General features: G+C 39.6%; 1 protein-coding gene across 1 annotated transcript; it reads right to left on the bottom strand.

Annotated features, from left to right (window-relative positions):
• Nucleotides 1–21,272: 21,272 nt before the first annotated feature.
• UGT8 (UDP glycosyltransferase 8) lies at nucleotides 21,273–81,301 on the bottom strand. The gene is made up of 6 exons (XM_060779026.2): nucleotides 80,687–81,301; nucleotides 42,702–43,525; nucleotides 26,783–26,925; nucleotides 24,944–25,020; nucleotides 23,670–23,889; nucleotides 21,273–23,485 (listed from the first exon to the last, which is right to left on the bottom strand). Exons 2-6 carry the CDS (start codon nucleotides 43,521–43,523, stop codon nucleotides 23,122–23,124), a joined length of 1,626 nt encoding a protein of 541 aa, XP_060635009.2. The 5' UTR covers nucleotides 43,524–43,525; nucleotides 80,687–81,301; the 3' UTR covers nucleotides 21,273–23,121.
• Nucleotides 81,302–139,079: the final 57,778 nt, after the last annotated feature.

The following is a 139,079-nucleotide window of genomic DNA, read 5'->3' as shown; positions in this document are numbered from 1 at the left end:
ATGCCTTAGAAAAAGTGATAGGCAGCTGTCTTGCAAGTGAAGGGAATAAAAGGAAACATACTACTGTGCCGGTGTATGTTGGGTTGGTTACATTTTAGAAAAAACCTTGCCGTCCCAACCCCCCTCCCCCCACATCTTGTTTTAAATACTCTGTTCACAGGAATTATTGAGATAAGAGGCAAAATAAAAGGGCTGTTCCAAAATATACTTCCCCTCAAAAGGAATTTTTCCTTCAATCCACAAATGTATAACATCACAGTGCGACACAGAAAACTGTTCACACTTAGATTCCTTATATTATGGTATTAACATTGGCTGCTTCTTTTCTTTGCCCAACTGAATCATAGAATCACAGAGCAGGAAGAGACCTTGTGGGCCATCCAGTCCAACCCCCTGCCAAGAAGCAGGAAAATTGCATTCAAAGCACCCCTGGCAGATGGTCATCCAGCCTCCAAAGAAGGAGCCTCCACCAGTCTCCAAGGCAGAGAGTTCCACTGATGAACAACTCTTACAGTTTGGAAGTTCTTCACAATGTTCAGGTGGAATCCCCTTTCTTGTACTTTGAAGCCATTGTTCCACATTCTAGTCTCCAGGGCAGCGGAAAACAAGCCTTCTCCCTCTTCCCCATGACTTCCTCTCACATACATGTCTGTCATGTCTCATCTCAGCCTTCTCTTCTGCAGGCTAAACATGCCCAGCTCTTTAAGCCACTCCTCATAGGGCTTGTTCTCCTAATCATTTATCATTAAATCTGCATCACAACAACTAGATTATATATACTGTATTACTGACAAAATATATCACTATAATAGGAATATAACCACGGTTACAGTTCCAGCATGGAAAAAAATTCTTCTGGGTGTGGAGCCATTTGATAAATTGCAATATTTTCTATGTAAATGTGGGATCTTGGTTTTTGAAACAGGAACTCTCCATTCTTACTTTCCAGTCAGTTTAAAATAACTCTGTATTTTCCAGAATGAAATGTATCCATACTTGCTTTATGTGTTCGCATTATCTCAAAACTACCTATGATGGCTGCTGCCAAGAAACACAGCTGTTGTTTCCTGGAAACAAGTTAAACAGAGACCCAGGGAGAAGGAAAAGAATACTTGCACCAAAACTAGAGAATCCTAATTTTAAACTAATGCAATATTCCTAAAGTACTTTAGCACTCTAAAATAAGAATAATAATGGATCAGTGGAAATAGGAGGAAGTCAATATTTGAAAAGTTGTACAAGTCTAGATGTGACATGTGCTCAATTGGAAGAGGTGAGATAAAAGAGAAACCTTGTGAGTTAAAACTGGAAATTTCAAGAAAGTGTTTAGTTGTAAACCTGGAGAAATGGAGGTAAAATCAAAATTGGAAACTTTCAGACTTTTCTCTTTTATCCACTTTAAATTCTGTTTCTGCCTTCTGCAGAATTCTGGGGATTGTAGTTTAAAGAAAGGCCTTCAAGCTGCGCAGCCAGAGTGGTCCTGGTCCTCACTAACTATGAACTCCAGAATTCATTAGGAGGCAGACACAGGATTTAAATTGGAGATACTCTAGTGTGGTAGGTTCCATGAGCCCATAGATTATTTTTTAAAAAGCAAAACCTGTAGTATAAACTGGTATGGAGGGCTCCTCTTTCAAATGGATAATATAGTCGAGGACACCTCATTTAATTCTGTTCAATCCTCATGGGATTGTTTGCTGTTTACTCACACTATTTTTTCTAATTTTTCAAACTTTGGAATTTTTGTGGTACAGTTTGTTATGTTCCACTTGTCCACAGTTGGTTTCTGTTGTGACTCAGCTGGAATCTCAGAGTGATAGTATCAGTTATTCTGATGGGTATGATGCGATTCAGATTCACAGTCAAGTGCAAAGCAATGATGTCCCTGTGTTAAACGAAGAAGACCAGGAACAGGGGGCAAAAGTTCAGTTGTTTCCCACAGCAAGAGATGATGTAGTTGAAAGTGAAACTACTGAGAGCCAGGTGCATGATTCAGGAAGGGAGGACGGTTCTCAGCCAGATAATGAGGGAAAGAGCACTAAGGAGGGAATTGACCTTGATGAAGTCAGAGATTTAGATCAAGCCGATTGGTTGGAATTTAAGGTTCGAAGGAGTGTCAGGATCCCTAGCAGATGAGAGAGGGAGGCTCGAGGCCATAGAAATGCCTTCATGTTGTTGAAAGAGTATTAAACAGGCTGTTTAAAGATGCCTCGGTGTCAGAGAAACTCTCCGCTTCAACCAAGAGACTTTGGATTTATCTTACAGCTTTCATGTTCATGTTTTAAGACTTTGCCGTGTGCTCATAGGACTTTGCCTTGCCTGTGTCTTCATGGATCTTGTTTGCCTATGTTACCTTGGATTGATCTTTTGAAATATACTTTTGCCTTTTTGAACTTTTTATCTTTTCTTTAAAGACTACTGCTGGTGTGTTCTTTGGTGTCTTAAGCAAGGTGATTTTACTCTGAGGTGTGACAGTTTCATGTGGAAGTCTCAGGCATGTATAATATTCATGAACACAATAACAGTCATATTAATTTATTTACTTATCTATTGCATGTTTGCCCGGCTCTTAGCCAAAAACAGTCACCTAACATGCTTTATATATGATCCATACTGATCAATGAAAGCAAAGCAAACATGTTAAATAAATAATAAACAAATACTACCCAAAGTGGGAAAAGATTCAAACAAGGCTTCAGTCTCAAATTACACCTCGATTCCATAAAACAAATAGAACTGAATATAAAAAGCAAATACTTTGGTGGATTTGTTTCCAGTTTCTTTGTTTCCCAGTTTGTTTCCCAGTTTCATTGCATTTTAATAAAAACTTCTGTTTTATTAACATGTTTGTGTGTCTTTTAGTTTGTATTTTATAGTTTATAAGACACCTTGAATTAGAAGTATGGGACCAAGTAGGGTATGAGTGACTTAAGAAGGGGAAGAAGCCATCCCAAAAGGTGTCAATTCAAGAAAAAGAAAACTCAAACATGAAATACTATTATTCCCTATTTTCCCAATTTGTATTTACAAAAAAAAAAAAAAAACCCACACAGGATAAAAATAATATAGAATCCTGATCTATTTTCGTTGTGCCTTGATTCTTCGTCCTGAGTCTGTCATCTGGTGGTGAAACTGGTGCATTACAGGACTGTTATTGTGTTCACGATTTTTCTTGTTTAAAAACGATCACAAGAGATATTATTTTAATGGCAAATCAGACAAAGTGAGTTTTGGGGGGGTTTCACTAGTTCTGCAAAAATTCAGAGGGTGCTTCCAGACAGGGCCCAAAATGCGGGCCCTGTTGGGCTTTTACCTGAGGCGTCCAAAAGACCCCTCAGGTAAAAGTGAATTAATTCAGGATAAAGCAGAAAAAAACCCTGCTTTGTCCCAAATTAATTTGATACCTTATTAGATCTGTGCCTTCCTGAAAGCCCTGGTTCTAATAGGACATGGGCCCTGTGTGGACAGACTACTCAGACTATAGTCTGTCCCCATAGCCCACTTTACTTCTTACTGGGATATAATTTGCTTTTACCAGGGCATAAGAAAATGTCTCTTGGCAGACCTAGTCAAAGTGATTTTCTTATTACAGGTAGTCCCAGAGTTAGAAACATTTAACTTACAAACAAGTCATAGTTAAGAATGGGGTGATATAACAGAAAGCGAAAGAAATCTGCCCACTGGAGGGAAATTCACTCCTGGAAATGAAAATGGGACTGCTAATACAGGCAGTCTCCGAGTTACAAATGACTCATGGCTAAGAACGGGAATGAGACAACAGGAAATGAGAGAAATGTACCACTTGGAAAAGAAATTCATTCTTGGAAGGGTTATCTTGGGGAAAAGGTGTCTCAGCTGAAGCTTTATCATCAATCCTTGTTTCCACAACAAGCCAAACTTTTCAAAATCCAATTATCATAGAGACAGAAAGTGTGGTGAAATACTTTGAACCAGACAGCAAAAACAAACACCAAGGGGGTGTTAACCCTTCTCTATAGTATCCAAAACTTTTTTTAAAAAAAAAAAATGTTGGCATTACACTTTAAAAATGTGCCCATTCTAACTTACAAACAAATTCAACTTAAGAACAAACTTACAGAACTTATCTTGTTCGTAACTTGGGGACTGTCTGTATATTCCACCAAATCTTGTGGAATTCTGGAAACTGTACTCCAAAATTAATGCATCTAAGCTTTTGTAGTTAACACTCTCCACAACAGGTTAGGGATTAAAGGAGAGGGTGTGAGTTGTATTATATAATCAATCTGTTAGCAGAGCTATGAACAAAGACAATGGCTTCATTGTACACAGCAGATATTAATTTACCTTATGCACCATTTTGAAAATGTAGAGTAAGGCTCATGATTTGCATCTTTTTGGACCTATTATATTATATTCCATCTCACTCCCGCAACTGTGTAAAATGCTTTATACCTGATGCCCGGATATTACTCTGTACTCCAACAGAGGAAACAGATTTATATCCATAAAAACTCATGCTTAAATAAAAACCAGTTATCCCTAAATGTGCTGTTAACACTTCTCTCTCCCCTCCCTTGTATCTTTCTCTTTTTCATATTGTCCAAAAAGTACATTTCCCAAATGTTATTGCAATCCAAATGCAGCTTGAACACCAGAAACCAATCTTCTAAAAAAAGAAACAGGTACTATAGCTGTTGTCCTTGACAAAAATGAGCTGCTGTGAAACTCCTGTTCTCCTTATTTGCTTTCCAATAATGACCAAGCAGAAATTCAAGAGGGATTCTTTGAACAAAGCCTGGCTTTGTGGCATGTATCAAAAGAGTTTTATTAATGTTTTGATTCTGATAGCTCATGAGATAAAAGGAAAGGCCTCCGCAAGCCATACAATGGGCGCAATTTGAGACATCACGGCCCGTAATAATGCCATGCTGCTATTGTTCCTTCCTCTCTCCCTTGCCACTCTATTTTCTTGCCTCTTTGAATCATGACTTTCATGACTTTTCCTATTTGTTCCCTCCATGGCAATGGTCCTTACAAAGCCAATAAAAGAGAGAATTGTGAGGAAAATCACATCTACCTCCAGCACCACTGGGGAACCCAGAAAATACCAGTTTCATTCTTTTCATCTTTCTAAATATCTCTGTTCACATTATAACAGAAAATTAGCATGGTTGCATATTGTCTGATACTCTGTTTAAAGAATCTAATGTGGCAAATAATTCAAGGAGATGGTGGCCTTGTAGAGTGAAGTCTGAAAAGTCAGAAGATAAGGGGATGTGTAAGTTTTCCCCACACATCCCTGACCTGATTATATCTTTCCCTGTTTCATTGGAAGCAGAACTGTGGAAATCTCTAACTTTTCAGGCAGAAATAATGTCATATATCTTAATTTTGCAGCAATCACAATTGGTCTTACTATGCAGAAGATCTCATAAAAGCTATTTCTTTGGACTAGAGCTCCCAGGACTGTAGTGTGATTCAAAACTTTTACAAGTTTTGCTGTTAGGCAAACGTCAAATTTAGTTTTTGATGTTCTTAAAAATTCACAAGAGATGTCTAGAACCAACACTATAAGAGCCTTCTAAGTTATCCGAAACTTCCCAGTGATCCCTCTACTACTAAGATTATAGTCGTGCTTAGTTAACTATGTATTGTGTCCTCCAATTGTCCTTTTGCATATCTTCCTTGCTTTAGAACAAATGCTGTTGGGGCATAGGTTAGGAGCTCAGGCAGCCAAAAATCTGCATATAAACTTCTCAAATAATTAAACCTATTTAGAGCTTATCTTGCAAATACTCAAATTGTAAAACTTATATGTGTGCCCTAGAAGATTAAAAATAGATGATAAATTAATCTAAGACTTTCATATATGGCTTAAAAACTGATTAGCTGCCTTTTCATTATTAGTCCCCACCAGACTAGACCTGTTGGAGAATTGAGAATTCAAGAAGTCAGTATTTATATAAGTTCTACTGATTCAACTGCTCTAGTTGGGACTAAGATTTCAATTCAGGCAAAGGGCATAGGCCTCAGCTTGTGACTTGAAAAAAATCTCTAATTCTAAGCAAACTGGCACTTAAGCAAGGATGCCTCTAAACTGTAGAATTCACTTAGTTTGACATGACTTTAACTGACATGGATCATTTATTCAGAATCTGGGGTTTTACAAGGTCTTAGCTTTTTCTGTAAAAAGTGAAGATTATAAATCCTAATGGGGTTTGAGTGGACTGAATGTTGACTGTCAAGGAGGTGATGAAAACCACTTTGGGCATGCTGTCCTTAATTTTTTTCCCAACTAGAGCAGTTGGCTATCTGTCTGAGGTGCTTTGATTCTGTGTTCCTGCATGGCAGGGGGTTGGACTGGACGGCCCTTGTGGTCTTGTCTATCTCTATGATTTTATAATTCTATGATTCTAGATTCATTGAACATGTGGAATTGATATGAATGTTGACTACTATTTGGTAATTGATTTACTAGGATTATTCTTGCTGAGATTAGCAATTAGACTTAGGTTTAGCCTTTGATATTGACTTTATGACTCAAAGAAACAAATGTATAAAATGATTATTACTGTGGTTATTACTGTGGATTGTAAATCATTCAAATTTTAAACTTCCAATTCTTTCATAGATCCCCAAGATCTAGAGCAGGATAGACAGATAGGCAGGCAGGTAGACTGGCCAGCTCCTGGAGAAGGAATGAATGGAATTGTGAAAAAGAGCTCTTCATAGTACAGTACTTTCTTATAGATTCATGCCATCCATTAATACTTAGATGAAAATTGGACTATGGTCCAGATGGCAAAAGGTATTAATGAAGAACAGACATGGCTGCAGCAGTTTGCTTTTTCCTTGTTGTACAGGAAAGGAAAAGATACCACTTTTCTCTCCTCTTCCCTGAGTTAAGTGCAAACTACACTTGCACAATGAACTCAGGTTTGTACCAATGAAAGTAATCTGTTGGGGAAAGAGGAGAGGGGAACTGGAACATTTGAAAAGCAGATGCAAATCTGTAAGTCAAAATATGTATATTTATATGCTCATACTTATATTTGAACCACAAAGGATCCTATAGAACTTGATGGATGATCCAACTTTAAATACTTGCAGGGATTTTTTTGAGGGGGGGGGAACAGAAGATGATGGGAGTTATAGCCCACCCACATCTGGAGAGCCACATCATGGCCACTGATAATGGATCTGGACCAAATTTAGCACAAATACACGTCACAACCAACTTAAAATAATGGTTGGTTTTTCTTTAGGTGGAGGTATGATAGAGGATGATCAGAGTTGCAGTACAACCAGAAACAGTGAGCCATATTAATTCCACCGACAATGGATCTGGACCAAACTTGGCACACATACCCACCGTGACCAACTTAACATACTGGCAGAGTTTGGGGAAATTGAAAGAGGATAATGGGAGTTGTAGTTCACCCACATCTGGAGAGCCATGTGATTCACATGGATCTGGACCAAAACTTGGTTCACATGTCCTTTATGACACATCTTAAAATCCTGGTGGATTTAGGGGCCATGGTAAAGGATGATGGGAAATATTGTCTGCCCTTATTTAGAGCCACATGATTCCCACCCATGACTGAGGGCGCAGCCCTCCTCCATACCAATCAGATGGCTCAGCCTACATCACAAAATACATATCCCAACATACTTACTCCTTTCCTAGGCAGGCTAGGGATGATGGGAGTTGTAGCCTAAGAAGAAGGTTGAATTTAGTGGTAGAACCATCCTTACAATTGTTAAATTAACAATTACTTTTACTAATCACATGCCATTACAAAATGCAAATAAGATGAAGTTGGGTGACATGAACTTTTCCTTTGTTTTGTTACAGTGGCAAAATTTATCAGCCCTTTCTGTTTCTGTCATGGAAGCTGTGGGTTATGATTTATGTTGCACCATGTTTTGGAGTCCTGAAATTACAACTATAAAGTTGATCGTTTACATAGGACAGTTCTGTGGATTTTTGCCCACTGCATTTAGAAACAGGGAATTTTGAGCTGATATTCATGACCAAGGGTTTCTCCAAGAGAATGGTCCTGTTCATTGGGGCTCGGGAAACCCTTTTCAGCTTGGTATATTAATTTTTTTGAGCCCCCAGTAGTGCAGTGGGTTAAACCACTGAGCTGCTGAGCTTGTTGACCGAAAGGTCGCAGGTTCAAATCCGGGGAGCGGTGTGAGCTTTCGTAGTCAGCCCCACCTTCTGCCAACCTAGCTGTTCAAAAACATGAAAATGTGAGTAGATCAATAGGTACCACTCTGGCAGGAAGGTAAAAGCACTCCGTGTAATCATGCCAGCCACATGACCTTGGAGGTGTCTATGGACAATGCTGGCTCTTCGGCTTAGAAATGGAAATGAGCACCAACCCCCAGAGTTGGACACAACTGGACTTAATGTCACGGGAAAATCTTTACCTTATATTAATTTTAATTTGGCCGAGAGGTCATTTTCTTGAAATGGATGGTGTGAATAGACACTATTTCCAAAGCCAAGTAGGTGGGTATGGATGCAAATCTTATCATTTTGCACATTTTTCTATCTTAAGGATACAGGGTAGACCTCAGCTCTATTTATACCTGCTCAGAAATAACCTTCAAACATATTTACTTGGATATGATTCCCACTATGTTCAACTGCACTTGCTCCCAGGTAAATGCACTGCTTACATTATATCATTGAGTCGCCGAATTAGGCTGAAAAATGCGGTATAAAAATAAAGCAAATAAATAAATAAATAAATATCAGTCCTAGTCCCCGAGTATCAGAAATGCAGTAATCATAAACAGAATAAATGTGTGCGGGATTTTTTTAGGGAAAAAGTGGGAATATGAGGATTAACACTAAAATATTTCCTTCCATTTCAATGTGCTATGCTTCCTACCTCAAGCTCATATTTTGACTTGATTATACCTTTCCTAACTTCATAGTATTTCATATGAAAAATGCACTTGTCCTTAGTCTGAATGTACTGAGGTGCTATACTGTCATTGCATAACAGATAATGTTACAGCCTCAGATATCTTGTTTCCCCAACAAGGCATCTTCTGTGCAAGATGAAATCTATCTCATGACTTTTTGTTTTAGAAGATGCTATTAATCCAAGGTAAATGGCCCTTGCTTGGCAGCTTCTTTGGTTTATCTCCAGGATGTGAAAGTACACCTTGTAAATGGTGACATTACTGAAAACATCTGATTGTTTGGAACTGTTTTGTATCCCCTTCTCCAGTTTTCCTCTTTGCAGCAGCCAATAGATCTGCTTCCTTAATTGGTAAGATATATGGCTTTCTTGAGCTCATCAGGATTCCTTTTCTGAGGGCTTCTCAAAATGGAACACCAATGGAAATTACTAATAAGATTTAAATAAATGGTAAAAGGGATTGTCATTTGATTATTATTCTTAAAGAGTAGCACAACAAACTTTTGGATGCAAAAAAAATAAACGACAGCTATAATCAAAAGCTAAGTAGGCCATGCTTAATGTGCCTTGTTTGGAATGCAAATGCAAATTACATGTGTTGTTCAAGTTCAAAGAACATATAATGAAATTCACATACCACTCACTCTTGCTGCAATTTTTCTTTATTGCTGTGCATTACATTGGGTTGTTATTCACTATCTTTCTCTAAAATCAGCGAAGAGACCAAATTGATCTACATCTTTGCCAGTGGCAAAAATAAAAGAATTTACAACTGCATTCAAGTGTTCTTTTTCGAGTGCTCTTGGAAACTGTTGTACAGCGCAATCACACAAAAGATCAATACTTATCCACACAAGTAGAAGAGCTTCTATACACCGAATGCTTGGGAGAAATCGGATTATGTCCATTACCCATGCATATGGTATGCAGAATAGGGGAACTGGCTCTATGCGCACGGCGCCACATGTTTTAATGTGCCTTCAAGTCACCTGTTGACTTCCATTTCATTGGGTTTTCTCAAGCAGGAAATACTCAGAAGTGGTTTTATCAGGTACTTCCCCTGAAATATAGCCTGCAAGATCTGGCATTCATTGGTGCTCATCAATTACTAACAAGGGTTAATCCTGCATAACTTCCAATAACAGGCAGCATCTGATAACATTTGGGAACCTTTCACATGTGCATAGCTGTATTACCATACAACAGGGAAGACTAAGAACAGGAATTTAAAGTGCCCTTACACTAAATATGTGGAAGATGGAGTGGTGCCACTAAGTGTAATTCTCACCGCTCCGCCCTACCCACTCATTCAATTTATGTATAGAGGAAGCATATAGGACTAACCTAGTATACTTTTGATACAGAAAGAAAAGAAACACACCACTAATCAAAAGTGAACATATTAAGCTAGATCAGTGGATCTCAACCTGTGAGTCCCAAGATGTTTTGGACTTCAACCCCCCCTCCCCCCAAAAAAATCCTACCAGCTGGTACACTGGCTAGGATTTCTGAGAGCTGTAGGCCAAAACATCTGGGGACCCACAGGTTGAGAACCAGTGAGCTTGATGAAGTAATTTTTTCCTATGTGACACATAGAGACCTTTTGTGGTCCTTTGGTCCTCAGACACCCCACAAACAATATTTGCAGGAACTGGAAATGCCTCCAGCAGCATCCCAGAAGCAAAACTCTCTGATTTAACATTGCCTCTCTTGTATTTTAAGATGACCCAAAGCTACAAAATTAAAATTTTAGAAGTGGTCATATTTTTGTTGACAGTTATGGGGAAAAGAATGGCTCGGGCCCATGGGATCTTTGGGTGTGTGAGGGGTTGGATGACCCACAGACCTCCCCTTCTTCCCACCTTGACAGCAAAATGTGTTGAAATTTGGATAAATTCAGAGTACTGTATGAGTTTTGTTGCTTCTTCAGACCAAGAAAGATATACACATAGAAGAACAATTATTTAGTGACAATGATACTAGCAAGTTGATCTAATACCTTGGTAAAAAATAGACAAACCATCATTCACCTTAACATGATCTCGTCCTTGTTCTAAAACCATTAAGGCTGAAATACAATAGCAATGCCCTTATTTATGCAACAGCAGAGATTGCAGAGGAATTTGATATATCTGCTTCATCTTGACTTCTTGAACATTAAGACATTTGAGACAAAGACACCATAATTTTTCAGACAGAAGCATGATGAACATTGGAAGATAGGGACATAATTAAAAAGAACTTGGATAAACCAAAAAGCAGAAGTATAGGAGCGAAAATATGTGGATCAGCAGGACTACATGTGGAAAGGACCTTTGGATTCTTGTTGATTCTAAACTGAACATAAGCCCGCAATGTGATGTTTCAACAAAGAAGGCAAATGCTGCTGTTGAAGGCTTTCATGGTCAGAATCACTGGGTTGCTGTGAGTTTTCTGGGCTGTATGGTCATGTATGAAAACTAGACGGTAATCAAGGTCAGCAATTGCAACATTCACACTTACCTCAAACAGACAGTTCTTTCTCCCACTCTGGACATTCCACAGATATATAAGCACCACTTGCCCAGTTTCCAACAAAACCCACAACCTCAGAGGATGCCTGCCATAGATGGGGGCGAAACATCAGGAGAGAATGCTTCTGGAACATGGCCATAAAGCCTGGAAAACTCACACCAACCCAAGGCAAAATCTATTTAAGCCTACATTAGTAGAAGCAAGTTCCACTGTGTTCTGTGCTGGTCAGATCTAATCTGGGGCACCATGTTCAGTTCTGGGTATCTTGTTTTAAGAAGAATATAGGTAAGTTGGGTAGGTTCAGAGAAGGACAATGACAATAAGAAGTATGGAGATTATAATATGAGGAAAGGTTGGAAGAGTTGAGCATGTGCAGCTTAGTGAAGAGAAGACTGATGGTGATATCTCTGCCCACTTTAAATACTTCAAGGATGGTCACAGAGAAGGGGGCAGCCTTGTTGTATCCTGTCCCAGAGGGCAGGTCTAATAGTTTGATGCATAGTAAAACTACCCACAAACAAATGGATGTTAGATATAATGTTCTGCAATGGTCATCTCCAGCATATGGCCAAGATCCTGCATCATCTCTGGATCTGGCCTCTGAAAAAATGCCTTAAAAGCTGTCCCAAGCAATTGGTTTCTTTGGAACTGGTAATCAGGTTGCGACAAGATGAGTAGCCCTCCCATCAGTAAACAATAGTGAAACAACAGGTTGCAACAGTAGTCATTGTTTCTGCTTCACACCCTTTTGCTTGATTGCTTGGGGAGGGGTTGGTCAAAGCATCTGCTCCCAAGTGCTGCAGAATGCAGTCATTTGGGATAGTTGACTGGTTCTTCAGGTGGCTTTGCTGGCATTTACCGTTGGGCAGTTGTTTGTTGTAAATTGTTGTCTTCTTTTCAGTCCTTTTCAGCTTATGGTGTTCCTAAGGCAAACCTATCATACTGTTTTCTTCAGATGTTTGTCTTAATCTTCTTTTGAGCCTGAGAACACATGACCTTTCCAAGATCAATCAGTGGAAAATCACTATACCACACTAGTTCTCATGGCAATGGTTTCACAATTGTAAATGTGAATAGGAAATAGTTACATAGTTTTGGAAAGCACCCTTTCAAATGAAGTAGATTTGAACTGGTACAAAATGCAAATGAAAATAATTACAAATAAAAAAGGAAACATTTAAGAGAGAGAACAAAAACATTAGAGAGCAAAATCAGAATTTTACAAGACTATATTTTAATGACATTCTTTCACTACATCGTTCCAATGGACTCTCATGATAATTGTCCCAAACAAGCAAATTAGAGAACAAAATTCTAACCTGGTGTACATAGAATTCTAGAGTTGGAAGAGACCTCATGGCCCATCCAATTCAACCTCCTGCCAAGAAGCAGGAAAATCATATTCAAAGCACCCCAACATATGGCCAACCAGCCTCTGTTTAAAAGCCTCCAAAGCCTCCAAAAGCCTCCAAAAGCCTCCAAAGTTTAAAAGCCTCCAAAAGCCTCCAAAGGAGCCTCCAGCATACTCCGGGGCAGAGAGTTCCACTGCTGAACAGCTCTCAGTCTGGAAGCTCTTCCTAATGTTCAGGTGGAATCTCCTTTCCTGTAGTTTGAATTCTCCAGGGCAGCAGAAAACAAGCTTTCTCCCCCTCCCTGACTTCCTCTCATATATTTATACATGGCCATCATGTGTCCTCTCAGCCTTCTCTTCTGAAGGCTAAACATGCCCAGCTCTTTAAGATGTAGGGGAATTCAAGTTTTCAGTGAAATGCTATACTGGGGTGGCTTCTGCTATGAGTTCTAATATTTCACTGAGAAATCAAGGTATTATTTGAGAAGTATTAGTGATTTTTTTTCTGCTCCATATCAACGGAGCAGAAAAAAAAATCAATTTTTTTTCTGCTCCATATCATGACCAAGGGTAAAGAATTTTGGGAGTTAACATCTGGTAAGCATGTTTCTCACACACAGCCCTCTAAAATGTGTGCTAATTTGTACATAAATGCTATTTGTATTGGACAAATTGCAGGCTTTTTCAATAAAAAAATATACATATACCATATATATATGCTTAAAGTAGCCACTTTTATTTTGTGAAGAAAATAGATACAGACTCCTGAAATTGCCTAGTTCCTGGCTTGTGTGCAACTCTCCACATCACCAGCGTTCTTGTTTGTAGAAAATGGCAACTTATTGATCAAAAACCAGCAGGAAATGTCAGGAATCACACACAAGGGACCAATATGGATAAAGACTAGAAAGCGATTTTTATTCCAATAAAGCTGGCATACGTTTTTGTACAGTGGATCCATGGCATCCGCTGAAATCTGATTCCAAGACCCTCCATGGCTACAAAAACCTATGAAAGCTCAAGTCCCATCACAAATAAATAGTGTTGTAAAATAGTGTCCCTTATATAAAATGGCAAATTCAAGGTTTGATTTGGGAATTAAATAATCAAGCAGTGATTATGACAACAATAATAAAATTTTATTTCTAGCCCGTAGCTCTGTCCCTGAAGGAACTCAGGGCAAATGAATCCATGGGACTTATGTTCATTTGTTTTAATATGTACTTCTTCATGGTGAAGCAAAAAACAAAACAGAATAGTTTTGACCACTAGGTGTCAGTAGAAGCTAGGAAATGTTGCAAATAAAGACTTCTGCTAAGTGATGAATTCACATAGAAATATACTACTCACAGTTTAAATTATACCTTCTTTTAATATATATGGAGTGATTTGTTTTAATATGCTATAACAATTCATGTTGCATATCATTCTTTTTCTTTGTCCCCACAATGTATTGATTTTAGAAATATGCTAATTCAAACACTGTGACAACCTAATGAGTGTGCCACTATTTCACATTTCTCCTCCCACAAATAATTGACATGACATCTGAGCAGGTTGCAATCTTATTTAGAAAAGTCTAATCACTACAAAAGGTTTTCTCTCTTGAAAACAAAAACCTTGAGCAACTTAAAGAAAAGCAGAACACAATGAGGAATTGAGTAAAAGTTGATTGGAGCACCAGGTTTAAGTGCAGGACACACAAAATGAATATAGAGGTCTTAATCTCAAGCTACACATGATCTCATAGTATGACATGGCACCAAAAAAAGATGTCAAATTAGTGACTTGAGAAACTGCAAGTCGCTTCTGGTGTGAGTGAATTGGCCATCTGCTAGGCTGTTGCCCAGGGGATGCCTGGAAGTTTTGATGTTTTATCATCCTTGTGGGAGACTTCTCTCATGTTCCTGCATGGGAAGCTGGAGCTGATAGAGGGAGCTCATCCACGCTCTCCCCAGATTCAAAACTGCTACCTGTTGGTCTTCAGTCCTGCTGGCACAAGAGTTTAACCCATTGCGCCACCGTAGGCTCCATGTCAAATTAGTAAATTAGAATGGGAGTACACGCAATGAAACCAGTATTGGAAGAAGATAAATAAATAACCTCAAAGAAGTAAAGCTATTTCAAATTGTCACACCAATGTTCAGAAGAAATTATATTAACATAATTGTTTATCATCCTGACTAATAGGGCCAGTCCTCGCCAGTTTACTTATCTGAAAAGGTATCCTTCAGGAATGTATTTTCAAGGAGTAACATCTGATCTAGCTGTAACAATTCCTGATAATTAAGGGTGTGGTGAAAAACACATATATAGTTATATAAATTACTATTATGAAGTCATGTTTGTAAGTTGTGATGTGCTAATAAAATTTTTTGCAGGGGATGGATGACCAGATTATTCCAGGAGATGAGTTACAACATTCAGCTACAAGAAGTAGATTACAGAACATTCATAACTATACAGACATTTCCTGGAAAGGATAGCTATAAACCTGTATTGTTGAAGGCTTTCATGGCCAGAATCACTGGGTTGTAGATTTTTTCGGGCTATATGGTCATGTTCTAGAGGCATTCTCTCCTGACGTTTCGTCTGCATCATGAGGTACCTCTGAGGATGCTTGCCATAGATGCAGGTGAAACATCAGGAGAGAATGCCTCTAGAACATGGCCAAATAGCCCGAAAAACCTATAACAGTTATAAACTTGTAAGTAAAGTCTTATATTTTGTTGTACTCATAGATACAATCCTTTGCAGATTAGATTACAGCAAACATCAAAATGTTGCACACTCTGGAGAGAATACATCAATAGCATGAAACAATATAAATTTCAGAATCCTCTCTGAATGTATGCCCCACTCCTTTCCACAAAATACCTTTCTAATGAGGTTTTTGAGAATCTGCTCTCCCAGGAACTACACAGCCTAGGAAATAGGGTCCCGCTGCCCTAGAACAAGCATAAAAAAGGCAAGCCCTCCAAGACCTTTCTTTAGATTATATTATTTTACTGACACAAAAACACAGTATGTCACAGGAAATGAGACTGTGATGTATTTTCGAATGATACATACAGATCCAAGTGAGGTGGCCTTTTGTAGTTGACAGATTGTGATTTTGTCAATATTTGTTTCCAAATGCCGGCTGAGATCTTTTGGCACGGCACCCAGTGTACCAATGACCACTGGGACCACCTGTACTGGTTTATGCCAGAGCCTTTCCAATTCGATTTTGAGGTCCTGATAATGGCTGAGTTTTTCCTGTTGTTTTTCCTCAATGCAAGTGTCACCTGGTATGGCAACATCAATAATCCAAACTTTTTTCTTTTCCAGTCATGATATCTGGTGTATTGTGTTCCAAAACTTTGTCAGTCCGGATTCAAAAGTCCCACATTATTACTATTATTATTACTATTACTATTATTACTTTAAAGAAGCTGATAAAGGAGGTAGAACTATAATATATAATATATTGAGGGGGACAATTACATTTGGCTGAGGTCAGGGCAGCTGGGATGGATTTTCATCTGCCTTTGGCCTGAACACAATGGAGCTGTGTCTGTCTCTTCTTTCCTGCCAAGCTCTGGGCAGTGGCAGTTAGTATGGATGGAGGGTCTTTCATCTGCTTCACGCTATCTTAATCATGTTATCTTTAGCCATTTCACTTGTTCAAGTCAAAGGTACAGCACTGAAACGGCTATGACTGACCCATTACCTATGGCACTCTAAGGAAAAGACAAGAGTAATGCCACCTAGTTGCTTCTCTGAAACTCTTCATTCAAAACTTGGAAGTTTAGTGGAGAGGTTCTGTTGGATGAGAGTAAGAGGGACTGTGTTACAGGTTTTCTGTTTCTATCTGTCAGGTCAGTTTCAAAGACACTTACTTAGGTGATCCCTCGTAGCACGAAGATGAGGGTCCTCCAAGTGTAGTATCTTGGCGGTGGGTCCATAGGTGACTGTGGAGCCCTATTCTTGATCAGCATATTCTCCTGCAGTGAGGACATGTATTTCCAAGTGGAAGGCGGTCCCAGTCATGCTTGGCTTGATGTGCCTTCCTCTTGGCATGTTTCTCCCTTTTGCTCTCCAGCTGTGCCTCTTTGAATTCTGCAGCACTGCTGGTCACAGCTGACCTCCAGTTAGAGTGCTCGAGGGCCAGGGCTTCCCAGTTCTCAGTGTCTATGCCAGTTTCCCGTTCTTGAGTTGGGAGTATAGTAACTGCTTTGGGAGACGGTGATCAGACATTCGGACAACGTAGCCAGTCCAGCAGAGTTGATGGCATAGGAGCATCGCTTCCATGCTGGTGGTCTTTGCGTCTTCCAGCATGCTGATATTTGTCCGCCTGTCTTCCTAAGAGATTTGCAGGATTTTTCAGCGTTTCAAAGAACAGTACTGGGAAATACCTATTTAGCAATGGATGTTTGTTATAGAGCAGCAAGGGTTTCAGCTTACCCCACTCTCCTCAAGTCCTGGCTAATATCTGTATGAAACAACTGGGTGTGTCATTAAGAGCATGCTGATGATGCTTAACTTCCTTTCTCCTTTTTTGCAGTGGCTGTATAGGTGTCAGATTGGTGCATAAACGCTATACTGGACTGGATGAGATTTAATTCCAATAGGAAGAAAGATTTGCCATGTTGTCCAAGAACTGGTAAATCTCAAATGCCTTCTACTTCTAAATAAAAAGTTGTTACATTAAAGAATACTTTTGAATCTGATTTTGTTACTGGAGGCTCTTGAGGCCTGCTGCTACTTGTCCATTATCACTGTTCAGCCTTTCATGCATTGTTCATTTCCTAATGAGACTAATAGAATGCCCTCTATATGGATTTGTCCTTGAAAGTGACTTGGAAGCTTCAGCTAGTATAAAATACACTTATGAAACGGTTAACTGAAATGCTGTATAGAAACCATGCAACACTGCTTTTAAAGGAATTGCACTAGTTGCCACAACACTTTCAACCTCAATTCAACTAGGGACATTTGGACCAGAAGCCGCCCCTCTCCCTATAAATACTTGACTGAAGCCTGCTGGAGGGGTTCTCCTGTTTTCTACTTCTGAGAGCAATACACTGCAGGATGATGTGGAAGAAACCTTATTAATGGAATGCTCTACTCTTAGGGGTCTGACTGCTGCCTATGGTGGTTTCCTCTCAGCCAAGGGTTTTTTAAAACTAAGGTCTCCTCCCCTCCCCTCCCCACAATATACATGGACAATTTTTAACACGCTATATCATTTAACACATTTTAATCTTTCACATTATTTTGCTGTTTAAATTCTGAATTGTTTAAAATTGTTTGAATTGATTTTATTTGTATGCTGCCCTGGGATCTCCATGATATGGGATAGGATATAAATATTTTAATTAAAGCATAACATGGATATCAGTACATGATTCAGGTGTGGCTCTGTAAGAGAAAGCAATCCTTTCTCATAAATACACTGCTAAAGAAAATTTGGCAGATTTACAACTGAGCTAGATTTATAAAAGGAAGTGTGGAAAAGTTATCCAAAACCATTCCTTTATTCACACATATCAACTGAAATGAATATGGTCCTCTATACAAAAATGTTTGTACCATATAAGACCTGATGGGATGTCAGTAAAATTTTGAAGATGTCTATCTCCTCTTTGTGTATTTCCATACCTTTTAACATACAAAGGGCAAAAAAATTGAAAGGAAAGCGATCTACATGAAAATATCAATTCTTTATCATCCCAAACTGATTGAAGACGGGGTTGCTGTGAGTTTTCTGGGCTGTATGGCCATGTTCCAGAAGCATTCTCTCCTGATGTTTCACCCACATCTATAGCAGGCATCCTCAGAGATTGTGCGGTCTGTTGGAAACTAAGCAAGTGAGGTTTATATATCTGTGGAATGTCCAGAGTGGGAGAAAGACCTCTTGCCTGTTTGAGACAAGTTGTGAATGTTGCAATTGGCCAGCTTGATTAGCATTGAAAATCCTTGCAGCTTCAAAGACTGTTATTTACTTTGGTTCACAAAGGAGGCTCTAATCTTCACACTTTGTTCCTCCTTGTATAAAGGATAATGGAATCTATAATCCAGGGTGAGGTCAATACACTCCCCTTCCGCATTTATTGCACGCACTGATGATAGCATCTAGACACAGCTAGATTGTTAGATGAGCAGGAAACCATAAACAATGCATGTATCTCAGTGTCACACTGAATATATTGGTATGTGAGCTAATCCATTTTGTCATGCTAAACATTTAGTTTAGCAAGTAAAATCTGGGAGAGAACTGTTTGGTATACCTTAGAAGGCACTGTCAGTCACCAGAAATAAGCCAAAACTTGCTTGTACTCAAATTTTCCAGGCAACTAAGTTAAGCACCACTGGAATAAGACCATTTTAGTTTTATTAATGTAAGAGTATGTGGTATGAATCTGGAAAAAAGGGACTGTTTTCTTCAAACTGAAGTTTAAAAATAGCTTAATTTAGCACAGCAAAAGTGAAGTAACTGAAGACTACAGCCCTCTGGAGCTATGACTTCAAAATCCATCCTGCCCAATGATGGTACATGCCCAAGCTACATTCCATTTGGATTACTGCAATATGCTCTACTTGGGGCTGACTTTGAAGTGTGTTTGGAAACTTCAGCTGGTCCAAAGAACTGTTGCCAGATTCTTAACTGGGACTGACTACAGGGTTCACACAGTTCCCTTGTTGCAACACTCTGCTGTCAATTTGTTTCCTAGCATAATGCAAAGTGCTTGTTGTGACTTATCCTACCTTATATGGCTCGGATGCAATCGATTTGGCAGATCATTATCTCCATTTATGAATCAACCTTGTTTCTGAGGTCATCAGGAGAGGCCTTTCTCTCAGTCCCACCACCATCACAAGCACAATTGTTGGGGACATGAGAGAGGGCCTTCTTGGTGACTGCCCCTAGATTCTGAAAATCCTATTCTAGGGAGGCCAGAATGGCCCCTCTTTTTTCATTTATTCACAAAAGTTTTTATAGCAGAAGGCTTTTAGTTAACAGACTATGAGGAGCTGTAATGATTTAGTTTGTAGTAGGTTTCCTATCATTTCAATTGCATTTTAACTGAATTATTTCAATATTTTAACTTGTTTCATTTTGAGTTGCTTTGAATCCCAGTCTTGGCGCTGGGGGGGGGGGGGGGGGGGGGGACGGACAGGATATAAGTTTTTTGCACAAAGGCTTCCATCCGACCAGCATTTAACATCTGAAAAAATGAGAGAGAACTCACCTTATTATAATCCTTCCAGTACTAAGGATGCTCATTTTGAAATAAAAAGGCACCAACAAAGCACAAATACGCAAATACAATCACAGCATTGTATCACTGGACAATTCCTCATACATTTTAAGACATTCAGTAGTGATGGGCCAGTCATCCTGCACTACTAAATATGTCATTTCTAGTATTATTAAAATAGTAATAAAAAAACAACTTTAAAATACCAACCTTCTGAATGAAGTATTCGAGATGGGAACTTCAGCATGTCTGAGTGTGTACAAACCATTACAACTTCTTACTCTGGAGTCCTGATAAAGAACCCCTCCTCACACAAACCATTTTTTTAAGCTACACAATCTTATATTCCACTAATGTCACTACATTTTAAATATTGGTCCATATCACCATATCAAGTAAAATGTGCATTTGGTATTATCTTAATAATCATACAAACCTTATACGGAAATGAAGGTTTCACGTTTAGTTATTCAATAGAGTCCCACTTATCCAACATAAATGGGCCGGCAGAACGTTAAATAAGCAAAAATGTTGGATAATAAGAAGGGATTAAGGGAAAGCTTATTAAACATCAAACGTTATGATTTTACAAATTTAGCACCAAAACATCATGTTTTACAACAAATCGACAGAAAATGCAGTTCAATACACAGTAATATTATGTAGTAATTACTGTATTTACTAATTTAGCACCAAAACATCGCAATGAATCGAAACAGCTGTAGATCCAGGCGGGAGGCAGACTGCGTTGGATAATACAGAACGTTGAATGAGTGAAGGTTAGATGAGCGAGACTCTACTGTAGTAAAAAATCAACAAGATTCCTGCTGATGATCAATACTATGATTCTGATGGATGAACTCTCAATATAATTAAATCTGGATCTTAAATATGGTTAATGGCACACCTAGTCACTTGGTGACTTTTTTTAAGAATAAGTTGTACAGAAATAGAAAAACACCTTCAATGTTGACTAGCACCCTGTTAAGTTAATCACAATGGTACAAGTTAGTGTAAAGCCATCATTACTCGCTCTTATGAATGTTATATAGGCCAAAGACTGTTCAGTAACACAACAAATACTCCTCCCCAAAGAGAAGTAGGAAAGCATCGCAGTAGAGAACATACATAAAAATAGGAAGAGAAAAAATTAGGAGATATATTTGTGCATAAATAGGATGTAGGCATATGCATAAGTACACATATGTGTTCAAATAAAGATGTGATTCCAATGACATGTTTCTATATTAAATCCATGTTTATTGCTTAAAATGTATCACAGTGGAGATTAAATTTTACTTAATCATCCGGTCAGTGCTTGTGTACCTTCTTCAATACGAAAAACATTAAAACCAATGCATTCATACACTCTAGGTCCTGTCACTCTCCCACCACTCATTGCCTCTTTGTGTTCCGTTATAGTTACTACATACTGATAGATTGTAAAAAGATAAAGCTAACAGGCTTATTGATAATACAATTTTTTCAAGTATCTGGAAAGCAGTACAATTGCCTGTACCGAATATTAGAAACATATTTGCAATGCTATTTTATTGCTATAAGACAGAGGCTCCTGATGGGATAATTATGAAATATCATGTCACTGTGTACGAAGATGATTTTAGTATTCTGTTGTTTTTCAGAACTCTTCCCATGTTAGTGAACAAGACTTGCTATATTTTTCCCCTTACCGCTGTCAGACATGGGATTTCAAACTGCAAATAAATAAAAGTCTACACTTACAACATGTGCAGTGCAAATTCCAAGTAAACAGAATGACACAGAAAATAATGAACACATAGTTGCCAACACTGGTTTATCAGGACAGCCCCGATCTTTTTTCAATGCCCTGTAATCCCATTTCTGTTTAAAACCAGAAAGGTCCGGTATTGGTCACAGTGATTGAAAGAGTGTTGTGCATAAAAGGAGTGTGGGCAGAGTCAAACTTTCTAACTAGTTATTCTAGGTTTAATGTCATGCATGATATCAAACCTCTACAAAGACAGCAGTAACTGACCAAAAGGATAGCCTCCATTTGATTCAAAGGGTTGATGTTGGCAACTATGTAACATGGATTGTGTGGCCCAGACTTCCATAGGGAACACAGACAGAACTGACTGAATCTTTGAACCACTGTGGTTTTTTGGGAGGGAGGAGGCAGGGAGGACTTAATTATAATAATATACTATTAACGACATTCAACTTTATATAACAAACCTCCAAAGTGGTTTGATTCTGCATTGCTCAAGGGACAAAGCAAACCTTTTCCGAAGAGCCCAGGGCCATTCCCTCTCCTTCTGCTTAATTTTTAAATACATCTATCTATTCTATCCACACAGCCCTTTTAATTTTTGGAATAAAACATCCTTACAAATGGCATAAATTATGGATGTGGGGAAAGATAAAGAATTAAACTAAAACATACATAAATATAAAATTACAGCTTACGGTACTCTTGTGCAATTTCCTTTTCTCTAAAGAAATGGAAAAGAAAGGCAGAATTAAGTAGAATATCAAAAGTATTCTTCAAATCATATTCTTCAGTGTGTTGTAAGAATATGATCTTTATGGCTGCGTTTATAGCTCGTTTACTGCTCCATACCCAGTATCAGAAAACTGACTTCAATTAACATCATTGTCAGATAACATTGAACCTTGGGTAAATAAAACAAAAATCTCTTTGCTGAAGTACCAATGAAAAAAGGAATATGAAAAAGGAAAGAGCTTTTGCAAATAAAAGGAACTTTGCCCTTATCTGGGACCCACACATTTAGGTTCAGAAATGGAAAAGTCATAAATATACTTATTGAATTACTTCAGAGAATTAAGGCTTCTAAAAAAAACTTCAGTGCCAGTATAACCTTTCTGCATCAGTATTAAGAATAAAATACATTTTGCATTTTAGGTTGTGCTTCATTTTTCTAAAGGTTTTCTTTAGTTCTGCAGAATTTAATTGCATAAGATTACATACTGTAGGGGAGCATTAGAACTGTTTATTGTTTTACTTTAAGTAGGTGTTAGACTACGTTACAGCTATAAAATTCAATTATAGAATTGATTCATTGCTAATGTACATTGGGTAGTTGGCTCATTTCACTTTTTTTTCATGTTTAATGTGGCCGTTTCTTCTATACTTGCCGTTTGGAATCCCATTTTGGTAATGTCCATTAATGGTAGTATGTTCATTAGTGGACCAAAGATGTTTGCTTTGCTTGCAGATAAATTTTGCTATCCTGGCCAAAATGTAGCAGAATAAGGCAGTACCAAGCAGTACAACAACAGCAATATCCAATAAGAAATACTGATAAGAAGAGACTGTGTAAACAGCAGCACGTAGATGCTGTGCTCCATTATGACGAAGGATGTAATTAATCCAGTAGACTGTTCGATTAACAGGATGACCTGGTTGGTCTTTATGAATTTCAGACAACTTCTGGGCCTGCCGTCTATAGCTGTGGAGCAGTAGAACAAGATAAAAAAATAGGCCTATTATAATAGTCCATTCCAACAAATAATTTATCATCCTTAATATTACTTTATGTAGGTTAAGCAATGAAATACATGGGGTTGCTTGCAAAGTGCTTATCAAATTATGTTTCCATCTCAATGGAAGTCCGAAAAGAAAAGATATCTTACCTGGGATCATTAATAACTTTCACCAGTGCCTTATATAATTCATCCTCAGTAAGTGTCTTCCAATTTAGTAATATCCCCATGCCTTTGGCCTGAACTCGTGTCATAGTGTCATAATGGTCTCCAAAAAGAGGAATTCCCACCACAGGTACACCATGGTACATGGTTTCAAAAATGCTGTTTAGGCCACCATGACTAAGGAATGCCTTAATATTGGAATGACCTGAAAAGGCAAGAAGTGAGGTAAATAAAAGAAAGGTTTTCATGTAACTTAACTATCATAAAATAGAAAGAAATACTAGTTATCAGAAACAGACATATCCATAAAATTTAGCACTGGGCTTCTTCTGCTTTCCCCTTGCAGGTGATCCACAAAACCTATCACTGTTGATAGGCAACAAGGAATGCAAGCAATTGCTTGCCAAACCTTTTATCCTCTTGCAGTCAAACTACAGATAAGATCATAGACCTGGCTCCTTGGTACTAAATGTTGGGAATAACAAGCCAAACATCAAGTAGTTCAGTTCCTCTGTTGATGCCAAAAAAGAGGTTGGACAAATCTATCATATATAATCTACCAACAGCTACCCAATGAGCACTCATATAACCTATATATTAATAGATTATAATATGATTGATGTGAATAGAAAATAATATTGGCAATTAAGTCATTTATTCACCATTACATTTTTTAGCCAAAAGAAAGGAGATACACTTTCTTTACCACACAACACTATTGATGTTCTTGCAACTAATTCACGTTTGGCCAAGATTGGCAGAAATTCCCAGTTACCAATCTAGTTGCAAAAATCTGGTGGTAACAGCATGGATAATTGTCAGGAAGCCAGATCCAGCCCTGTGATCCAGACCTGGCTAACCTGGTCTGGAATGAAAGGAAGGGAGAGAGACAACCAGGAAGAACCATGAATAAGACCATCTGGCTTTTGTTTTGGGAACTGTGTCAGAGCCTGAAAAAGGGGGGGGGGTTGATAAATTTGTGGGGTATATAACCTGCAACAAAGAAGATGCCATAAAAATTGACTTTTTTGTATTCTGGTAAAAGGGTAATAAAAACTTTGTTTCTATTCAGTCCCATTGTGAACTGGTCCTTTTCTGAGATTTTATAGACCCCAATGGTCACAGAAACTAATGATTCAATTGGCTCAAAATTCAGCTACAGTTTTCAATCACTGTTGTACCAAGTAATTAAACAAGATATAAAGGAATGTGGATGTTTAATATCATATAAAATTAAAACTATCTCCAATACTACTCACCTAATAAGTCATTTTGTGGTAACCATTCTATGAGTTTGGTATTGTTACCTAAATTCCTAGGCTTGTTTCCTGAAAACCTAAAATACAAGGAAAACCATTTCAAAATATATTATGATTGGGAAATTTCTTTATCGAATGGTTTGTGAGTTGCTTTTCTATTAATGCAGAATTAAAAAATGCAAATTTTTTTAATGAAAATATAAATACATCAACCACATACAGTACATGTGTTAGGAAAAGGTATAAAAACTAATTATGGAAATGAAGCAGTTAAGTTCTACACAGCCAATACATAATGTAGAACACATTAAATGATTTCTTAAGAAGAAAAGATGCATCTCCGTAGCCAACCAGAGGGCCGGAGGGGAGCAACTGAATTCCCCCGAAGGACCAATTGGTTCTGGCTGGAGTTGCCACCAGCTAGCAGAGGGGAGGGGCCTAGGGAACCTTTCAGCAGGTAACACCCCCCCCCCCCTGCATTCAGGAATTTTTTCACTCCTCAGAGAGGACGATTTTTCTCCTACCCCATATTGAAGCTGCTGGGAGTAAGGAATTTAAATGGATGGGGTTATATAGATAGGCATCACTGGCAGGAAGTGGGAGGAAGCTTGGATCGGCGTACACCTTGGCAGCCCTCCATACTGGGATGAAGGGGGAATTTTGGGTTTACCTCTGTAGGCTCTATGGCTTAGGGGGATCCCCAAAATATCTCCCTTAGGACTTCCCTTGGGGGGGGGGTTGCCTCTCTCCTATGGGGCTTCATGGTCCGGGGCAGGAGGTTCCCAGGGACAGCCTTCCAGTAATACCAGCCAGGTTGGAAAACCATCAATCTGGAATGCCCCCGCGGTGAGGTCTTTCAACCAGTGGGTGGCTTGGCACATGGTCCCAAAAGATACCTGGCCTCACACCATTACCCATGTTGCAGTGCTCCTCCCACAATTAGTCTATTAGCTCAATTAACATTTTCTAATTAGGTCAATAAATGGCCCATTTATTTCTTCACATCTTGTGTCTGGTCTCTATTTCACAATGGGGATTCAACTGGCATGTCTTCTCTAATACTGACACAAAATGGTGGGATTCAAATAAAAGGATTTTATAGCTTTTACTTGAAATTTCTATTTTGATTTACCCCTCATTCACATCTTCTGAACTGAAATTAAAATTATCTTGACTAAGGCAGATGATAGCCAAGCCGAGTCAAAGTACTCTTGGAACAGGTAATTGCATTTTTTCTGACTATGGTGCCTCTCTTAACAAGATGCAGGCCAAGATTCAAAAGGTGTTACATGCTTTAAATCAGGAGTATGCATCCTTTGGCTTTTATTCAACCCAGGACTAGATTTCTTCTGGCCTTTGGCACTGGCATGAATTGGCAGTTTACCAGTTTTGGTCAGTGACAACCAAAGTGTATGCTCTGTCAGAAAAGTGTATAAACACTGGATGCCACTACTAATTCACATGTGTTTCCTTCATTCATAACTGCAGAGGAATTGAAGATTTAGGCATCCTGGGCCTCCCCCATTCTCCTCCAGGCAAAAGGTCAAGATGGGGGCACGGGGTGGAGAGAGAGACACCCAGCATATCTCAGCTATGATTGGCTATGATGTTATGCTGCATTTAAAAGATTTAGAACAATATCATAAATAAATGTCAGAAAGAAGTAAAACTGATGTCAGAGAAATAAGGAAGGCTCCCCCAGCCCACCTTTGCCATTTGACTACATCTATCTTTTTTCCCAGACTAAAACTGATTTTCCCCATAGCTTAGTGGACTGCATAAAAGTCCTCCATTCTGCCTTCATTGTGCTGCAATTTACTCTTTTGCTATTAGACTTACCTCCAAATAACTCTCTGAGGAAGCCTTGCCAGAGCATGTGCCAATGTTTTGGCTATATCTTCTGACAAATATTTCACACCTGCTCCAAAGGAAACAAGTACAAAGCCATTTTCATGAGCACCATCCACCCATTTTTGAAGATCCTAAAGAAACAAAAAGCTTGCTGTCAAAGTCAGGAAACATAGCATCTTTCCAGGGAGTATTTGATTAGCAAACTTGGGGAAAAACTATGTGGTCATAAACTGTTTAGTGATCAAAGGGTAGTTAAATGCTTATAGACATTACAATGGAGCATCTCCAGATGTTGTTGAACTGTATCTTCCAACAACCTGCAGCCAGCATAGGGAATGTTGAGGAACACCAAGAATTACAGTTCATCAACATCTGGAGAGATCCATAATTTCCACATCGAGTATAGGTTGAGTTCAAAAATGCAGTATCAGTCTTTATCCCAACATTTCAATATATAATCAGAGGACTTTTTAATTTTTTAATATGTTTTTATTGCCAACACAGGTAGAATAATATCACAACCCATCACCATTTCAGAATACATATCTAATATTATTTTCTTAGTGTTCTTATCCTTGCCTATTCCATCTTTTTCTCCCACTTGTGTCTATAGATTTTACACCCCTCCCCCCACCCTCTGGGAGCAGTACTAGCCTTAATTCAAATATTATTTTAATCTTTGATGTTTTGGTTCTTGTCTAATTTCTGGGTAATTTTTTTCTAATTCAAAATCAATTCATACCCTATTAATTCTTCATTTTCCTTCTTTGCATTAAACATTTTTTGTACTCTGTCCCATTCCCACCACATCTGTGCCAACACTGATTGATTTAGTTATATGCACTAGTTTAATTGGGGTTCTGTACCATTTAGTCAGTACTTTCCTTTGTGTTTCTCTAATCCTTATGTAAGTGATATCTTTGATTGAATTGATCCAGTGTTCAATGTCTGAATCATTGTTATTTAGGTCTTCTTTCCATATCTCTATCAATGTTTGTTTCAAATTATATTGATTTCCAATTAATTTTTTGTATATGAATCCCATCAGGTCTTTCCCCTTTTCTAATTTCCACTTTAAAATTTGATCAAAATCCCTTTCTGGGCCTTCCTTTTTCCTACAATTCCTGATCCTTTGTTTCAAACCGTTCCAAAGGAGCCAGTTACACTGACAACATTTGACCTTTGTCATCTCCCAGTCCTTAATTGTCCCATCTGGGTTAAGGAGATCTCTTATCAATTTCATTCTGTTTTGTTTCAAATTTGTTATCACTTTGCCAAACATCTGTTCCTTTTTATTGTCTAGAAACACTACTGGGAGTATATCTACTTTATTTATTGGGAATTTATCTTACCCATTTTTTCCAGCACTCTAGGGATGAGATCATTGCCACCCCCTCCCCCCCAAACCCTCCCCCCCCCCCAATTTCTTTTAGAGTTTTATTGTCCATCCATCCTTTTAACCACAAGCAATGATCCCATCCGTTAATTGCTTTTTCAATTTTGGCCCATCTTCTCGAATCCTCAAAATCTAATTCTATCAATCTTGTTAACTGGCAGGCCTCAAAATAATTTTGTAAATTAGGCAAAAGGCTCCCTATCTTCCTTTTCCTTCTGAGAGTAAGATATTGAATTGGCATTTCTATTCCTGTTATCCAAGTTTTTATTGATTTGTCCCATTTCTTGATTATTTTGCTGGGAATACTATATGGGAGAACTTGGAATAGGAATAAAAAAAAATCCTGTTCAGAGGACTTTTAATTAACAGCCCTTCACAAGCCACTATTCCTATACTTAAGGTATTGAAAGAGAGATAACAGAGTAATGAACAAAGTGACTAGTTGGAAAATTTCTTCTTCCTTGCCAGCCCCAAAAGTAAGGTAGCCTTGGCAATCATACTAGGAAAGCAGCACATCTTTTCTGTATTTATGTGAGCTGTTCTGTCTGGATACTGATACACTGACTCCATAGCTATCTACTAGGGCTGGGCGGTTTCGTTTCGTAATTTCATAATTCGTTAAAAATTCGTTATTTTTTTTTATAACGAAACGATAACGAACCATTCAGGAGCAATTAAAAAACAAAACGAATTTTTAAATTCGTTTCGTAATTGTTTCGGATTTGTTTTGTATTCGTTTCGTTATCGTTTTGAAATCGTTTCGTTATTATTTCCGCATGTCTGGGGCAAGTTTTATAGTTGTTTGTTTAATCAGTGAAAAAAATTATAATTATCACACCAACAGTCAACAACAGAGGGAGAGGGAATCTTCAGAAGTTCCCCCTGTCCCATTTGGAGGTTTTTTAGCGTATTGCGCGGTTGCGTCCGCCATTAACGAATCAATTCGTAATTGTTTCGTAATTGTTTCGTATTGTTTTGTAATTTACGAAATTTCGTAAATATCGAACTTTTAAAAAGAAAAATTTCGGAATTCTTTTAAAAATTGAAACGCAAAAACCCCCAAAAAACGAATCGATTTTAGAAACATTTTTTTCCGTGGTTGCCCAGCCCTACTATCTACCTTTTATGGAATACATATACATACCTTGGGTAAGAATCATGTGGCCCAGCATATCTCTTTCTTAGGTATGCTAACTAGGATTCCTGGGATTTGTAGTCCAATAACTGGAAAGTCACATGATTCTCATCCCAGAACTGACTGAACTTAAAGAATAATGTATAAGTTGATTTATTCATTTCTCTATATTGGTACTTCTTAGCTAGAGTTTTAATCTATCTTCAGAGTTTTTTAAATACATTAAACTAAGCTGAAGATTGCTTACTACTGAACAACTGCCAACAAATGACTGCTTGGGTTGTTAAATCTTTTAAAATGATTGGAAGCAAAACAAATAGCACAAGAACATACATGTTTAACTGGTTATCTCCATTCCTAAACACACAGGTGTCTGCAATCTGCTTTCTAGTGCTAGAATTAAAAATTATCATGCATAGTTTCAGATGGTCACCACTGCATTTTGAAAAAGAACATGTTAGGTTGATAAGATTCATATTTAACATCTGGTATTTAGTATCTTTTAATTATTGAAGTTACTTAAAATACAAACAAAATCAACAACAAATAAAAAGCAAGTCTATTTCCTCAAATCTGTAGTAATTAGTTTTTATAAAGAAATTTAATAAAACATATCAGCTGTGTAGGAGAAGCCAAAAGGCGACTGAGAAGGTTCTAACAGTTCAGAACAGATAATTTTTCCCTGCACTTTCACCATCTTTTCCATTAATGAAACAACCAGCCTCAGAAACTTACAGAATTTCAATGCCATAGGTACAATGCCCTACAGATGCAATTTAGTTCAATAGGATGCACCCCAACTGACTGAAAAGTCCCAGATTTTGTTCTTGTCCCATCTGATTTTATACTAGGTTCATACAAATCAACCTGGGGAGCTGGTGTACAAGGTCTGTGATCACACCACTAGCTAATAGAGAATATTCTGGAATAAACAAAATGCCTATTTATCGTCAATGAGTCATGGTAATTCAAGCAAAGCCATGAAGAGACTGGGAAGAAGAGATGGCCAAGGCAAAATACGTAAGAAAAGACATAGGAAATGATTCTAACATTTCTATGCAAAATAAAAGGCCACTGAAAAGTGATGAGCATCAAATCACAAAAAACAAAATTTCTGAATACCCTTTTTGTAAAGATATCAGCACTTTCCAGCAACAGAAATTAATCTTGGATTCGACTGCTGGATATATTTACATTATATGATAAAATTTTATTTCTTAAAGTATGTCTATACCTACCCTAGAGTTCTGAATACAAGCAGAAAATATTTTAGCTATAAGACAATGCTTCCAAACTTATCTGGCAACACAGGACTAATATGGTAGAATGAAAATATTTCATATAGCATGGGACAAGAGAAAAACTGTACTGGAGTAAACATGTGAAGGAAAGTTGAGTAGATTTAGATTGCAATCCTAAAATGTAGATTATATACCTGAAAATAGTCCTATTTCATATGCAGGAAAATAGCCTTCAAGCACCTCCGACAGATGGCCATTGAGCCTCTGTTTAAAAGCCTCCAAAGAAGGAGCCTCCACCACACTCTGGGGCAGAGAGTTCCACTGCTGAACAGCTCTCACAATTAGAAAGTTCTTCCTAATATTTAGGTGGAATCTCATTTCCTGTAGTTTGAAGCCATTGTTCCGCGTCCCAGCCTCCAGGGCAGCAGAAAACAAGTTTGCTCCCTCCTCATTATGGCTTCCCCTCATATATTTATACATGGCTATCATGTTTCCTCTCAGCCTTCTCTTTTGCAGACTAAACATGCCCAGCTTTTTAAGCCGCTCCTCATTGGGCTTGTTCTCCAGACCCTTGTTCATTTTAGTCGCTCTTCTCTGGAAACATTCCAATTTATCAACATCTCCTTTAAATTGTGGTGCCCAAAATTGAGCACAGTATTCCAAGTGTGGTCTAACCAAGGCAGAATAGAGGAGTAGCATGACTTCTCTAGATCTAGACACAATACTCCTATTTATGCAGGCCAAAATCCCATTCGCTTTTTAAGCCATTGTTTAGCCATGGTTGGCTCATGTTTAACGTGTTGTCCACGAGGACGCCAAAAATCTTACATATTTAATGTAGTGTAGGATTTATCAAGAAAATATCAGACGCTTTCAACCAAAAAAGTAGCTTCCAAGATGAAGCTAGACAATACAAATTTAAATTTTCACTTTGCCTTAACAATAATTCTCCAGAGAGAGTATGCTGAGAAAGAATGCTTTGGCCAAGGCAACGCACAAAAACAACAATCTATCCACAATCAAACATAAAAGATGTATGACTGTGAAAGAAATGTAACTATAGAAACATAAATGAAAACATAACCTGCCTGGACTCTGAGATCTTCAGGAGAGGCCCTTCTCTCAGGCCCACCTCCATCTCAAGCTCAGTTGGTGGGAACGAGAGAGAGGGCCTTCTCAGTGGCTGCCCCTCGACGCTGGAACTCTCTGCCCAGGGAAGCCAGAATGGCCCTCTCTCCACTGTCCTTGAAGCAGCAGGCTAAAACCTTTTTATTCAGACAGGCTTTTAAGAATGAAGGTGTAAGATAAATTAAAGGGGTACTGTGGTTTTTAACTTTGATTTTGTTTTAATGGTTTTTAACTGGGAATGTTTTAATACTGTTTATATTTAATCCTGTTTTAATGTCCGTATATTTGTGCATTTTAAATGGTTATGCTGATGCTTTTATGTTAAGTCACTTTCAGTCCCCTTTGGGGGAGATAAAGTGGGGTATAACTAAATAGAGGAGGAGGAGGAAGAAGATGATCTGGTGCTATTATAACTCTCTATCAGTAGATTATCAGTATAAAGTAATACTATTTTATTAATAATTCTTCAAAAACTACAAAGATACAACAACTGGGAAGAGGAAGACAAAAATCCAAAATCCATAAAACAGTTATACTTATATTGGTCACCCAATGTACTGAAAATACATCATGAACACTATCTTAAAGTTTCACTGACTTCTTTATCTGGCAATGAGGTTAAAAATCATAAAGGAAAGGAAATATGATGGTGTTAAAGAGTCATAGGCCCCCAGTGGTCAGCTTCCAGGAGAATCCAGCAGCAAAATATAATCGTGAAGCCAACAGGAAACCAAAAGATATCTGGGAGGGCCAAGAGCTTGAACAATGTTCCCACCCTAAATACAGTATCTTGGCATCACCTTAGATCGAACACTAACATTTAGAAAACACTGTGCGAACACTAAGCACAAAGTAGCTGTACTCGATAACTTCCTGCCGAAACTTACTAATAGTGCATGGGTTGCAGACCCAAAATTAATAAGAACATCAGCCTTGGCCTTGTCTTACTCAACTGTTGAGTATGCCTGCCCCATCTGGCATAAATCTGCCCATGCGAAGCAGGTAAATATAGCAATGAATGAGACATGTAGAATAATCACAGGATGTCTTAAACCTACACCTGCTGATAGACACTATAAGCTAGCTGGCATTGGCCCTCCCCACCCCCTCTCCCCAGTGTGTGACGGGAAGTTGCTGCCAATAGTGAGAGAAATAAGGTTGAATACTGTGAAAGCCACCCAATGTATGGCTATCAGCCACCCCCCAGTAGACTTAAATCAAGGAAAAGTTTCATGAGAACCACCACTCCTCTAAATGTTCCTCCAACAACAGCAAGAATATCCCTCAGGGCAGCAAAATCAGGCAATTTCAACTGGATAGTCCCCTGCGAGGGTCTTCCTCCAGGGGCAAACCAAGAAAGGACAACTTGGAAGTCCCTGAACAGACTCAGAAGTGGTAGATCAAAAGACAACCTGGCAAAATGGTCCTATCCAGAAGAATTCCCCCACCCTGTGCAACTGTGGAGCAGAACAAACAACTCAGCATCTGTGTGCTTGCCCACAATACCGTGCCTCATGCATAGAGGAAGAACTGTTTAAAGCTACAGAAAATGCAGTCACTATTGCCCGTTTTTGATCTAAAACTATTTAGTTGATTGTACTCCCTTTATTTTATCAGTTTTAAACTTATTTATTTATGCAAAGCTTTTGATATGAAATAAATAAAAGCAGAAGTTGACCATAATATCATGCTGAAATACCTATACATTCCTAGAAAGATGTGCTCTAAGGTTTTTTTTAAAAGATTTTTTTATTTGTGTTTCAATTTCACAGGGGTTCTATGTCTTTCATTCTAGAGAATGTGGAAAGCTGTCTTCTTCTCAGTATCAGGTACCTCTGGCAAGGATAAACAATGAAGGAGGGCAATCAAAATAATATTACTTTTGTGTACTTGCAAAAGCAACTAAACACCACCATCAGAAATAGAATGCTGTAGCAGGACTCTTGTATGGATTTCGTAAAGCATTGTTCTCTATACTGTGACCCTCAAATGCTATTTTGAGGCACTGGGACTCTCTTCCCAAAGAAACCGACACTCCCCTTGCTCTCTTTCTGCCAGAACTGGTTAACAATTGTTTTGCTAGGGCTTTGAGCACATATTTTTCAGGAGAAACAAGTCTTGTATATTTTGCAGCAATTTTACCTATACATATTTTCAATGTTTACAGTGGTTTAACTAGGCCTTTAATTTTTATATTCCGCTAATCTGTAATTAGGATTTTAATTAATAATAACAATTTATTGTGTTTACACTTTTCATAGTTCTTGTTACTAGCCTCCTTTAGTGGGCAGGGGGGGATGACACTGTTATCAATCTTTTTCTCTTTTTTTACAGTCCATCAGAATTGGTCTCCTTAGGAACCCAAGACTGGCTTCACAGCAAATAAGATCCTCAGATCCTCTGAAAATGCCAGTCACAGATGTAGGCAAAACATCAGGAGAAAATGCTGCTAGAACACAGCAATACAACCCACAAACCACACAACAGTCCAAAGCAAATACAGATAGATAGATAGATAGATAGATAGATAGATAGATATTTGTTGCTGTAGGCAAGATTTCCACCAAATATATTTTAATTAAAGTCCATATCATCATTCTGAAATATGACTCAGACCAAACTAACTTAGATGCTTTTGTCAGTAAGAAGCTGAAAAAACAGAGATGATTAATGGAAAGACAATTTGGCCTTGAGAAAAAAGGTCTCTGGATCATAATATAATGTTTTTAATTTTACCGTCATTAAAACTTACAATATTGACCAGAACACTGTGCTCATTAAAAAAGAAACTAAGACTATAAGGATGTGCATAAACACCTTTCCTCAGAATATGTGTTAATGTTAGAGCGGCAATCAAATTTATGGTATTTTAAATCTCTGTATCAGCTATATTTTGGAAAAACAACCACAACAGCAACACTATCACTAGTGCTCTGGTGGTTTCTAAAAGGGATATAAAATGAAAACATTAGAATTGAAATTGATACCATGTGACAAAGCAGAAGAGAAAATACCAAATGGGTTAATGGGTTTTACTGAAGTTCTCTGTAAGTCAAAATTACTGCTTTAGCCATTTTGATATTTATATAAAACACACTAGTGCCAGACAGATATGGCATTGTACTTATATTACTATGTCATCTTTGTTCTCCTTGGTTTTTTTAAAATTAGCTATTCTTCATAGGCTGAAATGTTGAATGCACAGCTGTGACTATATAGCGCAAGGACCCAGCTGGCAGTAACCAGTGGTGCCTAATACCGGGCTTTGTTTCAGATAAACAAAGCTCACAAATACAAACATTACTGGGTTTCAATGTTTCAAGCTCCCCTTGTTCAGCTATTTGAATTAAATATATCGAAGCATCAATGACCATTTCCCAATATTTTTGGGGCATCATTCATAGAAAGGGATGCTGATTATTTTATTGGAAAATATGCAAAAAGGTACCAACAAAAATTTATGAATGCTACTTTTGGAAACATACATAGCTCATTTTAAATATATTTCCAACATACAGCTATCTAGCTTGAGTAAAAAAAAATCACAGTAATTGAGATCACAAGATTATAACATATTTCAGATACTTTTTTCTTTGCAGCTATTACTGATTTGTGTTCAACAATTAATCAAAGTGAACTGCCAAATGTGATGAAGACAACCATCAAATCTAATTTCTGTCCATATCAATGTAGCCATATAATGACCAAAGAAAATATCAAAACCTACCATAAGACCCCAGCATGGTATTCAAATATTGGTCGAACAGCCCAAAATATTAGGACACACCTCATTTAAGAGTGAAACCATTACACTTGAGAAGGGGACCAAACATTCTCATTGCTCTGGTATGTACCACAGAATTCATTTGAAACATCTTATTAGATCTCTCCTATGGCCACGAACCTACTCAAAGCCTAGATCAGAAAGGGATAAAGAGAGCAGCAGGTGGAAGTTTCAAGAATGCCACAAACAATTCCATGGCAAGCCAACAAAGGCCCAAAGTCAGCATACCCAGATCCAGTCCCTTGCAATGTATGAACTGTATTTGCCAGAAGCATCATTAGAGTAAAATAAGAGACCTATTGTCTCTCATTGCTACCACTTTCATAAGCCACTTGGTGGCAGTGGATCATATATCAGAGTAGCCATTACGGTCACAACTACACTTGCTGGAGGAAATAAGGAGATGTATATTGGGCCAGTCAGCTTTCCTATTGCTATTCTGTTAGCACACTGTCCCTAAGCTCCACTCACTGTAACCACTACAAAAACAAACTACCAGAAAGCAGTGCCTGAACAGCCAAATCCTAGAAATCAGTATTTCACTTAACTGAAATCAACTAATCATTCACAAGCATCTGGTATTACCCAGAAAGTTCACAAAGCAAACATAAAATATTTCAAAATTTCTTTTCATAGCCACAAATGACAAAATGAAGAATTTGTATCAATTAGGACCAAACCCTGGTCCTTCGCGAGGTTTTTTAAACAATTCTTTGCAGAATAACGGCACGTTGCATGCTAAACCATCCCTAATCTCTAGTTGCCTGGTGTGGGGAGATTCATTTCAACTTTCCCTATGTATACTTGATAGTGTCATCTCTTAAGTTATATCGTACTATCAGTCAATATCACAATTAATATCACAACCAGACACAGTGAAAACATTTGCCCTTGCACTTTACTAGTTTGCTGCTGAATATGGATGCCCAGTGTGGAATACAGCTCACTACGTTAAAACAGTGGATGCGGCTCTTAATGAGACATGATACATTATCACAGGATATCTACATAGCTTGGGAAATTATACTGTTTAGCCAGTATTGCACCACCTCACATCCGCTGGGAAGTAGCAGCCACTAATGAAAGGACCAAGGCATTGGCATCTCCAGCCCATCCTCTGTTCGGATATCAGCTAGCAAGCCAACGCCTTAAATCAAGAAATAGCTTCCTAAGATCTACAGAGGTATACTCGCAGGAACACCTCAGCAAGCGAGAGTTCAAAACCCAGAACTCCCTCTAGGCACACAGAAGACTGGGCAACTTGGAAGGCGCTGAACAGATAGTACTCTGGCACCATGAGCTGCAGAACCAGTCTTAAGAAATAGGGCTACAATGTGGAGTCCACAATATGCAAGTGTGGAGAAGAGCAAACCACATACTACTTACTACAATGCAGTCTGAGCCCTGCCACATGCATAATGGAGGACCTTCTTACAGCGACACCAGAGGCACTCAAAGTGGCCAGTTTCTGGTCAAAGAAAATTTAGCATAATGCCAAGTTTTTAACTTTGCGGATTTTCTATACATTATAACTGTATTTTCAATTCACTTCTGACACAATAAATAAATAACCAGTTAACATGTTGGTATGAGATATATTCATAAACTTCTGTCCAGTATTTTGTTTAGTAGAATTTCATAAGCCTTCATAAAATTGTGAAAGGTTATTTGGGGCAAAGGAAGAATGAACTGTATGTTGCTAAACTATGGTTCATGATACAATCAATAAGCCATTATAATTGCATTGTCAAAATATAAATAAAATGAAGTTGCTATAACATGAATTTGCACAACATTACTCAACTTTAATCTGCAGTGTGCCTAATGAAATATTTTATGCAAAGATTAGTATGATAACTTTAGCTCACTGGCTGAGCATGTATTGCAGGCAAAAACTCCTAAGCTCAAGGCCTGGCTCTTCCACATAAGACAGCAAAGGACCATTTGACAACACTGAAGAGACACTGGCAATCAGCCTATATAAACCTATGTTAGACCAGTGGCATGACTCCAAAGCAGCTCTGGTTATGAGCTACCTATGGGCAGCTGGACAATTTTCAGGGGATAACCCCATCTTTTATGTATTGCTCAGTTTTTCTCTCTCCAAAGAACACTGGACAAGTGCTATTTTGTGTGCTCCATTAGGGCACTTTTTGCTTTCTTAAGGTAGAATGCATATTCAATAATGTTTGGACAAAACAGAAAAATTATGGTCCAATTCTAATGAACCTTGGTTTAATGCACTTCTGCTCCTATTTTGTTTCACTGTGTCCACAAAAAAATGAAATTGGAAACATTTGCTTCTATTTGAAATGAAACTTGAGCAGTCGTTACTCTTGAACTAAGAGTGTGTTTTGTTTCAATTACAGGCCATCAGTCCAATCACCTGCCATGCAGGAAAACACAATCGAAACACCCCTGACAGACAGCCATCCAGCTTCTGCTTAAAAACATCCAGTGGAGACTCCATCATGCTCCGAGAAAACATGAGAAATCACATTCCACTGCCAAACAGATCTTACCATCAAAACGTTCTTCCTAATGTTTAGGTGGAATATTTCCCCCTCTCAATTTGAATCCATTGCCCTGCATCCTAATCTCAAGGGCAGCAGAAAACAAACCTGCCCTCTCCTTAATGCGAGATTCTTTTAAATATTTAAACATGGCTGACATGTCCCCTCTTGGCCTCCTTTTCTCCAGGATAAACATACTCAGCTCCTTAAGCTGTTCCTCACAGAGTTTGGTTTTCACATCTTTGATCACAATCTAGCTTGTCAATCTTCTCATGCCTGAACCTTTTTAAATCTGAATTTTCTCATATAAACCTTTGGGCAATCAAGCAATTTTGTCATATTTTCATCTCTGTCTGGGCTGTTTACAGGAAAGGCTTTTGCTTCAAGAAGATATAACCAACAGGCACAGAACAGCCCTGAGAAGTGCATGTGGCCTACCCATGGTATACTCAATGGCATATACCAGTGGTTCCCAATCTTTTTTTGACCAGAGGCCACTTGACCAGGGCCCACTTTGACCAGGGACCACTCTCCAACATTAGTACCAAAAGGGACGGGGTTGGTTAGCCCTGTGGAATAAATTAAAATAAAATAAAGAAGAAGGAGGTTCGTGGACCGGATTTTCGTTCTCACGGCCCACTGCTGGGCCATGGCGCACAGGCTTAGAGCCACTGGGATATAAAGTGGACCTAGCTTTGTATTCACATATTCAATTGACTGTGGCTCATGGTGCCCGCTATTATTAAATGGCTGTGACATGAATATGGACATGCTGAAGAGTGCATGTTCATGTCATCAACCTTTAATAATATGGGGTACGATCACTCACATTTTTTTCATATCTACACAAGACACCAAAACGAAACCTCCAGCAAATATGGTTCACTATATCACCTAAAAATGGATTCATATTCATATGATCAAACTTTTTTCAAAAAAATCAAGAGTTTCCTCCAAATAATTGTAGCCTCATATAATACAAACACGTTCAACAGATTTCATCAACAAAATTTATAAATCCATGTATTACAATAATAACTAAATCATACCACAACATGTATAGCACCATGGTAGAGCCACTGGCATTGAAATGGTAAGAAAGGGCATAGGATATTGCACCAAACTCTTTGTAGTGTTTTCCCTGCATGCAGAAAGAACGCGATTATTTCAAAATGAAATCTATATTACACAATTTTAAAAATATATATGAAAAGCTGTCTCCTCACTATTACCATATTACTTAAGTAAATTTTACTGAAGAGGTATAAAATAGCCAACCTCCTAAACACTTCACAGATTTAATTACAGTGATTAATAATAAAAAAAAATAGGTCTCTGGGAAGAAGTAAATGCATCAAAACCATGATTTTAACTACTATGTGCAAAGGTCTGGTCATGTTGTTACTGTGTAGCTGAAAATGTTTTGCATGCTAAAAAGTAAGAAAAAGTATCTTGTGCACATACGAAATAAATCTCTTATACAATCATAACATTCCATTGTAATGTCCCCTATAGACATTTTAATGAAGAAAAGGAACAGGATTATTACCCCATGACAAACCTTTTCCACTCCAAGTGCCTAATTCAATTACTGAAAAATCCTTGGGATCACAATAAAGTGGTAGAAAAAGGGTAAGACGAAAAAAGCCAGAATAAGTGAATTTAAAGCTCTTGCTACCTGTAACTAAGCTGAAGGAAACGGGGGTGGGGGGGGGGGGGTTACACAGGCAATGGTATCAAATGGAACTTTCAGAAATCAATTCCACGTTCCTCTCTATGTAAAAGCCACCAGAGGCACAAGACCTCAAGAAAACAGAAACCAACCTTCCATCATCAAAAAGAATTCAAGTTTCTACCTTTACCTAGTTCTCTCCTTTAGTCAATCTGTTTCTTTGTATGGACCAACTTAAGAAGCAAGAATAGAAGATGAATGCAATTTGTGGCTACTCATTGTGCAGAGGATTTCAAAGTACATTTATAATGCAATTCAAAGAAATCCCATCTGCCTTTTTGTTATCTCCAGAAACTCTCAAACCACCAGCTCCCTGCCCTTACAACTATGGCCCTGTTACATTTTCACTATTATGGTCATATCACTGCAATTACACAATAGATATCAGAGACATACACCTTTTCTGATGCCTATTTTCCTTCCTTTTAAAGTTATAATTGTAATGAATTTGTATCTGTAACATTACAAGGAAGTCTGAAGGCTCAGAATAGTTATATTCAACAAAAAGGACTGAAACTCATCAAACGGTTTCAGCATTACACTGGTTGCCAAGTAAAACTGCTTCCAGAAAACAAAGTATGCCACACTTCTTCCTAATACTGTTGCCCCCTGCCACAGAGACAACCTTTCTAAATCAGCAAGATATTTGGTTCACCAAGGAATGACAATCCTACTCTGTGTTGTCTAAGGCTTTTATGGATGGAATCACTGGGTTCCTGTGAGTTTTCTGGGCTCCATGGTCATGTTCCAGAAGCATTCTCTCCTAACGTTTCACCCACATCTATGGCAGACATCCTCAGAGGTTGAGGGGTCTGTTGGAAACTTGGCAAATGAGTTATATATATCTGTGGGATGTCCCGGGCGGAAGAAAAAACCCTTGTCTGCTTGAGGCAAGTGGGCAATTTCAACAAAACGGAGGAAACCATGAAAATGAATAAAATCTGGTTACTAGTATTAAAAAACTCTAAAATCAGGACAGTAAATAAAGAGTGACACCCAAAAAGCAGGGGAATTCCAGAATGAATCAACCAGGGCCAGCTAACACCTCACAACATAGGATCCCCAGGCAGAAACCAGCCAAGCTTTGAAACTGCAAGGCCATTAAATGCTAATCAAGGTGGCCAATTGCCTCAAGCAGACAAGAGTTCTTTCTTCCACCCTGGACATTCCACAGATATATAAACCTCATTTGCCTAGTTTGCAACAGACCCCTCAACCTATGAGGATGCCTGCAATAGATGTGGGTGAAACATCAGGAGATAATGCTTCTGAAACATGGCCATGCAGCCCAAAAAACTCACAGCAACCCAATCCTACTCTGTGGTTGCTACTGAGAAAAGATTTAGCATGCAAAAGGAATGGAGGTGGAAAGGGTTGTAGGAAAAATCCTATTCTCCTTACCCTTGGATGCACTAGCCACTTAGAACATGAAGAAAGAACACTTAGCACATGAAGACGAAAGGGGATAAAACTTATGGGCACATCTTTACTGACACTATAACGCAGCTTGAAACTTGTTTGAGAGGAACCGGTTTCACTGTTCAAAAATGCTCTAAATAGGTCGGTAATAAACAGAATTATTAGAAGTTTAAAATAAAGAGCCATCTAACTCAGAAGTCCCCAAACTAAGGCCCAGGGGCTGGATACAGCTCTCCAAGGTCATTTACCCGGTCCTCGCTAAGGGTCAACCTAAGTCTGAAATGACTTGAAAGCACACAACACCAATCCTATCTCATCAGCCAAAAGCAGGCCCACACTTCCCATTGAAATACTAATCAGTTTATATTTGTTAAAATTGTTCTTCATTTTAATTATTAAATTGTATTGTTAAGTGTTTTTGCACTGCAAATAAGATATGCGCAGTGTTCATAGGGATTCATTCATTTTTTTTTTCAAATTATAATCTGGCCCTCCAGCAGTTTGAGGGACCGTGACCTGGCCCTCTATTTAAAAAGTTTGAGGACCCCTGATCTAACTGAAATAACTATAGCATTAATGCAACTTTATATCATTTCACCACAGAGCTTTACCCAAAACAATGCTGAGAAAATATTAGAATGGAATGAAATTTTTACTTTTTACATATATGTCATAAAACAATAAACGTTTTGGAACTGAGATTTTATGGAAGCTTCAACAAAAAGTGTTGAAACAATTTTCAGTGATTCATCCTTTCATTTGTCCCATGTATCCCATTGCTCCAAAAGATCCTCTGACTTCCTCAACAGCTTTGCAGGAAGGATAATTGAAATCTCTGCAGAAGCATCAGTGAACAGTGATCTAATCCAACCTTACAATGAAAACACAAGAACTATGAATATCTTATTTTAAGAAGTAAATATCCTAGTCTGTTTCAGTAAAAAAAGAAGTAGTATAGGGCACTTTAAGTGAGCTATTTCAGCAAGCACATTTGTAGATTACAATCCAGTTTGTCAGAATAATGGCACACGATATTCAAGTAGATTTTAATCCGTAAAACTCAAGTTAAAGTAAAAAAAAAATGACAGGTACTACAAGATTCATCATAACTGTTGAATGTAGCTGCATTCGCTGAAAAGACCCACTGGAGAATATAAAACTGTCCCATGATATTACTGAAACTACATTTTGGAATATTGAAGAAGAAAAAAAGCTGTCTTTCTTCATAAACTACACAATAAATAAATTAAAGAAATCTCAATTATTTGGGGGATAATAATCTGTGTTTAAGGATTCATGATATAAAGTGCAATGCATCTTATTTCAGGCTCGTAATTAATACTTTTATTTGGTTGTAAGCATTTTTGTGAGATTCAAATTCATTCCTTTGTAACAACTGAAACATGTGTCTAGTCCAATGAACACTGGCATGTATCAGAGCAAAAGTGTATTAACAAAATCACAAAAGTGAATCAGTAAGATCACAATATTTAAAAACACTTGAGTATAAAGAAGTAATATAAAAACCAAATATAAAAGTAAAATTCAGCAAACCTTACTTCTGGTAGAGGACTGGCTGGTTTGGTAAGAATTCCTCCCACATAAACAACATTTGGTAACGTAGGTCTTGGAAACTCTAATGCTACATCAGTACACAGCATCCAGAGGCTGGAATCATGAACCAATTCATACATGGATTTTGCTGGTTGTACATTGTACTTCTGCATTATCCTTTCATATTTTGGCAGAACCAAAAAGCTGACTCCAAATCTTGAAACCAGATAAACAATAGTGTTTTTAAGCCTCTCTAGCAAGTTCATGTGATCTGTGAGAAGTGAATTAAATTCTGGAACATACGCTAAAGGTGCTGGAGCTCCTACTTCTGCCGGATACCAAAGACCAGTGGAAAACACAGCATACTTAATCCCTAAAAGATGAGCAATTACAAATCCACACATCTCATTAGGATCCACTAGCAGCAGGTCAAACTTTTCTTGCTTCAGGGCCTGCAGCAGCTTCTTATTGCCCACAATCATGTCACAGTTCTTGGAATAGTGATCCAGAATGTCAAACAGTTCAAGGGCCGTTAGCCTCCCAGAAAAGATACTCCTCATTTTGGACTGAAGAAACTCATCTGATGTGGTAGTATTAAAGATCCCTGGGTAACGCTGTAGTCTGTAGTGATTAGATGGAGGGATCTCTCTACCCTCGGACAGGAGAAAAACTGTCTGGTGGCCTTGTTCGTGCAAGGCTGAGGCCAAGGTCTTGAAAATATACAGATGGCTTTCAAACATAATTGGCGGCACAACAATAATTTTGGCAGCCCTTGAAATTCCAAAAGCACTCCACAGAAGAATGAAAAATGGAATGTAAGACTTCATAGCTGAAATGACAAAAAACAACAATTATTTCAACACAACCAAAATGTTTTTCAGAGAGCAGTTTTTTTAAAAAGAAAACTTGGTTCTTGTTGCATGCCTTCAAGTTATGTCCAAGTTAGAGTAAACTTAAGGTGAATTTATCATGGAGTTTTCTTCATAATATTTGTTCAGATGACTTTTGCCTGTGAGAGTTTGCAACTTGTCCAAGATCATCCAGTGGTTTTTGAACTCTCATCTCCAAAACTGGAGTCTAACAGTCAAACCACTGCCCTATATTACCTCTCTTAAAATGCTTCCCAACAACAATGTAAAGAATCTGACATATAAAACTATATCAAGATAGTATCTGAACTGTTTTAGTAGAAATATCAAAACAAGAATATGCTTAGGTAATTATACATCCAACTTTAGCATACTCCTTTCTTCTGATGCCCTTCTCTGTTGTCAAGTACAACCTCTTTATCTGTCTGCAGATAATAAGACGGTGCAGAATTCTGGGATCACTAGGCTCTGGTGAAGAAAATACACTTCAAAAACAAGCCAAAGAGTTTCTGTCTTCTGGTAGGTTGCAGGTGCATTCTTTTTTTAAAAATGTATCAGCCTTCCATGTCAAAATCTCACTGGCTGCTTGCTTGGATTGGTAAAAGCTAAGAAGGGGTGATAAGGTGAGACCTTCCTTACTAAAACTGCCCTTGATTCCTGGGCTTTCTTTCTATCATATCATGCCCATCCATTTCCACACTTACTACAATGCAGTCTAAACCCCATCACATGCACAATGGAGGACCTTCTTGCAGCGATACCAGAAGTGGCCAGCTTGTGGTCAAAGGAAATTTAGTATAATGCCAAGTGGATTTTTTAAAAACTCTCTGGTTTTTAACTATGTTTGTGGGGGTTTTTTTATACATTATAACTGTATTCTCAATTCGCTTCTGACATGATAAAGAAATTAATCAGTTTCCACATCACAGCAGGAGTTTTTTCTGGTCCAAAGTCTGTACAAAGGAGGTGTCTATTACCACTGCCAAAACTGGAGTATGAATCAATTCTGAATGCCTCCAGGAAACTGGAGTTTGGTTGAACATAATTAATTCATTCCACTCTACATTAGATCTTTTAGATATTCGTTTGCACTTAAAATCACAAAATGTAACAATGCATTGCACTTCTAATAGAGAATTTATTGCATCACACATCATGCCATATGTATACATGTATAACTGTATATGATTTAATAAAGGGTGGTCAGATTGTGTTAGCCCTGAAATAATATATGAAATAAAGCAGACTCTGCATAGACCTTATATAGAATTATGCAACTGTATTCAGCTAAAAGAACATATCATGAACTGCTGATTCCGACCATGATCACAAAACAGATACCAAAAGTGGATCCTAAACTACCTTTTTTTTCTTCAAGCAAGTGCCCAAGATTACACATTAATTTTCCATTTAGATATTCAATATCTGGTTGCACAGTTTCAATGTTCTACCCTTTATAAAGCTTAAACAATCTATATATCAATACTATTAAATAACATTTTGATTATTTTCCTTTTGATACCTTGTCTAATACAAACTGCACAGTTAAGAAAAGTAGTAACTAATGAGCTAAAATAATTTATCACAAGTTATGTCATATTTATGTTTCTTATTCTACATTAAAAAGCATTACACATGTGGAGAAAAAATCTCCAAGGATCATAATGTATATTTTTACATTTTTTTATTCAGAGAAATGCCTACTGTTATGTTACATTACAAACAGCAGACACAATACAGACAATTGTGCCCCTTACACTCCCATTCTATCCATCCAAATACAATCCAGTTAAAATTTTATTAGATGAGTCAAAAATGTTAACTGATTAATATAATAATTCAAACCTGAATTCCACAGTTGTATTAACCAAATAACTACAGATACAATTCTGTAAAAATTAAAGTATACTTACAGGCTAGTAAACTAATGCTATGAATTGCATATGATGAACACACAAGTTTTGCAATGCTCGAAGATCACAAACTAAAATCTCTGCTTTAGCTCATTTTGGTCACTTCCTGATAGTAACTTCCCTTGATCCATTTCCAAGTAATGGAAATGACTGTAATCACTTTATGTCCCCATATTTCAAGAAAAGAGGAGAAGAGCATTCATTTTAACTATCAAGAAATGAATTTATTAAAAGGAATGTGCAGTAATGTGCTTCAAACCGTTAAACCCTGAACTTCAGGCAACCTTGGAGCTATAATGAAACTAAGAAAGACCACTATAATAATACCTTTATTTTGATGTCCCCTACTCCCTGTATGTGGGTCACAATCTGCAAGTGTATTTATATGTTATTGTTTTGATGTTAATCCATAATGTATTTTGTATTTAGTTTGTTTTTATGTTTTTATGTGGCATTGAATTATTGCCAATTTGGAAGCTGCTCTGAGTCCCCTTCAGGATTGCGGTAGAGTGGGGTAAATAAATAAATAAATAAATAAGTGGATTGTGCCATCGATAAAAGTGGGCTGGGAACTTGATAAGCAAACTCAATATCATTATTGCTCTTAACCCATAACTGATGCACATCTATACAACAGTTGTAAGATATAGAACCGTATCAGTTACCCTGTGTCAAATGGTCTGTTTTCTTTATTTCATATAAACAAAGCTAAAACTTTTTGGCCATAATCAAACAAATCTTTTGTGAGTTGTGTGATAGAGCAGCTAGAACCTTCTATGTTACACTATACACCCATACATTACTAGCGATGTTGAAATTCAAATCAGGAAACAAAGCTTCTTAAACTGTGGGTTGGGACCCCAAATGAGGCTGCCATAAAAAAATAAGGGTTGCATAAACATTCTTGAAGAGAAAGAGACCACTAGTGGATATAAGGACCCAGACAGTCCCTATATCCCAGGATCCGATCCCAGGTTTCTGCTTTAAACTGGATTATATGAGTCCGCACTGCCAGATTATCTGGGATAAACAGAAAACCTGGGATCAGATCCTGGGATAGAGGGCCTGTCTGGAGAGCCCATAGTTTAAGAAGCCTGGTCTAGAATAAGTTATGTCGATTGGCTCAGGCCAAAATAAGTCTCAAGGTCACATACTACCTTTATATTAGTAGAATAATTTTCTACTGCAACTTCAGTAAAACAATATTAACATGAAAACACTACGAGGAAAATCAATTAATATATATTGAAATGATATATTGAAGAATATGTTCCAGTAGGACAATTCTAACAATGACTGTCTGAATTATGAACTGCATCTAAGTTGTTGATTTTCCCATCCGATAATCAGCATACAGTTTGAACCAATTATCTGGCCAATGTTTTCCTCAAAACCGAATATGTAATTTGTATTGCTAATTTAAGTCACCATCCTATTGTAAATTAAATTGCTTCAAACATAACAAAAACATTAATTTGTTTATATATTGTTTGTTAAAAAAATTAGACAGATTAAAACAAAACCTACATACAAACATATGAAAAACAAAACAACAACAAAAGATAAAAATATTTTGCCTTGAATAATTCTACTAAAGCCTATATATATATATATATATATATATATATATATATAAACAGTAATTATAAACTACAAACTATCTGTGTTATCTAAAGTAAGGGCTTTACATTATCTGTCTGGTGGTTATATTCTCTCCGTTTTATCAACCGTTTAGTAAGAAGTAACCATTAGTACATCCTTTCGCATGTAGCACACTGTGGCCCATTTATTGTGTTCCTCCAGCAAAGATGTGGCCAAATCTCCATTACTGGTTTTTTGGACTAGATGACAAAAACACTAATGAAAGAATCTAAAATGAATGATTAACACTTTACAGATGAACTATTTTATAAATAGCAATGTCTTTATTTTACTTTTGCCCTTAGAGTGTAAGTACGGCAGACGTCCAGATTACATATGATCTTAACCAAAAATAAATGGAATTGATTTCTTACTCATTTTTAGTAGGCAAAATAGTGAAAGTCATAAAAAAGAAATGTTTAATTACTGTGAAATATCAAGTATTTTTATAGTTAGCAACTATTACAAGAATTATGGGGAAAAGATGCCTTAATCTATTACAAGAAAAACAACACCATTAAGACTAGGAAGTCTTATTATATACTTTAAACTTTAGGATTCCAGAAGCATCTGATAAAGAAAGTTGAACTTTGCAAATCTTTATTCCAAATGAATCATGCTTTTTTAAATACTATTAGAATATTCTTCTGCAGTGTTTTCTACAATAAAATAAACACATTATGTTTCATATATGGAAGATTCAATAAACCTTCAGAAGTTACCACATTCTGGGCAGTGACAAAAAACACAAATACAAGTCAATTAAAAAAAACAGAAAACACAACTCAACTCAACTCAACTAAAGCAAACCTTGTTTTTATACTCTTAAACACATATTTACAGTGGATAACATTTCAAGGCCATTTTCATGAGACGGTATGAAAGAAAAATGAAATAATGTACGTATAAAATAGTTAAACATTAACTTCATCTGAACAGCTCATATAAAAGAAACAGCTATCACCTTTGCAAGGAATGACTGTTAGACTTAAACACTCAATAAACCAAGCAGAAGTCGTAAGTTTAGAGATTAAAAACTGGTTTTGGTGAAACCTTGAAAAGGGGGAAGATCTCAAAACATACGTAGAGAAGTCTTATGTCTGAAATATAATTATTTGATGTATTTAGTCAAGTTGTAGTCTTTCTAATCACAAAGCTGGTTTAAACTTTTGGCATTTGCAGATACAGAAATACAGTGCTTGGTAACATTCTGTTGATGATCTAATGTAAACAGATGCAATGTGCACTGTTTTATAGAAAGATTCTCTTTTCCTAAGTACCTGAGCCAAATTACAGAAGCTCTAATCTACTCTGTGTCAACATGGCGATTTTCTTCTTTTCTTGGTAGCAAATGCATCTCTGTGCCGTTATTAATATGGGATTCCTTGATAAACTGTGCAATTTTGCAAAATAAAAGACAGGGAAAAATTCACATGTAGTCAGCATCTTGCCTCTTAATGCCATCTAATCAGAAATTGTGGAGAATCCAATTGCATACACAGGAAAAAAAAAGGTGTGTCTCCTCATGCTGAAAAGATTTTAAAATATATTTACTACTTTGAGATGTATGTCTCCTTTCTCATCAATTAATCAAAATGTGCAAAGACTCTAAGATCTAAGAGTTCTGCTGCAACCTCAGGATATACAGATAAGGATTATATCTAAATCAGTGGTTCTTAGCGCTTGGGGCTCTGAGGGGCTCTACGGTTCCCACTCTTTTTCCAAGCTTTCCTTCCCCTTTTCTGCTCCTCCACCTCCCCCTTCCCTTGCCACCCAGATCCTTTTCCCCTTTTCAAACCCTATACCCCACAGCTCAGGGAGTGCTCGAATTGTGCTTTTCCTGCATGTTAGAAGGGAGTTGAACTGGATGGCCCCTAGGGTTTCTGCTGGTGCTGCTGTTGTTGTTGTTACTATTATTATCATAATCGTCATCTTTATTACTAAGGCTGGGTGACCATCTATTGGGGGTGCTTTGACTGTGTTGTTCCTGCACAGTAGAAGGGGGTTGGACTGGATGCTCCTAATACTATTATTATTACAAAGGCTGAATGGTCATTTGTTAGCGATGCTTTGATTATGCTTTCCTGCATGGCAGAAGGGGGTTGAATTGGATGCTCCTATTACTATTATTACAAAGTCTGAATGGCCATCTGTGGGGGTGCTTTAATTGTACTTTTCCTCCATTGCAGAAGGGGGTTGGACTGAATCGCCCCTGGGGTTTCCCATTGAAATATTAATGTTGGTTAAAATTGTTCTTCAAAAGTTTGCCCATGCCTGATATACATAATATTACATAGGTAGGTAGGTAGGTAGGTAGGTACTGGTAGATGATAGATAGATAGATAGATAGATAGATAGATAGATAGATAGACAGACAGACAGACAGATAGATGGATGGCTGGGATAGGATAGGACAGGACAGAATAATATAATATTTAATCATTTCTTGGAGCTCCACAAGAAACTTTTGCTTCAAAAAGGGCTCTGTGGCTGCAAAAGTTTGAGGTTTGTGGTGTCAACACCAGCTGCTTTTGTTAATGCTATCCTTTCTTTTTTTAATATAAAGTTATTTTATGCAGCTAATCACTCTGTATATGCTTTTATGTTGAAAACCATGCTACAAATATATTCATGTAAAAAAAACCATTGTTTTAAAAAAGGAAAAGTAAAGCAAATCAATAATGTAATTGTCCAAAAGCTAACCGAAACACCACCATTCAAGAAAGCAGGGAAAGTCAAACTGAGGGTGAAGCATTAGATCAGCTCAAATAACCAATGTAATAGCATCAGTAAGAGATGAGGTTTGAACTGATTTGAACAAGGAAATCCATGAATGCTTCTATTTTATATTTTTCCATGAACGTTGTTCCTATAAATACAGTGAACAAGGACATCTCCACCAATTCACATGTATTTTCAATGTAAACTCTGTAGATATGCTATAATTAAAACACCACCAGCTCAACATCCCTCTATGGTAAACTCATAAAGTAGAGTCCAGTGAAAAGCTTTCATTTCACTATAAATTCCTAGGTTGTATTCCTACTGACAGCAGGTGGTGGAAAAGACATGAAGACAGCAATGCTGCACAGTCATGTAGATGTTTTAGGGTGTAATTTACATTACCATGCATAGCCCACACCCACGCCACTTCCACAGATATGGGAACTATGTCCACATCAAAGCTCACTGAATTTGTAAAGTATATCTACAATTATAATCCTCAAAAACAAAAAAAGCCCCCACTCTCTTCCTGTCATATTTTTTTTTAACATGAGTTGAAGAGAGGGATACCTAATACTGCAGAGGGCAGGACCAGAATCCAAAATGAATTTAACAGATTAGAGCTGGGCTAAAATTAACAAAACAGATTTCAACCAGAAGAAATGTATGGTGCTACCTTTTGACAATATAAATGAAATGCACTGATACAGGATGGTTGGCACCTGCCTCAAAAATAGTATGTTTGGAAGTGAGTTACACAGTGTTATGTGTCAGCTAAATGCATTTCTAGGCTGCATCAATAGGAGTATAATGTCATTGAGAGATCAAGGGAAGTTATAATCTCACTCTATTGATCAGACCTCACCTGAAATTCTGTCCAGTTCTGAGCACCATAATTAAGAAGGATGTTGACAAGCTGGAATGTGTTCTGAGAAGGATGACCAAACTGGTCAAAAGTCTGGAAGCCAAGCCCTATGAAGAGCAGCTAAGACAGCAAGGTATGTTTAGCTTGGGGGAAAGAAGGGCAAAAGGTGACATGATAGCTATATTTAAATATTTGAAAGGATGTCACATTGAGAGGGCAAGTGTGTGTTCTACTTGTCTAGAGACTAAAATACAGAGAAGTGGATTCAAATAGCAGGAAAAGAGATTTCACCTAAACAATGGAAAGTACTTCCTGATGGTAGGAGCTGTTGACAGTGGCATACACTGCCTCAAAGTGTGGTAGAGTCTAGCTCTGTGAAAAAAAGTTAAGAGGCTGAATGGCCATTGTTGGGAATTTTTTTGAATTATGTTCCAGCATGGTGGGGTTGGATTGGATGGTCCTTGGGGTCTCTTCCCACTCTATGATTCTATGAAGACATCCTTCATAATACCATGGGTCATATTATAACTAGATTATAACTGCAGCTGGCATTTCCAAAACAACACTACTTTAAAAGGAACAACATATATACCGAATTGTGCACCTGCCTCAATTTCTGCACAATCCCTTATCTGCCTCCCTGGTAGTGGAACTTCCAGCAACAAAGTTTAGCTGAGAAGACTAACTTCTTCTAGTAAGATAAACTGTTCAAAATAATGGAAAAGCAATGGACACTCAGAGAAAGGAATACCTTTCCCATGCTGCTCTTTGCTTTAAAGATTAACTTGTTTTGTATATGAATTACCATATAAATCAGCATTTATGTAAAAATGGAACGGCTACTGGGATTCATTGTTTATAAACACATGGTTATTTTACATCCCTAAGTATAGTTCTTTTAAGGATATTTTGTGACTGCTTTTAAATTGTATGTTATACTGGATCTCAGAGTGGGAGAAAAGCAGGTTATAATAATAATTGTTTCCCACCTCTCAAGACAGGGGACAAGATAATTAAAACACATTGACAAAAACATATGACTATTAAACCCTTATGCCGGCAGGACTGCTGACCAAGAGATCAGTGGCTAGATTCTGTGGAGATCAGGTGGAGCTCTCTCTGTCAGCTCCAGCTGCCCATGTGGGGACATGAGAGAAGCCTCCCACAAAGATAGTAAAACATCAAACATCCAGGCATTCCCTGGGCAATATCCTTGCAGACGATCAATTCTCTCACACCAGAAGCGACTTGCAGTTTCTCAAGTTTCTCCTCACACCCAAAATAAAAAATAAAATAAAATAAAATAACACACAAATATTAAAAGACTTAAAGCTAACATTAACATTCATACCAATAACATTTAAACTGAAATTCATATTTTAAAATTATATAAATATACAATATATAAATTAACACTTCTAGAAATATTAATCAAACTGGAACATGTAATGACCGAAATTCAAATCTCTCAAACATAACAAAACACAGAACTAAGGGAAACACTGTAAAACATAATGATATTACCTCATATCTTTTCATTTCTTTAATTCATGTCTCTCTTTCCTGAGCAGTTCAAGTCTCTTCAGTAAGAAAACAAGCCATGGCTAAAGAGAGGCTTTTAAAATCAATTAGCAGCACTTTAGTGCCATCATCTCTGTAAACTTTTACTGCCTCAGGTCTCTCTTGTCATGTTACCAGGAGGTTTTAAGTTACAAAGTTGTTACACCATAAGAGACAGCAAAGCAGAGAAGAAACCTCCGCACAGTATCTGCTTAATTAATATGACTTTCACATGTACATCCTAAAAAGTCATCTTACAGCCTAATGACTCTGCATCATAGTCAAATGTATGAATCCTGTGCTACTGAAACTGAACTGTCCAATGAGACGCAGGTAGACTCATTACCTTACAGGCATTGTTTCCCCCTTCCCCTCCCCCCAATGGTAATCTCCCCCCAGTTATACTCCTATTACTTTTGTCTGGCTTTCTAAATAAAGAATATTCCTCCGGAAAGACACCTGTTTGACCTGGCAGTTAGTGAAACTCTGAACTTCTTTCCCTCGGCTGACTAAGCCCTGCATCTGCATGTACTTGTGTTGGAATTTCAGTTAGAACATGATGGTTTGAAATCAGGAAAACCTTTTCTGAGTAGTTCCAGCCAATAGGCTTCAGTTATGCAACCAGGTCAGAGAAAAAGGAAGGTGATGAGCTAAACGTGTCACTTATGATGCTTGATGACCTTTATGATCTCAAGGAGAACTTCATATGATCCTACACAAGACATACTACTCCTCCATGATTGCCCTAAAGAGGTCAATAGGCATGAAACCATCACCTTAAATTACAAAAACTAATGGTAGGTCAATAGACATAAAACTATCACCTTAAATTACTAAAACTATTTTTAAATACACAGAAATTGTCATGATGGGATCACTTATTCTTGATTGAACAGAACTGAAGTTATAAGGTGTATATTATATAGATACGAACATATAGATAGATAAAAGTACAATGACGTGACTGCTTTTTAATTGATTTTAGCTTTAGAAGTATTTTGAAAAGTTTTTAAATCATGTATTTCACACTAACTATTAAATTTATATCCACTACATATACCCTTCTTTTAGGTTCAGACTGTGATTTTAAGAAGTGAGTTTGAGATTGCAAGATACTTTGAATCTTGGGAGAAAGTAAGGATATAAATCCAATAAATAAATACCACATTTCATCAATTCTAAGAGACCGTAAGATGCACAGTGATTTCAGTACCACCAACAGGGAAAAAAACAACATTATATATATATATATATATATATATATATATATATATATATATATATGAAGCACCCTCTATTCTAAGACACACCCCATTTTTAAAAAGGTTGATAATGGGGAAAAGTGTGATTTAGACTTGAAGAATTACAGGAAATATCAGGATATAGTGGCTGCATGTGGATTGCTATTGTCATTGCTCAAGAGCATAAGGAAGCAAAGATGCATCTAAATTATCAAGATACTGGGTTCTAGTTTGGGGATGCGCTTTGATGTCTTTAGCGTAACAAGAAGAAGAAACATGGGACACATCTACATTGACCACTAAGGCCAATAAATGTCTTGAAAAACAGGGCATTTTTTTGACAACATAACATGTTATTCACATCAGGAGATTACTGCTTGCTTTATATCCCAGGACACCAAAGTTTCTACTAGCAGACTTATGACTCCAGATGTTTTAGACTTCGACTCCCATCAACAGTAAATCTTAAGGGACTGTTCTTTGTTTTCAGCAGAACTGTACTTTTAAAAGTTCATCAAAAATTGTTCATCACTGCAATAAAGACGTATGTCTATAGCATATATCAATATTCAAAATAACACATGGAAAAGGTAAGATCCTATTGGTGATTCCATCCACTCACATACATTCAGCTCTCTATAAAACCTAGACATATATAGCTTTTAACACACGTGCACTGTACAGGTGGTGAACACTAGATATAATTCCAATCTCCATTTCATGTTTTCAATGTTATTTTGAATAGGGATTTTGTAATACATATAAAAATATTGATATTAGTAGGACACCTCTAGTCCCTATATGGCTGTGAATGAGTATTCTGAAGTAATAGACCGCCTGGACAGAATTTTAATCAGGACTTCCCAAATAAAAGTTTTCATGCAGTTCCTAGTCATATAAATATATATACAGTATCTAATATATTCAGAAATATTTTACATCCAACATCATAAAACCTTTGACCATTATATGATTATTTCAAATTCAATGAAATTCAAAATATGTCCATGTGAAATAATAATAAAAAAAAAACTTTATTCCACCCTATCTCCTCAGAGGAACTCAGGACAGATTTCAGTCACAAAACGGCATTCAATGCCTAAATATAATAACTAATACATACATATCAACAAAATGAAACTAATCAGTATATAAAATTGAAACTACACAGTATTTGCAACACTAAAAAATTAAATTACAAGTTACATCAGCACAAACAATTTGCACACAATGGGCCCCAGTTTCAAATTCCTCCAGCACCAGATAGAGATAGAAAACACTCCTCTTAAAGAGCTAAGAATGCCTTCCCACATCACTGATAGAGTTATGTTTTGACTCCATGCTGTGTAATAAAAAAAGGTGTTAAAATTAAAAAAATATAAAACATATACAGACAGCTCCCAAGTTCTCTTGGTTTGTTCTTAAGTTGAATTTGTAATGTAAGATGGAACAGGTACTTTTTAAAAATGTAACTCCATACACACACACACAACATGCTTTGGATAGCATAGGGATGGGTTAATACCCCTATGATGGATGTTTTGCTGTCTATGCCCCTGTTCACAGAATTTCATCTCACTTTCTGTGCCTGTGATAATTGGATTTTGAAAAGTTTTCCTTGATGTGGAAACAAGGACTGATGATAACTGCTTTTATGCCTAAAAAACTGCTTTTATACCTGACCTACCTGGGAACTGCGATTCCCTTCCTTGGGCACCGGTGCCCCATTCTATACTGTGCTGGTCAAAGACCGTAATAAATCATTGATTGATTGACTGATGATAAAGCTTCAGCTGAGACACCTTTTTCCCCAAGATAACTCTTCCAGGAATGAATTCCCCTTCTGAAGAATAGATTTCTCTCACTTCCTCTCATCTCACTCCTGTTCTTAACTATGAGTCATTTGTAACTCAGAGACTGTCTGTATTAGCTGTCCCGTGTTTTTTAAAAAGATAATGATATAGAAAGGACACAGAGGAGATTCTGTGAACTTGAACTGCATCCAAGTAGATAACAATAGGCTAAACAGTGGTCTGATTTAGTTTTTAAAAAATCACTGTGGAAGTCATACATATTACTTTATGATGCCCAAAGCAGTGGATAAACTTAAGAAACACTGATAAAGCATTAGTAGTTGCATGCATTTCTGCAATCATATCACAACATTTCTATAATTTGTTTGTACAACACAAGCCTAGGACTAGGATAAACACAGTACTGTTTTATCCAAGTACAAAGTCAATGGAAAATTAGTAAATGACACTGAAAGTCACTCTTTACAATTGTCCCAAACAATAGAATTTCAACTGTTAGCAAACCTTTTGATAATCATACAGAACATCCTTCTTCCAATACACGTTAAGCTATGGAACACATTACAACAAAATTCTCAATTAAGAAAAATATATATTTCAAAAATAATTGAATAAATAATTGAATATATATAAATGCACACATGTTAAACTACAGCTATCAACTAGTATGACATAATGAACCAAGAGAGCCTTGATGATGAGGAGAAATTACAATATGTACATGCCATGCATTTTATTAACGTTTTAATTGTGTATATTCTACTTAATGATGTGTCAAAAATATGAAAGGCGAATGATTTCGAGCAAGTAACATAAAATTAACCTCCCACCCTAATTTACACAATTTTTCCTATTAAAAATAATATCATTTTCAGTATCAAAGCCAGAATACTTAAAGAACCAAGAAGAAATGCAACTGGAAATATTTAATAGCTTGGGGCTATTAAATTCTATTTGAATACAACACGACTTGCTTTCAAACATTTCCATCAACCTACCGCCTGAGTTAATTGCAATACAAAGAAATATCTTAGGAGAATATGGAAAAGTAAAATATTATGATGCATCTCAAAATCTTTGTTTCATTCCTGGCAGTCTTTATTTTGGTATAAATGATGAAAGCAAATACACTTTGCCTGATTGATAGTTGGCATATAAAATATGCTACAAACGTACTTTTGGTTTTAAGCTACATTTCCAAATAGTGGAGCAAAGAAAATTGCACAGGCAAAAATTACATAGATGCTGGTTTTGACCTTTAGAGGCCTCCATGGTTCAGGCCCAACTTACAATACCTATCTGACCGCATCACCTCTTACCAATCTTCCTGATCATTAAGATCTTCTGGAGAGACCCTTCTCTTGTTGCTACCGCTATCACAAATACGGTTGATGGTGACAAGAGAGAGGACCTCCTCAGTAGCCGTCCAGGCCCTTTGGAACTTCTTCCTCATTGAGATTAAAACTGCCCCTTCCCTGTTATCATTCAAGAACCAGTTGAAAACCTACCCATTCAAGCAAGCTTTTGACAAATGAATTCAATGGCTAATGACAGCAAGGTCGATTTGCACCAAGCTTAGTGAAATATACTATTTAACTGATGAGTCTCCACAATAATTGTAATTGGTTGTCAAAGGCTTTCATGGCCGGAATCACTGGGTTGCTGTGAGTTTTCCAGGCTGTATGGCTATGTTCCAGAAGCTTTCTCTCCTGACGTTTCACCCACATTTGTGGCAGGTATCCTCAGAGATTCTTCACAGCCTCTGAGGATGTGTGCCATAGATGTGGGTGAAACGTCAGGACAGAATGCTTTTTGAACATGGCCATACCACCCAGAAAACTCACAGCAACCCAATTGTAATTGGCTTTTAATGTTTTTAATACTTAATATTTATTTATATCTTATTTCTGGATGTTATTGTGCCTTGTGATTTTTGTTTTGTATTTTATGTTAAACTAGCCGTCCCCTGTCATACGTTGCTGTGGCCCACATGGGGGTTCTGTGAGGGAGGTTCAGCCCAATTCTATCGTTGGTGGGGTTCAGAGTGCTCTGTAATTGTAGGTGAACTATAAGTCCCAGCAACTACAACTCCCAAATGTCAAGATTCTATTTTTCCCAAAGTCTACCAGTGTTCACATTTGGGCATTTTGAGTATTCGTGTAGAGTTTGGTCCAGATCCATCATTGTTTGAGTCCACATTGCTCTATGGATGTACGTGAACTACAACTCCAAAAACAAAGGACACTGCCCACCAAGCCCTTTCAGTATTTTCTGTTTGTTGTGGGAGTGTTGTGTGCCAAGTTTGGTTCAATTCCATCGTTGGTAGGGTTCAGAATGTTCATTGATTGTAGCTGAACTATAAATCCCAGCAACTACAACTCCTAAATGACAAAATCAATTTTTTTGAGTGAAGGACATTGGGTTGTTAGGTGTCTTGTGTCCAAATTTGGTGCCAATTCGTCGAATGGTTTTTGGGTTCTGTTAATCCCACAAACGAACATTACATTTTTATTTATATAGTTATATAGATGTGCTTTGATTTGTATTGTATTATGTGGTGAACCACTTTGGGTCCTGTTAGGGAGAAAAGTGGGATATAAATAAAGATGTATTATTATTATTATTAGTAGTAGTAGTAGTAGTAGTATTAAAATCATAAAAACAAGAAAGATCTGCAGCTTATGCTTTTCCAGGCTGCAGCTAGGCTGCTCGTCCCTCACAGAGGTCAATGCAACCAATTGTTCAGTGAGCATGAAAAAAAGAAAAGGTTATCACTGTACTCATTTAAAATGAGCTTAATGGTCATGATTTATTGCTTTTCTCATTGGCCTTAGGCAAACCGCTCTGGAAGGCTAGATAAGACTAAGAGTAAGTGTGAATAAGAGTAAGAGAAATGTAATTAAAATAACGGTAAATGATAACAGCTTGCAATATCAGCAGTATTTGAGAGATTATGACACTAAGATCAAACAGCTTAGCCTTACATGTGGCTTCTAACAATGACTAAAAGACCTGAGTGTATCTACAGCTGGCATCGGCAAACTCTGACCCTCCAGGTGTTTTGAACTTCAACTCCCACAATTCCTAACAGCCTACCGGCTGTTAGGAATGGTAGGAGTTGGAGTCCCAAACACCCGGAGGGCTGAAGTTTGCCCATGCCTGATCTACACTGTAGAATTAAGACATTTTAAGTGCTATGGCTCAAATCTATGGAATTATGGTAGTTATAGTTCAGTGAGGCAGAGAAGGCTAAAAACTGTAAAACTACAACTCCCAGGAACTCATAAAATTGAGGAATGGCAGTTAAAATGGCATCAAACTGCATTAACGTGACAGTGCATATTCACTCAGGATGGCACTGAAATCAAACTGTTTTAAATGTGGTTTTATTTATTCCTAGCTGTCCCCTGCCACGCGTTGCTGTGGCTCAGTTTGGTGATCTGGAAATAAAGTAATGAGAAAGTGTTGGTTTCTAATATATGCAATGTCTTTCTGCTTGTGGGTAAACAGTATTTCTTGCTGTTTCTTTGTCAGTGTTGATGTGGAGATTGTCTGGTTTGCCTACTCTGGAACATGCCACATATCATTGTCCTTCTTTAGGGGTCCCTTTCAAATCTTTGATACTGCATCTATCATATACATATATGTGTGTGGGGGGGGGGTGGCTGAATGGCTCTTTGTCAGGAGGGCTTTATGTTTTCTTGCTATTAGTGAAGGGAATTGGACTGGATGGCCTTCAGGCAGCATTTCTCAACCTGGGGTTTGGGACCACTGGAGGGGGTTGCGAGGGGGTATCAGAAGGGTCACCAAAGACCACCAGAAAACACAGTATTTTCTGTTGGTCATGAAGGTTCTGTGTGGGAAGTTTGCCCCAATTCTTTCGTTGGTGGGGTTCAGAATGCTCTTTGATTGTAGGTGAACTACAAATCCCAGTAACTACAACTCCCAAATGTCAAGGTCTATTCCCCCCAAACTCCATCTGTGTTTATATTTGGGCATATTGAGTATTCGTGCCAAGTTTGGTCCAGATCCATCACTGTTTGAGTCCACAGTGCTCTCTGGATGTAGGTGAACTACAACTCCAAAACTCAAGGTCAATGCCCACCAAACCTTTCTAGTGTTTTCTGTTGGTCGGGGAGTTCTGTGTGCCAAGTTTGGTTCAATTCCATCATTGGTGGAGTTCAGATCTCTGATTATAGGTGAATTATAAATCCCAGCAACTACAACTCCCAAATGACAAAATCGTAATTTTTTAAGTGATCGTCACTCCTTGTGTTGTGAGACGTTTTGTTGTCAAATTTAGCGTAATTTCGTTCATTGGTTCTTTTGTTTTTAAGGTACTCATTATGCATATATATATATATATTTATTTACAGCATTTATATAACCGCTTTTCTCACCCCGAGGGGGACTCAAAGCGGTTTACACATAGATAATGGCAAAAATTCAATGCCTTACAGCTACAACAGTAAAACCACACTTTAAACATAAATCATATTGAAAACATCATTAAAAAGCCCTATATAAATGCTTATTGCCAGCAGCCTCATAGAAACCATAACCCTGATGTGACCTATAAGGAATAGCATGGTTATATATATTTTACATCCGTGGTTCTCAACCTGTGGGTCCCCAGGTGTTTTGGCCGACAACTCCCAGAAATCCCAGCCAGTTTACCAGCTGTTAGGATTTCTGGGAATTGTAGGCCAAAAACATTTGGGGACCCCAGGTTGAGAACCATTGACTGATCACAATAGCTTTCTGCAAGCTGAAATAAGAAGAAGCTGAGTTGAAGGCCAAAACATCTGGGGAGCCACAGGTTGAGAACCACTGCTTTACGTAGTTATTTAAAAAAATCCATATATGTGTGTGTGTGTGTGGGTATGTATAATAAACTCACAATAAATACCAGTTTAAGAGTAGGCATTCATTAAGAGAAAGACACATATTTCCTAAGGAGAAAGAGGCAAAACATATTATGCACACAGTCATTTTTACCTGCTGAGGCCTGCAGTATGCTAGAACACATCATGGCCTGAGGAAGCGACGCTTAACCCAAAATCCCTCTGAGAAAACACTGGGTGGTGGCAAAGGAACCATCTAACACCCAACCTGTCCCCAAATGTACAATCAGAAATTAAAAATAGCTTTGGCTGAGGTCTCCAGAGGAACAGAGACATCCACAGGCAGATCAAGGCCCATCTAAGGCCTTACCCATTAGAGAACTCTGACCAGTCCCCATGAAAAGGAGCCAAGAAGGCAGAGGCAGGCTTGCTTTGCCGCCCTCTAGAGGACGGGAGGGGACACGCCCCAAATGATGACAGAAGCTCACACAGGGATGAGAAAACTTTGTGCCTCCAAGTGTTTCGGACTTCAATTCCCACAATTCCTAACAGCCTGTGCTAACAAATACTCCATTGTTCAGCAACGTTTGACTGATGATTTAAAGCAATTGCTATAACAGCCATTTCTCCTGGATTATTTCCAATGAATCATATGACAGGTTTATTTATTTATTTGTCGTGTCAGTGCAACCAGTCGATTATATTACATTTCTAACAGAACAAAGCAAAAAAAAAATTTGTGAGTTTGGTAGTTGATTAAATGTCATTTGATCCAGTATCTGGCCACTTGGAGTGCTTCTGGTGTTGCTGCAAGAAGGTCCTCCATTGTGCATGTGGTAGGGCTCGGGTTGCATTGCAGCAGGTGGTCTGTGGTTTGCTCTTCTCCACACTCGCATGTTGAGGATTCCACTTTTTAGCCCCATTTCTGAAGGTTGGCTCTGCATCTCGTGGTGCCAGAGCGCAGTCTGTTCAGTGCCTTCCAAGTCACCCAGTCCTCTGTGTGCCCAGTGGGGAGTCTCTCATTTGGTGTCAGCCATTGGTTGGGGTTCTGGGTTTGACCCTGCCACTTTTGGACTCTCGCTTGCTGAGGTGTTCCGGCGAGTGTCTCTGTAGATCTTAGAAAACTATTTCTAGATTTAAGTCGTGGACGTGCTTTACCCAAACAGGGGATGAGCTGGAGATGTCTCTGCCTTGGTCCTTTCACTATTGGCTGCTGCTTCCCGGCGGATGTCAGGTGGTGCAATACCGGCTAAGCGGTGTAATTTCTTCAGTGGTGTAGGGCGCAGACACCCTGTGATAATGCGGCATGTCTCATTAAGAACCACATCTACTGTTTTAGTGTGGTGAGATGTGTTCCACACTGGGCATGCGTACTCAGCAGCAGAGTAACATAGCACAAGGGCAGATGTCTTCACTGTGTCTGGTTGTGATCCCCAGGTTGTGCCACTTTGATGATTTAAAGCAATTGCTATAACAGCCATTTCTCCTGGATTATTTCCAATGAATCATATGACAGGTAAAGGATAATAACTTTACAGATTACTAGCCATCCCCTGCCATGCATTGCTGTGGCCCAGTCTGGTGATCTGTAAGAAGAGTTGCCAGAGATCACCAGAAAGCAGTATTTTCTGTTGGTCACAAGCCCTATGAGGAGCAGTTTAAGGAGCTGGGCATGTTTAGCCTGGAAACTAGGACGTGTGAAAAACATGTTTAACTTGTTGTCCTCGTGGACAAAAAGTTAAACATGAGCCAACAATGTGATGTGGCGGCAAAAAAAAAGCCAATGGGATTTTGGCCTGCATCAATAGGAGCATAGTGTCTAGATCTAGGGAAGTAATGCTACCTCTCTATCCCACCTTGGTTAGACCACACCTGGAATATGGTGTCCAATTCTGGGCACCACAATTCAAGAGAGATATTGACAAGCTGGAATGTGTCCAGAGGAAGGTGACTAAAATGATAAAAGGTCTGGAGAACAAGCCCTATGAGGAGCGGCTTAAGGAGCTGGGCATGCTTAGCCTGAAGAAGAGAAGGCTGAGAGGAGATATGATAGCCATGTATAAATATATGAGAGGAAGTCACAGGGAGGAGGGAGCAAGCTTGTTTTCTGCTTCCCTGGAGACTAGGACGCGAAACAATGGCTTCAAACTACAAGAAAGGAGATTCCATCTGAACATCAGGAAGAAATTCCTGACTGGGAGAGCCGTTCAGCAGTGGAACTCTCTGCCCCGGAGTGTGGTGGAGGCTCCTTCTTTGGAAGCTTTTAAACAGAGGCTGGATGGCCAACTGTCAGGGGTGATTTAAATGCAATATTCCTGCTTCTTGGCAGGGGGTTGGACTGGATGGCCCATGAGGTCTCTTCCAACTCTTTGATTCTATGATTCTGTGTTGGAAGTTTGGCCCAATTCTGTCATTGGTGGGGTTCAGCATGCTCTTTGATTGTAGATGAACGATAAATCCTAGTAACTACAACTCCCAAATGTCAGGGTCTATTTTCCCCAAACACCATCTTTGTTCATATTTGGGCATATGGAGTATTTGTGCCAATTTTGGTCCAGATCCATCATTGTTTGAGTCCAAAGTGCTCTGGATGTTGGTGAACTACAACTTCCAAACTCAAGGTCAATGCTCGCCAAACACTTCTAGTGTTTTCTGTGCAGCATGGGAGTTCTGTGTCCCAAGATTGGTTCAATTCAATCATTGGTGGAATTCATAATGCTTTTTGATTGTAGGTGTAATATAAATCCCAGCAGCTACAACTCCAAAATGAGAAAATCAGGTTTTTTTGAGTGAAGAACATACATTGGGTTGTTATGTGTCTTATGTCCAAATTTGGTGTCAATTTGTCCAGTGGTTTTTGAGTTATGTTAATCCCACAAACAAACAAACATTACATTCTTATTTATATAGATTTATGTTCCAGTCTTTTAAAATGGAAGATAAACAAGGAGCTCTTCAGACTGTTTCCATGCAATTACGTACAAGTAGAAATATTGATGAAATAATAACTTTTGTTAAACTACCTGTTTTAAAAAGTAAATTATTATTATTATTATTATTATTATTATTATTATTATTATTATACTGACACAAAAAATACAGTATGTCACAGCAAATGAGATCTATATGCTGGATTTTGTATCACAAATTTGAACACTTCCCAAGCGTCTAGGGCTGTGTGATGTATTTTTGAATGATGCACGCAGATCAAGGTCAGGTGGCCTTTTGCAGTTGACAGATCGTGATATTGTCAATGTTTATTGTTTCCAAATGCTGGCTGAGATCTTTTGGCACAGCACCCAGTGTACCAATGACCACTGGGACCACCTGTACTGGTTTATGCCAGAACCTTTGCAGTTCAATTTTGAGGTCCTGATAATGGGTGAGTTTTTCCTGTTGTTTTTCCTCAATGCGACTGTCACTTGGTATGGCAACATCAATAATCCAAATTTTTATTTTCCACAATTGTGAGGTCTAGTGTATTGTGTTCCAAGACTTTGTCAGTCTGGATTCGGAAGTCCCACAGTATTTTTACATGTTCATTTTCCATTTTCTACTACTATTGCAGGTTTATGATCCCACCAATTCTTTACTGCTGGTAGGTGGTACTTGTGACATAAGTTCCAGTGAATCATTTGGGCCACAGAGTTGTGCCTTTGTTTGTATGTGCTATTTTCTTGCAACAGCTAAGGATATGATGCTATTTTCTTGCAACAGCTAAGGATATGATCCATGGTTTCATCAGCTTCCTTGCATAGTCTGCATTTTGGATCATCAGCTGATTTTTCAATCCTGGCCTTAATTGCATTGGTTCTGATGGCTTGCTTCTGGGCTGCAAGAATCAGGCCTTCTGTCTCCTTCTTCAGGGTTCCATTTGTGAGCCATAACCAGGTCTTCTCCTTGTCAACTTTCCTTCAATTTTGTCAAGGAACTGCCTATGCAATGCTTTATTGTGTCAGCTGTCAGCTCTGGTTAGGAGTGCAGTTTTCTTGTACTGGTTCTTTGTCTATTGTGCTTTGAGAGGTTTCTTATTATTGACATCAATTAAATCAGGTTCTTGGCTTTCCTTTACATATTCTGCCAGGACGTGTTTTTCTTCTTCAGCTGCTTGTTTTACTTGTAAAAGTCCTCTGCCACCAAACTTTCTAGGCAGATAGAAAGGATGTAGTGAATTATGAATGGTCATGAGTTTTCTTGTTTTTTTATATTATTATTATTATTATTATTATTATTATTATTATTATTATTATTTGAAACACAACAAGATGAGTCCACAGCAGAAAAGATCACTCTGCTGGTTGTTGTATTGGATCACACATCAGACACTTCCCAAGTGTCTAGGACTGTGTGATATATCAGCAAATAATGCGTGCAGATCCCAGTAAGGTGGCCTTCTGCAGCTGGCAGATGGTAATTTTATCAGCACCGATTGTGTTTAAGTGCAGGCCAAGATCTTTAGGCACTGCACCCAGTGTGCCGATCACCAATTCGCATTAAGTCCAGTCGTGTCCAACTCTGGGGTGTGGTGCTCATCTCCATTTCTAAGCCGAAGAGCCAGTGTTGTCTGTAGACACCTCCAAGGTCATGTGGCCGGCATGACTGCAGGGAGTGCCATTACCTTCCTGCCGAAGCGGTACCTATTGATCTACTCACATTTGCATGTTTTCAAACTGCTAGGTTGGCAGAAGCTGGGCTGACAGCGGAAGCTCACGCTGCTCCCTGGATTCGAATCTGTGACCTTTCGGTCAACAAGCTCAGCAGCTCAGCACTTTAACCTACTGCGCCACTGGAGGCTCATAGAAACATATAAAGATAAAAAGAGATAAAAATACAATAATAAAATATAATAATAATAATAATAATAATAATAATAATAATAATAATAATAAATATCACTGGGGAGGGACATCTAAACTGAAATTACTTTGCAATGCTGTGCATGTTTACTCTTAAGGTCACAATATTCAAAAGGCTCATTTTCAACTATGGTTATAGGGAGCAGGTAAATTAAATGCATAAAATCCATCAAGGCCAGTTATGTGCCTTTCTTCATTAAAGAATATGTCACAAATTGATAATCAATAAATTATTTTTTCATTCTAAGAAATTGCTCAGAGTGACAGGATGCAAAGATAAAAATCAGGTTTTTTTCATCCTTTAATGCAGTATATGCAACCCTCCAAATGTCAGATTGCAACTCCATGAACTCTAGGCAGCTTGGCTAATGGTCCAAAACATGGGATGCTGCAACTCAACTATATCCACATGGACAGATTCCCCACTTGATTTAACCATTGTATAAAGAGGCAGTTTACAGGTGCATTTTGTGAATCAACTACATTCTTCAACATGACAAGTAAAAAGTATAAAAGCTCTATTCTCTTCTGCAACTGTCCATTATGTGAGATGATCTGAAGATACAGACAGTGTAGCTTGAACAAGAAGTTAGAGAGAAAGGGAATCATATTTTCAGAAAGACTTACAGCTTCTTCTTATTTCAGCTTGCAGAAAGCTATTGTGATCAGTCAATGGTTCTCAACCTGGGGTCCCCAAATGTTTTTGGCCTACAATTCCCAGAAATCCTAACAGCTGGTAAACTGGCTGGGATTTCTGGGAGTTGTGGGCCAAAAACATCTGGGGACCCAAAGTTGAGAAGCACTGAGCTAGGGCATTATCTGGGGAATTTGTGGAGTTGCACTCCAAAATAGTCAACCACTGATCTACATATTACCAGAACTGCAAGATGGATGGGGACAAGTTACTGACAGTCCAGTAGTATCACTGTAAGGCGGAAAAGGGGAAATTCTAGGTTAGAGCTGCCGCAAACTAGGCTGCTGCGGGAGCAAACCTTGCCAGCACGTCCCTGACGTCATGAGACTGCGCCTCTCTCCCCGCCCCTTTCTCCGCCCCTTTCTCCGTGCCAGAGTGGTTTTTCCTTTGCTAGGGCAGCATTGCCAGCATATTCTCTCAGTTGAATTCTGCCAACTGAGAGAGTACGCTGGCAATGCTGCCCTAGCAAAGGAAAAACCACTCTGGCACGGAGAAAGGGGCGGAGAAAAGGGCAGGGAGAGAGGCTCAGTCTCATGACGTCAGGGACGTGCTGGCAAGGTTTGCTCCCGCAGGAGCCTAGTTTGCGACGGGTCTTAGGAATTATTAGGAAGTGGGTTGGAAATGCAACAGTATTATAATGTCAATTTGCTATGCTGGTGATCTTTCTGTTTTAAAAAATCATGGATTTCTACGGTTAACAATTTTTTAAATAGTCAAGCACAGATCTCTGAGGGAATTACTATATAACTTTGAAAGGAAAAGCCAAACTTTATACCGTTTTTCTGCTTTTGTTTTCAGAAAGCTTGGCCTAGTTTGGTGGGTGGGAACTTACATTTCATACTTCCTTATACACCAGCCATAAACAAATGTAACTTTTATGTCTCCATGAACTTCACCCTCCTTATCCCTGTGTGCTATTTTACAATAATTGCCAGATGAAGACGCCTATGAGCTTCAGAAGTCAATATCATGTATCTCGTGTTTTTTGATTGAACTAACAAAGGTGTCACCTACACGATGAAGTCTTTGTGCTTAAGATGATTACAATATAGTTGGAAATCTGTTGCAAAAAGACAACTATAACTACTAAGGACTGCCTTATCTTATGCAGTCCTGAATGCAATGATCCATTTGAAGACTTATGAGGCTTCCTATTTATACTAACTACTCCCTGTTCATTGCAGCCTAGCTACTGCTTCACGTTGCACTTAAAGTCATGGATCATACACATACCGGAGTCCAATATTTTTGGTAATTTAGCTGCATCTTTGAATTATTTTGCTCTTGAAAAATAATAGTCTTCCACATACAACCAGCACATCCTGGTAATTATTTATTTATTTTATTTATGTCCTGATTTTCTTACAAGACGGAATTTAAAGTAGCTTGTAGTCTTAAAATCAAAATCTGAACTGAAAGAATCGCAATCTTAAAACCACTTCTACTTTATATGCAGTTGCATATGTTCCAAGTAACATTTCCTTAATAAAAGTCCCATAAAATCCAGATTAACGATGCTGGCCTCATATTAAAAGTCAAAAAATCATTATTGTGTATACCTAAACCATGCTACTTTGCATAATTAAAATATTAATTAAGCAACAGCTGTTCTATCACACCTATCTTTTGATTTGATGGTATGATACATAATATAAATATCATACCTACACAAGAATAGAAGAAATCATAATGCATGCTAAAAACAGAAGTTTGCACACTTAATTTACTACAATTAGCTTCCGACTCTTGAGTCAATACATTAGTTTTCATTGCAAAATACACTATATCTTTTTTCCAACATCAGGATGATATATATAGAGTGGATTATCTGATATTATTGAAACAACAGTTCTAAGATGTAGTTTTCCTTGAAAGAATGAATGTCTTGAGTTAAAGTCAACCAATGAGTTTTATATGCAATTATAGGTTATTTATTTATTTATGAGATTTCTACCCTGCCTTTCTCAACCCCGGAGGGGACTCAAGGCAGCTTTTCACATAGGCAACTATTTGATGCCTTAAAATTAACATTTAAAATAGAAGACTAAAATACATTAAAACAATTAAGACATTTAAAACAATACATTCACAATTGCTCACATAATCAGCAAGCATAATCAGGGATGTTCCTATGGTCATTACACATCATTCCATATCTGTCTATTTCACAAGTTCTCCAAAGGCTCTCCAGAACCACATTTTTACTCTCTTGCAGAAGGTCAAGAGGGAGGGGGCTAATCTAATAACCCAGGGGAGGGAATTCCACAGTCGAGGGGCCACCACTGAGAAGGCCCTGTCTCTCGTTCCTGCCAATTGCGCCTGCAAAGGAGGCAGGACCAAGAGCAGGGCCTCCTGAGACAATCTTAAATTCCGAGATCGTTCATACAGGGGGATTCATTCGGACAGGGAAGCTGGGCCACACCATTTAGGGTTAAGATGTAAAGTTTGCCTGTCTTCATTCTTTTTTGAGAGAATTTCAAATTGGCTTTTAAATATTAAAGGAAAATATCACAGCCAACTGGCATTAGTGTCCTGAAAGCTTATAGTAAGGTGTCTAAAAATCTCTTGATCCAATGGATTTTAATACAGTTATACACCTAAAGAGAATAGAATCCTAAACAGAGAAAAATATGCATTAAACAAGTTTGAATTTTATGTCTTTGCAGTTGTAAAAAAATATATCAGGGAACCAGGAAATCCACAAGAAGATACTAGCTTAGTAATTTTATTGTGACATAATGTCCTAAGGACTCACTTCTTTATACACATTAAACAGGCAACCCAGGGAGTAGGTATGTATACAAAGAGAAGAGAGGATGGTTATCTCTTTTTTAACCAGGAAGTGACATCAAAGGATTAAGTAAAGCAAGAGATACCATGCTGGGCATGTAACAAACAATACAAGGAAATCAGGTTTGTACACTAGCAACTGATACATTCCATCTCAACCAATGATATTGGCACCAATGTAAACAAATACCAAAGAGAGGCAATGACTGCATGTAGTATAACATCACACCCAAAGTCTACATTACATCCGGTACCGTGTTAGGTTTGCTCTACATATGATGAATGAAATCTAAGGGATTTTGATTTGAGTGTGGCAACTAAAAATGTGCTACAGAATGGGAGGCTGACATGTTACAAGTGAAAAGGTAGAACAGTGTAATACTATCTCACCTCTAAGATCCTTTATTAGTTGTGATGATGCACAGGCAAGAACTCATCCTTCTGACATTCAACTATATTGTCATCTGACATTTAAAAGTGTCATGTCATTTCCACAGTGCAACACTTTTGCTCCTTCAGAATCTCTTCCAAGCTGGCTTTTTCCTAAAAGCTTGCTTTCATAAAAGTTTCTCTTCTATCCCAATACTTCTTTGTTTGCATTTTCTGTAAAGCCAATGATGAATCTAAAATGTACTATTATTTTTCAGTTCAGAAAGGTAAATTCTGTAGGTGTGCAAAAGAGTACACACAGAATCATAGTTGGGATCATGTGGCTTTCCATATGTTTTTGGGATTGCAAGTCCCAGAAGATAATGTAACAAACGAGATGAATGCCATGAACTGATGAGCAACATCCTCTGCAATCCAATAATCAGTACAATATTCTCATTTTTAAAGCATGTACCTTGGACATTGTGTGCAGTGGTCAGTGCGATATTTAAATTAGACATTCAGCACATAGAAAGTGAAAAATAATTGACCTAGGTAGGACGGTTCACCAAATTTCAAGATAGAATGTACTTTAATGAAGCAAAAGATTACTCCTCTCAAAAAGATGTTCCTTAACAAGTTTCACAGATGCAATTACCAATTGGCATATGTAGGAATAGATATATTTATTTTCTCCCATGGAATTATAAGCATAGATCTGGGAAAAGATAAATCCTGTGAAGAAGTCTTCTAAGGTCACCAATGCATCATCATCAGTTATGTAATACAGACTATTCTATTCCCAATGACTTCAGAAGGGGCCAAATGGAGAGAAATCAGTTTACACAGCACTCTCAACCCCAAACTCATAAGACTGCTTAGAAAACAACAATATACACCTAACGGAAGTACACTTAAATTTGCAAATAAAGGTTGGAATAGTACAGCCTTCCAAACGTTGAAAAGTAGTTCCTTGGCGCTGGCTGTGCTATTAGGGCTGCTAGGAGCTGAACTTGAAGACCAAGAGGACAATATCATTTCCACCCCTGGATTAGGGAACTAACTTCATATGCTTAAAAAAATTATCTGCACACAATCTTGATTTGTGCTGTGCTCTCCTTTGACTCTCCTTAAGAATAAATTCAAGTTAACACATTTCTAATGATTTTGAAATTTTTTTAGAAAAGTTGGTCATTTTATGGCGTGGGGGGATGATGACCAATTGGCTATTACAGATTGGATTTTCTAAGCAAAAATGTTCAGATATTTATTTACCATCTCTATAAAGAACTAGCTGTGCCCTGCCACGCATTGCTGTGGCCTATACTAAAACTTATCAAAGTTGAGGTAGATATCTGGACTATTATGAAAGAGAGGTCCCTATGTATTCCTTCCCCCTTTTCCTCCCCCTTTCTCTCCTTTCTTCCTTCTCTACCTCTTTCTTTCTTTCTTTCACTACTTGGTTCCATCCTTCTCTCTTTCCTTCATCCCCCCCCCCTCCCCTTCCTTCCTTTGCCTTTCTTCCCTCCCTGTTTGCTTCCTTCTTTCTCTTTTTATTTCCTTTTATTTCACCACCATCATAACAATAACAATAATGCAATGCATTGCCTCCGGGACCTGACACCTCTCCCATTCCCCCTAAAAGGGTCTCAGAGGAAGAATCATAGCATCATAATAATCATAGAAATAACAACCTTTACCCGCCACGTGTTGCTGTGGCCAATCTTCCCTCTTTCTCTCCTTCTTTCCCTCCCTCCCTCCCTCCCTCCCTCCCTCCTTCCTTCCTTCCTTCCTTCCTTCCTTCCTTCCTTCCCATCTTTCCTTCTCCTCTTCTTTCTCTATCTCTTTCCTTCCTTCCCCCTTTTTCTTTCTCTTCTGCTGTCTCTCTTTCCTTTCCTTCCATCTTTCCTTTTCTTTCCTTTTCTTCTTCCTCTAACTTTCCTTCCTTCCCCCTTTTTCTTTACCTCCCTTTCTCTTTCTTCCTTCTTTCCTTCCTTCCTGTCTTTCCTAGATTTTGACAGGGCGGGAAGGGGTGGGGTGGGGTTTGGAGGTGGCGTGAAGTAAAAGGAGGTAAGATTGGGGCAGGGCAGTGATGGAGCGTGGGGTTGCGTGTGTGTGTGCGGCGGCGGGGGGAGTGGGGTTGCGTGTGTGTGTGCGGCGGCGGGGGGAGTGGGGTTGCATGTGTGTGCGGCGGTGGGGGGAGTGATGGAGCGTGGGGTTGCGTGTGTGTGTGCGGCAGGGGGTGTGTGTGTGCGGGAAGCGGCGCGGCGGGGCTTGAAGTGGGCATGGTTTCCGCAGAGGGAACGTTGGCCGGAAGGCCATGTGCGCTCCAGGGAACTTGCGGCTGGGCGCCAATGCGCATGCTCAGTTGTTTTGCCGTTTTGTGAGTGTGTTGCTGTGTTGTTTTTCATTTTGAGTAGATATGTTTGTACCTTGTGGGTTGTGTTATGGGCACGGAGATTTTGGTTAAGTTTTGTTGGGGGATTTTTGAGTTTTGTTGTTTTGCCGTTTTGTGAGTGTGTTGTTGTGTTGTTTTTCATTTTGAGTAGGTATGTTTGTACCTTGTGGGTTGTGTTATGGGCACGGGGATTTTGGTTAAGTTTCGTTGGGGTTTTTTTGAGTTTTGTTGTTTTGCCGTTTTGTGAGTGTGTTGTTGTGTTGTTTTTCATTTTGAGTAGATATGTTTGTACCTTGTGGGTTGTGTTATGGGCATGGGAATTTTGGTTAAGTTTCGTTGGGGGGTTTTTGAGTTTTGTTTCCTCGTTGGATGCCCCTAACAAATTTATATATATAGATCTTCACGAAATAACCATTCAAGTCAATTGATATGCCTTACTCATGTCAAGTGATGTGAATTGTTATTTCATGAAGATTTTTTAAAGGGGTGGTGAACCTATAATATTTTGGGATTTCAAGGAAACCTTTTATGAAATTTTATAAAAGAAACGCAGCATTCCTGGTTATCATAAATTTTTGCAGAAAGTGAAATTTGAGGAAACATGTGTACAACAGAGGCAAAAGGATAAATTGATAAAGACCTTGAGTTAAATTTTAATGAGGTAGCTTTTGGTTGGTGTTTTTCCCTCAAATCTAGAGGCATGTCTTAGGATATTATGCAACTTTGATAATTACACCTATACCTATGTTCTTCAGTGCTACAGTTCAGAAAAGAAACAAAGTAACATGATGATTGGCTCCTCACTCTTAACAGGAAACTGAAACTCCTCATTTATTTTTAAAGAAGTAGTCCGTGCTCATAACGGAGACAGACATTTATTACCTGATTTCAACTGCCTTTGTCCTCATGGCTGAGAAAATTTTGTCCTTTTATCTGCATCAAACCTCTCTGAAGAGTGCCTTGAACACTTACTTATCTTCTGCAAACATTTCAAACAAGTTTCAGGCCTTTAACTCTAACACCATCACTTTTCTTCTCCTGTACAGTACATTCTTAATAATGCTGATGGAGAACTCAGGGGTTTTTGAAAGCCTCTGAGACTTCTGTCCTTTCTGGATTCTATACACTGGATGTAGTTTCCTTCCACTTTGAAGCTGAAGGTTCTGCAAGCAGCCGGTTTCAAACAATTTTCCCAAACCAACTTGTGTAATTTTATTACACAAGCCAATCGATTTTTCTTTTACTTTTCTGTTTGCGTTATTTATTTATTTATTTATTTGGGGGGGGGGGGCACAATTGATGAGAAGCTATTAAGACTGAAAGGTCTCTTTCAAGATATATTCAAAATTCAAGAACACATACACGTGTGTATTATATATACTAGCCATTCCCTGCCATGCGTTGCTGTGGCCCAGTCTGTTTATATGTGTTGTGTGTGTGTGTATGTGTGTGTATATATTTGTGTATATATGTGGTTTTGTGCATGCATTGTAATGTTATTTAAAAATGGCTTTTAAAGTCTCTTCTGCTGTGTTTTTCAGTGTTTTTATGAGTGATGGTCACTCGTTGGCCTGATAGGTGTATTTTATCCAAATTTGGTGTCAATTCATCCAGGTTTCTGAGTTATGTTAATCCAACAAACAAACATCACACACACATACACACATTCCTGCCATGCGTTGCTGTGGCCCAGTCTGTTTATATGTGTTGTGTGTGTGTGTATGTGTGTGTATATATTTGTGTATATATGTGGTTTTGTGCATGCATTGTAATGTTATTTAAAAATGGCTTTTAAAGTCTCTTCTGCTGTGGTTTTCAGTGTTTTTATGAGTGATGGTCACTCGTTGGCCTGATAGGTGTATTGTATCCAAATTTGGTGTCAATTCATCCAGGTTTCTGAGTTATGTTAATCCAACAAACAAACATCACACACACATACACATACACACACACACACACACACACACACACACACACACACATATATATATATATATATATATATATATATCAATAATTCCATCAATCACACCTTTTTCCAGTGTGGCACCCAAGGCAGCTCACATCAAATTTAAACAAAATACAGTTCAAGTAAAAGCCCAAGAATTCCAAGAGTTTAAAACCCAAGCCTTATGGAGAATGGCTTGCAAAGTTGAAGAAACTTGGAGAAAAGAAGGCTAAGAGATGATATTATTGTTATTATATTCCTGAATGGATGCCATATAGAAGACAGAGTGAGTTTGTTTTCTGCTGCTCCAGAAAATATATGCCTTTAGATTACAGTGAGTGTGAATAGAGGTGTAGACATGATTTGGATCAGATTGATCTGGACCCCATCCACTGCAAACCTCAGAAATCCAAATCACCGGTCTCCACCACTGCTCACCAATTTTCATCTGTTCGGGAATTGATGGAGCATCAACAAAACCTAGCTGAATGACAAGTTGTCTAAATAATCAAATAATGGATAACCAAAAAGTTCTACATAAGGAGACTCTTTCCTTTTCAAAAAGTGTGTTAGAACTGTAAGGAATGCAGCATCTATTCACCCACCTCCTTCCTCCTAACAGTCTGATCAACTTAACGGAGAAGGATGGTGACTATGGATTTGGAATGAATGGATTGTGACTAAATGCTTAGTAAATGTGATGTTTCCCCTTTGTTTGTGTAATCAATATAGCTCTTATGAAACCAGTACTTGGTCTGTGTATCTACTATCTACTTCTTTCTCTGAAAGTTCCTGATGCACTCTGTCCCACTGAAAATTGATTGAAGAACAAAGGTTCAAAAGTTTTCATGACAACTGAACCTAATTTCAGAAAGATAGCTGTGAGAGTTTATGTTGTAAGCACTTGTAAAATTTCTATTTTAAGGGTTTTTAAAAAGCTGTTGACTCTTCAGATCATGAGAGTTACTTTAATAGTGATTTTTCCATGGCATTCCCCCCGCCCCAAAGAGTTTATTAACTACATCTGATACTTTACTCTGTTCTATTCTATCAGTTACCAACAAGTGAGATTCAGTGAGGAGAGGAATGAGGGTGTGTTTTGTTCATTCCAACAAGAACTTCATGTGATGAAATCCCCCCCTACCTTAGTATTTAATGATATGGGATGGGCTTAGAAACTTTTATCAAAGATGGCAGCAGAAGAGCTGCTGTCTCTTTTTGTTCCTTCCTTCCAGGTCTTATCCCTCACGTCTAGTTGCATTGACATTTTTCTGCTTCTACCATGAGCAAGGCCATTTTGTGTGTTCTCTTACAGTATTGAAGAGGTCCCCACCCACCTCATACAATGTTTTGACTTCTGTGTGACAACTCAAGACTACATGGCTTCCATTAATATCTAAGACACAATAAAGAAAAATGGAGGGGGGGGGAGGAGAGAGAATGTAAGTTTTCCTACCTAAGACACGCTGAGTTAGTTTAATTAGTTTAAACAGGTAAACTAACAGCCAAAAAATTAATCTAAGTTATTTATAAATAGAAACAATTAAAGAGTAAAGACAACCAAGAACCACTGCGCCTCTCTATAGTTCTTCATAATCTGCTCCCAACACAGAAAGAAGATATGCTATGGGTGGTTGAATTTAACTGGTCTCACATAATTCATCCCTGTTAGCACTTGTTTTCAAACTCCCAGGTTGGCAGAAGCTGAGCCTAACAGTGGGAGCTCACCCCACTCTCCAGACCTTAGATGTGTGAAGACATTTTCATAATCCTCTTTATTTGTGTGACATTTTGGTTGAATTTGATTTGATACTTAGGACCTCATCAGATGAGAGGAATTTAGCGTCCTAGGATGCTTTGACCATGTCTAATGGATGGAGCTCCATGCCAGCCGTCACACAATGTCATGTGACTTCCGACAGAGGCACCACCCCCAACCACGGTAAAAGCATCCCAGGACACTTCCCCTACATGGGGAAAGTGTCACCCTCCCAGCAAACCCCTATGAAGCCAGCGTGGGACCTTGCCAGGAGGACAACATTTTCTCCATGTGATGGGGAAAGCACTGCCGAGAGGGAGCTGCATGCAGTCTGATGGATTCGCCCCACTGCTGCTCTCATCAGAAAGGACACTTCCCCTGTCTTTTCTGATGAGGCCCAAGAAAATGGTTCAGGAGGATTAAAGGATTGATTGCACAGGTTATTAAACACTGAATGTTTGCACATCATTTAATTATCTGTTTGGCTATTTCTTTATTCATTTTCACTTTATATAACTTTTTAGCATTTGTATTCAACCTTGTTCAGTATTTCATTTTCAGTGTCACAATCAGAATTAATCTTTCTAGCAACATAGATTAGTATTAAAGTGTGATGGAAAGCAAGAGACATAGTGAAGACATTTGTCGTAAAGATACTTCACTGTCACATCTCCGATACAATAATAATGAATGTCTTACAATACTAGTCAAGGGCTGTGGCACTACAATTCGGAAAAGGACAAAGAATGCAAAGAAACAATAACTGTAGAAGGAAACAGATGGAGAGGAGGCTCTTACTGCAGTGGTGCAGAGAAGAGGAACAGCAAAGTCAAACTGTAGCTAGAGTTTGTTCTCCCTAAAGCCAAATGGCCATAGTATTTTCTTCTTCAGAGTAGATTAGGTGGTACACATCCTGCATTAATATCGCTTCAGTCTGGCCATGTTCTTAATATACAGTTTCATGAATACTCAGTTCTCCAAACCAATTGTCTATTGCCTACCAACATATATTTGGATTTGTAGCATTTTTCAGAATTACCCTATATCCATTCAATCTATTCAGGAAAATAGTAATCTAATACATCATCAGTTAGATTTTGATGCGTTTTCAGATAAATGTCTCCTGCAATGACACTGGCCTATAATAAACCCAAGAATGCTTTCAGTTCCTGTCTGCAACATTGCCTCTTGTGTCCTAAATATCTCAATCCTCCCTTGTTTCACTACTACACACCTCTTCCCATTTTTGCTCTTCCTCTAGTAGTTCTACACACTGTTGCTATTTGTACTATTAGTAGTAGCATTCAAACCCAGAAAACATAACCTTTTTTTTACCTGCTGTGAGTTTTAGCCACCCAGGAAGAAGTAGTGTGCCTTACAGAATTACAGACTATGCACAGGTGTGGGGAAGAATCTGGGGTGGGGCCTTACTCTGATAGGCCTATGACTGAAAAAATAGAGCAGGGGTCCACAAACTTTTTAAACAGAGGGCCAGGTCACAGTCCCTCAAACTTTGGGAGGGCCGGATTATAATTTGAAAAAAAAAAATGAATTCCTATGCACACGGCACATATCTTATTTGTAATGCAAAAAACACTTAAAAACAATACAATAATTAAAATGAATAATAATTTTGACAAATATAAACTTATTGGTATTTCAATGGGAAGTGTGGGCCTGCTTTTGTCTGATGAGATAGGATTGTTGTGTGCTTTCAAATAATTTCATACTTAGGTTGACCCTGAGCGAGGGCCAGGAAAATGAGATTGGAGGGCCGCATCCGGCCCCCGGGCCTTAGTTTGAGGACCCCTGAAATAGAGTTTCATCTACAACCCAGGCAAGTTTCTAAAAGTATTTTATGAACAGATTCTGACAGATATTTTCTTAAATAGCTTTTTAGCATCCCCTCTCTACATCTTCCTCAAACACACCCAATATTAGATGCCTTTGGTGTTGAAAATAGCAATAGGAAGGTAAAGGTAAATGTTTTTCCTTGACATTAAGTCTAGTTGTGCCTGACTTTGGGAGGTGGTGCTCACCTCCATTTCTAAGCCGAAGAGCCAGCTTTGTCCATAGACATCTCCAAGGTCATGTGGCCAGCATGACTGTATGGAGTGCTGTTACCTTCCTGCAGAAGCGGTACCTATTGATCTACTCACACTTGCATGTTTTTGAACTGCCAGGTTGGCAGAAGCTGTGGCTAACAGTGGGAGTTCACCTGGCTCCCCAGACTCAAACCGTCAACATTTCGGTCAGCAAGCTCAGCAGATCAGCAATTTAACCTGCTGTGCCACCAGGGGGCCAAAAAATAGCAGTAGAGACACCCAAATTCATAACATGCAGGGTTGACAATCACCAAGTAGTACTTAACAAATCCATGCTCTACCACAATACCGAATGTCAATATCACTATCAGTTAACTTAGCCATGTGTTTCTCTGTAAAACTTTGTCCAACCATAAATTATATTATGCACACACCTCTGTTTTTATGGAGAACTCACACCACAAAGCCAGTGTGATGCAGTAGTTCAAGGGTTGGACTGGAACACATCATTGTCATCATATTTATAACAGCAGTGACAGCACAACTCACTGAAACCTAAGTTCTGAATCCTACCATTAGTCGTAAGTAGCATCAACCCAAGAAGCAGTATGGAATAATAGATTTTGGGAGATCAGGATTTGAATCCCCTTTCAGCTGTGGAAATCTAATCAATGATCTGTAAAAGTCAAACCCCCTCAGCCTCAGAAACAAGCACATGCAAACCCTCCTTGAGCAAATTCTGCCAAGAAACCCTTGTGCTAAGAATCACCTTTGCTCAGAAATAACTTGAAGACATACAACAATAACATATCATAAAATATGGGGGATTGGACATGCAATGGGTTAAACCAAGGGTCCTCAGACTTTGTAAACAGAGGGCCAGGTCATAGTCCCTCAAACTGTTGAAGGGCTGGATTACAATTTGGAAAAAAAAAACCATGAATTAATTCCTGTGAACACTGCACGTATCTTATTTGTAGTACAAAAACACTTTAAAACAATACAATAATTAAAATTAATAACAATTTTAACAAATATAAACTTATTAGTACTTCAATGGGAAGTGTGAGCCTGCTTTTGGCTGATGAGATAGGGTTGTTGTTGTGTGCTTTCAAGTTGTTTCAGACTTAGGTTGACCCTGAGTGATGGCTTGGTAAATCACCTTGGAGGGCCATATCCAGCCCCCTGACCTTAGTTTGAGGACCCCTGGGTAAACCCTTGGGTAAAAGTATGATAGCTGGGATCCAAGGCTGGTTACGCTGGTCTGAATTAATGAGGGGAACACGTGTGGGACACAGCCCATTGTTCACCAGAAAAGGGGAGGGGAAATATTTATATCCCATTTACCATCTTCATAACCCGTGGTTTATCATTTCACAGTCAATAACTCTAACATTGCTTTACTCACCTTAAGCACAATGGTTCCCTGTTTGGTGTTACCCCGTTCTGCCCCCCCCCCTTTCTGGTCTCCCCCTCCCCCGGACCAGCATTGGGCTCGTCTTCCATTCCTCTGTTCTGAACCACGTTGTGCAAGTAACGTACTGTTGGGTCCCAACTATCATAATTTACCAACCCTTGTGCCAGCAGGACTGAAGACCAACAGGTCAAAAGTTCAAATCCAGGGAGAGTACGGATGAGCTCCCTCTGTAAGCTCCAGCTCCCCATGTGGAGACATAAGAGAAGCCTCCCACAAGGATAGGAAAACATCCGGGCATCCCCTGGGCAACGTCTTTGCAGATGGCCAATTCTCTTGCACCAGAAGCAACTTGCAGTTTCTCAAGTCCAATAGGTCAGAGGTTTGAATCTGGGGAGAGCGCAGATGAGCCCAAGCATGGGCAAACTTCTGCCCTCCAGGCATTTTGGACCTCAACTCCAAGAAATCCCAACTAGCTTACTGGCTGTTAGGAATTAGGGGAGCTGAAGGCCAAAACACCTGGAAAGCCAAAGTTTGCTCGTGCCTAGCTTAGCCTCTACTCTGTCAAGGCTAGGAACCTTGGCCCACCCTCACCTGCCACTGCTCTAGCCCTTCCACCTTGGCTCCTTGCCCGCCCCCTACAGGCCACCAAGGGCTACCCACCAGCCACCAAACTAGGGAGGGGCAGGCTGGAGAAGAGAGGATGCTGTTGAAGGCAGTGATTCCCATGTGCCAGTCCTTTGGGTGTTTTGGACTACAGTTGCCAGAAATCCCAGCTAGCTTACTGGGTGTTAGGAATTAGGGGAGCTGAAGTCCAAAAAACCTGGAAGGCCAAAGTTTACCCATGCCTAGCTTACCCCAGGGGCGGCTCAACCCATTACGCAAAAATAAGCATTTGCAGTATAGTTGATTTTGCCCAGGGGCACTCTTGAGGTGCTCTTGGGGGAAAATAGACCTTGACATATGTGAGTTGTAGTTACTGGGATGTATAGTTCAACTACAATCAAAGAGCATTCGGAACTCCACCAATGATGGAATTGAACCAAATATGGCACACAGAACTCCCACGACGAACAGAAAATATATATCAGTGATTGGTTGGGGGGGGGGTGCCAAAATACTGTTTGCTTACCGTTGAAAATTACCTAGGGCCGCCTCTGCTTACCCCCTACTCCAGGGGTCCTCAAACTAAGGCCCGGGGGCCGGATGCGGCCTTCCAAGGTCATTTACCTGGCCCTCGCTCTGGGTCAACCTAAGTATGAAACTACTTGAAAGCACACAATAACAACAACAATCCTATTTCATCAGCCAAAAGCAGGGCCACACTTTCCATTGAAATACTAATAAGTTTATATTTGTTAAAATTGTATTGTTTTAAAATGTTTTTGCACTACAAATAAAGATATTTGCAGTGTGCATGATTTTTTCGAATTATAATCTGGCCCGCCAACAGTCTGAGGGATTGTGACCTGGCCCTCTGTTTAAAAAGTGTGTGGACCCTTGCCCTACTCCTTCAAGGCTAGGAACCCGGGCCCACCAACCCTCACCTGCCATTGCTCAAGCTCTTCCAACTTGGCTCCTCGCCTGCCCCCTACAGGCCACCAAGGGCCGCCCACCAGCCACCAAGCCAGGGAGGGTGGGGCTGGAGGAGAGAGGATGCTGCTGAAGGCAGTGGTTCCTAAGTGCCAGTCCTCCTGGTGTTTGGGACTTCAGCTCCCAGGTGCCTCAGCGGCCTTGGCCCATGACCAGGGAGTCTGGAAGCTGAGGTCTAACCCACCTGGAAAAGAAGAGTTTGGGAAACTGTGAGGGAAGCAGCCTCCTTCCTCAGAGAGGCGCACTCAGCCTCCACCTCTGCCAAGTTACTGGCGGGCAGTGGGACCCCAAGAGGGGGGCAAAGGCGGGGGGAAATGGGGAGGGTAGGCATTTCCCCAGGGGGCCGAGGAGGAAAGCCTGCCCACCACCGCAAAAGCAGCCCATCCCTGGCCTTATCATCCTCACCTCCTGCCCAGTTTCAATGTGAAAGCCCTTGTTCTCTTCTGGGGAGACACGGCCTGGTGGTCCCTTTGGTTCTTCTCCCACAAGGGTCTCTCTCTTTCTCCCTCTGGCGCCTGCGCGCACCCAAGCGCGAACTTTCCCACCTGCGCTTCCTCCGCGTTTCACCTTCAGCAGCACACCGTTCTCCGCCGCCCCGGCTTTCTTCTCCCTCCCTTCCTTCCTTCCTCCCTTCCTCTCTCTCTCTCTCTTACCTCGGCTCAGGGAAGGTTCTCTCTTCCCGCTGGCTTGCTGAAATGGGACTTGTTGTCCTTCTTTCCCGCGGCGGGACTTCCTCCCTGCCCTCGCCCCTCCTTCTCTTGGAATGAATGGGGCGCGTTCCTTTCCCCTTCAAATTCGCTGCAGAGGCGGCAGAGGCAACGTCCCCAGGAAGGCAGCCAAGCCCTTTCCCCCTTTCAGGCTCGGAGGACGGTCCCTCTGGAAGGCTCTGGGGCGCTGAGGCTCCTTCTCCTCGCCCTCCCCGCTTCCCCTTTTCCTTTTTGGATGGGGGTCCTTGAATGGCAAGGGAGAGCGACTCGAGGCTGGCTCAACTTCGCCTCACTTTCTGCGCCTGCCTCTCCCTCTTCTTCCTCCTCCTCCTCGTCGTCCCCTCGACATCAGCCAAGCACATGGGCCGATGGTGACATTGAGGTCCCCCGTGGCTCGCCAAAGCCACCCGCTGCGCCAGCCAAAGGTCCCTGGGTTGAGAGACAAGGAGAGGGAGAGGGAGAAGAAGCGGGAAGGTCGGGCGGCTGCTGCTTGCTGCTGCTCCTGCTCCTGCTCCTGCCTGGGGACGGTTCCTGGTTCGCCCCCTGCCGAGCTCTCTCTCGCTGCCGGGTCCCTTCCACTCGCCGGCGGGCCCTCTCCCCACCTCCCAGCAGGCGGGACCCAACCCCCCCCCCCTCCACTCCGCCGCAAAGACCAGCAGGAGGAGGAAGAGGAGGAGGAGGAGGAGGAGGAGGAGGAGGGGAGAGCAGGCAAGGCGCTCCGGGACCTGGGTGGGGAGGCAAAGACCAGAGGCAGCAAAGGGGCTTCAAGGGGCACCGCTTCCACTTGGAGTCGGCTCTCAGGACACGTGCCACCCGGGCGCCTCACCATCTTTGGTGCCGCAGCAGCAGCAGGCAGAGAGTTGCCATCCTGGCTCCTGCATCCTTCTGGGCGCAGCGGGATCTCGCCTCCACGGTCTCCTCAGCCGGAGACAAGGGGGGCATGGGGGTCCCTTGGGTCTCAACTGGGGGTGCTCTCTCCTCATAGAATCCTACAGTTGGAAGAGACCTATCCAGTCCAACCCCCTGCCAAGAAGCAGGAAAATCGCATTCAATCATTCCCCCCCCCCCCCCCCCACAGATGGCCATCCAGGCATTGCTTAAAAGCTTCCAAAGGAGCCTTCACCACACTCCGAGGTAGAGAGTTCCATTGCTGAACAGCTCTTACAATCAGGAAGTTCTTCCTCATGTTCAGGTGGAAGCTCCTTTCCTGTAGTTCAGCGGTTCCCAAACTTTTTTTGACCAGGGACCACTTTGACAAGGGACCACTTGACCAGGATCTTTTTGACCAGGGACCACATTCACCAGGGACCACTTTGACTAGGGACCACTTGACCAGGATCTATTTGACCAGGGACCACATTGATCAGGGACCACTCTCCTAACATTAGTACCAAAAGGGTTACAAACCAGTTTTTTGTCAATTTTAGATGTGTATTGTCAAAGGCTTTCATGGCCAGAATCACTGGGTTTTTTCGGGCTCCATGGCCATGTTCTAGAGACATACTCTCCTGACATTTCGCCTGCATCTATGGCAAGCATCCTCAGAGGTAGTGGTCTCACTACCTCTGAGGATGCTTGCCATAGATGCAGGCAAAACGTCAGGAGAGAATGCCTCTAGAACATGGCCATATAGCCTGAAAAAGACCTACAACAACCCAATTTTAGATTTGGTTTGAGGTGCTGATTCAGAAAATTGTATTGGATAGACCACATCAGCTTTAGTTCTGATACAGAGCATATGTCATGGTTAGCGACAGAGAATGAGTAGCAGGCGGCACGAAAGGAGCAGAAATGAAATAAAAAAATAAATCAAGAGGAAGGAGGCTCACAGACCAGATTTTCATCTTTGTGGCCCACTGGTGGTCCGCAGCACACAGGTTAAGACCCATTGCTGTAGCTTGAAACCATTGTTCCACGTCCTGGTCTCCAAGGCAGCAGAAAACAAGCTTTCTCCCTCTTCCCCATGACTTCCCCTCACTTATTTATACTTGGCCACAATGTCTCCTCTCAGCCTTCTCTTCAGCAGGCTAAACATGTCCAGCTCTTTGAGAATGACTTGAAGACACAAAACAATAACAGTATCAAGCACAGTCATTAAACTATTAAAGAAAAAACTGATCCAAAAATTCCACCACTCCCTAAACACACAGAGGATCTTGCTGAATCAAGTTTAGATTTGTTTGTAAAACATAAAAGAGTAAATACTCACGGATTACTTGTGCATAATGAAATATGTGGTTTAACAACCAGCTTAAAATATTGGCAGGGTTTTGTAAACAGGGTGAAATGACAGAATGATGGAATTATAGTCCACACACACCTGTAGAGCCATACCATGGCCACTGATATTGGATTTCAACCAAATTTGGTAAAAATGCACATTGTGACAAAATTAAAATACTGGTGGGATTTAGGGAGGGAATGACAGAATGATGAGAGTTGTAGTCCACTCACATCCAGAGAGCCATGTAAATCCAGCAGACAATGGATCTGAACAAAAAAAATGGTCAGGGTTTGAGGGAATTAGCGAGATGATGGGATATGTAGTCCAAACACATCCAGAGAACTCTGAATCCCAGTGATGATGGCTCTATATCAAACTTGGCACACATACCCACCATGACCAACCTGGGGCATAACAGACAATGATGGGAATTGTAGTCCATCTCTATCCAGAGATCCATGTTATTCCCACCCACAACCAAGGACACAGCTCTCCTTTAAACCAGTCAGCTCAGCCTACTTCCCAACACCTTTATGCCTTTGCTAGTCACACCTGGGATGATGGGAATTGCAGCCCAGAAAGAAGCCTGAGCCATATGCGAGAAAAAGAACTGCTTTGTGTTTCATCTTGGTGAGTAATTGTTCATCCTTCATCAAGTGAAGTAGATGCAGAATGCTTAGAAAAACCACAACTCCATGGGGCAAGTCCCTCCAAAAGCAATAAATAAATTACTGCAAGCATGTGAGACAACTGAACAACATGAACAATGACTTCAAAATGAGCAGAGAAAAGCCAGTGAATCAAGGGCATAAAAGAGCTCAGATTTTGGGGTAATGGGAGTTCAACACTGGACAACTCTGGGGCTGATGTGAATTGTACCCTACCAGATTGGGGGGTGGGGGGAGTTGCAGCTGGCCAGGTCTGGACCTGAGAGTTGCAGCCTAACCAGGTTTTGGACCAATGGAAGTTGCACCCCATCAACTTTGTAATTTTTGTAGTCCCATTATACTGTTATGCATTTAGAGATGCAGCCATTCATAAAATTCAAAACTAAACAATGACTCTTTCTAATAATTTCCATTACAAAATACTCAACTCAGGTAACACCAAATACATAAGTTAGTATAAGTTGTTTTTTTTTTTTGTTTGTTTGTTTTTTTAAAGGTAAGTTTGGGAATAGGGAGGAAGGCGGGGGGAGAATCCTACCCCGTGGTGTCTCTTAACTGCTGGCATGCTGAAAGGGACGAATCACACCAAGGTATATGATGAGAATCTTGCAGGATTGGAACCTACTGGTAGTTTTTACCAATTAATAGGGACAGGAGAATCATGGGGAAGCTGCAAACCAACAGCAGGATTCTCACAGCACTTTACAATCGGGATGCAGATGCAATTCGGAATTGCCTACCACATGTCCAAAGAGTTGTAGTGCAAAGATGCCATGTCACTGATGCATGGTAACTCTTTAAAAATAAAAATAAAAGATTAGTAGAAAAGTGAACATATTGTTTTACTATGTCTTGGAATTATAAAGAAGTCTTCTGGAAGCCAAGAATAAAATATTGCAGCTGATGTGAACTGCCCAAAAGCAACCCATGTCAACAGAAATAACATTTGGATTTTTTAAAGTCACAAAGCTACTGCAAAAATAAGTGCCATGACTATCTTAAACATTTGCCCTGTCTGGAGGAGCCCATGGGTGTTTTTTGATTGGTTAGTTTTGATCTGATTTGGTTTTTCTGTTTTGGTTTTTTGTTGGATTTTGTTTTTGTTCTGTCTCTGTGTCTGGAATAATGTTTACCCTTTGTCCTTTTGATTATCTCCTTGTGCTTCTTTTCAACTCTGGAAAATTTAATAACCTTTTTCACTATTGATCTACTGATTGTCTTAGCCCAATAATTTGCTAGTAATATCTCTTTATAATATATAGATCTGTTAGTCTACATTAAACAATTCTCATAGTTTGTTTCTGAGGATCTATGCAAGTTTTTGCTATCACTGTACTTAAGAAAACTGCTGGAAATCATTTCCAGGGACCTCTGGGAATGATCCCATAGCACATACAAAGGATTGCTTCTGCAGCATATCTGGATCTTGCTAAAATCTGCCAAGTTTTGTACCCCATGTTTGTAGTCATTACCACACAACAAATACATTATTCTACACATTCTAATCAAGACCATTGATTATATCACATTAGGTATGAAGTAGATATGCTCATTTCCCTATCGTGTGGCAGACTCCTGCTGAATTCTAGGAAATGTAGTTTAGGGAAGTCAAGGACCTCTCTAGATGAGAATTCCAAAGGCCCCATCCTAAACTACATTGCCTATTATTCTTCCAGAGTTAGCCACACGACAGGGAAATGAGTGCCCCTACTCTATAACACTAATGTAATTTCTAAGATAATCAGTATCACCTAAAGCTGATTTAACCCTTCCCTCCATCATTTTTTTTTCATTTAAAGAGGTTTCTGAAAAATGAGCATTGATGATCATAAATACAGGCATACATGTCATTGCAACACGTGTACTGATGTCCTATGCAATTATACAGGTTCATCTTTGTTGGAAGAACATGTGTTACTGGCACCTACTTGGAATTAATGAAGATTTCATGCTTAAGCAACTTTGAACAATGTGAAAAGAGCATGAAGATTCACCTTACTCTGTGGAAAACCCTTAACACAGTAAAAGGGCAATAGCTTTATGATGACTAAATAAGAGATCATAAACAACTTGCCTGTAACAGTAGACAGAGCAAACATAACTAGTGTTCAAGGTCACACTCATAAACAGATTGAAAGAGAGGATGAGATACTCTTTTTAAGAAAGGAGAAGAAAAAGGAGTTTCCCAGGACACTAATCCTGAGAATGATCACCTCAGCTGTGTTGCACTCCAGGCCAGGAAACACCTCTGTACTTAACCACCACACTCCAATCCAAGTTAAATCAGCAAAGCAGTTTAATGAAGATTATATTAAAAGCACTTCAGCAAAAATAGTAAAAACTTCAAAGTCTTTAGGTATAAAATAGTCCACGAGATTCAAGGTACAAGAGTAATCAAGAGTCCCAAGGCATCATAACATCAGGCACAGGAAAACAAAGGAAGCAGGAAGCACAAGGCAGCATAAAATCCAATACTAAATCCCAGGAGCAATACTTCAAATTTGAATACTTGACACAGGAACAAAAACATGAAACTAGAATTCCCTTCTCTAAGACTTGGCAAAAGTTGTTGCCTCAATTATCAATGTTGATCAGACTGGCTGGGAAATTCTCCCAGCCTTTCTAATATAGACATGAAGTCATGCCTCCTTTCATGAGTTTCTGATACAGTTTTCTTCTGTAACAGGTGCTGTGACCATCAGAGATTCTGCTGAGCAGCCCCAAGTTTACAAAATCTAAGTCTTCTATCATACAGCTCATTATCTTGCAACTCATTATTTTCTGCACTTCGGATTTCAATCTCTGAACTCTGTTCCCTAGACACCAACTCCTCTGCCTCATCTCAGCACCACTCTGGAATGTGACCTTCACTAGCTGCTGGAGACACAGACTCTAGGACTTAAAATCTCATCTTGGCTTGAAGGACCAGAGTTCCCATTATCCCTGTCCACATTACCATTGGTATCAGCCACAATCATGGGCTGAACTGGCTGAAATACACAAAGCTGATTAAATTGGGAAACATTATGTTGGCTTGACACATCTTCCTCTTGACACACTTCTCCCTTTTTCCCTCCATTCATGCCTCTTTGAATTCCACAGCATTGCTGGTAACAGCTGATCTCCAGGTAGAATGCTCGAGAGCCAGGGTTTCCCAGTTCTCAGTGTCTATGCCACAATTTTTTACGTTAGCTTTAAGTGCATCTTTAAATCTCTTTTGCTGACTACCAACATTACGTTTCCCATTTTTGAGTTGAGAGTAGAGTAACTGTTTTGGGAGACAATGATTGGGCATTCGGACAACATAGCCAAACATGAAATGGGATAAAAGATTACAGGGTTATAGGACTACTGGATGAAAATGGGAAACAAAACTGGTACAATCATATCTGCATGTTGTACTAAGGTTCACTGTAGGAATGTTATACAATGTACATCTCAGTTTATAGAAATATATACTGTGCCCTCAATATCCATGGTCTCAGGATCCCTCATGGATAAAAAAAATGTGCATGCTTAACTCCCTATTTAAAATGGTGTAGGACAGCAGCATAAGTGTAGGCAAGTCCTGGCCTCTATGTGTACCACATTCTTCAAATCAGGGTTTACTATAGAAGCTTCATATTCTAAAGTACATTGTGATGCTGGCAAAACCAAACAATATAACATGGTTAGGTCTTAGACAAAGAACTTGAACTGCCTTGATGACTATTGATGTCACTGACTGTTTTCTACTCCAAATGTTCCAATCAGTTTGGAGTCTGGCACAGCCTAACACCAACACCTCACAACTATGCTATCAGATGTTTGCATCACAACAAATTGCTCCTGTGGCCTCTACATTGGAGCAGAATACAATTAGCCTCTAGCACTCTAATAATATATGGTAGTATACATGGTATTATTATCAGATGAAAGGTCCTCCCTTCTATGCCAGCCCTTTCTTCACTTCCTGTGAGGCCAGAGTTGGCCTTCAGCCAGCAGTACAGAGATCCAAATTAAATCCTGTTGTTTGTCACTTATACTTGCTCCAAGGTCATTCTTCCAATCTTAAACCTATTGTAGAACCATATTTTATAGTTAAGAAAACTTGATCCATACTGTGTCAATGTCAATATTAAACAAAGCAAAAAGGCACAAAATGTCTGAGCAAGTTTTCAAAAATACACATTTATTTCTTCATTAGGCATTTTTTTCAAAGCCCGTTGAAATCACATAGTATATATTGTCTTGAAATGCTATAAGAGAAATGGCCTACAGGTTATAAAATTAGGCTTATAAGAACCAATGTATTGTCGAAGGCTTTCATGGATGGAATCACTGGGTTGTTGTAGGTTTTTCGGGCTATATGGCCATATTTTAAAGGCATTCTCTCCTGACGTTTCGCCTGCATCTATGGCAAGCATCTTCAGAGGTAATGAGGTCTGTTGGAACTAGAAAAAGGGGTTTATATATCTGTGGAATGACCAGGGTGGGACAAAGAACTCTTATCTGCTGGAGTTAGGTGTGAATGTTTCAACTGACCACCTTGATTAGCATTTGATGGCCTGCCAGTTGTTTGGTGTGGCTTGTTGGTGCCTGGGGCAATCTTTTGTTGAGAGGTGATTAGATGTCCCAGATTGTTTCCTCTCTGTTGTTTTGCTGTTGTAATTTTAGACTTTTTTAATACTTGTAGCCAGATTTTGTTCATTTTCATGGTTTCCTCCTTTCTGTTGAAATTGTCCACATGCTTGTGGATTTCAATGGCTTCTCCGTGTAGTCTGACATGGTGGTTGTTAGAGTGGTCCAGCATTTCTGTGTTCTCAAATAATATGCTGTGTCCAGGTTGGTTCATCAGGTGCTGTGCTATGGCTGACTTCTCTGGCTGAAGTAGTGCCTTTCATGTTCCTTGATTTGTGTTTGGGCGCTGCATTTGGTGGTCCCTATGTAGACTTGTCCACACCTGAATGGTATACAGTAGACTCCTGGAGAAGTGAGAGGATCCTTCTTGTTCTTTGCTGAACATAGCATTTGTTGGATTTTCTTGGTGGTTCTGTAGATACGTTGTGTTTCCTCATCAGCTTCCCTATGCGGTCAGTGGTTCCCTTGATGTATGGCAAGAACACTTTTCCTCTGAGTGGATCTTTGTCTTGACTCTCGTGGCTTGTTCTCGGTCTTGCAGCTCTTCTGATGTCTGAGGTGGAGTATCCATTGACCTGTAAAGCCCAGTTTAGGTGGTTCAGTTCATCTTGGAGGAGGTGGGGTTCGTAGATTCTTTTTGCACGGTCTGCCAAGGCTTTAAGAACCCTCCAATGTACTGGATTTCCTGGGAACTCAAGAATCAATGTAAGAAGAGGAATAAAGTATGATTTTTCATTGACCATATCATCTGCCTTCTAAACTTGAGTTTCTCTATTTGACTTCTGCTGATATTGTGTGAGGCAAAGCATATCTCAAATAATACCGTAAATGGAAGAACTGAAGTCTAATCCTTCCAATATATATACAGGCAGTCCTCAAGTTATGAACAAGATAGGTTCTGTAGGTTTGTTCTTAAACTGAATGTGTATGTAAATTGAACAGGTACATTTTTAGGTTTAATTCCACACACACACCCCTATATATAAAAGCTTTGGATAGCATTATATTAATGAAAATCGTACAGGCCTACATACGTATGTATGTGCACATACTGTACCTGTATAGTATCATAACTTTTCCTCCCTAACACATCTCTATTAGACAATTCTTAAAATATTTGGGAAAGCAAAAAATCATGATTGTTTCATTTATTAAAGTTTTCATGGTCATGTTATTTTGATGTCATATGGAAAAATGAAGGGACCAAAAGGTTCAGAGCAGGTACACAAGAACGGAGGGTACTCTGGACCACCATTAACTCTATTTCTACTGCTCCCTCTGAGGCATTCTTGACTCTTGAGTGCTAAGTGGTATTTAAATTTTAAGATCATCTTTATCAGCAGTAAATGATGCAGCCTACTTAATCAGGTTGTCACACTTTTTAAGCTACTTTATAAACCGCCACAGCTTTCTATCTGCTTCTATTTCCCTCGATCAATGTTGTTTTGCTTCAGTTTCTGCAAATTGAGTTCAAAATATAAAATAGTTTGCACTCAGTTAATTCAGCTTTCCTCAATGTGCTCAGGCAAAGGCACACTGTTGCAGCCTCTCCAAGCTTTTATTTATATTAATATATTTTTCCATCTGGGGTGCTGATTCAGAAAATTTCATTGGAAAGTCCACATCAGCTCTAATTTCTGATACAGAACATATGCCATATGCCATCTAGTAGTCGCCATCTCTTTGCCCACATAAAACCATATTTCATAATCTAGAGCTGATGTGGTAGTAGTAATCTTTCATAGGTAGTCAGCCTCTCCCCTCTCAACATCCCTGTTGCCTCGGCACTATAAAAGGGTTTTGTGAAACCAGCCACTCTAGTTGCCATGTCAGTAGAAGGTGACAGTGTAGTAATGTTGACTTTTATGGATACACAAGCCATACTTCCTTCTATTGTCCTGCTCCTCATGCAAACAGTGATTTTGGGAAGAGCATAGGCTCCACTATTCATCATCATCATCATCATCATCATCATCATCATCATCATCTTTATTTATACGCCGACACCATCTACCTGAGGGGGACTCGGAATGGCTAACATGAATGTGTCCACAACACTGGAAAATCCACTATCCATGAAGGCTTTCTATATGTCCAGAATACTGGAAAACCTATATTGCAGTTCAAATGGAGAGCCTCCATACAAAAAGAAAACTCTCCTTTTTAACGTTACTTTTGCTGGAGGTGAGTGGTGGAAATATAGACAGGGTAGAATTCCTCTTTCTCACTCTCATGTTTACATTACATCACAGTCAATGACTGCATAGAGATTACATTTTGTAAAGAAAGTCTGTTTTTCAGCTTGCATGTATGTATGCATGCATACATACGCATATGTGTGCACAGGCATATGCATGTCCTCCAGCACTCCTACTCATCACATTTTTGTAAACCAATGTTATATTTTTCTTATTGGGTTGTAGTTATTATTGGTCATATGAGCAGAAACACACTGTAACAGTGAAACAGAACAGAATAGTTCTCTTCTAACAGGTATCTCTGATTCCTTCATCAAGAGTTCATTGCCCTGATTAGCTGGCTTTGGCTTTGGCTCTCATTAAATTTCACTTGCAGGTTCACATTTCCTGAAAGAGGTCATGTTAGTAGAAGAAAAGCTGCTCTCTAGACAAGCTTGCATTGATCACACAGAAGGCTCTGAATGTGAGCAATGAGACCTTACACAGGACTCTGTGTCAAATGAAGATGCATTGCAAATAGCATGGATATGTCTACAGTGAACTGCATTATTAAGAGATGTAGTGACTAGATCACAACACTAGATGTGTGATGGATATTCTGGAATATTTAGAAAAACGTAACAAGAAGCAGGTGGCTTATCTTTTTTTTTCCTTAGATGCTGTTAAAGATTTTGGCAGTTTGAATTAAGGTTGTTCTGTTTAAAGTTTGAGAAAAGATGAGACACAAAATTTGGTTTTGTACTCCAGCTCAGTTTTGTGATCTGGAAACTGATATGAGAGTGAGTGCACACAGCACCTATCTCCAGTGATTAAGAAATAGTCTAAAAGAGAAAATGCAGAATTTCAAGCATGTCTTTTTGTCATATATTGGCTGATACTAGTAGCTTCCTCCATTAACCTTATTAGCTACACTTTCACATATGCTAAACTTTTATGTTTACAAATACGTTGAAATATTGCAAAATTCCAAAAAGATCCAGTGGCATCTACAAAACATAATTTGACACTTTCCTCTTAGAATTTCCACCACTTGTAGGCATGCAGTGTATTTAGTTCTATAATGAAGAAATGGGAGAAGAGAAGCAAAAATATTTTCAGCCATTTTCCCCAGTTGTAGCTTTTTCTAATTGCTAAGAAGTGGGGAAGAGCAATTTTCTAAGAGCGACACTGATGGCTAACACTTTTCAATTTCCTTGCTACATGAAGCACTTCAACAAAAGATTGTGTTATAACAGCACGGTCATTTGACCAAACTCTGCTTTCTTGTCCGTCAATACTTCTTTGTGAGAGGGACATCTCTAAAATATGCCATTGTCCTGCATGGAATGTTTCCAGAGGCGTTCAACGCAAGTGTTGCAGTAGGCAGGCTGAAATATACAATGGCTCCATACAACATTTACGATTAAAATTTGTGTATGTCTCTGTACCATGTACTGTTCTTTACCTGGCTGAAGCTCAAGTCAGAACAGTTCAACTAAAACTAAACTACAATTTCAAATATTGCCTACACAAACTTTCAATGAGCAGAGTATCAATGAGCAGAATAACAGTGATCATTCAGATTATGACATTGACAATGAAGGAGAGAAAGGGGATATATTCCAATTTACCTAACAGAGATGAAAATTAGGTATGTCAGTAGGATACTAGTGTATGTAGTAACTGCTGAAGATTCTGACTAAAGAGTCTCTGGTTCTGGAATTTCTAGCTCAAGCTCATTACGAGTGTTCAAATCTAGTATCTCTGTGCTTTGTCATTCAGTTCTTCCTTCACTTTACTTATCACTGCTCCAATCATTGCAAGTAGTCATCATTCAAGAAGATTACCATGCCAGCAATTCCTGAAATTTCTGACCTGACTTTGTGATATCACAGAGGCACACACTTGTGTTGGCACTAGGACCTGCCTTGACATGTCACAGAGATGGTGAAAAGGGGTTAGAAGGCAGAATTATTCTGAGTCAGCTGATTGTGGAAACAAGCATAAAGGCAATGAGTTCAAAATTGCTAATTCGAAAGTGTGGCAACCCAGACTCACTGGAAAAAGGGGAAAAAATCCCTTGGGTACTTCCAGGTTGAATTCTCCTGTTGGGATTTGAGGAAGCCACACTATCATCTCTTATGTGGACATTTCTGACAGAGCTTGCATAACAACTCCCCCCCCCCCCCCATACATAATGATGCTAGTTCTCCACTCCTTCCTACATTATTAAAGTGTGTGTGTTCAGCATGTCTCTCACATATCCTTAGCACTGACCTGTCATTAACTGAGGGGGGGGGGGGGGTGAATTCATAGGCTTCAAAGTAAAGGAGGAAAATACCCAAATATTCTCTTCCTTTTGTGCTGCTTGCCTGAGATTTCCTCTCTCAGTCTGGAAAAATGCAACAAGTTACTGAGACAGCCAGAACTCTCTTGTGCAGTAATATTCCGCTTTCCTTGCTCACTTCCAGAATTGTTCTAGGGAATTGTTCAATGCAGAAATGCATGTGATTGCTATGTGCAGAAAATAGTTGTTTCTACACAAAATGCATTGTTTTATATGTAACAAACATATTTTGCCAGCATAAACTAATGAGAAAAAGACAGGAAATTTCAATATCCATATTTATTATGCCACCCATGTTTCTTATGCCAGGAGGTAAGGAGAGATTAAGGAATACTCAGCAACCCAGAAGTGCAAAATAATAATAATAAAATTATATTAAACAGCAAAAGTGCCGAAAAGTAGGTTAGTATGTAATGCAGAAGTACAATCTCAGGAGCATGAATTACCAAATCAGCACAATTGCACAATGAAGACAGATGTGATATTGAAGGTATTCAACCTGGTAAGTATCCACAACCAATGACAGCATGACTGCAATGAAATAGCAGGTTTGTGTAATAAAGTCCGAACTAATAGACTAACTCAGTAAAGATCTGCTGACTTGCACCAAGTCTCACCAAGCTCTTTTATTGTGCCAACCATTGTTTGTTGTGAAATGTGATATGAATTATACATACAGTTAATTCAGGAAAACTTCTGCTTTTAAAAGGTTATATACTTATTTTGGTTCTTTTATTGCACTAAAGCTTTATTTGTACTTCACTACAAAGTCTGAACTTTGGAAAAGTTTTATATTGTCTTCATACCGACAGGTTAATGATTCAAGAGTTATAGCATGTAGGAGTCAGTTAGCTATACTTTGGTGCTTCTGAGGTAGGTTTTAACCTCTTCTCTCCTGCAGTTCTAAATTTCTACTTGTACATTACCCATATATAAAGTAGAGCTTTCTTTCCACCATTGTGATCATATCCAATTTCAAACAATGGAGCAGCAGCACCTTAAACAGTAATTAGAGTATAATGGCAAGAGCGGAGACATTGGCATGGACTTTAACCATGGAAATCACTAGGAAACCATGAGGCAGTAATATTATCTTAGCTGAAGAGTGTCCAAAGTGTATTGTATGGGCCACTAGGCAGCCCCCCCCCCCCCCCCCCCCCGGCAATTTTTGCAGGCTTCATGCCACTGCAAATTTCTTTTATGCTCGCTGTGTAAAATTCAATTTACTTAAATTAAAAGCAACAACACACTGAAGTTGCATACCTGTATACCTTTACCTGGGAGTGATGGAGTGTTGATTGATTGAAATATGTATACCCTGCCCTCAGGGGCGGCTCAACCCATTACGCAAAGTAAGCATTTGCAGTATAGTTGATTTTGCCCAGGGGCGCTCTTGAGGCGCTCTTGGGGGAAAATAGACCTTGACATATGCGAGTTGTAGTTACTGGGATGTATAGTTCACCTACAATCAAAGAGCATTCTGAACTCCACAAATGATTGAAAACAGATTCAAAAATTTAAACTATATAAATAGTCTGTGGGTTGAATAAATGAGACCCAAAGCTTGGACAAGCAGCCTAATTTTAACTAGGCACCTAAATGATAAGACAAAATCATTCTAGTTGAGGTGCCATAGCTGAAAAGCCCCCCATGTTCCAACACAGTATAATGTCCCCATTGGTGTATGTTGTTGTTGTTGTTGGCGGCCTTGGCCTTTGTAAGCCGCATTGAGTCCTTCAGGAGATTTTGTGGGGTATAAATAAAGATAATAATAATAATAATAATAATAATAATAATAATAATAATAGTGGGACCCAGAGGAGTGGCCCTCAGCAAATAACTTCAGACAAGCATATATGGAGAGGGGTTCTTCCTCAAGTGTTAAGCCTCATGCCATTGCGAGATTTAAATGATATCACAAGCACTTGATATGATATTTCGCTGCTACATTTTGCCCTAGATGCCATTTATGATTTCTCTTCAAGTACAACCTCATGGGGAAATATATTTCCCTATCACTTTCGAGGACCTCCAGGAATGTGAATTTTTCAAGCTACAGATTGCAGCACCTTTACCTACCAAGCTTTCCCATAAAAAACCCGTAGAATCACAATTAGAAGTAGCTATCTAGATCATATCATATCTCAACAGGTATCGGGGGGAAAACATTTTGAAAGCTGCCACTTGCAAACTCTGGAGACACACCTAAGAAACACATACATACCTGTCGGTTGATTTTTAAATAACATTTCTCCCAAAGAAGTCCTCAGCTACAATTCATTTATGAAAAATTGGGTCTTTTTCCCACTACATAATTATAGTGCATTAAACCCACTTTAATTTGCCATGACTCCATCCTGTAGAATCCTGAGGTTTGCAGTATACAGTCAGTTCTCTTCATTTGAGTGGCTAACTTTTGCATATTTGATTATTTTTGGATTTGATTCATCTGTTCTGTTTAGGAATATCTCAGTCCTGAAGTGCAGCGCTGTGGTCCACTTCCATCAGAAGTTATGCTGGAGAATCTACAGATTCCTAGAAAGAAGACATTTTTAGCATTTGTAGTTCCTCCAATGAGATTCTATAGCTAACTTCAGGTGAAAGTTGACTATAGAGTTGTGCTGAATGACTAAATATTCCTAGAAAGATGGTCTGTCTAGTTAAAAATTTTTTTCTTTATTTGCAGTTTTTCCACTTTTAACAGAGTCCTAACCCAATCAATTGTAGAAGGCTGACTGAATTGTCTTACAATTAATTACTAATTTTACTTATACCCAATCAATTCCCCAAAATTCTATGCCAGAGAGCTTTATTACATCACCAAATTAGATTGTGGAATCCCAGCATTCCACGGGAGACAAGCGGTATTGGAGTACTACAATTTTGTAGTATGAACAGGACCTTGGAATTTACCTCCCTGGTTTAGAATTCATTTTTTTCCACACATTTGGTAAATTTGTTTTCTGCTGCTTACCAAATCTTATCATTAGGATAGCTTTGAAAGGGGAAAATCTGTAAAAATACAATGTAATGGTTTCCTTACTGTGAAAACTCTGAGTTTCAAAGGCTTTGGGGACAAACCTTTTTTTAAAAAAAAAAACTTTTCAAATTGCTTTGTAAGCACAGAGGGTGTTGTATACATGCATAACTTCATCTGGTTTGATATATTATTTCTTAATGACTGTATATTATATGTCAGTTAATATGTGTCATATGTGCACATATGGTATAATTTAAGAATCAGAACTTTGACATATCCAATATAGGAATAGCAAAACTATATGACCTAGTTCCATCTTCTCTCCACCTACTTTATTCATTAACTATACAAGATGACATTCATGGCTGACAGCTAGAGATTGATCTCTCAATCATAGTTTGAGACTCAGATAAATGATTGCGCAAGACATCCTCCCATTAATAATACTGTGCACCATTTCTATAATTCCTGACATGAGTTTGGAGCCTTATGTAATCTAAAAAGCACCTTCAATGCACAATAAATTATTAGCAATTTGTAGGCATGCAAAGTTTTGTTTAAATCCCTTCAAAATGTTTAGGAAAAACTCTCAGTACAGCTGCATTATACTGTAGAATTTGTGACATCTCTTCAACTGCTCTGGCTCAATGCTATGAAAGCTTTGGAGTTGTAGTTTAGGCACCAGCACTATTTGGTATAGAAGGCTAAGGGCCTTGTAAAACTACATCTCCCATGATTTGTAGTCTCATGGTGTCAAACTGTAGATATGCTTTTTAAAAATCCCAAAATACTCCAGGAAGAATATGGTGTGAATATGGGACACAGACAGTAGATCACTTGTTAATGGGGAATGGAAAACATAAAGTTAGGTAGTGCGGATTTTGTGTGTGTATGTGTGTATAATATAGAAAAAAATGAAATGGGATATCTTAAAAGATGGCTGGAACCCTAAACAGGAACATTCCTCATTGCAACCTTTTCTTCAAGGTCCTATTTGTAGAAAGTAGATATTGTGATGTGAAGAATGATGACGCATCCATGTATTCCTCTGCACTAAATTCCACACGGAAGTTTCAGTTTCAAATTTCTTCCCATGCAATGACTTCCTATTCTATTGTATTGACCTTTCCCAACCCTTCATCAACACTGTACTTTCTCCATTTTATTGAGTTGTCTAACAGTGTTTAACTTGAACTATTTCTTTTTCGGCTTTGGTGCCAGGTTGCAGCACCTGCTTCAGCATTCCCAACACTAAGGTGGCTTGGATGTCATTCATTAACCAAGCAGGTGGCCTGTGAATCAAATGTGCCAGTGCATTCTAATCTCTCTTTCCACTCTCCCAGACTCTCCTAGTTTATTTATTCTTTTTTAAATAAAGGAGTTCCTAAAACTATAGTCCATATAAAGATGTGTCCATAAACTTGTCAGAAACATACTAAGCTTGTAAAAATTACTTTTCTGAGTAAAATTCCTATAATCCCATAACCATGACATAATAGTTTGGAAAGTTTCTTTTCTAAGCTCTGCTAACTGGTACATGGACCAAAAATGCAAACACTTAATTGCCTTTTTGAATAACATGCACTATGGCACTGTCCCCCGGTGCTTCAGCAGGTTAAACTGCTGAACTTGCTGACTGAAAGGTTGGCAGTTTGAATCTGGGGAGCAGGGTGAGCTCCCGCTTTTAGACCCAGCTTCTAGCAGTTTGAAAACATGCAAATATGAGTAGATCAATAGGTACTGCTTCTGTGTGAAGGTAACAGTGCTCCATGCAGTCATGCTGGCCACATTACCTTGGAGGTGTCTACAGATAGTGCTGGCTCTTTTACTTAGAAATGGAGATGAGCACCATCCCCCAGAGTCAGACACAACTAGACTTAATGTCAAGGAAAACCTTTACCTTTACCTTCATGGCACCGACCAAGGACTTGGGGATTTTGGCTTCCTTCTCCTCTTCTAGAATGAGTCCTGCAGAGTGCCATCAGATGATGTTAGATTGGCCCTGTCCCATTGATCCTCAAAGTGGCAAGGAAGCATCACAAGATGCTTCCTTGTCACCAATGAAAGGTAAGTTGTGTTTTGATAGCTCCAACGAGGCTACCCATATTTTTCTGCCCTTTTCACAATCTGATGAGGCAAAGGGCAGCACATGTTGCTACCCTTTCTTCCATCTGATGGGGACAAGAACAGGGTGCCAATGTGCTTTCCTCCATTCCCTCCTTGTGATGGGAAGAGGGAAGGCACACAAAGTACCACAAGTTGCCTGTGTGCCTGCAATTTTGCCAGTAAGTGTGGAAGTAAGTGTAAAAAGGTCCCAAGAGCTACAACGCAGAACAGTTGCTGAATAGGGACACTTCTAAGAATATGAAAATGTAAGATGAGCCCATCTAGATCAGACCACAAACCAGTCAATGCTTCAAGAACAAGGATTCCCTTAAAGAAATCTGCAAAACAATACCTTTCTTTTGTGGTTATCTCCCATTCATCACTGACAGATTCATCCATTAGTACACCTCCTCAATCCTAGAAATTCATGCCTGCTAAAATCCAGTTCTGTGGGCTCCATTTCAGAGAAAGGAACTTGTAAAACCAATTCTTCACCTAAGAAATCTCTATGAAATGCACAGGGTTGCCAAATATCAACAGGCAAGTTGAAAACACATACACACAGGAAAAGGGTGCACAAAACTCAACTTTTAGGAAAAACTATAAAAATAAGTGTGAATTGTTTTTTAAATAAATAAATAAAAATAGAGAATACTAAGGGAACTCCTGGACAGCACCAAAAGCGGTGTTTTAAATCGAAGACAAAAAATCCCAGGACCTGACAGCAGGTCTACACCCAGACCTGTCAGTCCTGGGATATGGTCCCCCACCATCCTCACAGCTTTCCTCTGTAGCAGATTGAGGTGGAAGTTGGACTGGGACATCCAGTGGAAGTTTGTTATGTGCTGGACCATATGCGTGCACATGTAAATATCTTAATATAAACACAAGTAATTTCGCATGTGTGCACATGAGGTCCAGTGCATAATGGAGGGATTTTTTTTAAAAAAAACTTTGATCAGATCTCTTCCTTCAATTTTTAATTCAACCTCTGCTTAAGATTATAAAGTGTAAAATAAAAAGTTTCAGAGAGCATTTGTGCTTCCTTTGAACCACTTGTGTGTCTGTTTGACAGCCCAATCAGCTGATCAGAACTTTCAGGTTTTTTAAAAGTTCACATGTGCATAGATGGACAGAAGCTGATGTAGAATAACAGACTACAGTGGTGATGAAGAAGATGGGAATGACATAGACTTATTTTTTTTTCTTTTTCTTTCTTTCTAATTCTTTTTTATGCCCCTCTAGAGAGAATTTTTATTTTTCCTTTTTTCTCTCATTTTATTCGGTTTTAAATAGTATTCATTTGTTAAAAAGCACTTCAATAAAAATTACAAAAAAAAAAGTTCATGTGCGCTGAAACAGTTTACATGGGGAAGGGAAAGAAAGCATGTGTCTTGCATGACTGCAGGAATATACAGTCATGAAAAGGTGTGCTTTTTTCAGGCTGAATCAGATTTTAAGTGCACCTTTGAATCACATGTCTTTTACCTCTAAACCTGATCCCTCCTGCACTTTGGCAAAATGTTGTTTGGCCATCTCCCTTTTATCTTGGTTACTTCCGGGTTTTACAGAATGTGTAGAAGAGCCTTAAGTATATAAGAAGTGTAAATAGATGAAAATACATAACCATCCATCCATCCCAATACTATATCTTCAAATTTAAAGATGCAAAAATTGTATTAATGGGAGGAGACACTGCAAATATTTATTTATCTGGGATGGCTGTTCTAAAAAGGCCCTCATTTCAAAAGTGGCTTGCAAAATTAACATATGTAAAATAATCAGCAGAATAGGATATGAAAAATAAAATCATCTTCTGTTTAATTTCAAAAGCGTTGTTAATTTGGAGGAACCAGGTTAGGATTTGATAAGAAACAAATTAACAATACGATTAATAAAACCAAGCCCATATAAAGAAAGGGTATAATTGTCCTAAACGGGTCAGGGAGGCTGAAGACAATGAAAGCTATTATACATTTCCTTTGGTACAAATGTTTGAATAAAGAGTATTGTGACATTGGCTGCTCCCAGTGCCTGGTTTCATGCTCGCCTTGACCTTCAGTGTGGGTTGAGAGAATGAAGAATTCTAAAAGGAGGATTGTATTACATGCACATTATAGAAAGCACACACACACACAGGTTTGCAAGTACTGCTACTTTGCAATTATTTGGGAAAGGATTAGAAGAGAAATCATTTCACTATATGTATAAAGAATACAGGCAGTCTCCGAGCTACAAACATCTGACTTACAAATGGCTCATAGTTAAGAATGGGTGGGGTTTTTTTGTTTCTGTTTTTGTTTTTTGTTTTTGTCGTGTCAGGAGAGACTTGAGAATCTGCAAGTCACTTCTGGTGTGAGAGAATTGGCCGTCTGCAAGGACGTTGCCCAGGGGACACCCGGATGATTTGATGTTTTATCATCCTTGTGGGAGGCTTCTCTCATGTCCCCGCATGAGGAGCTGGAGCTGATAAAGGGAGCTCATCTGCCTCTCCCCAGATTCGAACCTGCGACCTGTCGGTCTTCAGTCTTGCCGGTAGAGAGGTTTAAATCTACCCCTTGGAGGGGAAATTTACTCCTGGAAGAGTTATCATAGGGAAAATATGTTTCCCCTGAATTTCTCTCCAATTTTAACTTCCACAACAAGCCATTTTTTTCAAAATCCAACTATCACATGAACAGAAAATGAGGTGAAATCTTCTGAACAGGGACACAGACAGCAAAACAAACACCACAGGGGTTTCCATAGCTTGTGTGTGTATGTGTAACTTCAGCCATATCTATATTTACATCTACATCTATATATCTATCTCCATATATATATATATGGCTGGAGTTACTCTTTAAAAATGTACCTGTTCTGACTTACATGAAAATACAGTTTAAGAACAAACCTACACAACCTATTTTGTTCATGACTTGGGGACTGCCTGTGCATGTCTGCAGAACATGTAAAGGAGTCATCATAATCTGTGAAATTAAAAATTATTCCTGATTTTCTTTGCTGGGAAATATGAAAAATGAAGCTTTTTTCATGTCAGGAGTGACTTGAGAAACTGCAAGTTGCTTCTGGTGTGAGAGAATTGGCTATCTCCAAGGACATTGCCCAGGGATGCCTGGCTGTTTTTGATGTTTTCCCATCCTTGTGGGAGGCTTCTCTCATGTCCCTAAATGTGAGCCATTGCTGACAGAGGGAGCTCATCTGCACTCTCCCCGGATTTGAACCTCCAACCTGTCGGTCTTCAGTCCTGTTGGCTTTTGAAGTGTTTGTTACAGTTAGAGTTCCGAGGCTTCAAAAAAATTGGTATTGCTATTAGTTACTTAAGAACCAAAATCTCTCAAAGATCCAGGTTTCTTGCATTCCAATTCATCTTATCATGTTAAATGCCCAAAACTCAACAGGAAGCAGCAAAAAAAAAAAAAAATCCAATATTGTACAGCACAGCAGAAGATGGCCTGAAATGGGGAGAGGGTGTTAGGATGTCCATGCATGAAAGGAATACATATGTTCATGAGACAAGAAGGAGCTCCTGGTGGTGCAGTGGGTTAAACCCTTGTGCTGGCAAGACTGCTGACCAACAGGTCAGTGGTTCAAATCCGGGGAGAGTAGGTTGAGCTCCCTCTGTCAGCTTCAGTTCCCTTGCTGGGACATGAGAGAAGTCTTCCACAAGGATGGGAAAATAAAACAAAGCAAAAAACATCAGGGTGTCCCCTGGGCAACATCTTTGCAGATGGCCAATTCTCTCACACCAGAAGTGACTTGCAGTTTCTCAAGTCACTCCTGACACAGAAAGAAAATGCGACAAGGACTTCAAGAACGTTATGCTGTTCTACCAAGAACACAAAAATAGGAACCCTTAGAGGTGAAGATAAAATAGCGACTTTTTTGCAGTCCATCACAACCCTACCCTGCCATCATGGATAACAGTATATTTATTTGCCACAATGGAAGAAGTTCTTCACATGTCAGATTCCTGTGGGTGCACTACACTGTTATAGGTGGCAAAAGCAAAACGGAAAGGGGCAATAGATGGTGCAGCCATGAAAAGAAGTAATAAGGCACTTGGAGAATAGGTGGTTCATGACCAACAGATTTTTCTGCCCACTTTTGCTAGTGTAGCATTGCCCTGAAAAATGTAGCAGTTCCCAAATGTTGTTCCGTAGAGCCTTAAGATTCTGTAAAAGCATCATAGAGGTTCCACACAAAATCTTTTAAAAATGTTTTTAAAAGTGTATGCCAGAGTATGAAGATCTTTTTAAAATTCAATGAAACTCTGCTCTAAAAACAAATTTTAAATGTATTTCCAAACCTTCTACATTACACAATACACTCAGGCAATAGGAGTAAATGAAAGAAGGAAGAGCTTTGTTGAGTTCGCTATGCCTAGGGTTCAATGACTTAAACCATTTGGAACTGCTGCCTTGGTGCACTAACTGGACTCTGGCCCTTCTCATAATTTCTGTAAAGATTAACAGTCACCTTAAGTTATCTTGTTTTATGATATCATTTTTCTTAGATAATGAATCACTGTGTGATTTAATGCATACTCTTTATTCTTACAATTTTACTTCATGTTCTAATCTCCAGTATTGCTTATACTGATTCTGAACCTATTTTTTTAAAAAAAACAAAACAAAACCATAATATGAACATTCACAAGATTGTCTGTTCGTATCTTTTTAAAACCCAGAAAGTTTTTTTAAGGACATTGGGAAGAATCTTGATAACATCACCTGAACTAGTCAATTAGTGCTTGGCATAATCAGTTTGGACTTTGCATTAATCCTTCTCCTCCCTGACCCCCTGCCCTGCCCAATATAACTCTGTAGAAAAACACAGTAAATCTGGTTAAACTAAACATAGCTAGGACATTCTCAAAGCAGCTTTGCTCTTCTGAAAACCTTTCATGAAAAATTTGGGGATAATTAGATTTGCTAGGCATGCTTCAAAACAAATGCAAAGCACTAATCAGATTTCAGTGAGGTGCTTTGTAACTGACTATAAATCATTGAGCTTTAGATGGAAAATTCAGGCAGAAATGTGCAGAGCACATGATATTGGCCAGAGGCCCAGCATCACATCAGCATGTGACAAGGGCACTAAAGAAATGGGGAATGGGAGGTGAAGAAGAAAACCTGCAGAGACTATGCACTTCTAAATGAGAATTATTATTATTAGTATTATTAGTATTATTAGTATTGACATTAGTATTAGTGTTAGGCTAAGGCACCTGAGCTTATGATAGACAGATAATAGGCTGGTTTTCATCTGTGAAATCTTGGAGTGGAAGATTGGGCAAAATAACTGCTGTATCTGAGGGGATATTGAAACAGCTATTCTCTGGTAAGAAGTAGGGAGTAGGACATGGAGGAAGGAGAAATGGTGACCTACCCTACCTATCCTGCCTCTCTCCTGCTGCTGTTCTTGTAGACCAGGGGTCCTCAAACTAAGGCCCGGGGGCCGGATACAGCCCTCCAAGGTCATTTACCCAGCCCTTGCTCAGGGTCAAACTAAGTCTGAAATGACTTGAAAGCACACAATATTTTAATTATTGTATTGGGTTGTTGTAGGTTTTTTCCGGCTGTATGGACATGGTCTAGAGGCATTCTCTCCTGACGTTTTGCCTGCATCTATGGCAAGCATCCTCAGAGGTAGTGAGGAACTAGGAAAAAGGGTTTATATATCTGTGGAATGACCAGGGTAAGGCAAAGGACTTTTGTCTGCTGGAGCTAGGTGTGAATGTTTCAACTGACCACCTTGGTTAGCATACAATGGGCTGACTGTGCCTGGAGCAAACTTTTGTTGAGAGGTAATTAGATGTCTCTGCCTACTTCCTCTCTGTTGTTGTGCTATTGTATTATTGTATTATTTTAAAGTGTTTTTTTGCACTACAAATAAGATATGTGCAGTGTTCATAGGAATTTGTTCATTTTTTTCAAATTATAATCCGGCCCTCCAACAGTTTGTAGGACTGTGATTTGGCTCTCTGTTTAAGAAGTTTGGGGACCCCTTCTGTAGACATTAGATGGCAGGGCCAGGAGGGGGAAGGAGGGAATTTTTTTTAAGGAGATTTTATTTACAGAAAGAAAAAAATCTCTAAAAATCAGGAATTGACCCAAATGTTATAAAACTTGGTGGGTGAAGAGTGATATATGTGCCCTCCGTGTGTGGCAATTTTTACCCCTCTAGCCCTAAAACTGAGGGGAAGGGTAGCCTGGGAGGGCCTCCTATGTTGACCAATGGTCTGAAAATTTTTGTTCTTTCAAGCCTGGAATGAAAAAGCTCATTGGGAAAGTTGCCCATTTTCAGGAGAGGTGCTCAAAGTGAAAATGGGGCCTTACGAATGAAACAAAACAGAAATGGATAATGATTCTATACAAATGCACAAGACTAATATATAGAGAAAGGAAGGATAGAAATAAAATAAATACACGTACTAGGAGCATTTGTCTGCTTTCCTCAGCGTTATATTCTGCACTGTAGCCAACCTTCCACTCTTTTTGCAAGAGTGAGTTTTGCATCACCAACTCCTCTCTGTATTAGGATGTGTTCATACCTTCTGGTATTCGACAGAAACAGCTATCCTTAGAGAGATAATATGTATCAATATTAAGGCACACGAATAACTTCTAAGGCCAGTTCAGCATTATCCATGGGAATGAGCATCCTTGTGTATTGATTGCAATTGTTTCTAATTGTGTTTTTACTGTTTAATTTAGATTTAGTGGTATTGGCAGCTGGCTCATTGAGCACTATTTTTAGCAGCAAGACAGGATAGCATGTAGAGGGAAATACATGTTTTTAGGCCAGAACTAAAGGTGTGTCTATAAAAATAACTTTGTGGTAGACGATGGGTTGAAACTCTTCAGCAACACATCTGACTAGAAAAACCACTAAAAAAATAAAGAGCTGTCCTTGCCCCTCCACATTACAGCAGGTTAAACCACTAAGCTGCTAAACTTGCTGACTAAAAGGTCAGCGGTTCAAACCCGGCAAGTGGGTGACCTCCCTCTTTTATGCCCAGTTTCTGCTAATCTGTTTCTGTTTAATTTAGATTTAGTGGTATTGGCAGCTGGCTCATTGAGCACTATTTTTAGCAGCAAGACAGGATAGCATGTAGAGGGAAATACATGTTTTTAGGCCAGAACCAAAGGTGTGTCGATAAAAATAACTTTGTGGTAGACGATAGGTTGAAACTCTTCAGCAACACATCTGACTAGAAAAACCACTAAAAAAAGAAAGAGCTGTCCTTGCCCCTCCACATTACAGCAGGTTAAACCACTAAGCTGCTAAACTTGCTGACTAAAAGGTCAGCGGTTCAAACCCGGCAAGTGGGTGACCTCCCTCTGTTATGCCCAGTTTCTGCTAATCTAGCAGTTTGAAAACATGTAGGTGTGAGTAGATCGATAGGTACCGCCTTGGTGGAACAGTAACGGTGCTCCATACAGTCATGCCAGCCGCATGACCTAAGAGGCATCTACAGATAACACCGGCTCTTCGGCTTAGAAATGGAGATGAGCACCACTCCCCACCCCCCTCCACCACCAGAGTTAGACAGGACTAGACTTAATGTCAAGGGGAAACCTTAACCTTTACTTTACTAGGACACTTCTACCCCAATTGAGCCATGGTGCTCCACGGTGCCCATCACACAATGTAGCCACCCTTCTGATCAGTGTGCAAAAGTACCAAAGGTGAATACGAATATTCAAACCTTTTTCAAAAGATCTGTATCAACGGGCAATTATCACTGACAGACCTTGGAACAGCTTCTGGTGTGAAGAACCATTCAGTCAGCACTACAACTGGGCATGCTTGCTAAGGGATCCTGTGGATTGTAGTGCAAAGAGGTAACTTTTTCAGGAAAAAAAACCCTTTTCACTGGGGCAGTTTGACTCCACCAGGTGTCCAGGAGCAACTTCTGCTTTGATTCAAGATATAGTGTATCAGGTATGTTGTTTAATAACTAAAATGATTATTATCCCTGTTTGTATATATTAATACATTGATATATGATATTTATAATCATATATATAAATAAGGTAACAAATCTTTTTATTACCTAGCATAGCAGCTCTTAGCCTGTGGTTCACAGATCTCCAAGGAATCTGTTAAGACTTGAAGAAATTATGTGAGCCTGTATAGTTAAGAAAGAAAAGTGAAAAGGTCCATCCACTTCCTCTGATCTCAACAGTTAGTCCATTGCAAAAATTTATTTATTTATTTAGGACATTTCTACCTGGCCTTTCTCACTCTGGAGGGAACTCAAGGCAGCTTTGAATGGAAACAACTTTTTTTCTGGTAAAATGCAGAGATAAGCAAGAGCACTCTAGCCTTCCTTGGTGCCCCATAGACTAGAAGCAGCCATGGACAGATATCACATGATAAACATTAATGTATCTATCAGCCCTAGAACACTCCCCATTTGCATCCCTTCACTTTCTCTGACTCAAGTCTCACGCAATCCCCATGCTCACATAAAAACACAACTTTGGGGTTGTTTTTTTTTTAAGGTATTTGGTCATGTATGCAAGTAAGAACTGCTGCCACAGCAGAGGTGCCAAATTTGGAACCGCTTGAGCAGCACGCGGTTCAGCAGCACTGCAGCAGACTCTAGGTCAATCCTCTCAAGGTCTCCCTGCAGCCATTCTGTTCATTCCAGGAGGTCAGAATGCACAGTTGCTTTCAGTTAGAAAGTCCAAGAAGAGCAATCGCTTGGCATTTCAGCTAATGAAATGGAATGCCAGGCAGGAGGAGAAGGTTGGAGAATGAAGGGACCTTGTGATCATGCAACCACATCATATTAAAAATCCCCATCAAAAGAAATGTACAGCTTTTGAACATAACTTGGCTCTACCCAGATTTAGAGGAGCGTTATTTCCCCTCTCTGTCCTTCCCGAGAGGAAAAGGATAAGATCACACCTCTTGTTCTAGCCTTTTTTTTTGTGATCATTTCTTCAGAGTTTTCTCCCAGCTGTCAGTTCTGCAGGCAATTAGAAGAAACAACATGGCTACTCCTATATTTTGCTTCTGAAGTAGTGAGTTTGGATAAAGGGACTTACTAAAGAGAAGAATTTGGAAGCCTTACTTTTTGTGAGAGTTTGTAGTTCCCAGAATATGTGACTAAAAAGATTTGGGCCATCCTGCAAAGTAATAGCCCATCCCACCCTATCATTGCCATCATCATCATCATCATCATCATCATCATCAGTAGTAGCAATAATAATAATAATAAATCAAACTATGACTTGGAGCTGTGTTACTCAAAGTGATGGTCAATGACCCAGAGATGGTCTTCAAACTGGCTGCCAGTTCAATGTATTTTTCCAGGAAAGCAAGAAATAGTTTCAGTCATTGGGCACAAACATGGTGCTGATCTCTGGTACAACTGGAAAACAAACCCAGCCAGTTCCTAACCTTGGGTAGCTTAAGAAACACTGATTTAGAGATAGTCCTGGGAAAATTAGAGAAAAGGGAAAAGGGGTAGCTATTGAAGGCAATAGATAGCTTACTATAGTAGTTAGAGAATGTAGGAGCACTCAGAATACCATGTGGAAGTTGGGACAGAAACCCAGAAAGAGAAATGGGCTTTGGAGTCCCATTGCTGAGTGTGATAACAGTCCTTGTTGGCCAATTTCAATGCCAGTTGGTCCCTAGTAAACAGAGAAACTCGAGTGTGCTACTCATTTCAGAGCAGTATCTTTTTCGATGGCCCCTTCCACACAGCTGTATAAAATCTACATTGAACTTGATTATATGGCAGTGTGGTCTCAGATAACCCAGTTCAAAGCAGATATTGTGGAATATTTGCCTTGATATTCTGGGCTACATAGCTGTGTGGAAGGGCCCTATGTTTACCTTTTTTCTTTTTTTCTTTTGACCAGGGACTGACTGTCATTGAACAGCACCTTGAGTGAGTATGGTAGCATTAATGTCTTACTGTGAAATAGGGCATCTCAAAGATACAAAAAGCTTTTTTTTTTTTTACCTTAGTTCACCCTTAGCAGAACAGTGATGAAGTTTGAACACTTGCTCTTGATGTACCTAGGGAGAAGGGAAAGTGCAGCCTTCTGGAGCCTGCAAGTCCATTTTGTGATTCTTCCTCTAAGGGTTCACAACAAAAATCTATTTTCTCTTTAAAATAATCCGACACTCCCAAGGTCAACATCTAGTTTATTTTCTTGATAAAACAACATCTAGTTTGTTTTCTTGATAAAATAAACATCTAGTTTATTTTCTTGAAATTGCTTGTCACTCCATAGGGGTTGTGTGTGATTGTTTGTCATGAGTGGATTAAAACAAATTTTGGGGTGGTTTTAGGGATTAAGTTCATATTGGTGAAGGAGACCAATATGGCCCCCAAATGGTGAAAATTCTCCATACCTGTTCCACATCCTTACATGTTATTGTCTATCAAAAGAAAACACCAAATGGTGCTGCTAACAAAAAAAAACTGAAGTAAGTGTTGCTAGGAGGCATCTCTGATGCTGGCCATGGTCTGTAGCAAGATCCAGGAAAAGGACGACATCCAGGGGTTAGCATATGTTGCATCTAATCCTCAATGCTGGCCCGATCATCAAGGAAAATGAGGTAATTACCTCAGGCATCAGCAGCTAAGAGGTAGTTATGGTAACTTTGAGCCATTTTTTTTCTTTCAATGTTCTTAGTCTTCCTTTCTGTTGGAAGACAGAATGCCTATATCACACAGCCTATCCTAGGATTCCCAAACTAGCATGAAGCTTGGGGTTCTGGTGCTGCCACATCTTTTCATCGGGTTAGGGTATATCCATCAACAGTGTTCCCTCACTTATTGCGGGTGTTACCTTCCAGGATCACCTGCGATAAGTGAAAATCCACGAAGTAGGGACGTAGAGGCATAGGATCGTCCCCTCCTAGGAGTGGCTCTACTTACTCCTCTCTCTCCTCTCTCTCTCACTCACTCAACCCTTCTCTTTCCTCTCCTCTTTCCCCTTTCCACCCTCCCTCCCCCCTCCCCTTGCTGCAACCACTCTTCTCCCTCCCTCCCTGCTTCCCCATTGGCCTGGGGCTCTCACCCGGTCGGCCAGGGAAGAAGCCCAAGCTGCCTTGGCAGCCCTCTCCATGCCCCTTGCTGGAACCACTTGGCTAGGCTCCAAGAAAGATGGAGCTTTTCACCATCCACATGCATGCCTCCCTCACAGCTCACTGCCTCCACCAGCCAGGACAACAATTCACTTCTGGCTTCCATGAAGCACGTAAACACCATTTCCCATGAGCCTACATCACTGCCAAGGGGTTCCTGGCTTGCCCCCCCTCCCCTCCCCAGGGCAGGGTGAGAGCCATTCTCACAGATAACAAGTATACAGTGTTCCCTCGCTACTTGTATATTTTAAATTCATATTTTTTGAAAAACTGCAAAACAGCGAGTCCACAAAAAGCAAACCATGAAGAAGCGAGGGAATACTGTATTCTAGTCCAACTCCTGCCAATGAAGAAAATTAACAGGTAAAACATGCCTGACAGGTGGCCATCCAATCTTTGTTTTAAAACCATCACATCGCCAGCACCGACATAAGACTCAAGTGACAGAACAATTAGGTTGGATTTGTTTTTACATGAAATATGATCATTGTGTGAGTGGGCCATATTGTATGTATTGTATTCCGTCTCAAGGAGTGTAACATCACTGATTTTCACTTCTGTTCTCACATCCACCTGGATGGATGCGACATCACTTATTGGATGCCTTTCAGATTGAAAAGTGAAAGGCTGTTAGCTGTAGCCACCTACAGGAAGAGGTGTTCTGTATAACACTAGGAGAAAATGTAACAATAACCATGGCAAGGATTTTATGGAAGAGCAGTCTTTCCTGTTAAGGCAGTGTTTCTCAACCTTCCTAATGCCGTGACACCTTAATACTGTTCCTCATGTTGTGGTGAGCCCCAATCATAAAATTATTTTCATGGCTACTTCATAACTGTAATTTTGCTACTGTTATGAATCATAATGTAAATATCTTATATGCAGGATGTATTTTAATTCACTGGATCATATTTGACACAAATAACCCGATAACCTACAATCATAGTGCATTCTGAACTCCAACAACAATGGAATTGAACCAAACTTGGCACACAGAACACCCATGACCAACAGAAAATACTGGAAGGGTGTTTTGGGCATTGACCTTGAGTTTTGGAGTTGTAGTTCACTTACATCCAGAGAGCACTGTGGATTCAAAGAATGATAGAGCTGTACCAAACTTGGCATGAATATTCAATATGCCAAAATATCAACACTGGTGGAGTTTGGAGAAAATAGACCTTGGCATTTGGGAGTTGTAGTTGCTGGGGTGTATAGTTCACCTACAATCAAAGAACATTCTGAACCCCACCAATGATAGAATTGGGCCAGATTTCCCACACAGAACCCCTATGCCTTGAAAGGACTTGCTGGTGAGAGCCTCCCTTCAGCCTCACATGCTCACACTTGCCCACACATGCAAACCATGCTGCCATGCGCCGAGCACACCTGCTCTTCCCTCCCCACTTGGAGTCTCAGTAACAGCCCTTGCTTTGGTTGAGAGGCCGGGTGAGAGGCCTGTCAACCACAGAGGAGGAGGGCTTTTGGTGGGAGGATTTGCTGCATGTTTCCAAAAAAGAAGAGAAGGGCAGGTGGAGAGATCTTCAGCCTTCTCTGCCAAAGGGGTTCCTAAGACCATCAGAAATATATGTTTTCTGATGGTCTTTGGAGACCCCTCTGAAACCCCCTCATGACCGCCCCGGGATCTCGATCCCCAGATTGCGAAACACGGTGTTAAGATGTATATGGTACCATTTATTTTAGAAGATTTAATTTAGGATTTTTTGGTTACGGTTAAAATCTGCATGAGGAAATCCTTAATTACTTCATTATACCTGGAGAACAAGAGAAATATTATTGGAAGCTATAAATGATCCAATAGAAATAATTTCTCTAATGTCTTGAGCAACTACCATCCACCCAAATCATTGTTCTAAAGACTTCCCAGCAAATATTACTACAGAGAAGATAGTTACTGTCTTTGTATGAGGTGTCCTTAGAGCAAGGCATCATTACACCCTCAGAGCAAGGCATCAATTTATGAGGAACAGTTTGACCCCATAAATTGCCTACCCTTCAGGGACTCAATCTGAAGAAGGAAGATAAAATCCCCGAGGAGCTTTGTTGGCTAATGCCTTTCTCTGAATCTAGATGGAAAGAGCCCTTCTTGAATTCTTGTCAGTTCAGAACAGTGAGACAGAAAGGACTAGACTCACTGAAAACATTGCTAGAAAGTGCTTCACACACTACATGATTATATGGCATGATTCCACTGTCATGTTTCCATGAAATTCTACAGCTACTGTTGACTGCACATCTCAACAACCTTATCTTGTGTAGCTCATCATAAAAAGTCTGGCACTTGCAGTCCAACAACATCTGGAGGATCCCATGATTGCCACCCCTGCTGTAGAGAAATTTACATTCTATAGAACCAAGAGATCAAATGTAGAGTTTGGGAAAGTTACCTTTTTGGACTATTATTCCCATGTGGACACTGGAAATTTCAAAGATTGCAAATGAAAAAAAGCCATGACTCTAAAGCATGCGCAAATGTAATCTTCATAAGCAACACAGAAATTTAATTCTGCTTCTGCACATTGTGTTCTTGTAAGGTTTCATTGTACTCCTAGTCATTTTTTCCCTTCTTAATTATTAAAATGTATTTCAGGCAGCATTACTTCGATAACTCTTTCAGGAGTGCCAGCAGTTTAAGATCTTCATTAGGAGAATCCAATGCAGAATGAATCATAGCAAATCTTACAATGTAGATTTTTTCTCTCTCTCTATTTACTTCTTTGCTATTCTTTCCAGTGTCTGGCAGTGCTATTGCTTCTCTTCTGATTTAGAGGAATTGCCATGCAGTTGAGATAGCGAACCAAGATAATGGCAGTGTGGGAATATGCCTCTGAGTGAGAGAGGGAGAGATCAGGTGAGCTATTTGAGCTGGTTATCAATTGTTAATTGTCTACTGATCCTTAAACTAGATACTAAAACTGAAAGGACCACTATCAGCAGTGCATGCAAATTATATGGATCTTGTAGGTGTGCTGGACCTAAACGATAAGTGGGATACTAAATTTTTTATTGCTTCCCAGAGCTTTTTGAATCTGCTCAGTTTTCCTCTTTAGTCAAAGTATTTGGCTAACTGAAAAAGTAGTTAAGTAAAAAGAGATCTAGTTCGCACACACTTTGTCTAAACTATAAAGCAACAGTGGCAACTATCTGAGCAGAGGCTGGGAGGTTGCCTTTAAGAAGACCTTGAAGAGATGTAACCTCAAATGCCCTTCGGGGATAGGATGTGTCATTTTCACCACATTCCCCTACCAATCATTTTTAGGCCCAAAAGAGGCTTCCAGATAATAAATAACACAAATCCCAATCTCTATATCATTTGGGACCAGAGTGTTCATGGAACATCCCCCCCAGTGCCAAACTGGCAAACCGTTTCAGTCCTTAGGCCCAGTTATGCATGTGAAAATTTTTAATTTGGAGCCAATATACAAATGCATTTTGTCTAGAGGGTCAACCACCTTCTGAAATTATCTCTCTTTGTGATACATGAGGTTTCAACACTGCCACTTTTAGGCATTTAGTGAAAACATACACTAGAGACAACTGGCGTCTCCAATATTATAGGGGCAATGAACTCACTTCTGCTTCAGTCCAAATTTTAAAAGCTATGTTGCACAATTGTACTTTTATGGCATTGTTTTATTATTCTGCACTAATCTGTAATATTTCCAGAGGAGGGAAATCAAAATGGTAAAAGCTCTGGAGACCATGTCCTATGTGGAATGGCTTAAAAATCTGGATACGTTTAGCCTGGAGAAAAGAAAGTTAAGAGGTGACATGATTTACGGACTATGGAGCTGGTTTGTTTTCTGCTGCTTCATTGTGTTGGAAGAGACCTCATGCGCCATCCAATCCAATCCACTGCCAAGAAGCAGGAAAATCGCATTCAAAGTACCCCTGACAAATAACCATCCAGCCTCTGCTTAAAAGCCTCCAAAGAAGGAGCCTCCACCACACTCCAGGGCAGAGAGTTCCACTGCTGAACAGCTCTCACAGTCAGGAAGTTCATGTTCAGGTGGAATCTCATTTCCTGTAGTTCAGTAGTTCCCATACTTTTTTTGAACAGGGACCACTTCACCAGGGACTGTTTTGACCAGGGGCCACTTGACCAGGAGCCACTTTGACCAGGGACCACTTTCTGTAGTTTGAAGCCATTGTTCCACGTCCTAATCTCCAGGGCAGCTTCAGACAATAAGACACAGAGCAACTGGAGTGGGGTGTTGGGGGTGGGCACAGAAAAAGTGATTCTACCTAAAGAACTTCCTGATGGAAAGAGTGGTTTGACAGTGAAAAATACTCCCTCTGAAGTTTTTAAACAGAGGCTGGACAGACGTCTGTTATAAATGCTTTGTTTAAATATTCCTGCATTGCAGAAGAGGATTGGGCTGGCTGGTCCTTATGGTCTCTTCCAACTTGATGTTTCTATGATTCTATAATTATATTTATGAAAATAAAACAGTGGTATAGAAATATTTCTAATGAAAATGTGATATGTCTAAATCAGAAACCAATGACCTTTTAGCTAAAAATCCAGGAGGAGCAAGCAGGAGCAGCAGACATGGAGCTGCAGTATTATTGTTCTCCTGCAGGTGAACATTTTATGGTCAGAACAGACATACTACTGGACCTACCTGCTTTGCTATGAGAGAGAGCGCAACAAAGATGAAGTTTCAAAGGTGCTGACAGATGTGCCTTCTATCATTCATCTGATCTGAAGAGACACTGAATCAACAGAATAAAGATCCCATGGCGACTTCACTGCAAACAGTGATGCCCTTCAGAATGATACCTTTGTCCTTCAGTGTTCGTTCAGGTGCTTTAGGAAAATGATAGCCTTAGCATTAAAAATAGCACAAAGCATCCAACTCTGCAAAGGAAAAGGAAAAACTAGATTTCACACAGAAGAATATTATGTATTCTTTCTTGTTTTCCATCTTCATATATCTGCCAGTTTTTATCTGCTTATGCGCTTTTCTGTCTATTGTTCACCTCACTGTTGGAGGAGGATTGTTCCTCACACACAACATATGTCAGTTTACTTCTGATATAATTATGCACACAAAGGAAAAATGAAAATGTCATTGATACAATGAATATAGATTTATCAGTCTAACCACAACTTGAAATTTATAATTTTCTGGAGAGTCAGAGATAGCCATTTTTAAAAAAATATACACAAAAATGATGGTATTTATAAAAATACAACAAATTCACACTTGGAATGTCTTATATTCTTGGGTGGGAAAGAACGGGTTCAGACTAGAGATTGCGTTGTTCTTTGAAAGCAGTGCAACTTTTGCATTTTTCCTAAGCAATGTGGGTTTGGCTACTGTGGTCCACCAAACACAAACACACCCACATTAGGGCAGTAGAATAGCTTAAATGGGACTGCCTTTGAAGACTATCAAAGAGCTACAAGTATAGTGACAAAAATATTGTCTATTGTATTCTTCAGGGGCCACATATTATTGGTATTTTTTAGTTCAATTCAAGGTGCTCTCCAATGTCCTCAACAGCCTGGGAACAGGGCATCACAATTGCATTATCAGCTACCCAGAATATGCAGTGTGTCTAGTCACCCTAAGACACTAAGTTGGTGAATACACATGATAAAGCTTTCTCTTTAGCAGTGCCTTGGCTGTGGGACTCACTCCTAAGGAAAATCAGGCGAGTTGCGCTGAAACTGACATCTGAATTTAGGATTTAAAGTTCATAAGCAGAATCACTGTATACATGACAATATGCATGTTGTAGAATTGTCATATTAACTTGAGTCTGAATCTTATTCTTAGCCCCAACCAAGAGAATCCATTGATCCTATGGAAGTACTGACTTATCATTCTGCAATTGATTCAATGGACTTATTCTGGTTGGAACTAAGAATTAAATTTAGTGTTTAATCTTTCTCTCCAAATAGTTTTCTCCAGAGAAATGAAAAACTTTAAAATCCATCCAGAAATTAAGACTACAATTAAACCCCTGAGTACTTTAGCCCTACTGAAACACAAATGTGTTCACCGAAGGATAGCTAAGAGAGTTCCAGTCTATTTCTTTCCTGGGAAAGGAGTTCCAGAACCTAGAAGTAGTAATCAAGAAGACCCTCTTCTGTATTCCCACCAGATGTATCTGTGAGCATTGTGAGACATGTCAAAGAGCCTTCTTAGAAGCTCTTAAAATTGTTGTTGTTGTTGTTCATTCGTTCAGTCGTCTCTGACTCTTTGTGACCTCATGGACCAGTCCACGCCAGAGCTCCCTGTCGGCCGTCACCACTCCCAGCTCCTTCAAGGTCAGTCCAGTCACTTCAAGGATGCCATCCATCCATCTTGCCCTTGGTCGGCCCCTCTTCCTTTTGCCTTCCACTTTCCCCAGCATAATTGTCTTCTCTAGGCTTTGCTGTCTCCTCATGATGTGGCCAAAGTACTTCAACTTTGTCTCTAGTATCCTTCCCTCCAGTGAGCAGCCCGGCTTTATTTCCTGGAGGATGGACTGGTTGGATCTTCTCGCAGTCCAAGGCACTCTCAGAACTTTCCTCCAACACCACAGCTCAAAAGCATCGATCTTCCTTCGCTCAGCCTTCCCTAAGGTCCAGCTCTCACATCCGTAGGTTACTACAGGGAATACCATGGCTTTGACTAGGCGGATCTTTGTTGCCAGTCTGATGTCTCTACTCTTCACTATTTTATCGAGACTGGACATTGCTCTCCTCCCAAGAAGTAAGCGTCTTCTGATTTCCTGGCCACAGTCTGCGTCTGCAGTAATCTTTGCGCCTAGAAATACAAAGTCTGTCATGGCCTCCACATTTTCTCCCTCTATTTCCCAGTTGTCAATCATTCTTGTTGCCATAATCTTGGTTTTTTTGATGTTTAGCTGCAACCCAGCTTTTGTGCTTTCTTCTTTCATCTTGATTAGAAGGCTCCTCAGCTCCTCCTCGCTTTCGGCCATCAGAGTGGTGTCATCTGCATATCTGAGGTTGTTAATGTTTCTTCCAGCAATTTTCACCCCAGCTTTGAATTCATCAAGCCCCGCACATCGTATGATGTGTTCTGCATACAAGTTAAAAAGGTTGGGTGAGAGGATGCAGCCCTGCCATACGCCTTTCCCAATCTTGAACCAGTCTGTTGTTCCGTGGTCAGTTCTTACTGTTGCTACTTGGTCCTTGTACAGATTCCTCAGGAGAGAGACAAGGTGGCTTGGGATGCCCATCCCACCAAGAACTTGCCACAATTTATTATGATCCACACAGTCAAAGGCTTTAGAATAGTCAATGAAGCAGAAATAGATGTTTTTCTGAAACTCCCTGCCTTTCTCCATTATCCAGCAGATATTGGCAATCTGATCTCTCGTTCCTCTGCCTTTTCTAAACCCAGCTTGAACATCTGGCATCTCTCGCTCCATGTATTGCTGGAGTCTTCCTTGCAGGATCTTGAGCATTACCTTACTGGCATGAGAAATAAGGGCCACTGTACGGAAGTTGGAGCAGTCTTTCGCATTTCCCTTTTTCGGTATGGGGATATAAGTTGATTTTTGATGGCCATTCTTGTGTTTTCCATATTTGCTGGCAAATGGCATGCATCACCTTGACAGCATCATCTTTTAAGATTTTAAACAGTTCAGCTGGGATCCCGTCATCTCCTGCTGCCTTGTTGTTAGCAATGCTTCTTAAGGCCCATTCAACCTCACTCCTCAGGATGTCTGGTTCTAATTCATTCACCACACCGTCAAAGCTATCCTCAATATTATTATCCTTCCTATACAGATCTTCTGTATAGTCTCGCCACCTTCTCTTGATTTCTTCAGCTTCTGTTAGGTCCCTGCCATCTTTGTTTCTTATCATACCAATTTTTGCCTGAAATTTACCTCCAGTGTTTCTAATTTTCTGGAAGAGGTCTCTTGTCCTTCCTATTCTGTTGTCTTCTTCCACTTCCATGCATTGCTTATTTAAAAATAGTTCCTTATCTCTTCTGGCTAACCTCTGGAATTGCGCATTTAACTGGGTATATCTCCCCTTTTCACTGTTTCCTTTTGCTTTCCTCCTTTCTTGGGCTACTTCCAGTGTCTCAGCAGACAACCATTTTGCCTTCTTGGTTTTCTTTTTCTTTGGGACGTACTTTGTTGCCTCTTGAACAATGTCTTGGACTTCTGTCCATAGTTCTTCTGGGACTCTGTTTACCAAATCTAGTCCTTCAAATCTGTTCTTCACTTCCACTGTATATTCGCTAGGAATGTTAGTGAGATCATATCTAACTGGTCTGTGTATTTTCCCTGATCTCTTTAGTTTTATTCTAAATTGTGCAATAAGAAGTTCATGATCTGAGCTACAGTCAGCCCCAGGTCTTGTTTTCACCGACTGGATGGATGTCCGCCACCTTTGGCTGCAAAGGATGTAGTCAATCTGATTTCGGTGCTGACCATCTGGTGAAGTCCATGTATAAAGCCGTCTTTTAGGTTGTTGGAAGAGAGTGTTTGTTATACACAGCGAGTTTTCCTGGCAAAATTCTATCAGCCTGCGTCCCGCTTCATTTTGTTCTCCCAGACCATGCTTGCCTGTGATCCCAGTTGTCATTTGACTTCCCACCTTGGCATTCCAGTCTCCTGTAATGAAAATAATGTCTCTTTTTAGTGTATTATCCAGTAGGTCCTGCAGATCCTCATAGAACTGATCTACTTCTGCTTCTTCAGCAGCTGTGGTTGGGGCGTATATTTGGATCACTGTGATGTTGAAAGGCTTTCCTTGCACTCGAATTGAGATCATTCTATCATTTTTTGGGTTGTATCCAAACACTGCTTTAGCAAATTTCTTATTAATTATGAAGGCTACTCCATTTCTTCGATGTTCCTCTTGTCCGCAGTAGTAGATCTGGTGGTCATCTGATGTGAAGTGGCCCATTCCAGTCCATTTCAGTTCGCTGACCCCCAGAATGTCTATCTTTAGTCTTGACATCTCACCAATAACAACATCCAATTTGCCCTGGCTCATAGATCTTACATTCCAGGTTCCTATGGTGTGTTGATCTTTAGAGCATCGGATTCGTCGTTCACCTCCAGTGCCGTCGGCCGCTAGCCTTCCTTTCGGCTTTGAGCTAGCTGCGTCATCACATCTGGGGCTAGTTGAACTTATCCTCTGCTCCTCCCCAGTAGCATTTTGGCCATCTTCCGACCTGGGAGTCCCATCTTCCAATGGCATACCGACATATCTCTGGTTGTACTGGTCCATTTAGTTTTCTTGGCAAGGATACTGGGGTGGTTTGCCGTTGCCTTCCCCAGGGATCACGCTTGGTCTGACCTCTCTGCCACGACCGTCCCGTCTTGGGTGACCCTTCACGGTTTCGCTCATGACATCATTGAGGTGTTCAAGCTCCAGTGCCACAACAAGGCGGTGATCCTTTGCTGGAGCTCTTAAAATTAGGCAGGCCTCTTAAAATTAGGCAGGCCTATATAAGAGAACAGAATACTTCAGCACCTGGGCCATATATAGGTTACAATGTGTAATTTGAAATGTGCCCAAAAACAGATTGGCAGCCAATTGGGCTGTTGCAACAAGGAAATTATATGTATCTTGTCCATCAAAGTAATCAAAGCTACCTCTGATTCATAACCAGACCTTAAAATTAGATTGTTAATCCACCTCATCTACAAAATCTTGGTACCACATACTCTAGTACCTTGCCCACAAATGGAATTTTGGAAACTGGCCAATAGTTGTCCAATGTGATGGAATTTTTCAACTGTGGAGCTATAAATGTCTGCTTTAGCCATGATGGCTTGTTTCAGTGAGGCACTGACCACCTCCTCTACCAACTCATCTTGGCTCTCTCTGGCTTTTAAAATAAATGATGAAGTACTCATGTGATGACACTCACCTTTCCAAGAATCTTGTCCACATTCTTGTGTGGTACAAACTGAAACACATTTATTATCACATTCACTGGACAAGCATGGGGCAAAGTTCCACGACAACTATGTAGTAATTATGTCAGATCAGATCAAAGTCCCTTTTGGGAGATGGTGGCGGGATATAAATAAAGTTATTAAACTATTATTAAAGCAATTATATTTGCAAAATATTAGGGAAGTTACTAACAGTGGGCTGTTGTTCCTGCTGCTGCTGTCGTTCCAGTAAGAAAGATGGTTGCAACATTTCTCTATTTCTTAATGTCTATCCAGGAAAAGGATTTTCTGCTTGCAACTGTGGATTTATTTCTTCATTTGTTTAAGGCATTTATTTTTGTGGGTGAGTCCTCATTTTAATCTTATTGTGTACAAACATTGGTTCTGAAGAAAGCAGGCAAAATATTTCCCCTTGTGTCATTCAGTATTATTTCTAATAATTACTTTTTATGAGTTTAACTACTGGGTTCTCAGAATTTATGTGCAAGATTTTGTAATCCCCTAAAGGGTATCACCACATAAGTGACCTCAGGAAAGAAGAAAAGGGGGAAATGTCTATCTATAACAGTGTTTCTCAACCTTATTAATGCTGCGACCCCTTAATGCATGTTGTAGTGACCCCCAACCATAAATTATTTTTGTTGCTACTTCATAACTGTAATTTTGTTACTGTTATGAATCTTAATGTAAATATATGCAGGATGTATTCTCATTCACAGGACTAAATATAAAACACATACCTGATATACCCAAATTGAAATACTGGTGGCGTTGGAGGGGATATTGATTTTGTCATTTGGGAGTTGTAGTTGCTGGGATTTATAGTTAACCCACAATCAAAGAGCATTCTGAACTACACCAACTATGGAATTGAACCAAACATGGCACACAGGATTCCCATGACCAACAGAAAATACTGGAAGGGTTTGGTGGGCACTGACCTTGAGTTTTTGAGTTGTAGTTCACCTACATGCAGAGAACACTGTGGACTCAAGCAATGATAGAGCTGGTCCAAGCTTAGCATGGACACTCAGTATGCTTAAATGTGAACACTGGGGGAGTGTGGGGAAAATAGACCTTGACATTTGGGAGTTGTAGTTGCTGGGATTTATAGTTCACCTACAATCTGAGAGCATTCTAAACCCCACCAACAATAGAATTGGGCCAAACTTCCCACACAGAACCCCATGCTTTGAAGGGACTTGCTAGTGCGAGCCTCCCTCCAGTCTTACATGCTCAGCCTCGCCCACACATGTGACCACGCTTCCATGTGCGGAGGACATCTGCTCTCTCCTCCCCACTTGGAGTCTCAGTAACAGCCCTCACCTTGGCTGAGAGGCCAGCTGAGAAGCCTGCCAATCACAGAGGAGGAGGATTTTAATGGGAGGATTCACCGTCTGTTTCCAAAAAGGAAGAGATGGACAGGCGGAGAGATCTTCAGCCTTCTTTGCCAAAGGGGTTCCTAAGACCATCAGAAATATATGTTTTCTGATGGTCTTTGGAGATCCCTCTGAAACCCACTCACGACACCCCTCAGGGGTCCTGACCCCTAGGCTGAGGAACTCTGATCTATGACATTAGATCCAAATCACCATGTAATCTGTCATAAATTCCTAAAAATGATTGTCAATTTATCAAATGTGGAGAATCCTTTTTGTGTGGTAAGAGTAAGACATTAACCACACATTAGAAGATGTGACCAGGTGAGGGAAAATCATGCCTAATAGCAAAAGGGAAAGCCTCATTGCCTGGTACGTTCGGTGCATCAATATTGTAGAATTAATGCAATTTGACACCACTTTAACTGACATGGTTCAGTGCTATAGAATAATGGAAATAATAGTTTTACGGGGACTTCAGCTTTCTCTGCCAAAGAGTGCTGGTACCCAAACTATTAGTCACAGATTCCATTACACTGAATAATTGAAAGATAGCCTTCATTATGGAGAGTAGAGGTGCACCCCAAGAATATGTGATTGTTTGCATGGGGTGAGATGATTTTTAAAAGAGCAAGTTTGTTCAACTGCCTTTTCTCTTCTTCATTTTCCTTCTGGGGTGTGTGTGTGTGTGTGTGTATCTTACAGTTTTTCTTCCCTCACTTTCTTTTTATCCTCTCTTTGAGAGGCAATATCATCTTTTCTTTCAAGAAACTGAAACAAGAAAGTCATCAAACCATTTCAGTATACTTAGAATGAGAATTTATCTTACCATTTCTATCTCAGCATAATCTCTTTTAATATCCCTTGATAAAGCAACTTCATTGGCTACTTCATAACCAACTCCGAATTGTGCCAATGAAATTGTTTTATCAAGGGAAATGTCTCATTCAGCATTATAGTTGTAGTATTTTAAAGCCACTGATGTTTCCACAACTTCCCAAAAGTAGCCCCATATAGAGTACATTACAGTAGTCCAAACAAATCTCAGGCTTGCAGGTTGAGTATTATAACGAAAGCACATCTCACTGTTGCCAGATCTGATATCCCAAGGAACAGGCAAGCTGACACACTAGTTTAGGTTGTGCAAATGCATTCATGGCCACTGCCTGGGCACTCAGGCTCAAAGTTAGGTCCAGGAGAATACCCAGACTGCAAGCCTGGGATTTCAGGGGGAGTGTAACCTCATCCAGCACAGGCGGAGTCCCTGTTCCCTGATGTGCCTTTCAACTGACCACAACCTCTGTCTTGCTTGGATTAAGTTTCAGTTTGTTTGTCCTCATTTCAGTCCATTACTGACAATATACATTAGTCAGACTGAGATAGCTTCCTTGAAACCAGATGAAAAAGTGAGATAGAGTTGGGTGTCATCAGCGTACCTGGTGACACCACACCCCAAAATCCGAGATGACCACTCCCAGAAGTTTCATGTAGATGTCCTCCTGTATCTTACCTGGCTCATTATGTAAACTTATGTATTTTGTTACCACACATGTGTTTTGTGTTTTATGTCTTCAAATGCATTGCAATATGCTAGCTGCAGTTACTTATATTGCTTTGTCTTTCTTTCATGTTTTAGTACAATAGAGCTGTCAGCAAAGAAAGAATTTTATCTCTGAGCTAGCTGTACCCGCGTTGCTGTGGCCAACCCTTTCCTCCCTTTCTTTGCTCCTTGGTTACATCCTTCATTCTCTTTTTCCTTCCTTCCTTCCTTCCTTCCTTCCTTCCTTCCTTCCTTCCTTCCTTCCGAATTGGCCATGTGGCCATGGGTGTCTTTGTGGACATGTGCTGTTTCTCCCTTTAGGAATTTTGGATTTAAAGTCCTTTTGACTTTTTATTGGTTTTTTTTTTTTTGAGTGAAGGACATAGATTGGGTTGTTAGGTGTCTTGTGTCCAAATGTGGTGTCAAGCCGTCCAGTGGTTTTTGAGTTATGTTAATCCCAGAAATGAACATTACATTTTTATTTATATAGATAAGAAAGGCAGAATGAGATGCCCATCTATAGAAACAGGGAGATGGAAAGTTGCATATTTCAGAGATTGCAGTGCTGGCCATTTATATTGTCTGGTCAACTACCACATTGAATGCAGTGATGAGGTGAAACTATAATTCATTCAAGAAACAAATTCAATCTACCAGTAACAAGTTAATTAGATGAAACTCTTGGCAGTATTGGATTTTAATTGATTTTGAGTGAGCAAAACAAATATTTGGATCATCCACCCAGTCTTCTGGCACACTGAGCTAAGGGATAAGAAAAACATTTTTTCTTAGATGTGATGAAATTTTAAAAAGTAACAAAGCAAATAAATAAATAAATAAATAAACATGCAGTTTGTTAAAGGAACAATTAGCCCTGGTCATCTGACAAGTGAATTTATGCATACCTACTAATTAATACCCTTCATGGCCTTTTCCTTGGACTACATGTAACCTAAGTACATTTCCTATAAGACATAACCGAGGCATGACAGTGTACATCACATAATCGATATAATATACAGCAATGAACTATTGACTTTACTAAAACATTGAATTATTGACTTTTTAAAGGTGTGAAGTTTATCATCGATACCATGGATTAGAAAGAATATCTTGACTGTCAGAGATGCTTGACAGTGGCAGAGACAGCTTTAGGACATCCAGTAACTTCAAACAGTTATTGGATGGCTATTTTGTAGTCATTTCGTCAAGTATTCTTTCAGAAGGTTTGACTAGAGGTGTTTTGAGGCCCATTCCAACTTTGATTGGAAGAAGTCCCATGATTTTATGACCAAAAGGGGCACTGAATGCCTGGTCGAACTAACAGTCAAACCCATGAGAACTCTCAGGTGCTGGGAGGGTTGTAACTGTCAGGGTTTGAGATGCCAGGTTATTAATTGGACTCAGTTAAGCACCTATCAGAGGCATTTTCTGCTTCAGTGCTGTTTCTGTTCCTGCCAAAATGCTGCAGAGGCAACAGGTATCACCTCAGTGTTCTCCAGTTCTGAATGAAGAGATCATCTATATTCTAGATGTTCCTCACCAGTTTCTTCTTTCACTAGCTGCTCCAAGTCACCAAGGGAGTTTTCATCTGAAAAGCAGAGGCCTTTCAAAGTCTGGCCCTTTTTTGGACTCTGTTCCGTAGGGGAAATTATGATAGATGAAGAGGGTGAGATCTCCTGTTTGGCCTATTAAAACAATAGAGAATTCTTCAAATTATCTTATCTGTCTACCAGAGAAAGTTGTTATTGAGAAGACTTTCTGTACCTGTCAGCATGTGCACCTTAAACAAGGTTGTACACCAAATTCTGCAGAACCACATAGTATCATAGATCACAATAATAAATCACAGAATCATAGAGTTGGAAAAGACTTTATGAGTCATCCAGTCCAACCCCCTGCCAAAAAAGCAGGAACATCACATTCAAAGCACCCCTGACATATGTCCACAGAATGTGAGCTGCATACTGTAAAACTGAAAACTGGTTTACCCATGAAATGATGTGTTTCATTCAGGCACAATGGGTTAGCTGTACCTTGTTCTCTTAAAAGCCTCTCAGGCTGCAACTTTATACACACCTGGGATTAAGTGACATTGAACTCAGTGGAGTTATGTTTGAGCAGATATGTATAGGAGTGTGTTGTTACACTCAAGATTTTCTCCTCTCTTCACTACTTGTTGTTGTTGTTGTTGTTGTTGTTGTTGTTGTTGTTGTTGTTGTGTGCCTTCATGTAGTTTCTGTCATATGGCTACCCTAAGGAAAACCTATTAAGGAACAAAGTTTGTTTTTGCCTTCTTCTACGTCCGAGAGAGTGTACCATACCCAAGGTCACCCAGTGGGTTTCCTCCATGGCCAAGTAGACTGTACAGGACCTTGCTACAGGCCCAAGTTTAGCTGTAATAAAAAGAGCTGTTTATTACTTTGTAAATGGACTAGTTTGACTATCACATCTATCTGAAGTCTACATTCATTCAGGACTTAAGAAACAGTAAATATTGTGTATCACTTGATTCTCCCATACTTGTTGATGAACACTGAATGGCTATGTGGAGTCATTTCATGTATTTGAACTAGCTTTTGTGAAAAACACTATGGCCTCATCACACTTGAGCATGTATCCATTTTAAACCACTTTAAGTACTGTGACTGCCTTCTGCAGAATTCTGGAGTTTGTCATTTAGGGAGGGGCCCTTTAAATTTCTCATCCAGAAAAGCCCTGCCCCCCCCCCCCCCCTAAAATACAAGACTCAGAATTCTGCAGAAGGTAGTTACAGCATTTAAAGTGGACTGAAGTGGATAAATGCTCAAATGTGGTGAGGTAATATGTCTGCAGTGATGTTATGAAACACAAAACTCCTAAAATGTACTTTGCATTCGTTACCATTACAGTTCTAAATTCCAGTACTTTTGTTCTGAAAAATTTAATGGGTTGAAAGATGTGTGTGATTTTAATTGTCATAGTTCCATCCTACACCATCCAGAGATCTGTAGTTTGCAGATATACTTAGCAAAATTATTGTTGTGCAATCATTCGGGGAGTGTACCCAAGGCTCTCCAAAAGATAATTCTCAGCATCTCTCCTGACTACAGATCCCAGGATTCCATAAAACAGACTCATGACAATTAAACAGAATCAAATTGATGTAACTACAGACTGTAGACATACTCAAAGTGCATTTTCGCTATGGTGAAAATGGAAACAACAGCAAAACAAGTGAGGCACATATCCTTCTGCTCATTCAGGCACAAAACCAAAATGGAAAACAGCTCATACAGCAGGAGTCATTATCCTGCTGTGGCAATTATACCCCCAATTACCTAGTGCTGAAAGGCCAGGCAATATGGATAGGTAAGCACTGAAATGTAACACCCTATGAATGGAAGCCTTTGCAGCATGGTCATTGCTGGCAAAGGGTAATGCTGAAAATGATCAAGAAGAGAGCCATGTCCCAGGGTGGAAAAAACATTTTGGAGCTTCAAGAACATAGATCCTATTATTTGTGCATTAATTAAAGAAAGAGAGAGAGAGAGAGATTATTTGAGAAGATCCATGCAGTTCACCTTCACCTTTGTTAGACACATTGAGCCCTATTCTAAGTACAGAAATAATAATTTAATAAATTAACAATCACCCTGACTTCGGAAAAAGGAAGGCTGCTGTAAATAATCAGTGACATGAGCATTATGAACACAACGTTTATATATCATATGTAAACAGTGACCTCCCTCCCTCCCTCCCTCTCTCTAATAAAGATTGAAATATGTTTGCATGTTTGTGAGTATATAATGCATGTTTGTATCTATGATTGTGAGTGATGGATTTCTAAGATGGCTCCCACTTCTAAAGAGTCCTGTGACTCCCTCCAATGATGGATCTGGAACAAATATAGAACACAGACCCGCCCCATGACAACAGAAAATATTGGAGAAGTTTTGGGGTGATTGACCCAGCATGATGGGACCTGCAGTCCCCCACACCCAGAAAACCTTGTAATCCCCACTAACAACAGATGTGGACCCAAAGTGGCACACAGCCCCCCCCCCCCCCATGAGCATCAGAAAATACTACAAAGGTTTGGTGATGATTGATCCAGCATGATGGGAGCCACACTCTTCTCACATTCAGAGAGCCCTGGGACTCTCCCCACCCCTTCCTGAGCAACAAAAAATATTGGGGGGGGGGGGGGTTGGGGAGTGATTGATCCAGCATGATGGGAGCTGCTGTTCCCTCACACCCAGAAAGCTCTGTGACCCCCACCAATGATGGATCTGGACCAAACATGGTGCACAGACTTTCCATGACCAACAGAAAATGCAGGAGGGAGTTGGGGATGACGGACCTGGAATGAGGGGAGCTGCAGTCCCCCCACATCCAAAAAACCCTGTGACCCCCACCAGGATATTTTATTATTTATTTATTTTGCACATTTCTATCCTGTCCTCTCTCTCTCACACACACACACACGTGGGGAGGGAGACTCAAGGCAGCTTCACAAGGTAGTTTACAAAGGTTTCTTAAAACATAAATCATAAAAACCAGAACAAGCATTTGCTCATTTTGTTCTCTCTTCTTCCTCTTCCTCCTTCTCTGTCTCCTCCTCAATATGTCAGTTTTCTCATTTTCTCCCAGCCTCAGTCTTTTTGCAAGAAAGGGATTGAAATGCCCATGGCATATTGGTTAAAAAGCTCCATGCAGGAGCAGTTGGCACCTCAGTTGTGAAACAGTTAATATTTCATTTTCTATGCTTGAGCAAACCGAGTCAAGTCTACAGCCTTTGCCCAGTTTCCAGACTTGACATTCAAGCAACATTACAAGGATGTTTCCTCATTAACTTCCTACTTCCAAATTTTTGGCAAAACCTCCTTTGCTCTATCATCTATCTATCACACACTGTACTCTTTTAAACTTCCATAGGAATTAGAGCTGGCCCTCAAGGCAAGGCGTGTGTGGCTTTTATTTTGGCTTGCCTTTGTTTTTCCTCTGTATCCCTATATTGTTATCACTCAACACTGTGCTCTTACACTGCTGTGCCCAGCTGAACTTGATAGAATACATTATGCAAATCCATGGCCGCTCCTTGGGTATCAGCAAGAGAAATCTCGGTAACGTAAGCATTATTGTAGAGTTACTGATTAAAGTCAGCCGCGCACTGCCAAATGCCAAAACAGCCAGAGCTTTCATTGAAAGGGCAAGATAGGGACATCTGAAAGCAGTGGAGGAGAATAAAGTAAGACATTACCCCAGGCTAGTAAAAGACACAGACACACTGACTTTTTGCACCTTAACATGTAACTGTAGTTTGCTCATAATATTATGCATGAGAGGAATAATGATATTTGTGCTAAATCACCATTAGTGCATGGAGCAATGTCAAAGAGTGCCTGTGATTTCATTATTAGAGTAGGACTCTGGGGACCAGAGTTCAAATTCCACTTGGACTTGGGAAAACACTGGGTGACCTTGAGTAGGTGACATTCCCTGAGTCTCAAAGGTAATGACAAACCTGTTCATAATCTTGCGAAGAAAACCCGAGAGTCACTGTAAGTTGGAAGCAACTTTAAAGGCACACAAAAACAACAACATATGTTACAAAGTGTATTGTAGCTGTGTCCACAGAAAGCAGAGCTACAGGCATAGCTTTTGCTACTAACTGACAGTCAACAATTAGTATGCCACATCCATTAGAAGTGAGACTGAAAAATGTCCTACCATGTCATGGTGATACCAACCAACTAATCTGTTCCAGAGCAGACATCTCTACAGTTAATGGCTTGAAGTTACAGGATAGTAGATTTTGTTTAAATATTGAAAGGGATATCTTGACAATAAGACAGGTTCAGCAATGCAGCCAGTTGTGAGAAAGGGGCCAGATCTTTACCTGTTGGGAACACTTTAACTAGAGAACCTACATTAAGCAGGGGGTTGAACTTAATGGCTCATGATGCCCCTTCCAACCCCATGATTTTATGAGTCTAATACTATCCCCTAAATAGGTTCAGAAACTTAGATAATTAATTTAAAGTTCAAACTAAACCCCAGTACACATTTACTATCCCACTGAGAAAAGAGGATCTTTTATAATTTTCTCTGTTTTCAATATGAAATACTAGATCGGTGATTCTCAACCTTCCTAATGCTGCAACCCCTTAATACAGTTCCTCATGTTGTGCTGACCCCCAACCAGAAGATTATTTTCATTGCTACTTCATAACTGTAATTTTGCTCCTGTTATGAATCGTAATATAAATATCTGATATGCAGGATGTATTTTCATTCACTGAACCAAATTTGGCACAAATACACAATGCTCCCAAATTTGAATACTGGTGGGGTTGGGGAGGGGGGGGTGATCTTGTCATTTGGGAGTTGTAGTTGCTGGGATTAATAGTTCACCTACAATCAAAGAGCATTCTGAACTCCACCAATGATGGAATTGAACCAAACTTGGCACACAGAACCCCCATGACCAACAGAAAATACTGGAAGGAGGGCACTGATCTTGAGTTTTGGAATTGTAGTTCACCTATATCCACTCAAACACTGATGAATCTAGGCCAAACTTGGCACTGATACTTTATATGCCTAAACATGAACACAGGTGGAGTTTGGGGAAAATAGACCTTGACATTTGGGAGTTGAAGTTGCTGGGATTTATAGTTCACCTACAATCAAAGAGCATTCTGAACCCCACAAATGATAAATTGGGCCAAACTTCCCACACAAAACCCCCATGACCAATAGAAAATACTGTGTTTTCTTATGGTCTTTGGTAACCCCTCCAACCCCCAGGTTGAAAAACACTGTACTATATGGTATATCAAGGGCAGGTCAAGAACATTTTGCTTTCTGAAGCAAAAACATGATTGTCAAAGGCTTTCATGGCCAGAATCACTGGGTTGTTGTAGGTTTTTTTGGGCTATATGGCCATGTTCTAAAGGCATTTTCTCCTGACGTTTCGCCTGCATCTATGTCAAGCGTCCTCAGAGGCAGTGAGGTCACCTACAACAACCCAAAAACATGATTACATCTCCATCATTCCACCACATACAGAAAGTCATAAACTAACTCTTAATTTGAAGCTGGCAAAGTAACAGCACTGAACCACTAACCTTGTGCAACAGGCAGGTTTACAAAAGGACAGATTGTATGATGTGTAAAACTCTGTCGCTCTTTACAGGGAACATTATAAATACAGAAGATGAACAACACAGAGGCTGACATTGTAACCCCTCAGTATCTACCTCCTGAAGTAGATTGTTTCATTCTGTCCAGTTGTTGTTGTGTGCCTACAAGTCTTTGCTGAACTTTGGTGGACCTAACATGAAATTTTCATGGTTTTTCTTGACAAGAGTTATTCAGAGGTGGGCTGCCATTGCCTACTCCTGAGGCTGAGAGTGTGACTTGTCCAAGGTCATCCAGTGAGTTTCTCTGGCCAAGCAAGGATTTGAATGCTGATTTCTCAGACTCCTAATCCAACACTCAAATCAATAATAATAATAATAATAATAATAATAACAACAACAACAACAAACTTTATTTATACCCCACCACCATCTCCCCCAATGGGGACTCGGGGCGGCTTACATAAAGCCAGACCCAAACAACAAATTACAGCAAAGTAAAACCAAAAACACAAGCAACAAGCAACAACATCATAATTACATAATAATAAAAGAAAAAAACATATAAATATATTAGCAATATAAAATTACAATCACAGTGACAATGGGCGGGCCACAAGTGCAGAATACAATGATTAAAAACTCGGGTGAGATAAAAGGAGGAGCAGGTTATTTGCAAGGGGAGCTCATTAAAAATGGGGTTGTGGAACCAAGCTTTCCAATAAGGGGGGGGGGGGGGGGGCAGAACATGCTGTCACTAGGAATGGCACAGCTAGATGTGGATATGTTCTTGACGTTCGTGCTGTTCTGGACCTTAATGTTTTATGATGTATTCTTATATTTGAACCAACACAGCTGTCAACATCTCCAACTTTTGCCAATGTGAGCAAGGTGGATCACAAGTGCCATGGTAACAATGCTGCTAGTTTGTGGCTGCCAGAGCTTGTAATCACACAATCCATTCCAAGCCTTGGATGCCCAGTCTGCCAAAGATAATGACAGCACTTTAAACGAGCTCATCTCTCCTAATCACATTTAAAGAAGACCTTTCAGTGATACATAGTCTTGTTCAGTGTTAGGGCTCAGGGAAGGAAAAAGAGCTTCAAGATAATGAATTGTCTTTTTCAGTAAGAATTGTAACCTTTAAAAATGATAGCCTTAACTGGGTGATGATGAGATAACATATAATCGAATTTGATGAGGAGAGAATCAAGCATGCAAGCCCACTAAATAGATAAGTGATGGTCATATAGTTCAAGGTTGTTATTTTATGTGTCTGTTTGTGTGGGGGGAGGGGTTCAGAAAAGCAAGGAATTGTTTGATTTATCACTGCAGCAAAGTCCAGGGCAGTCAGCTGTTAAGAGGGAAGAGAATGGCTGCCAGTGTGGAAGCTTAGAATTTGCTTCAGTGCTAGCAAGTAAGCATATTTTCTTTGACCACTCTTGCAAGAAGAGGAGTTTAAAAGATCTTGCTGCACAGATAAAAACCGTTGTGGTTTTCTACACTCAAATTCCTTTTTTTTTTTTTTACTCAGTTGTTTCTCACAGAAGCTGAAGGAGGGACAAAGGAGGATGACTCTGCAGGGATGGATCTAGAAATGTATGGAAGGGCCAGGAGCTGGCAAGTATGCAGAAGTGGTGAGTACAGCTAAGTGGCAGGGATCAAAAATAATATTGCCAACCGACCCCAAAAAAGCCAGCCTTGTTTACTCTTCAGCAGGCAAAGCTTTTTATGGCACATAGAAAAGCCTCCCCAGCTGTCCATTGCTGCATACAAAAAGCCCCCACAGTACGATCACTTTGGGAATTCACAACATGAACTAACAAATTTGATAAAAGTATGATTGCACATAACTAAGGTTTTTCCAATGGAATCAGGATTGAAAGTAAATACATGGCATTCACAGCAACCAACTATTCCTGAGGTTTTTGTTTATTAAACTGAATACTTGCCGTATCGGCAGCTGCTTTATTGTTTTATATTTCCCATACATTGAGAATGTCCAGAGCCTGAACTATCTGCATTTGTTTTCTTTTGGAGCCTTAAATACAATATAGCCTGCATATTCACAGCAAATATGTTCTTGGATTTGTTGTGGAAGAGCTTTGAGAGCATTAATACAACATTGCAACACAGATCAGCTCCAACTCAATTACAATAAAACCAAAATCATGGCTTTCGCTAATAGGCCCAGGACTTACTCTTGGAGCATAGATGGTCATAAAATTGAACAAGTTACATCCTTCAAATATCTAGGTGTAGTTTTCCAATCTAATGGTAGCAGAAGAGCTCATGGGGATCAAGTATCCAACACCGCGCAGGGGAGCTCAATTGCCATTCTTAAATATCTCAGGACAAGAGGGGGTCACTTCACACCGGCAGCGCTCAAGCTGTTTGAAGCCAAGTCATTAGCCCAACTCTTGTATGGTGCTCAGCTGGGCCCCTTCCCCAGTTTTGCCCCATTAGAGGTGGTTCAGTCCAAGTTTCTGAGATCGGCCTTGCAGGTCCCTAAATGTGTTTCTAATGCCACCCTGCGACTAGAGACGGGTTTTATGAGAGTGGAGGCCAGGGTGTGGGTGGCCATACTTAACCTCTGGCTCAGACTGTCCCGTGCACCCCTTGGCCTTGCCCCACTAACCATGGAGGATGACTTCCAATCCACATGGAAGCAGGCGGTAGCATCCAAAATCTCCTCGTTGGGATTTTCTCCAGGTCTACTATTAGCTATGGATTACAATCAAGCCAAAGCACTTATTAAACAACGTATCACAGACACAGAACGCCAACTAGATCTGGCCTCGGCTCCAACCTTTCTTGTCAGTGAAGACAGCAGATACCTTGCCTCCCCTATGGCATATTTAACATACTTAGAGGTTCCTATTCATCGGAGGGCTTTTACCCTGGCCCGATGCCACGCTCTCCCATCAGCTGTACTCGAAGGCCGCTACCGGAAGATCCCTTTCCCAGAGAGACTCTGCCCCTGTGACTCGGGCCATGTGGAAACAATAGAACATGTGCTCCTTCAGTGTCCGTTCTACAGGGATACCCGTGCCAGGCTTATCTTACCCCTGATAGACAAGCACCCAGGCCATTCAGGACAATTTTATACCTCCCTGCTACTTGCGGATACTAATTCAGCTACAACCTACAATGTCGCAAAGTTTTGTGCAGCAGCATACAAAATCCGCCAGGGAATGACTAGTTCCAAAAGTCAACTGTGTGTCCAGTAATCGTCTTCCCTGAATCTACAATTTGGTGATGGATCAGGACATTGTATGTTTTTACCCTGTTTCCCCTTCTGCTCCCTCACCCATATTGTGTTTTTAGTAGTTGTACTTATATTTTTAATGTACCAAACATGCCAGGTTTGTAAGGAAATGTGACACTATTTCCTGTGCTGGTCAATGACCGAAATAAATGTTTTGATTGATTTGTTGTGGAGAGAAACTGGAGAGAACATATTATTTTGGATGCAAGTAAGTGAAATTGTGGATATTGGTCCCACAGATATAGAAGGAAAGGGTAACCAATATATATATATATATATATATATATATATATATATATATATTGGTCCCACAGATACAGAAGGAAAGGGTGACCAATATATAATCCTCCCATCAAGCCTAACCAAAATAGACAGTGGTAAGAATGTAGGTAGCTACAGTCCAATAGCATCTTTCTTAAGGACTCAGGGTCCTTCCAGACAGCACTTAAATCTGTGGCAAAGTGGGCTTTTAAAACCTGCTTTGGCACAGATTTGAGTACCCACACCCACCCCAAAAACCTGGACTTTATTGGGGAGAGGGTGTTCCCATGTTATCCTGGTAATTACTGAGATGGCATGAGACCAGCCGGAAGCCCCCCAAAATAAACCCTTAAAATGCCAAACAACTTACTCATCTGCCATTGCAGGAGTGGGAATCATGTGAACCTCTAGATCTTATTGAACTTCAATTCCCATCAGTCCCAGCCAGCATAGATAAGGAATTGTGAGGAATGCTAGGAATTGCAGGCTAACGATACCTGGAGGGCTGCAGTATGTCTAATCCTGCCTTATCAAAGGCTGAGTTCAATGAGACAATCTCTTCCTTCCCTTGTTATTCATCTCTCTTGGAGCTGTTTGCAAATACCCATGACTGCCTTTAACTACTTGAACATATGCAGATGCTAGAAGAATACATGACAAAGGGAATAGACACATATCAAAAGAGCCACATATTTTGGCCCCTTGAAGTTTACCTTGGGCAAATTTTCAGATGTCCTGACGGTTAGATCAGTATAAGAATTTATTTGTTAGGAAGGTTTTTGTTCCTGTCTCTGCTTTCATATCCATTTTGTATTTGAACTTAAGTTTGTAATAACTGTGGCACTCCTTGGGACACCAATCTGTTATAGAGGAGAGGACAAGCTTTCTTGATTTGCAGGCAATGCTCTCAAGAGAATTTTGGAGGCTAGCACTTACAGTTAATGTGAGCTGACATGAATTGCCTATGCTGATGGTGAACTCTAGAAACTGCTCCAAAGACTGCACAGATCCCTTTGTGCTCAGCCCCCAGGATTGTTCTGTCTCAGAATCAAAACAGAGGGTGGAATCTAGCTTTTATTGTCCAACCAGAATTAAGCTGACAAAGGACCCTTGGCTTCATTTGTCCTAGTAACCTTGATATAGGTAACCTTGTATGTTTAGAGGGAATTTTGTTAGCAGAAAAAGTTAAGCAGAGTGGAAACAGTCAGGAAAGGCATGGTTCACAGCTTTTGTAGGCAGGAGGAATATAGTCTATTACTCGGATTAAAAAAAATAATTTTCCTATTAGCAGTTTAAAACTATTTCTACCACATTTTATCTCATGTAAGTTTTTGTGAACCATCCCATTTACATATCCTCCAAGATGTCATAGATGAAAACTGGGGCATATGAAACCAAACAGCATCAGTGTATAATAGAGGTGACAAATATCTATACACATAACAAAAGTGAAAACATTATGTGTGTATGTGACTAAGGTGCCCACTTCCACAGACAGGCTCCCACTTCCACAAACAGCTATAACTCACAGTGCTGAGTAGCCACCAAAAGCATTCCCTCCAGTGACATTTCAGGTTATAATGAGTGCCATGAACACATACCCAAATCTTGCCAAATTCCTCCCCAAACACTGTGGCCCACTACCCAAGGAATTCTTTCATTCGGGACAATTTCATCCTAGATTTTACGTGTTTCCTCCACAATAAACACCCCAGTGTTTCTTACTCTCTCCATTGGTGTGGAATTTGCATGATCCCACCCACTGCCTCTCCCTTAGCCCTTTCCTACTCTTTTCAACTCTGTATGCATAACAAACAGAGCAGAACTGAGCTGCAACTAAACTTACTGAGGGAGTTTGGGGGATTGACTCCCCATGATGGAAGTTGTAGTTCACCCTGCATCAAGTCAGAGCACTGTGACTCTCACTGACAATTGACCTGGACAACATTTGGCACACAGAACTCTCATGACAAAAGAAAAATACTGGAAAGGTTTGAGGGGAATTCACCTTGATTTATAGCCATTGTAGGTACTGGAATTTATAGTTCACCTGCAATCAAAGAGCACTCTGTATCCCACCAACAATGGCCCTGGACCTAACGTAGCACAGAACCCACCCCCCATGACAAACAAAAAATGCAAGGGGGGGGGGGGGCTTGGAGGAAAATTCACCTTAATTTATAGGAAGTATAGTTCACCTACATCCAGAGAGCACTGTGAAGGCAAAGAACAATGGATCTGCACCAAATTTGGCACGTATACCCAATATGCCCAAATTTGAATACTGATGGATTTAAGGTGGAATTGGCCTTGACATTTGTTAGTTGTAGGTACTGAGATTTATAGTTCACCTGCAATCAAAGAGCACTCTGAACCCCAGCGATGATGGACCTGGACCTAACTTGGCACACAGAACCCCCATGACCAACTGAAAGTACTGGAGGGATTTGACGGAACTGACCCACCATGGTGGAGGTTGTAATTCATCCTGCAGCTGGAGAGCATTCTGAACCTCACCAATGATGCATCTAGAGCTGATTTGTTCCACATGACAAACTTTAAGTATTGATAGACTTTCAAGGGATTAATCTGGCATGATATGAATTGTAGTAAACCCACTAACTTATGCATTTTGTAAAATTTTAAAAAATGACATCTAATAACCCAGGCAAAGCTAGGAACCTATGCTGGTAAATTAATTAAAACGTGCAGGCAAAGTAGAGGAGGATGCAGCATTGTGCATTTGGCTGTTGTTGACTTATAGCAACATTTTGGATGAGAAACCTCCAAAGTCAACCTGTTATTAGCATCACTATGGATACGAAAGATCCCATGTTACCCCTTGTATCCCCAGACAGGATAAAAAATATTGAAACCTGCCTGAAACACCAGACAATCCATGCCAGCTGGAGTTGACAGTATAGTACTAAATAGTCTGACTCAGTACAAGACAGCCTCCTGTCTTCTTCCTGTCATCCTGACTTCAGCAGGATTGTTTCCTTCTAAGTCTGTATAGCATTACAGTACACACATCTGGGTGGAGAATACAAACATAAGCAAAAGAGAAGCAGGATGCTGGTTGGCACTGCTTGTTGTATTCAAAATGTTCTAAATTTAAGGTGCATTGGAAATGGAAGCTACATTTTGATTGTACTGTGGAATAGCGTACGATTATTCTAGGCAGCGGTCTAGTATGAATTTGTTCTGGACCGCGAAACAAACACCAGTTAAATGTAATTAGTGATTTGATCATAGTGCTGGTGTCTGTACAGAGAACCTGTGCTCTGCTGATCAGATTGAATGATGTGGTTAGTGTGTGTGTGTGTGTGTGTGTGTGTGTATAAGCTACTATTCTTTAAGCAGAATCAGATTCTTTCCTCCACTCACCTTGAAATTAACTTGCTTTGTTTTGCAATTGGTCATTGGTGGATCAGCATAGACTTTCTTGACAGATATGATGTTTATGAAGAATCAGAAGAAATCTTATTGCCTCACAGAAAATATAAATTTCCCTTAAAGTCTTTTTTTTTTTGGGGGGGGGGGGGGGGGGGGGCTACAGTCCCTCAACTTTATACCTAAAAATTACCTTATTTATGACTCGTGCCATCTTCTTTATGTAATATTAACAGTTTTAACTATTTCATTCTAATAGTGGTTGCCTATCTCAAGTTCCGAGATACTATTGGACTAGTGGCTAAAGTCAAATGTGGGTGATGTGAATTGCAATTAGATGGCACTGGACTAGGAATCACTGTTTTATGAACTCAAACTTGTTAAAGCTGGTTAGCTTATTCAACTTTATACATGGACCCTGTAGCTTCAAGTACAGTTTATTTATTTATTTTTTTTATTTTATGTTTGTTATATGGGACTAAACACAACAATGAAGCCCACTTTAGCACCTAAAGGATTTTGTAACAGAATGGATGGGGAAAAAATCCGTATTTACTGAGAGTTCTTCTGACTTGTGTTCCATGAATTTGTGTTCCATGAAACTGTAAATGAAATAGTGTGTGCATATTTTGAGTTCAAACCACCCTTGACCATCCAATTTTCCCCTCTTTTGCTTTTGAAATTATGGTGTACAACTAAATGTACTGAACAAAAATGTGCACCTTTGGGAAAAGATCGTGAATTTGCTTTAATCAGAGACAAATGATTTTTTTCTTAAATGCATCCATTAAGAAAAATCAAGTTCTTGCCATCCTCAAATATGAACAAAATACTATGCAGAGAGAGAGAGAAATGTCAGATATTGGATGTGAAAAGCCTGTTATTGGGGTTATGCAACAAAAATAAAATCAAGAGATTCCCACCAGTAACCTGAAAGCAAAACACTTTTCTATTGTTAATTGTAAAAAGTATTGTTTCAATACACTGTATTGAGAAACCAGATGAGAATATTATCCTCATTTTACAGTGAAAGAACTGCAAGACTCATCTGGGTGGCTTGTTTGTATACTGGGGAGGGCAGCAGATTGCCAGTGTCCTGCCTACTTAAGGGAGTCACCAGCTTCTTCTTCCCAGTAGCCAATGCAGCTTGGCATGGCACAGGGAGAAGTGGGAGCCACCAGCCAATGTTTAAACTGCTGATTGGACCTCATTGGCTGGTGGACTTCCATGGCGTAATGCAGATGTTGGTTCCACTCCAGTCAAGTGGGAAAAATCTTAAGATTCTCATCCCAAGGGTTCCAGCAGAAAGCTGGAAGAATGGACATCTATCAACAGGTGAGGTGGTCAATGTCTAGATCTGTACTCATGCACATGCCAAGTTTTTCTAGAGTTGTAAATAATAAAAGTTGTGGCATTTATATTCAAATTTATGTGTGATGTGGTGTGTTCATTACATGTAGCAGACTCACCCCTGATTGTTCAATCATTAAAAGCAAACCTTAAAGCAGGGATTTTAGGTGATGGTGGATTTTAACTCCAACCACCCATTGGGCAATGATGAAGCTAAAATCCAACTAAATCTGAAAACACCGTGATTGGAAAATGCTGGTTTCTTCTTGGAGACTTCAGTTCTTAGAGTCTTTGCTTTTTTGCTGTTTATAGAAGTGGGCAGTACAAAAGTTGCTGAATTTTATAATCTCTAGAAACACACAATGAAGAATATGTTCCATATTTCTTCTCTGTGTGCCTGCCTGAGTGGGTTGGTAGGAATGCACAGAGAGAAATTCCCTGCTGTAGAGTAATCTGTAGAGAAAATATGTGGCATTCTCTTCTCATTGGACATAGAAAAAAATAGTTCACATATTTTAATAATAGTCACACACATACACACATATAGAATCATAGAGCCATCAAGAGATCAAATGGACCAGCTAGTCCAACCTGCTGCCATGCAGGAAAAGCACAATCAAAGCTCCCCTGACAGATGGCCATCTAACCTCTGTTTAAAACCCTCCAAAGAAGGAGCTTCCACCATACTCTGAGGCTGTGGGTTCCACTGTTGAACAGCTCTTATGGTCAGGAAATTCTTCCTAACGTTCAAGTGGAATATCCTTTCCTGTAATTTGAACCCATTGCTCCGAGTCCTAGTCTCCAGGGCAGCTGAAAACAAGTCTGCTCCCTCTTCCTTATGACATCCTTTCACATATTTATACATTGCTATCATGTCTCCTTTCAATCTTCTCTTCTGTAGGCTAAACATACCCAGCTCTTTAAGATGCTCCTCATAAGGTATGGTCTCCAGACCTTTGATCATTTTAGTCGCCCTCCTCTGGACACCTTCCAGCTTGTCAATACCGGAATTGGGCACAGTATTCCAAGTAAGATCTGACCAAAGCAAAATAGAGAGGCACCATGACTTTCCTTGATCGAGATGCTATACTCCTTTTGATGCAGCCCACAATCCCATTGGCTGTTGTAGCTGCTGCATCACCTTGTTGGCTTTGTTTCATTTGTTGTCCACTAAGACAATAAAAAAGCAAAAATTATAAACACTGACTTTTAATGACTCCATGAAATCTTCTGTCTCAAGTCAGCCATTCCCTCTCTTTCTCTCTCTTTCTCACTCTCTCTCTCTCACACACACAGACTTGCACTCACACATGCAGTTTTAATTTTGACTCATACTATAGTTTCAGCAAAGTTATACTGTAAAAGTGCACTTCTAGAAATTAGTTGTGGGTGAACCATTGTGAAAAACCCAAGTTCCTGCTCCCAACACAAGCAAGTGGGCTAAAGGGCTTCTTCTGTTCATGGTTCCAAGTATGCCATCAAGACAATCACGGAGGCTATTCAACTCCACCATGCAAAGGACATGTGGGTGTCACAAGAAAAGCTATCTGTTAGCAGCCCTCTTTACTGAACCAAATGAAATTATAAAAATGTGTGTAGGCCATGCGGTCATTCTGGGACTTGTTGCTATTTTGTAGTAGCTGGATTGGACTTCATTCTGTGCAGCTCAGGCCATTCCCCAAATGCTAGAATGTGTAATTCCATGGATGAGATAATAAAGATATTATTCTGCATGAACAAATAATTTTGAACGGAGAGTCTAAGGTACTGCAAAACACACCAATTCTCCGGTTATTTCGTTTTGATTTTTTAAATATCACCAATTTCTGAATCTAACATGCTTTCTCCCCTCCCCCATCCATCCGATGTAGTAAAAAT

The sequence above is a fragment of the Anolis sagrei genome, chromosome 5 (assembly GCF_037176765.1).
Source record: "Anolis sagrei isolate rAnoSag1 chromosome 5, rAnoSag1.mat, whole genome shotgun sequence".
NCBI classification, from domain to species: Eukaryota; Metazoa; Chordata; class Lepidosauria; order Squamata; family Dactyloidae; genus Anolis; species Anolis sagrei.
Note: the sequence above shows the minus strand (reverse complement) of the source record. Positions and strands in the feature narration are given on the sequence as shown.

Coding starts and splice junctions, on each gene's coding strand:
- UGT8 (XM_060779026.2), bottom strand. CDS start 43,523: ATGAAGTCTTACATTCCATTTTTCATTCTTCTGTGGAGTGCTTTTGGA. Junction 26,926..42,701: donor CAGCCAGTCCTCTACCAGAA/GTAAGGTTTGCT, acceptor TTGTTTCTTTAG/GATCTTCAAAAATGGGTGGA. Junction 23,486..23,669: donor AAAGTTATTAATGATCCCAG/GTAAGATATCTT, acceptor ACTGCTCCACAG/CTATAGACGGCAGGCCCAGA.